Raw genomic sequence first — 136884 nt, forward strand, 5'->3', positions numbered from 1 at the left:
CTCTCATATAGTCTGCAAAAAACTCTCAAAATTTTCACTTTTTTTAACATCTTTATTTTCATGCATATAACTTGTCAAAAATCATTTTTATTACCAAATTCAGTCTTTCGTGTGGACAATATTTTTTTCATGTTTTCATGACTGCTTGAGATTAGGTCCCTGAATGGTCATAAAGCTCTTCAAATAGAAGTACGTTTATAGCACAAAATATCTTACAGGTAGGTCCTCTCTCACTCTCTCTCATCATGTCACAAGCTGACAGGCTCCCAGAGGCAGGGCCATAAAAGGCCCCAGCTCACTCAACTGCCCCTCCCCTTTCCAACAGCCATCAACCCAGAACATCCTGAAGACAGAACATCTAAAAGATAATCTGGGAATCCTTTCTTCCTCTTGGAGCTTTTCAAAAGTGAGGTGAATATTCAATGTGATGTTTGTACAGTGCCTTCGGAAAGTATTCAGACACCATGACTTTTTCCACATTTTAGAAAGTTACAGCCTTATTTGAAAATGGATTTTAAAAATATATATATATTCAGCAATCTACACACAATAGCCCATCATTTGGGGTGGCAGGTAGCCTATTGGTTAGAGCATTGGGCTAGTAACCATAAGGTTGATGGATCGAATCCCTGAGCTGACAAGGTAAAACTCTGTTGTTCTGACCCTGAACAAGGCAGTGTTCAGCGGTAGGCCGTCGTTGTAAATAAGAAATTGTTCTTAACTGACTTGCCTAGTTAAATATAAAACATCTAATTACAAAGCAAAAACAGGTTTTTAGAAACATTTATTAAAGATAAAAAATATACCTTCTTTACATAACAGTAAGTATTCAGACCCTTTATTATGAGACTGTCAGAGTAAAAACCAAGCCATGAGGTAGAAGGAATTGTCTGTAGAGCTCCGAGACAGAATTGGGTCGAGGCACAGATCTTGGGAAGGGTCCCAACACATTTCTGCAGCATTGAAGGTCCCCAAGAACACAGTGGCCTCCATCATTCTAAAATGGAAGAAGTTTGGAACCACCAAGACTCTTCCTAGAGCTGGCGGCACAGCCAAACTGAGCAGTCGGGGGAGATGGGCCTTGGTCAGGGAGGTGACCAATAACCCGATGGTCACTCTGACAGAGCTCTAGAGTTCCTCTGTGGAGATGGGAGAACCTTCCAGAAGGACAACCATCTCTCCACCTCTCCACCAATCAAGCCTTTATGGTAGAGTGGCCTGACGGAAGCCCCCCCTCAGTAAAATGCACATGACAGCCCACTTGGAGTTTGCCAAAAGGCACCAAAAGGACTTTCAGACCATGAGAAACCAGATTCTCTCGTCTGATGAAACCAAGATTGAACTCTTTGGCCTGAATGCCAAGCGTCACGTCTGGAGGAAACCTGGCACCATCCCTGGGGGGAAGCATGGTGGTGGCAGCATCATGCTGTGGGGATGTTTTTCAGCAGCAGGGACTCTCGTCCAAGGTGGCTTAGCAGTTCAGACGTCTTTTTCTGTTCCGTATTGTCGTGTCCTGTATATATATATATTTACACCTTTCTTCGCATATCTTTTATTTATTTTATTATCCAAGAACTCAACTACAAAAGCTTTCCTGCAAAAGCTTTCCTGCAACCCGCTTCACCAATTACAAAAAGTATTATTTACCTCAATCTGAAAATCCATCGTGGAAGCTAGCCAGGGGCTAATTCAGAAGCTAGCCTGAAAGCTAACCAGAAGCTACTCCGATAGCTAGCCAGAAGCTAATCTGTAGCTGCCCCGAAATTAGCCGGTTTGCTGGCTAGCGTTGGTGTTTCAGCTGCCCACGTTTAGTGGTCATCAGCTATTCCTTTAGCTCGATAATCTACCGGCACTTTTGTGCAACGCGACTCGGACCGGAGCATTCCGGGACTTTTTTTCTCTCAGTTTCCCCGGATTCCAGCCGCAGGCTCTGGACACTTGCACCTTGATTTCGCAGCTAGCTAGCTGCAAACCGTGTGACTATTGGCTTACGTCGACCCCGGAGCAAACTCAAATCATTCTGGAGCTAGCCAGCTGAGGAGTTCCATCACCATCCGGACCCGTTTCTTTCGTTGCTGCTGCAGATACGGAACCCCACCGGGCCTTCACGACTGACTGCCGCGACTGACTGCCGACGTTATCTGCCCGAGGGATTTATCCAACTGGCACCTCCGTCCCGACGTTACCTGAACGCTCATCTGAGGCCCGCTAATCGTTAGCTGTCTTATCGGCTGCTATCTGAACAAGTATATCGGACAACTATTATTATTATTATTATTTATTTATTTTATTTTTTTCCTTGGGTCACTATATCTATTTTGCCAATTTGGATTGATCCCCTCTACCACACGGAACCCCACTACACGGAACCCCACTAACCTACCGACGGAAACGCACGAGGTATCTACAAACAGACCTCCATCCTATGCTGCTACCGATAGCCATATACCCGGCCAGCTGTCTGGATCGCCACGACCCCAACCAACCTCTACTCACTGGACCCTTATTGATCACTCGATTAGCATGCCTCTCCTTAATGTAAATATGCCTTGTCCATTGCTGTTCTGGTTAGTGTTTATTGGCTTATTTCACTGTAGAGATTCTAGCCCTGCTCTCTATACCATATCCAACCTCTCAGTTCCACCACCCACATATGCGATGACATCACCTGGTTTCAATGATGTTTCTAGAGACAATATCTCTCTCATCATCACTCAATACCTAGGTTTACCTCCACTGTATTCACATCCTACCATACCTTTGTCTGTACATTATTCCTTTAAACTATTTTATCGCCCCCAGAAACTTCCTTTTACTCTCTGCTCTAGTAGCTCTAGGCGACCAATTCTCATAGCTTTTAGCCGTACCCTTATCCTACTCCTCCTCTGTTCCTCTGGTGATGTAGAGGTGAATCCAGGCCCTGCAGTACCTGGCTCCACTCCTATTCCCCAGGCGCTCTCTTTTGATGACTTCTGTAACCGTAATAGCCTTGGCTTCATGCATGTTAACATTAGAAGCCTCCTCCCTAAGTTTGTTTTGTTCACTGCTTTAGCACACTCTGCCAACCCGGATGTTTTAGCCGTGTCTGAATCCTGGCTTAGAAAGACCACCAAAAATTCAGACATTTTCATCCCCAATTACAAGATTTTCAGACAAGATAGAACGGCCAAAGGGGGCGGTGTTGCAATCTACTGCAAAGACTGCCTGCAGAGTTCTGTTATACTATCCAGGTCTGTTCCCAAACAATTCGAACTTCTACTTTTAAAAATCCACCTCTCTAAAAACAAGTCTCTCACCGTTGCCGCCTGCTATAGACCACCCTCTGCCCCCAGCTGTGCTCTGGACACTATATGTGAACTGATTGCCCCCCATCTATCTTCAGAGCTCGTGCTGCTAGGCGACCTAAATTTGAACATGCTCAACACCCCAGCCACCCTACAATCTAAGCTTGATGCCCTCAATCTCACACAAATTATCAATGAACCTACCAGGTACCACCCCAATTCCGTAAACACGGGTACCCTCATAGATATCATCCTAACAAACTTGCCCTCCAAATACACCTCTGCTGTTTTCAACCAAGATCTCAGCGATCACTGCCTCATTGCCTGCATCCGTAATGGGTCAGCGGTCAAACGACCTCCACTCATCACTGTCAAACGCTCCCTGAAACACTTCAGCGAGCAGGCCTTTCTAATCGACCTGGCCGGGGTATCCTGGAAGGATATTGATCTCATCCCGTCAGTAGAGGATGCCTGGTCATTTTTTTAAAATGCCTTCCTCACCATCTTGAATAAGCATGCCCCATTCAAGAAATTTAGAACCAGGAACAGATATAGCCCTTGGTTCTCTCCTGACCTGACTGCCCTTAACCAACAGAAAAACATCCTATGGCGTTCTGCATTAGCATCGAACAGCCCCCGTGATATGCAACTTTTCAGGGAAGCCAGAAACCAATATACACAGGCAGTTAGAACAGCCAAGGCTAGCTTTTTCAAGCAGAAATTTGCTTCCTGCAACACAAATTCAAAAAAGTTCTGGGACACCGTAAAGTCCATGGAGAATAAGAACACCTCCTCCCAGCTTCCAACCGCTCTGAAGATAGGAAACACTGTCACCACCGACAAATCCACTATAATTGAGAATTTCAATAAGCATTTTTCTACGGCTGGCCATGCTTTCCACCTGGCTACCCCTACCCCGGACAACAGCACTGCCCTCCCCTCTGCTACTCGCCCAAGCCTTCCCCATTTCTCTTTCTCCCAAATACAGTCAGCTGATGTTCTAAATGAGCTGCAAAATCTGGACCCTTACAAATCAGCCGGGCTAGATAATCTGGACCCTTTCTTTCTAAAACTATCTGCTGAAATTGTTGCCACCCCTATTACTAGCCTCTTCAACCTCTCTTTCGTGTCGTCTGAGATCCCCAAAGATTGGAAAGCAGCTGCGGTTATCCCCCTCTTCAAAGGGGGGGACACCCTTGACCCTAACTGCTACAGACCTATATCTATCCTACCCTGCCTTTCTAAGGTCTTCGAAAGCCAAGTCAACAAACAGATTACCGACCATTTCGAATCCCACCACACCTTCTCCGCTATGCAATCTGGTTTCAGAGCTGGTCATGGGTGCACCTCAGCCACGCTCAAGGTCATAAACGATATCGTAACCGCCATCGATAGGAAACAATACTGTGCAGCCGTATTCATTGACCTGGCCAAGGCTTTTGACTCTGTCAATCACCACATCCTCATTGGCAGACTCGACAGCCTTGGTTTCTCTAATGATTGCCTCGCCTGGTTCACCAACTACTTCTCTGATCGAGTTCAGCGTGTCAAATCGGAGGGTCTGTTGTCCGGGCCTCTGGCAGTCTCTATGGGGGTGCCACAGGGTTCAATTCTTGGACCGACTCTCTTCTCTGTTTACATCAATGATGTCGCTCTTGCTGCTGGTGATTCTCTGATCCACCTCTACGCAGACGACACTATTCTGTATACTTCTGGCCCTTCTTTTGACACTGTGTTAACAACCCTCCAGGCGAGCTTCAATGCCATACAACTCTCCTTCCGTGGCCTCCAACTGCTCTTAAATACAAGTAAAACCAAATGCATGCTCTTCAACCGATCGCTGCCTGCTCCTGCCCGCCTGTCCAACATCACTACTTTGGACGGCTCTGACTTAGAATATGTGGACAACTACAAATACCTAGGTGTCTGGTTAGACTGTAAACTCTCCTTCCAGACTCACATCAATCATCTCCAATCCAAAGTCAAATCTAGAATTGGCTTCCTATTCCGCAACAAAGCATCCTTTACTCATGCTGCCAAACATACCCTTGTAAAACTGACCATCCTACCAATCCTCGACTTCGGTGATGTCATTTAGAAAATAGCCTCCAAAACCCTACTCAATAAATTGGATGCAGTCTATCACAGTGCCATCCGTTTTGTCACCAAAGCCCCATATACTACCCACCACTGCGACCTGTACACTCTCGTTGGCTGGCCCTCGCTTCATACTCGTCGCCAAACCCACTGGTTCCAGGTCATCTACAAGACCCTGCTAGGTAAAGTCCCCCCTTATCTCAGCTCGCTGGTCACCATAGCAGCACCTACCTGTAGCACGCGCTCCAGCAGGTATATCTCTCTAGTCACCCCCAAAACCAATTCTTCCTTTGGACGCCTCTCCTTCCAGTTCTCTGCTGCCAATGACTGGAACGAACTACAAAAATCTCTGAAACTGGAAACACCTATCTCCCTCACTAGCTTTAAGCACCAGCTGTCAGAGCAGCTCATAGATTACTGCACCTGTACATAACCCATCTACAATTTAGCCCAAACAACTACCTCTTTACCTACTGTATTTATTTATTAATTTATTTTGCTCCTTTGCACCCCATTATTTCTGTCTCTACTTTGCACTTTCTTCCACTGCAAACCAACCATTCCAGTGTTTTTTAGTTTTTATTTTACTTGCTGTGTTGTACTCACTTCGCCTCCATGGCCTTTTATATTTTTATTTATTTATACATATATTTGTTTGCCTTCACCTCCCTTATCTCACCTCACTTGCTCACATTGTATATAGACTTATTTTTTTTCACTGTATTATTGACTATATGTTTGTTTTACTCCATGTGTAACTATGTGTTGTTGTATGTGTCGAACTGCTTTGCTTTATCTTGGCCAGGTCGCAATTGTAAATGAGAACGTGTTCTCAATTTGCCTACCTGGTTAAATAAAGGTTAAATAAAATAAAAATAAAAAAGGAGATTAGTCAGGATCAAGGGAAAGATGAACCGAGCAAAGTACAGAGAGATCCTTGATGAAAACCTGCTCCAGAGCACTCAGGACCTCAGACTGGGGGCGAAGGTTCACCTTCCAACAGGACAACAACCCTAAGCACACAGCCAAGACAATGCAGTAGTGGCTTCGGGTCAAGTCTCTGGTCTCTGAATGTCCTTGAGTGGCCGAGCCAGAGCCCGGACTTGAACCTGGTCTAACATCTCTGGAGAGACCTGAAAATAGCTGTGCAGCGACGCTCCCCATCCAACCTGACAGAGCTTGAGAGAGTCTGCAGAGAAGAATGGGAGAAACTCCCCAAATACAGGTGTGCCAAGCTTGTAGCGTCATACCCAAGAAGACTCAATGCTGTAATCGCTGCCAAAGGTGCTTCAACAAAGTACTGAGTAAAGGGTCTGAATACTTATGAACATTTTATTTTTCAGATGTTAAAAAATAAAATAAAATTTGCAACAATTTCTAAAGACCTGTTTTTGTTTTGTCATTATGGGATATTGTGTGTAGATTGATGAGGGGAAAAAATGATTTAATACATTTTAGAATAAGGCTGTAACGTAACAAAATGTGGAAAAAAGTCAAGGGGTCTGAATACTTTCTGAAGGCATTGTATATAGCCATGTTATAAAGTATGAAAAGGCTTGTTCATTCACATGTCATGAATTCACTATGACATCATCATATTTGTATATATCCTAATGAATAAACTTTGGCTGGAAACATGGTTATTATTTATTTATTTAACTGAGAACACATTGTCATTTACAGCAACAACCTGGGGAATCATTACAGGGGAGAGAAGGGAGGATGCATGAGCCAAATTGTAAACAGTTTATATAGTTTACACAAATATTAGTCTCTTAGCTCTTATTGCAGGACTTTGACTGTGGTACATCACCTCCCCAGTCAACCTATTGTCAGAGGGGTGTATTATGACATCATATAGAACTACTCAGACATTCTAAATATCACTTGATTATCAGAGGTTCATCCATATCATGAAGGTGGATATTGATCCAACCATTTCAAAAGTAATGACCAGGCTGATGGAAACAGGATATGCCTTTACAATTTTATAAAAGCCGACAGACGATATGTTAGTTCGTTTGACATGGTGGGGTCTTTTTGTGTCAGTAAAAATGTTTAAGCGAGAAATGGCGGTGGAAACTCCTTTATGCTCAAATATTTATATTTAAGTTTTGTCACGAAAAGCCTTTTATCTGCAATGAGTCTGTTTGATAGAAACATTTCTGGTGGGAAAATGCGTATATTGTTTTATGCAGATTTTAGAATATTCACATGAAAATCTGTCGCAAATTGCATGGAAACTTAGCTACCAAGGTGGATATTGATCCAACACCTGCTACTTATTCAAACCAGCCCACTAGGCACAGACGGCAGTTCAACATCTAGTTTCTATTTACATTTCTTTGAGTCGTCAACTAAAGTGAATTCAACATGAAATCAACAAAAAATGTCACCTGTCATTGGATTTAGGTTGCCAGTTGGATGAAAAATAACTAAAAATACCTGATGTTGATGGCTTTTACAAATCCAATCAGTTTTCTACATCTATCATCATCACATGGATTTGTTTTGTTGAAAGTACGTGGAAACAACGTTTATTCAACCAGTGGGAGGCTTGTAATTCCCCCCAGAAAAGTTGAACGAGGAACTCTTCATTGAGACAATGATAAACAGCAATCCGTGGGAGAGTTGAGGTGGATATTATAAAATAAGCATCTGCTGGAGTCCAAGTCAAACCAAGATTCTTTATTTCTGAGCTCAGAGAGAATAACAGAGTTACACAGTTATTCATACAAGGACGCAGGTGCAGCTGGTTTGCAACACATAATGATGGTCCCAAGAACAGGAGATTATAATAGGACAGTTTCACAAGGTTAGTCACATAATCAGTTATGTGGACACATACAATTAACATTTTCCGTTACAGTCTGAATATTTGAATTTCATTAAATCATCAGTGGGCCAACAATGCAAATGTAAACAATGGAACAAATGCATCACATCCAAATATCACTGTATTATCTGTAGTGCTGGAGGAATGACACACCCAGATAAACACACACAAAGAGTTTTAAAAAGGACCATTTAAACACATGGAATCTGATCTACTTTATATTCAAACTGACATACTACATATTAAATTCATGTTTTCTAATAAAAACAAACAAATATATGTTTGAGTATACCTTGTACCATTTAATTTCATACGGTAAAAACAAGTAAACACATTATCAGTCAACAATATAAGACAATGGGAGCACTGTGTATGTTCTCTGATGAATTTTAAGTCAATGAGATGTGAAATATCAATATACAAGTAATTCTTCTCTTCTGTGTGGATTCTCTCATGACGTTCAAGTGACTGTGATGAGTAATATGTTTTCCCAGTCTGAGCAATTTCTAAGCCTTCTCCTCTGTGTGTAGTCTCATGTGTTCTTTCAGGCTTCCTAAATGGGCAAAAACGTTGCACCCTGGGAGGAGTGGTAGGCTTCTCCCCTCTGTGTATTTTCTCATGTTGGTTCAGGTTGCTTTTCTGGTTAAAACTCTTTCCACACATGGAGCAGTGGTAAGGCTTCTCCCCTGTGTGTATTCTCTCATGCTGTTTCTTCTCCCCTGTGTGTATTCTCTCATGTTGTTTCAGCTCCCCTGACTGGCTGAAACACTTTCCACACTGGGAGCAGTGGTAAGGCTTCTCCCCTGTGTGTATTCTCTCGTGTTGGTTCAGGTTTCCTTTCTGGCTGAAACACTGTCCACACTGGGAGCAGTGGTAAGTCTTCTCCCATGTGTGTATTCTCTCATGAGCTTTAAGGGTTCCTAACACCTTAAAACTCTTTCCACACTGGGAGCAGTGGTAAGGCTTCTCCCCTGTGTGTATTCTCTCATGTCGTTTCAGCTCCCCTGAACTGCTGAAACACTTTCCACACTGGAAGCAGTGGTAAGGCTTCTCCCCTGTGTGTATTCTCTCATGTTGTTTCAGCTCCCCTGACCGCTTGAAACACTGTCCACACTGGGAGCAGTGGTAAGGCTTCTCCGCTGTGTGTATTCTCGCATGGGCTTTAAGGTTTCCTAAAAGCTTAAAACTCTTTCCACACTGGGAGCAGTGGTAAGGCTTCTCCCCTGTGTGTATTTTCCCGTGAGCTTTAAGGGTTCCTAAAAGCTTAAAACTCTTTCCACACTGGGAGCAGTGGTAAGGCTTCTCCCTTGTGTGTATTTTCTCGCGTTGTTTCAGGTTCCATAACCGGTTACAACCCTTTCTAAAGTGGGAGCACTGGTGTCGTCTTGCTGGTTCGGACGTCCCTGGCTCTGGTTCCTCTGAGTCTGGTCTTTCTCCTGCCAAAGACACTGTGTTATTTTTAAATTAGAGACCCGAATGAAATCTCCACATGATAAAACAACCTTGCTACGAGGGTAAATCCTAAATCAGATCTCTCAATAACCTGAGGCCAGTTTTAACAATTATAGTGTGATTTTAAAACAAATGTAGAGCTTCCTGGCAATTACTGCTATGTTTACATTACTTATTTTATTCATCCTGTTTTACAAGTCAGAACACAAACTAGACAGTTCTAGGACACTGAAGACACAGACGTCGCTAGATTCCAATCAAGCAGGTGGTTCTAAATACTTTGTGTGGAAGTCCAAAACTTGTTTTTACGTCGAAAATACAAAAGCACAAGATACAAAGCACTTGAACTTTGTGAAGCGTTTATTTGGGCTGCAATTTCTAAGGCTGGTAACTCTAATGAACTTATGGATCAGAAGTAACTCTGGGCTTTCCATTCCTGTGATGGTCCTTAAAGTAATGATGGACTGTTGTTTCTCTTTGCTTATTTGAGCTGTTCTTGACATAATATGGACTTCGTCTTTTACCCAATAGGGCTATCTTCTGTATACCACCCCTACCTTGTCACAACACAACTGATTGGCTCAAACACATTAAAACCTGTTATGGCTAGGGGTTCCGCTAGCGGAACGTTTCGACAACATCCGGTGAAATTGCAGAGCACAACATTTTTTTTTATTCACAAGTGCAATACACCAAATTAAAGCTTAACTTCTTGTTAATCTAGCCACCATGTCAGATTTCAAAAAGGCTTTACGGCAAAAGCAAACCATGCGATTATCTGAGGACAGCACCCCATCAAACAAACACATGACAATCATATTTCAACCCGCCAGGTGCGATACAAAACTCAGAAATAACTATATAATTTGTGCCTTAAGTTTGAAGAGCTTCTTCTGTTGGCACTCCAATATGTCCCATAAACATCACAAATGGTCCTTTTGTTCAATTAATTCCGTCGTTATATCTCCAAAACGTCCATTTATTTGGCGCGTTTGATTAAAAAAAACACCGGTTCCAACTCACCCAGCATGACTACCAATATCTAATAAGTTAAGTTACCTGTAAACGCTGTCCAAACATTTCAAACAACTTTCCTAATCCAACTTTAGGTATTTTAAAATGTAAATAATCGAGAAAATTTAAGACGGGATAAACTGTGTTCAATACAGGATAAAAACAACGTGAAGCATGTGACCTGGAGCGCGCATCAAAACATTAGAGAGCACTAGGCTGGACCCTCATTCTGAATAGCCGTACTTCTTCATTTCTCTAAAGAAAAACATCAACCAATTTCTAAAGACTGTTGACATCTAGTGGAAGCAATAGGAACTGCAACCAAGTGCCACAGAAAAGTGCCACACAAAGCCATTTGAAAACAGAGTCACCTCAACAACAAAAAATTCCTCCTGGATGGTTTGTCCTCGGGGTTTCACCTGTCAAATAAGTTCTGTTATACTCACAGACATTATTCTAACAGTTTTAGAAACTTTTGAGTGTTTTCTATCCAAATCTACCAATTATATGCATATCCTAGCTTCTGGGCCTGAGTAGCAGGCAGTTTACTTTGGGCACGCTTTTCATCCAGACGTGAAAATACTGCCCCCTATCCCAAACAGGTTAAGGAAAGAAATTCCACAACTTAACTTCTAAAAAGGCACACATGTTAATTGAAATGCATTTCAGGTGACTACCTCATGATGCTACAGTCCTCCTTTAAGACTCCATGCTACAGTCCTCCTTTAAGACTCCATAATGTTTCATCATTAGATGCTACAGTCCTCCTTTAAGACTCCATGCTACAGTCCTCCTTTAAGACTCCATTCTACAGTCCTCCTTTAAGACTCCATCATGTTTAGAATGTGTCTGGAAGCGCTACTCTATCTACTCTACTCTCATCCTTTCGGTTTTAATCATATTTATAATAATAATGTTATAATAGCTAATAACTAACTTTAATAACTAGGGTTAATACCTGCCTGGCGCCCCAACAAAATCTTTATCTTTACCCCCATCTAACAATACCGCTACAGAATTAGCATAGTAGGCCATGTAACTTAAGGTAATCTGAAATATTTAGGACTAACTTATTCCTTGCCACCCATTCTGAAACTAACTGCAGCTCTATGTTAAGTGTTGCAGTCATTTCAGTCGCTGTAGTAGCTGACGTGTACAGTGTTGAGTCATCCGCATACATAGACACACTGGCTTAACTCAAATGTCATTGGCATGTTGTTGGTAAAGATTGAAAAAAGAAGGTGCCAAACAGCTGGCATGGGGAATTCCTGATTCTACCTTGATTTTGTTGTACAGGCTTCCATTAAAGAACACTGTGTTCTGTTAGACAGGTAGCTCTGGGGCGGGAGATAAAGGTGTGGTATCCTGTTACCCTCTTTACTCTCTTCCTGTGGAACCATAAGATGTAAGGATTGGAGAGAAGGAGGAGTGTCTTAAGTAGGATGTATATCTGGATGGAACAAATGTTGGGATGTCTGAATTACAGCTGTACATAACCTTTGGTAATAATTAAACTTGGTTAAAGCTTCTCTAGTGTCCGTGAGTTATTTACTGTGAAAAAAAATAACCTAACAACATCAACAACATAGGAATCACTACAAACAATTGTATGACCTCTTATATAGCACATTAGGCCCAGCCTTTTGGAACTTTGCTTTTTCTAGATATGGCTACTAAATTGTGATCACAACATCCGATGAATCTGGCTACTGCTTTCAAACAAATTTCTGCAGCATTAGTAAAGATATGATCAAAATATGTTGATGATTTCATTCCTCTACTGTTTGTAACTACCCTGGTAGGTTGATTGATAACCTGAACAAGGTTGCAGGCACTGGTTACAGTTCAAAGCTTTCTCTTGAGTGGGCAGCCTGATCACAGCTTTCCTCCAGTATTAGTTAATTAATTAACAGTGTCTGGAGTTTAGTTTGCCTGTTCTACAGTCTTGTAAAGATAGGGGGGTTGACTGGGACAGGCAATGTAACATCCATAATGTTTTAAGGAAAAGTTTTTGTAAAACAAGCACCTTACATTGGATCATCTTGAAACTTTCTCTCCAAAATGAACTTTCATCAAGGTTTTATATGGTCTATTGGTTTCTCTCTTTTCATTGGCAGAATCTTTTTTCAGTGTTATGATATTCATAACATCCATATCCACCAGTCTATCTTCCTGTCAACTAACAGAACTCTGCTGGTTGTCCTGGTAACAGATACCAGTCAATCTTCCTGTCAACTAACAGAACTCTGCTTGTTGTCCTGGTAACAGATACCAGTGGGCAGATCTATTTATTTGTTCAAACTAAACTACAGCACTTACTTTGATGAGCCAAATCTGATCCTTTCTTCTCTTCTCCTCCTCTCACAGTTCCACTCAGCCCCGTTGTTTTCCTGCAGTCCACCAGCAGCACAGACAACCTCTTCATACCCAGCAGTGAGGCGCTACCGGGAGAGGCACGACACAGGGACTTCGGGAGGGAGGAAGGGCTAGCGTTGTCCTTGTAACCAAAAAGAGGGGACACAGACACATATCATTATGGATGCTGATGCCACTGTTGTCATGAAGTGTCTTTACAGAAACCCAGCCCAGACCCCGATAGAGCAGGCTGTATGCTAGACCAGACCAAGCTGTACCATCTGGTGTTCTGATCTGGAGAGACTCTTCTCTGACTCGTCAGCATCAGGATGTTGTTGAGGCTCCCCAGAGGATCCACAATAGTCATGTCTCTCTCCTGTGTTAACGAGGACATCAAACAGATCGTAAACTTATGACCATCTATTGCAAGTCTTAGAGTCTTACAAGAGGCATGCATATGTCTAAAATGGCCACTTTCATCATGATTTCCTAAAATGTTGTTTGTGATGCAAATGTAAAAGGGTCGTTCCACAAAATGGGTGACTTTTGCGTCCCTTTGATATTTTAAGTAGAAAATATGCACCAATATTGAATTTTAAAAGCCTGTTATATTAGATGAGGGGAACTTTAATATAGACCACATGGAGAATTCAATACATCTAATTGAAAAGTCCCAACAAAAAATGTACCAATGGCAGATCGAACCTTTAACAATTTATACAGTACTGAACAACATATTAAAATATAGAACTTCAGTAGAACGCCCCCACAGTTCAACAACTGCATAGTTTGTGTCCCTGCTTTTAAGAAAGTACTCACTGGTGTTAATCGGATCTTCTGTCTCCTCCTCTTTCACTCCCAAAACGTCTTCCTCCTTCACCTTTACTGAGATAGCATCCTCTTCCTCTCTAAAAGGTTCTTTCTCTTCTTTCACTATAACAGCCTCCTCTTCCTCCTTTTTCAATCTGAAAGATTCTTTCTCCATACAGCAGACCCCCTCTTCATTAGCAAGGGAGGAGTAGTTTGGTGTGCTCATTGTCAGGGATGTTAGCTAGCTAGGTAGCATTAGCGACTAGCCTAGTGCTAGGTTCAGTGTCAATCTTTAACAAGTTTGCAAATTGAACAAGCAAATTAGGTTAAAGTTAAGCAGTTGATACGTCAACCGAAATTTGTTTAAAACACTGAGATTAGCTAATTTACATTAACATGGTCTAAAGCGTCAATCTTTCTGTTTTATGTTGGCTAGCAAGCTACCGAGGTGGTTGAAAGAGTATCCGCGTTGTTGTTGGTGAAGAAGCGTCCGGTCCAGAAAATGACACGTCACGCAAGAAGCATCACCTGAAAGACGCACATCCGCCATCTGCTGGCTGGAGTGAGTAACGCAATTTGGAAACTATAGTTACTACACTTTTTTGTATTGGAAAGAAAGTCATAATAATTTAACAATAAGCTGATATATTTTCTCTTCCAAATAATACGTTCCTGTACACAGACGTAGAAGCTCAATATGAATATGTAGATGATTAATAAATACTTATATGAATAGGTAGTGTGTTATTAATACACATTTTCTCTGTTTATTTTTCACATTCGTTTTTATCTAGATGTGACCATACTATTCCCTTAAAGCCACGCTCCATAAGATACAAATCATCCTGTAAACAACAGAGCAAATGCATCACATGCAAATAGCACTTGATTGTCTGTAGTGCTATACACTGAGTCAACAAAACATTAAGAACACCTGCTCCTTCCATGACTTAGACTGACCAGGTGAATCCAGGCTAAAGCTATGATCCCTTACTGATGTCACTAGTTAAATCCACTTCAATCCGTGTAGATGAAGGGGGGAAACAGGTTAAATAAGGATTTTTAAGCCTTGAGACATGATACATGGATTGTGCATGTGTGCCATTTAGTGGAAGACAAAATATTTAAGTTACTTTGCACGGGGTATTGTAGTAGGTGCCAAGCGCATCGGTTTGTGTCAAGAACTGCAACGCTGCTGGGTTTTTCAGCTCAACAGTTTCCAATGTTTACCAAGAATGGTCCACCACCCAAACAGTGGTGGTCAGTGCCGTTTAAGATGAGGCAGGACGATTAGTTTTTTCATGAGCATGGCCTTAATTCTATTACAGCATATTGGATGACTGTCATTCATATTTCACTCACCCTGTTCAATGTAACAGCAATAGGTTTAGGCTACTACATGATACTAACATTTCCCCTATACCCATCATGAGGTAGCAACCTAGCCTAAACCTTTGCAGTGACACATGGACAGACAGTGACACATTCAATATCGCCTTGCACACTCTCGCCTGCATCTAGCTGAAATAGAGATATTACTGGACAAATTCAGGTATGTTTATCCATGTTTAAAAAACATTTGTCAACAGAATCGGCGGAATGAATACACCCCTGATCAGGAATAAACACAGTTCACTTTCATAACAGCCACGTTGTATTCCTTCTCTCCTCCTCTCACCTTTTCCCTTTGCTTCTGGACTTCAATGCACAACACATCAGCTGTATGTGACCAGGCAAAAAAAACTTTCCAAGTCAAACCATAACTGCTACACACAGCCTACATCCTTGTCACCATATTAGCTAAAGTAATGTCATAGTCGACATAGCTAATAGAACTAACGCGTTAGTAAACCTGCTACAATCATGCAGTAACATTACAGTGTACAGTCAGTAAGCAGTTTAGCACTTACATTGGCGGGTCCCAGTGGCAATAAATTAGTAAAACCAAAAGCTTACCTTGACTTGGAAGAGTTCCAGTGTTGTGTTGGAAAGTCATAGCCAGCTAGCTAACATAGCATCCCTTTGTTTGAGCCAAGTGTTTGAGTAGGCTAAACCAGATAGCTGCATTTGCTAGCTAAGTAAGTGAAACTGAAAGTGTAAAATAAGTGACGAAATATCTCTCTCTCTCGCTTCTCCTTCATTTTGGAATAAAATAATTTGTTCAAAACTGTTCAACTATTGTCTTTCTCTCTCTTTGAGTCAACTACTCACCACATGTTATGCACTGCAGTGCTAGCTAGCTGTAGCTTATGCTTTCAGTCCTAGATTCATTCTCTGATCCTTTCATTGGGTGGACAACATGTCAGTTCATGCTGCAAGAGCTCTGATAGGTTGGAGGACGTCCTCCGGAAGTTGTCATAATAAGTCTATGGAAGCCTTGAGAACCATGAGCCTCCTAGGTTTTGTATTGAAGTCAATGTAACCAAAGGAAGATGCAAAGTAGTATGTTTTAATCAATTATTATTTGGTGACAAAAGTATCCTAAATATAATTACATCTAAACTGAAACTGACATACTCCATATTTAGTTCAAATAAATTGTTATTTGCCACATGCGCTGATTACAACAGGTGTAGTAGACCTTACCGTGAAATGCTGAATACAACCTTACTGTGAATTGCTTACTTACAAGCCCTTAACCAACAATGCAGATTTAAGAAAAATAAGAGTTAAGAAAATATTGAGTAAATAAACGAAATAAAAAAAAGTAACACAATAAAGAATACAGGAGGTACCTTTACAGAGTCAATGTGGAGGCTATATACATGGGGTACCTGTACAGCTATATACATGGGGTACCTGTACAGAGTCAATGTGGAGGCTATATACAGGGGGTACCAGTACAGAGTTAATGTGGAGGCTATATACAGGGGGTACCAGTACAGAGTTAATGTGGAGGCTATATACATGGGGTACCAGTACAGAGTCAATGTGGAGGCTATATTCATGGGGTACCAGTACAGAGTCAATGTGGAGGCTATATACATGGGGTACCAGTACAGAGTCAATGTGGAGGCTATATACAGGGGGTACCAGTACAGAGTTAATGTGGAGGCTATATACATGGGGTACCAGTACAGAGTCAATGTGGAGGCTATATACAGGGGGTACCAGTACAGAGTTAATGTGGAGGCTATATACATGGGGTACCAGTACAGAGTCAATGTGGAAGCTATATACAGGGGGTACCAGTACAGAGTCAATGTGGAGGCTATATACAGGAGGCACCAGTACAGAGTCAATGTGGAGGCTATGTACAGGAGGTACCTGTACAGAGTCAATGTGGAGGCTACATACTGGGGGTACCAGTACAGAGTCAATGTGGAGGCTATATACAGGAGGTACCAGTACAGAGTCAATGTGGAGGCTATATACAGGGGGTACCGGTACAGAGTCAATGTGGAGGCTATATACAGGGGGTACCGGTACAGAGTCAATGTGGAGGCTATATACAGGGGGTACCGGTACAGAGTCAATGTGGAGGCTATATACAGGGGGTACCAGTACAGAGTCAATGTGGAGGCTATATACAGGGGGTAGCGGTACAGAGTCAATGTGGAGGCTATATACAGGCGGTGACAGGACAGTGTCAATTTGGAGGCTATATATATGGGGGACCAGTACAGAGTCAATATGGGGGGTATATACAGGGGGTACCGGTACAGAGTCAATGTGGAGGCTATATACAGGGGGTACCGGTACAGAGTCAATGTGGAGGCTATATACATGGGGGACCAGTACAGAGTCAATGTGGAGGCTATATACATGGTGGACCAGTACAGAGTCAATGTGGGGGCTATATACAGGGGGTACCAGTACAGAGTCAATGTGGAGGCTGTATATAGGGGATAACGGTACAGAGTCAATGTGGAGGCTATATACAGGGGGTACCAGTACGGAGTCAATGTGGAGGCTATATACAGGGGGTACCAGTACAGAGTTAATGTGGAGGCTAAATACAGGGGATAACGGTACAGAGACAATGTGGAGGCTATATACAGGGGGTACAGGTACAGAGTCAATGTGGAGGCTAAATACAGAGGGTACCAGTACAGAGTCAACGTGGAGGCTATATACAGGGGGTACCGGTACAGAGTCAATGTAGAGGCTATATACAGGTGGTACCAGTACAGAGTCAATCTGGAGGCTATATACAGGGGGTACCAGTACAGAGTTAATGTGGAGGCTATATACATGGGGTACCAGTACAGAGTTAATGTGGAGGCTATATACAGGGGGTACCAGTACAGAGTTAATGTGGAGGCTATATACATGGGGTACCAGTACAGAGTTAATGTGGAGGCTATATACAGGGGGTACCGGTACAGAGTCAATGTGACGGCTATATACATGGGGTACCAGTACAGAGTCAATGTGGAGGCTATATACAGGGGGTACCGGTACAGAGTCAATGTGGAGGCTATATACAGGGGGTACCGGTACAGAGTCAATGTGGAGGCTATATACAGGGGGTACCGGTACAGAGTCAATGTGGAGGCTATATACAGGAGGTACCTGTACAGAGTCAATGTGGAGGCTACATACTGGGGGTACCAGTACAGAGTCAATGTGGAGGCTATATACAGGAGGTACCAGTACAGAGTCAATGTGGAGGCTATATACAGGGGGTACCGGTACAGAGTCAATGTGGAGGCTATATACAGGGGGTACCGGTACAGAGTCAATGTGGAGGCTATATACAGGGGGTACCGGTACAGAGTCAATGTGGAGGCTATATACAGGGGGTACCGGTACAGAGTCAATGTGGAGGCTATATACAGGGGGTACCAGTACAGAGTCAATGTGGAGGCTATATACAGGGGGTAGCGGTACAGAGTCAATGTGGAGGCTATATACAGGCGGTGACAGGACAGTGTCAATTTGGAGGCTATATATATGGGGGACCAGTACAGAGTCAATATGGGGGGTATATACAGGGGGTACCGGTACAGAGTCAATGTGGAGGCTATATACAGGGGGTACCGGTACAGAGTCAATGTGGAGGCTATATACATGGGGGACCAGTACAGAGTCAATGTGGAGGCTATATACATGGTGGACCAGTACAGAGTCAATGTGGGGGCTATATACAGGGGGTACCAGTACAGAGTCAATGTGGAGGCTGTATATAGGGGATAACGGTACAGAGTCAATGTGGAGGCTATATACAGGGGGTACCAGTACGGAGTCAATGTGGAGGCTATATACAGGGGGTACCAGTACAGAGTTAATGTGGAGGCTAAATACAGGGGATAACGGTACAGAGACAATGTGGAGGCTATATACAGGGGGTACAGGTACAGAGTCAATGTGGAGGCTAAATACAGAGGGTACCAGTACAGAGTCAACGTGGAGGCTATATACAGGGGGTACCGGTACAGAGTCAATGTAGAGGCTATATACAGGTGGTACCAGTACAGAGTCAATCTGGAGGCTATATACAGGGGGTACCAGTACAGAGTTAATGTGGAGGCTATATACATGGGGTACCAGTACAGAGTTAATGTGGAGGCTATATACAGGGGGTACCAGTACAGAGTTAATGTGGAGGCTATATACATGGGGTACCAGTACAGAGTTAATGTGGAGGCTATATACAGGGGGTACCGGTACAGAGTCAATGTGACGGCTATATACATGGGGTACCAGTACAGAGTCAATGTGGAGGCTATATACAGGGGGTACCGGTACAGAGTCAATGTGGAGGCTATATACAGGGGGTACCGGTACAGAGTCAATGTGGAGGCTATATACAGGGGGTACCGGTACAGAGTCAATGTGGAGGCTATATACAGGAGGTACCTGTACAGAGTCAATGTGGAGGCTACATACTGGGGGTACCAGTACAGAGTCAATGTGGAGGCTATATACAGGAGGTACCAGTACAGAGTCAATGTGGAGGCTATATACAGGGGGTACCGGTACAGAGTCAATGTGGAGGCTATATACAGGGGGTACCGGTACAGAGTCAATGTGGAGGCTATATACAGGGGGTACCGGTACAGAGTCAATGTGGAGGCTATATACAGGGGGTACCAGTACAGAGTCAATGTGGAGGCTATATACAGGGGGTAGCGGTACAGAGTCAATGTGGAGGCTATATACAGGCGGTGACAGGACAGTGTCAATTTGGAGGCTATATATATGGGGGACCAGTACAGAGTCAATATGGGGGGTATATACAGGGGGTACCGGTACAGAGTCAATGTGGAGGCTATATACAGGGGGTACCGGTACAGAGTCAATGTGGAGGCTATATACATGGGGGACCAGTACAGAGTCAATGTGGAGGCTATATACATGGTGGACCAGTACAGAGTCAATGTGGGGGCTATATACAGGGGGTACCAGTACAGAGTCAATGTGGAGGCTGTATATAGGGGATAATGGTACAGAGTCAATGTGGAGGCTATATACAGGGGGTACCAGTACGGAGTCAATGTGGAGGCTATATACAGGGGGTACCAGTACAGAGTCAATGTGGAGGCTATATACAGGGGATAACGGTACAGAGACAATGTGGAGGCTATATACAGGGGGTACAGGTACAGAGTCAATGTGGAGGCTAAATACAGAGGGTACCAGTACAGAGTCAATGTGGAGGCTATATACAGGGGGTACCAGTACAGAGTCAATCTGGAGGCTATATACAGGGGGTACCAGTACAGAGTTAATGTGGAGGCTATATACATGGGGTACCAGTACAGAGTTAATGTGGAGGCTATATACAGGGGGTACCAGTACAGAGTTAATGTGGAGGCTATATACATGGGGTCTATATACATGGGGTACCAGTACAGAGTTAATGTGGAGGCTATATACAGGGGGTACCGGTACAGAGTCAATGTGACGGCTATATACATGGGGTACCAGTACAGAGTCAATGTGGAGGCTATATACATGGGGTACCAGTACAGAGTCAATGTGGAGGCTATATACAGGGGGTACCGGTACAGAGTCAATGTGACGGCTATATACATGGGGTACCAGTACAGAGTTAATGTGGAGGCTATATACAGGGGGTACCGGTACAGAGTCAATGTGACGGCTATATACATGGGGTACCAGTACAGAGTTAATGTGGAGGCTATATACATGGGGTACCAGTACAGAGTCAATGTGGAGGCTATATACATGGGGTACCAGTACAGAGTTAATGTGGAGGCTATATACATGGGGTACCAGTACAGAGTCAATGTGGAGGCTATATACAGGGGGTACCAGTACAGAGTTAATGTGGAGGCTATATACAGGGGGTACCAGTACAGAGTCAATGTGGAGGCTATATACAGGCGGTACCCGTACAGTGTCAATGTGGAGGCTATGTACAGGGGGTACCGGTGCAGTGTCAATGTGGAGGCTATATACAGGGGGTACCGGTACAGATTCAATGTGGAGGCTAAATACAGAGGGTACCTGTACAGAGTCAATGTGGAGGCTATATACAGGGGGTACCAGTACAGTCAATGTGGAGGCTGTATACAGGCGGTGACAGGACAGTGTCAATGTGGAGGCTATATACAGGGGGTACCGGTGCAGTGTCAATGTGGAGGCTATATACAGGGGGTACCGGTACAGAGTCATTGTGGAGGCTATATACAGGAGGTACTGGTACAGAGTCAATGTGGAGGCTATATACAGGAGGTACCGGTACAGAGTCAGTGTGGAGGCTATATACAGGGGGTACCGGTACAGAGTCAATGTGGAGGCTATATACAGGGGGTACCAGTACAGAGTCAATGTGGAGGCTATATACAGGGGGTACCAGTACAGAGTTAATGTGGAGGCTATATACATGGGGTACCAGTACAGAGTTAATGTGGAGGCTATATACATGGGATACCAGTACAGAGTTAATGTGGAGGCTATATACATGGGGTACCAGTACAGAGTTAATGTGGAGGCTATATACATGGGGTACCAGTACAGAGTCAATGTGGAGGCTATATACAGGGGGTACCAGTACAGAGTTAATGTGGAGGCTATATACATGGGGTACCAGTACAGAGTCAATGTGGAGGCTATATACAGGGGGTAATGTTTCCAATGTTTACCAAGAATGGTCCACCACCCAAACAGTGGTGGTCAGTGCCGTTTAAGATGAGGCAGGACGATTAGTTTTTTCATGAGCATGGCCTTAATTCTATTACAGCATATTGGATGACTGTCATTCATATTTCACTCACCCTGTTCAATGTAACAGCAATAGGTTTAGGCTACTACATGATACTAACATTTCCCCTATACCCATCATGAGGTAGCAACCTAGCCTAAACCTTTGCAGTGACACATGGACAGACAGTGACACATTCAATATCGCCTTGCACACTCTCGCCTGCATCTAGCTGAAATAGAGATATTACTGGACAAATTCAGGTATGTTTATCCATGTTTAAAAAACATTTGTCAACAGAATCGGCGGAATGAATACACCCCTGATCAGGAATAAACACAGTTCACTTTCATAACAGCCACGTTGTATTCCTTCTCTCCTCCTCTCACCTTTTCCCTTTGCTTCTGGACTTCAATGCACAACACATCAGCTGTATGTGACCAGGCAAAAAAAACTTTCCAAGTCAAACCATAACTGCTACACACAGCCTACATCCTTGTCACCATATTAGCTAAAGTAATGTCATAGTCGACATAGCTAATAGAACTAACGCGTTAGTAAACCTGCTACAATCATGCAGTAACATTACAGTGTACAGTCAGTAAGCAGTTTAGCACTTACATTGGCGGGTCCCAGTGGCAATAAATTAGTAAAACCAAAAGCTTACCTTGACTTGGAAGAGTTCCAGTGTTGTGTTGGAAAGTCATAGCCAGCTAGCTAACATAGCATCCCTTTGTTTGAGCCAAGTGTTTGAGTAGGCTAAACCAGATAGCTGCATTTGCTAGCTAAGTAAGTGAAACTGAAAGTGTAAAATAAGTGACGAAATATCTCTCTCTCTCGCTTCTCCTTCATTTTGGAATAAAATAATTTGTTCAAAACTGTTCAACTATTGTCTTTCTCTCTCTTTGAGTCAACTACTCACCACATGTTATGCACTGCAGTGCTAGCTAGCTGTAGCTTATGCTTTCAGTCCTAGATTCATTCTCTGATCCTTTCATTGGGTGGACAACATGTCAGTTCATGCTGCAAGAGCTCTGATAGGTTGGAGGACGTCCTCCGGAAGTTGTCATAATAAGTCTATGGAAGCCTTGAGAACCATGAGCCTCCTAGGTTTTGTATTGAAGTCAATGTAACCAAAGGAAGATGCAAAGTAGTATGTTTTAATCAATTATTATTTGGTGACAAAAGTATCCTAAATATAATTACATCTAAACTGAAACTGACATACTCCATATTTAGTTCAAATAAATTGTTATTTGCCACATGCGCTGATTACAACAGGTGTAGTAGACCTTACCGTGAAATGCTGAATACAACCTTACTGTGAATTGCTTACTTACAAGCCCTTAACCAACAATGCAGATTTAAGAAAAATAAGAGTTAAGAAAATATTGAGTAAATAAACGAAATAAAAAAAAGTAACACAATAAAGAATACAGGAGGTACCTTTACAGAGTCAATGTGGAGGCTATATACATGGGGTACCTGTACAGCTATATACATGGGGTACCTGTACAGAGTCAATGTGGAGGCTATATACAGGGGGTACCAGTACAGAGTTAATGTGGAGGCTATATACAGGGGGTACCAGTACAGAGTTAATGTGGAGGCTATATACATGGGGTACCAGTACAGAGTCAATGTGGAGGCTATATTCATGGGGTACCAGTACAGAGTCAATGTGGAGGCTATATACATGGGGTACCAGTACAGAGTCAATGTGGAGGCTATATACAGGGGGTACCAGTACAGAGTTAATGTGGAGGCTATATACATGGGGTACCAGTACAGAGTCAATGTGGAGGCTATATACAGGGGGTACCAGTACAGAGTTAATGTGGAGGCTATATACATGGGGTACCAGTACAGAGTCAATGTGGAAGCTATATACAGGGGGTACCAGTACAGAGTCAATGTGGAGGCTATATACAGGAGGCACCAGTACAGAGTCAATGTGGAGGCTATGTACAGGAGGTACCTGTACAGAGTCAATGTGGAGGCTACATACTGGGGGTACCAGTACAGAGTCAATGTGGAGGCTATATACAGGAGGTACCAGTACAGAGTCAATGTGGAGGCTATATACAGGGGGTACCGGTACAGAGTCAATGTGGAGGCTATATACAGGGGGTACCGGTACAGAGTCAATGTGGAGGCTATATACAGGGGGTACCGGTACAGAGTCAATGTGGAGGCTATATACAGGGGGTACCAGTACAGAGTCAATGTGGAGGCTATATACAGGGGGTAGCGGTACAGAGTCAATGTGGAGGCTATATACAGGCGGTGACAGGACAGTGTCAATTTGGAGGCTATATATATGGGGGACCAGTACAGAGTCAATATGGGGGGTATATACAGGGGGTACCGGTACAGAGTCAATGTGGAGGCTATATACAGGGGGTACCGGTACAGTCAATGTGGAGGCTGTATACAGGCGGTGACAGGACAGTGTCAATGTGGAGGCTATATACAGGGGGTACCGGTGCAGTGTCAATGTGGAGGCTATATACAGGGGGTACCGGTACAGAGTCATTGTGGAGGCTATATACAGGAGGTACTGGTACAGAGTCAATGTGGAGGCTATATACAGGAGGTACCGGTACAGAGTCAGTGTGGAGGCTATATACAGGGGGTACCGGTACAGAGTCAATGTGGAGGCTATATACAGGGGGTACCAGTACAGAGTCAATGTGGAGGCTATATACAGGGGGTACCAGTACAGAGTTAATGTGGAGGCTATATACATGGGGTACCAGTACAGAGTTAATGTGGAGGCTATATACATGGGATACCAGTACAGAGTTAATGTGGAGGCTATATACATGGGGTACCAGTACAGAGTTAATGTGGAGGCTATATACATGGGGTACCAGTACAGAGTCAATGTGGAGGCTATATACAGGGGGTACCAGTACAGAGTTAATGTGGAGGCTATATACATGGGGTACCAGTACAGAGTCAATGTGGAGGCTATATACAGGGGGTAATGTTTCCAATGTTTACCAAGAATGGTCCACCACCCAAACAGTGGTGGTCAGTGCCGTTTAAGATGAGGCAGGACGATTAGTTTTTTCATGAGCATGGCCTTAATTCTATTACAGCATATTGGATGACTGTCATTCATATTTCACTCACCCTGTTCAATGTAACAGCAATAGGTTTAGGCTACTACATGATACTAACATTTCCCCTATACCCATCATGAGGTAGCAACCTAGCCTAAACCTTTGCAGTGACACATGGACAGACAGTGACACATTCAATATCGCCTTGCACACTCTCGCCTGCATCTAGCTGAAATAGAGATATTACTGGACAAATTCAGGTATGTTTATCCATGTTTAAAAAACATTTGTCAACAGAATCGGCGGAATGAATACACCCCTGATCAGGAATAAACACAGTTCACTTTCATAACAGCCACGTTGTATTCCTTCTCTCCTCCTCTCACCTTTTCCCTTTGCTTCTGGACTTCAATGCACAACACATCAGCTGTATGTGACCAGGCAAAAAAAACTTTCCAAGTCAAACCATAACTGCTACACACAGCCTACATCCTTGTCACCATATTAGCTAAAGTAATGTCATAGTCGACATAGCTAATAGAACTAACGCGTTAGTAAACCTGCTACAATCATGTAGTAACATTACAGTGTACAGTCAGTAAGCAGTTTAGCACTTACATTGGCGGGTCCCAGTGGCAATAAATTAGTAAAACCAAAAGCTTACCTTGACTTGGAAGAGTTCCAGTGTTGTGTTGGAAAGTCATAGCCAGCTAGCTAACATAGCATCCCTTTGTTTGAGCCAAGTGTTTGAGTAGGCTAAACCAGATAGCTGCATTTGCTAGCTAAGTAAGTGAAACTGAAAGTGTAAAATAAGTGACGAAATATCTCTCTCTCTCGCTTCTCCTTCATTTTGGAATAAAATAATTTGTTCAAAACTGTTCAACTATTGTCTTTCTCTCTCTTTGAGTCAACTACTCACCACATGTTATGCACTGCAGTGCTAGCTAGCTGTAGCTTATGCTTTCAGTCCTAGATTCATTCTCTGATCCTTTCATTGGGTGGACAACATGTCAGTTCATGCTGCAAGAGCTCTGATAGGTTGGAGGACGTCCTCCGGAAGTTGTCATAATAAGTCTATGGAAGCCTTGAGAACCATGAGCCTCCTAGGTTTTGTATTGAAGTCAATGTAACCAAAGGAAGATGCAAAGTAGTATGTTTTAATCAATTATTATTTGGTGACAAAAGTATCCTAAATATAATTACATCTAAACTGAAACTGACATACTCCATATTTAGTTCAAATAAATTGTTATTTGCCACATGCGCTGATTACAACAGGTGTAGTAGACCTTACCGTGAAATGCTGAATACAACCTTACTGTGAATTGCTTACTTACAAGCCCTTAACCAACAATGCAGATTTAAGAAAAATAAGAGTTAAGAAAATATTGAGTAAATAAACGAAAGAAAAAAAAGTAACACAATAAAGAATACAGGAGGTACCTTTACAGAGTCAATGTGGAGGCTATATACATGGGGTACCTGTACAGCTATATACATGGGGTACCTGTACAGAGTCAATGTGGAGGCTATATACAGGGGGTACCAGTACAGAGTTAATGTGGAGGCTATATACAGGGGGTACCAGTACAGAGTTAATGTGGAGGCTATATACATGGGGTACCAGTACAGAGTCAATGTGGAGGCTATATTCATGGGGTACCAGTACAGAGTCAATGTGGAGGCTATATACATGGGGTACCAGTACAGAGTCAATGTGGAGGCTATATACAGGGGGTACCAGTACAGAGTTAATGTGGAGGCTATATACATGGGGTACCAGTACAGAGTCAATGTGGAGGCTATATACAGGGGGTACCAGTACAGAGTTAATGTGGAGGCTATATACATGGGGTACCAGTACAGAGTCAATGTGGAGGCTATATACAGGGGGTACCAGTACAGAGTCAATGTGGAGGCTATATACAGGAGGCACCAGTACAGAGTCAATGTGGAGGCTATGTACAGGAGGTACCTGTACAGAGTCAATGTGGAGGCTACATACTGGGGGTACCAGTACAGAGTCAATGTGCAGGCTATATACAGGAGGTACCAGTACAGAGTCAATGTGGAGGCTATATACAGGGGGTACCGGTACAGAGTCAATGTGGAGGCTATATACAGGGGGTACCGGTACAGAGTCAATGTGGAGGCTATATACAGGGGGTACCGGTACAGAGTCAATGTGGAGGCTATATACAGGGGGTACCAGTACAGAGTCAATGTGGAGGCTATATACAGGGGGTAGCGGTACAGAGTCAATGTGGAGGCTATATACAGGCGGTGACAGGACAGTGTCAATTTGGAGGCTATATATATGGGGGACCAGTACAGAGTCAATATGGGGGGTATATACAGGGGGTACCGGTACAGAGTCAATGTGGAGGCTATATACAGGGGGTACCGGTACAGAGTCAATGTGGAGGCTATATACATGGGGGACCAGTACAGAGTCAATGTGGAGGCTATATACATGGTGGACCAGTACAGAGTCAATGTGGGGGCTATATACAGGGGGTACCAGTACAGAGTCAATGTGGAGGCTGTATATAGGGGATAACGGTACAGAGTCAATGTGGAGGCTATATACAGGGGGTACCAGTACGGAGTCAATGTGGAGGCTATATACAGGGGGTACCAGTACAGAGTTAATGTGGAGGCTAAATACAGGGGATAACGGTACAGAGACAATGTGGAGGCTATATACAGGGGGTACAGGTACAGAGTCAATGTGGAGGCTAAATACAGAGGGTACCAGTACAGAGTCAACGTGGAGGCTATATACAGGGGGTACCGGTACAGAGTCAATGTAGAGGCTATATACAGGGGGTACCAGTACAGAGTCAATCTGGAGGCTATATACAGGGGGTACCAGTACAGAGTTAATGTGGAGGCTATATACATGGGGTACCAGTACAGAGTTAATGTGGAGGCTATATACAGGGGGTACCAGTACAGAGTTAATGTGGAGGCTATATACATGGGGTACCAGTACAGAGTTAATGTGGAGGCTATATACAGGGGGTACCGGTACAGAGTCAATGTGACGGCTATATACATGGGGTACCAGTACAGAGTCAATGTGGAGGCTATATACAGGGGGTACCGGTACAGAGTCAATGTGGAGGCTATATACAGGGGGTACCGGTACAGAGTCAATGTGGAGGCTATATACAGGGGGTACCGGTACAGAGTCAATGTGGAGGCTATATACAGGAGGTACCTGTACAGAGTCAATGTGGAGGCTACATACTGGGGGTACCAGTACAGAGTCAATGTGGAGGCTATATACAGGAGGTACCAGTACAGAGTCAATGTGGAGGCTATATACAGGGGGTACCGGTACAGAGTCAATGTGGAGGCTATATACAGGGGGTACCGGTACAGAGTCAATGTGGAGGCTATATACAGGGGGTACCGGTACAGAGTCAATGTGGAGGCTATATACAGGGGGTACCAGTACAGAGTCAATGTGGAGGCTATATACAGGGGGTAGCGGTACAGAGTCAATGTGGAGGCTATATACAGGCGGTGACAGGACAGTGTCAATTTGGAGGCTATATATATGGGGGACCAGTACAGAGTCAATATGGGGGGTATATACAGGGGGTACCGGTACAGAGTCAATGTGGAGGCTATATACAGGGGGTACCGGTACAGAGTCAATGTGGAGGCTATATACATGGGGGACCAGTACAGAGTCAATGTGGAGGCTATATACATGGTGGACCAGTACAGAGTCAATGTGGGGGCTATATACAGGGGGTACCAGTACAGAGTCAATGTGGAGGCTGTATATAGGGGATAACGGTACAGAGTCAATGTGGAGGCTATATACAGGGGGTACCAGTACGGAGTCAATGTGGAGGCTATATACAGGGGGTACCAGTACAGAGTCAATGTGGAGGCTATATACAGGGGATAACGGTACAGAGACAATGTGGAGGCTATATACAGGGGGTACAGGTACAGAGTCAATGTGGAGGCTAAATACAGAGGGTACCAGTACAGAGTCAATGTGGAGGCTATATACAGGGGGTACCAGTACAGAGTCAATCTGGAGGCTATATACAGGGGGTACCAGTACAGAGTTAATGTGGAGGCTATATACATGGGGTACCAGTACAGAGTTAATGTGGAGGCTATATACAGGGGGTACCAGTACAGAGTTAATGTGGAGGCTATATACATGGGGTCTATATACATGGGGTACCAGTACAGAGTTAATGTGGAGGCTATATACAGGGGGTACCGGTACAGAGTCAATGTGACGGCTATATACATGGGGTACCAGTACAGAGTCAATGTGGAGGCTATATACATGGGGTACCAGTACAGAGTCAATGTGGAGGCTATATACAGGGGGTACCGGTACAGAGTCAATGTGACGGCTATATACATGGGGTACCAGTACAGAGTTAATGTGGAGGCTATATACAGGGGGTACCGGTACAGAGTCAATGTGACGGCTATATACATGGGGTACCAGTACAGAGTTAATGTGGAGGCTATATACATGGGGTACCAGTACAGAGTCAATGTGGAGGCTATATACATGGGGTACCAGTACAGAGTTAATGTGGAGGCTATATACATGGGGTACCAGTACAGAGTCAATGTGGAGGCTATATACAGGGGGTACCAGTACAGAGTTAATGTGGAGGCTATATACAGGGGGTACCAGTACAGAGTCAATGTGGAGGCTATATACAGGCGGTACCCGTACAGTGTCAATGTGGAGGCTATGTACAGGGGGTACCGGTGCAGTGTCAATGTGGAGGCTATATACAGGGGGTACCGGTACAGATTCAATGTGGAGGCTAAATACAGAGGGTACCTGTACAGAGTCAATGTGGAGGCTATATACAGGGGGTACCAGTACAGTCAATGTGGAGGCTGTATACAGGCGGTGACAGGACAGTGTCAATGTGGAGGCTATATACAGGGGGTACCGGTGCAGTGTCAATGTGGAGGCTATATACAGGGGGTACCGGTACAGAGTCATTGTGGAGGCTATATACAGGAGGTACTGGTACAGAGTCAATGTGGAGGCTATATACAGGAGGTACCGGTACAGAGTCAGTGTGGAGGCTATATACAGGGGGTACCGGTACAGAGTCAATGTGGAGGCTATATACAGGGGGTACCAGTACAGAGTCAATGTGGAGGCTATATACAGGGGGTACCAGTACAGAGTTAATGTGGAGGCTATATACATGGGGTACCAGTACAGAGTTAATGTGGAGGCTATATACATGGGATACCAGTACAGAGTTAATGTGGAGGCTATATACATGGGGTACCAGTACAGAGTTAATGTGGAGGCTATATACATGGGGTACCAGTACAGAGTCAATGTGGAGGCTATATACAGGGGGTACCAGTACAGAGTTAATGTGGAGGCTATATACATGGGGTACCAGTACAGAGTCAATGTGGAGGCTATATACAGGGGGTACCAGTACAGAGTTAATGTGGAGGCTATATACATGGGGTACCAGTACAGAGTCAATGTGGAGGCTATATACAGGGGGTACCAGTACAGAGTCAATGTGGAGGCTATATACAGGAGGCACCAGTACAGAGTCAATGTGGAGGCTATATACAGGAGGTACCTGTACAGAGTCAATGTGGAGGCTACATACTGGGGGTACCAGTACAGAGTCAATGTGGAGGCTATATACAGGAGGTACCAGTACAGAGTCAATGTGGAGGCTATATACAGGGGGTACCGGTACAGAGTCAATGTGGAGGCTATATACAGGGGGTACCGGTACAGAGTCAATGTGGAGGCTATATACAGGGGGTACCGGTACAGAGTCAATGTGGAGGCTATATACAGGGGGTACCAGTACAGAGTCAATGTGGAGGCTATATACAGGGGGTAGCGGTACAGAGTCAATGTGGAGGCTATATACAGGCGGTGACAGGACAGTGTCAATTTGGAGGCTATATATATGGGGGACCAGTACAGAGTCAATATGGGGGGTATATACAGGGGGTACCGGTACAGAGTCAATGTGGAGGCTATATACAGGGGGTACCGGTACAGAGTCAATGTGGAGGCTATATACATGGGGGACCAGTACAGAGTCAATGTGGAGGCTATATACATGGGGGACCAGTACAGAGTCAATGTGGAGGCTATATACAGGAGGTACCAGTACAGAGTCAATGTGGAGGCTATATACAGGGGGTACCAGTACAGAGTCAATGTGGAGGCTGTATATAGGGGATAACGGTACAGAGTCAATGTGGAGGCTATATACATGGTGGACCAGTACAGAGTCAATGTGGGGGCTATATACAGGGGGTACCAGTACAGAGTCAATGTGGAGGCTGTATATAGGGGATAACGGTACAGAGTCAATGTGGAGGCTATATACAGGGGGTACCAGTACGGAGTCAATGTGGAGGCTATATACAGGGGGTACCAGTACAGAGTCAATGTGTAGGCTATATACAGGGGATAACGGTACAGAGACAATGTGGAGGCTATATACAGGGGGTACAGGTACAGAGTCAATGTGGAGGCTAAATACAGAGGGTACCAGTACAGAGTCAACGTGGAGGCTATATACAGGGGGTACCGGTACAGAGTCAATGTGGAGGCTATATACAGGCGGTACCGGTACAGAGTCAATGTAGAGGCTATATACAGGGGGTACCGGTACAGAGTCAATGTGGAGGCTATATACAGGCGGTACCCGTACAGTGTCAATGTGGAGGCTATATACAGGGGGTACCGGTGCAGTGTCAATGTGGAGGCTATATACAGGGGGTACCGGTACAGAGTCAATGTGGAGGCTAAATACAGAGGGTACCTGTACAGAGTCAATGTGGAGGCTATATACAGGCGGTGACAGGACAGTGTCAATGTGGAGGCTATATACAGGCGGTGACAGGACAGTGTCAATGTGGAGGCTATATACAGGGGGTACCGGTGCAGTGTCAATGTGGAGGCTATATACAGGGGGTACCGGTACAGAGTCAATGTGGAGGCTATATACAGGAGGTACTGGTACAGAGTCAATGTGGAGGCTATATACAGGAGGTACCGGTACAGAGTCAGTGTGGAGGCTATATACAGGGGGTACCGGTACAGAGTCAATGTGGAGGCTATATACAGGGGGTACCAGTACAGAGTCAATGTGGAGGCTATATACAGGGGGTACCAGTACAGAGTCAATGTGGAGGCTATATACAGGGGGTACCAGTACAGAGTCAATGTGGAGGCTATATACAGGAGGTAGCAGTACTGAGTCAATGTGGAGGCTGTATACAGGGGGTACCAGTACAGAGTCAATGTGGAGGCTATATACAGGGGGTAACGTTACAGAGTCAATGTACTGAGGTACAGCTTAGGAGCAGGTGTTGAAATAAAAAACATACAGCTTTATACAGTTTGATTTAATGAGGCTTAATGACCAAAAGCACAATTATATTTTTGTAGAAAAACATGAGACAAGTGTACGAGCAGTATGCCTGTTCTCTCATGAACTTTAAGTAGCCTGTATTTGATGTGATATATTCCTTTCGAGACAGGATTGTGTCACGGCACAGATCTGGGGAAGTGGACCAAAACATTTCTGCAGCATTGAAGGTCCCAAAGAACACAGTGGCCGCCATCATTCTTAAATGGAAAGTTTGGAAGTTTGGAACCACCAAGACTCTTCCTATTGCTGGCCGCCCGGCCAAACTGAACAATTGGGGGAGAAGGGCCTTGGCCAGGGAGGTTACCAAGAACCCGATGGTCCCTCTGACAGGGCTCAAGAGTTCCTCTGTGGAGATTGGAGAACCTTCCAGAAGGACAACCATCTCTGCACCACTCCACCAATTTGGCCTTTTTGGTAGAGTGGCCAGACGGAAGCCACTTCTCAGTAGCAGGGACTGGGAGACTAGTCAGGATCGAGGGAAAGATGAACGGAGCAAAGTACAGAGAGATAATTGATGAAAACCTGCTCAAGGGCACTCAGGACCTCAGACTGGGGCAAAGGTTCACCTTCCAACAGGAAAACAACCCTAAGCACACAGTAGAACAACATAGAAGTGGCTTTGGGAAAAGTCTCTGAATGTCCTTGAATGGCCCAGCCAGAACCCGGATTTGAACCCGATCGAACAACTCTGAAGAAATCCTGAAAATAGCTGCGCAGCGACGCTCTCCATCCAACCTGACAGATCTTGAGAGGATATGCAGAGAAGAATGGGAGAAACTCCACAAATACAGGTGTGCCAAGATTGTAGTGTCATACCCAAGGCGGCTTGAGGCTGTAATCGCTGCCAAAGGTGCTTCAACAAAGCACTGAGTAAAGGTTCTGAATACTTATTTAAATGTGATATTTCAGTTTTAATTTTAAAATGCATTTGCAAACATTTCTAAAATCCTGTTTTTGCTTCGTCATTATAGGGTGGTGTTGTGCAGATTCATGAGGAAAACCTCCCAATTTAATCAATTTTAGAATATTCCAGTAAATTCAGGAAGTAAATTGAAAATTCCAATTCTCTTCTATGGTTTTCAATGAGGAAAATGTGTTATTTGGTTTACTTTCTGAATTGACTGGAATTGAAATGGAATTGACTCCAACCCTGGTTTTACTACAAAGCTGTCAACGTCATCATTTAGTCAATCGATGTTATAATGCATAACGCTCACAGATGTGCTTGTTCTCAATCAGAGTACATTTTCTAATTGAAAAAAACAGAATTAAACAAATAAAATGTATTATGCACCTGAGTATCTTCAACATGGACAATCTGGTTGATTCTCTGCTCAACAACACTGACTGTGAATCAATCTGGTTGATTCTCTGCTCAACAACACTGACTGTGAATCAATCTGGTTGATTCTCTGCTCAACAACACTGACTGTGAATCAATCTGGTTGATTCTCTGCTCAACAACACTGACTGTGAATCAATCTGGTTGATTCTCTGCTCGACAACACTGACGGTGAATCAATCTGGTTGATTCTCTGCTCGACAACACTGACTGTGAATCAATCTGGTTGATTCTCTGCTCGACAACACTGACTGTGAATCAATCTGGTTGATTCTCTGCTCGACAACACTGACTGTGAATCAATCTGGTTGATTCTCTGCTCGACAACACTGACTGTGAATCAATCTGGTTGATTCTCTGCTCGACAACACTGACTGTGAATCAATCTGGTTGATTCTCTGCTCGACAACACTGACTGTGAATCAATCTGGTTGATTCTCTGCTCGACAACACTGACTGTGAATCAATCTGGTTGATTCTCTGCTCGACAACACTGACTGTGAATCAATCTGGTTGATTCTCTGCTCGACAACACTGACTGTGAATCAATCTGGTTGATTCTCTGCTCGACAACACTGACTGTGAATCAATCTGGTTGATTCTCTGCTCGACAACACTGACTGTGAATCAATCTGGTTGATTCTCTGCTCAACAACACTGACTGTGAATCAATCTGGTTGATTCTCTGCTCAACAACACTGACTGTGAATCAATCTGGTTGATTCTCTGCTCAACAACACTGACTGTGAATCAATCTGGTTGATTCTCTGCTCAACAACACTGACTGTGAATCAATCTGGTTGATTCTCTGCTCAACAACACTGACTGTGAATCAATCTGGTTGATTCTCTGCTCAACATCACTGACTGTGAATCAATCTGGTTGATTCTCTGCTCAACAACACTGACTGTGAATCAATCTGGTTGATTCTCTGCTCAACAACACTGACTGTGAATCAATCTGGTTGATTCTCTGCTCAACAACACTGACTGTGAATCAATCTGGTTGATTCTCTGCTCAACAACACTGACTGTGAATCAATCTGGTTGATTCTCTGCTCAACAACACTGACTGTGAATCAATCTGGTTGATTCTCTGCTCAACAACACTGACTGTGAATCAATCTGGTTGATTCTCTGCTCAACAACACTGACTGTGAATCAATCTGGTTGATTCTCTGCTCAACAACACTGACGGCGTCAAACTTTGCTGTGTGTCAAGGCTGTCACTTCTGTCATCAGCTACTAACACAAAGTGTAGAGTGTAGACTTTGTATAGTCACTGTACAGCCTTAACTGTGGAGTGACCTCATTAAATGGGATATCAGCCAACTCACTGACAACCACAGAACACAACTATGTATAGTTTACACAAATATTAGCATCTTAGCTCTTATTGCAGGACTTTGACTGTGGTACATCACCTCCATAACCAACCTATTGTGTGTATTGAACATTCATATTGGACTGTAGCAGCTAGCTATCTGGCTACCGATCAACCTATTGTGTGTATTGAACATTCATATTGGACTGTAGCAGCTAGCTATCTGGCTACCGATCAACCTATTGTGTGTATTGAACATTCATATTGGACAGCCTTACCTATATAGTAGCACCACCACCCATCAGCCCATTCTCTTCTTGATGTCAAAGCTGCAGTGTATTGTTGGTATAGGAGTATTAAATTAATGAATAATCCTATTTATTTAAAGCCCCGCTAAGATGTCACCATACTATTCCTTTAAAGCCCCTCTGTCAGATATAAATCATCAGAGTGGGAAACCAGCAAATGTATCACTATCAGAGGGGTGTATTATGACATCATATAGAACTACTCAGACATTCCAAATATCACTTGATTATCAGAGGGGTGTATTATGACATCAGATAGAACTACTCAGATATTCCAAATCAGGCTTCATCCATATCATGAAGGTGGATATTGATCCAACCATTTCAAAAGTAATGACTGGGCTGATGGAAACAGGATATGCCTTTACACTTTTATAAATGCCGACAGACGATTTGTTATTTCGTTTGACAATTTGTTTGTATATTTGTGTCAGTAAAAATGTCTAAGCGAGAAATGGCTGTGGAAACTCCGAAATGGCTGTGGAAACTCCTTAATGCTGAAATATTTATATAATAACAATCACATCTTAGTTAACCTGGAGTCACATGATGATATGTTGTGTGGTCCTCCCACTACGACTTGGGAACCCATGTAGTTTATTAGGCTACAGATGAAATAAGTTATGAACTTCACAGGGTGGTGAAAGAGCATGTGATGAGCTTGATGCTCCATTCCAATACATGTTGATGGTCTTATATTGGTGACATGATGATTGATGGTTGGTTGCCATTTGACAAATAAAATAATAATCTCATCATTCGGGTAACAACGTTTATTCAACCAGTGGGAGGCTTGTAAATGCCTCCAGGAAAGTAAAACAAAGAACTCTTCATTGAGACAATGATAAATAGCAATCTGTGGGAGAGTTGTGGTGGATATTATAAAATAAGGATCTGCTGGTGTCCAAGTCAAACCAAGATTCTTTATTTCTGAGCTCAGAGAGAATAACAGAGTTACACACCGCAGTGTAGACAGTCTGAATTCCTGAAGCATTGGTTGATGAGCACATATCTTTATAGTTTCCTGTTCCTGGGAGGGACTTTATTCATACAAGGACGCATGTGCAGCTGGTTTGCAACACATAATGATGGTCCCAAGAACAGGAGATTATAATAGGACAGTTTCACAAGGTTAGTCACATAATCAGTTATGTGGACACACATACAATTAACATTTTCCGTTACAGTCTGAATATTTGAATTTCATTAAATCATCAGTGGGCCAAAAATGCAAATGTAAACAATGGAACAAATGCATCACATCCAAATATCACTGTATTATCTGTAGTGCTGGAGGAATGACACACCCAGATAAACACACACAAAGAGTTTTAAAAAGGACCATTTAAACACATGGAATCTGATCTACTTTATATTCAAACTGACATACTCCATATTAAATTCATGTTTTCTAATAAAAACAAACAAATATATGTTTGACTATACCTTGTACCATTTAATTTCATACGGTAAAAACAAGTAAACACATTATCAGTCAACAATATAAGACAATGGGAGCACTGTGTATGTTCTCTGATGAATTTTAAGTCAATGAGATGTGAAATATCAATATACAAGTAATTCTTCTCTTCTGTGTGGATTCTCTCATGACGTTCAAGTGACTGTGATGAGTAATATGTTTTCCCAGTCTGAGCAATTTCTAAGCCTTCTCCTCTGTGTGTAGTCTCATGTGTTCTTTCAGGCTTCCTAAATGGGCAAAAACGTTGCACCCTGGGAGGAGTGGTAAGGCTTCTCCCCTCTGTGTATTTTCTCATGTTGGTTCAGGTTGCTTTTCTGGTTAAAACTCTTTCCACACATGGAGCAGTGGTAAGGCTTCTCCCCTGTGTGTATTCTCTCATGCTGTTTCTTCTCCCCTGTGTGTATTCTCTCATGAGCTTTAAGGTTTCCTAAACCCTTAAAACTCTTTCCACACTGGGAGCAGTGGTAAGGCTTCTCCCCTGTGTGTATTCTCTCATGAGCTTTAAGGTTTCCTAACAGCTTAAAACTCTTTCCACACTGGGAGCAGTGGTAAGGATTCTCCCCTGTGTGTATTCTCTCGTGTTGGGTCAGGCTTCCTTTCTGGCTGAAACACTGTGCACACTGGGAGCATTGGTATGGCTTCTCCCCTGTGTGTATTCTCTCATGTCGTTTCAGCCCCCCTGAACAGCTGAAACACTTTCCACACTGGGAGCAGTGGTAAGGCTTCTCCCCTGTGTGTATTCTCTCATGTTGTTTCAGATGACAAGGCCGTTTGAAACTCTTTCCACACTGGGAGCAGTGGTAAGGCTTCTCCCCTGTGTGTATTCTCTCATGTCGTTTCAGCTCCCCTGAACGGCTGAAACACTTTCCACACTGGGAGCAGTGGTAAGGCTTCTCCCCTGTGTGTATTATCTCATGCCGTTTCAGATGCTCTGGCTGTTTGAAACACTTTCCACACTGGGAGCAGTGGTAAGGCTTCTCCCCTGTGTGTATTCTCTCATGTTGTTTCAGCTCCCCTGACTGGCTAAAACACTTTCCACACTGGGAGCAGTGGTAAGGCTTCTCCCCTGTGTGTATTATCTCATGCCGTTTCAGATGCTCTGGCTGTTTGAAACACTTTCCACACTGGGAGCAGTGGTAAGGCTTCTCCCCTGTGTGTATTCTCTCATGTCGTTTCAGCTCCCCTGAACTGCTGAAACACTTTCCACACTGGAAGCAGTGGTAAGGCTTCTCCCCTGTGTGTATTCTCTCATGTCGTTTGAGCTCCCCTGAACTGCTGAAACACTTTCCACACTGGAAGCAGTGGTAAGGCTTCTCCCCTGTGTGTATTCTCTCATGTTGTTTCAGCTCCCCTGACCGCTTGAAACACTGTCCACACTGGGAGCAGTGGTAAGGCTTCTCCCCTGTGTGTATTCTGTCATGTTGTTTCAGATGACAAGGCCGTTTGAAACTCTTTCCACACTGGGAGCAGTGGTAAGGCTTCTCCCCTGTGTGTATTTTCTCGTGAGCTTTAAGGGTTCCTAAAAGCTTAAAACTCTTTCCACACTGGGAGCAGTGGTAAGGCTTCTCCCTTGTGTGTATTTTGTCGTGTTGTTTCAGGTTCCATAACCGGTTACAACCCTTTCTAAAGTGGGAGCACTGGTGTCGTCTTGCTGGTTCGGACGTCCCTGGCTCTGGTTCCTCTGAGTCTGGTCTTTCTCCTGCCAAAGACACTGTGTTATTTTTAAATTAGAGACCCGAATGAAACCTCCACATGATAAAACAACCTTGCTACGAGGGTAAATCCTAAATCAGATCTCTCAATAACCTGAGGCCAGTTTTAACAATTATAGTGTGATTTTAAAACAAATGTAGAGCTTCCTGGCAATTACTGCTATGTTTACATTACTTATTTTATTCATCCTGTTTTACAAGTCAGAACACAAACTAGACAGTTCTAGGACACTGAAGACACAGACGTCGCTAGATTCCAATCAAGCAGGTGGTTCTAAATATTTTGTGTGGAAGTCCAAAACTTGTTTTTACGTCGAAAATACAAAGCACAAGATACAAAGCACTTGAACTTTGTGAAGCGTTTATTTGGGCTGCAATTTCTAAGGCTGGTAACTCTAATGAACTTATGCATCAGAAGTAACTCTGGGCTTTCCATTCCTGTGATGGTCCTTAAAGTAATGATGGACTGTTGTTTCTCTTTGCTTATTTGAGCTGTTCTTGACATAATATGGACTTCGTCTTTTACCCAATAGGGCTATCTTCTGTATACCACCCCTACCTTGTCACAACACAACTGATTGGCTCAAACACATTAAAACCTGTTATGGCTAGGGGTTCCGCTAGCGGAACGTTTCGACAACATCCGGTGAAATTGCAGAGCACAAAATATTTTTTTATTCACAAGTGCAATACACCAAATTAAAGCTTAACTTCTTGTTAATCTAGCCACCATGTCAGATTTCAAAAAGGCTTTACGGCAAAAGCAAACCATGCGATTATCTGAGGACAGCACCCCATCAAACAAACACATGACAATCATATTTCAACCCGCCAGGTGCGATACAAAACTCAGAAATAACTATATAATTTGTGCCTTAAGTTTGAAGAGCTTCTTCTGTTGGCACTCCAATATGTCCCATAAACATCACAAATGGTCCTTTTGTTCAATTAATTCCGTCGTTATATCTCCAAAATGTCCATTTATTTGGCGCGTTTGATTAAAAAAAACACCGGTTCCAACTCACCCAGCATGACTACAAATATCTAATAAGTTAAGTTACCTGTAAACGCTGTCCAAACATTTCAAACAACTTTCCTAATCCAACTTTAGGTATTTTAAAATGTAAATAATCGAGAAAATTTAAGACGGGATAAACTGTGTTCAATACAGGATAAAAACAACGTGAAGCGCGTGACCTGGAGCGCGGATCAAAACATTAGAGAGCACTAGGCTGGACCCTCGTTCTGAATAGCCGAACTTCTTAATTTCTCTAAAGAAAAACATCAACCAATTTCTAAAGACTGTTGACATCTAGTGGAAGCAATAGGAACTGCAACCAAGTGCCACAGAAAAGTGCCACACAAAGCCATTTGAAAACAGAGTCCCCTCAACAACAAAAAAATCCTCCTGGATGGTTTGTCTTCGGGGTTTCACCTGCCAAATAAGTTCTGTTATACTCACAGACAGTATTTTAACAGTTTTAGAAACTTTAGAGTGTTTTCTATCCAAATCTACCAATTATATGCATATCCTAGCTTCTGGGACTGAGTAGCAGGCAGTGTACTTTGGGCACGCTTTTCATCCGGACGTGAAAATACTGCCCCCTATCCCAAACAGGTTAAGGAAAGAAATTCCACAACTTAACTTCTAAAAAGGCACACATGTTAATTGAAATACATTTCAGGTGACTACCTCATGATGCTACAGTCCTCCTTTAAGACTCCATGCTACAGTCCTCCTTTAAGACTCCATAATGTTTCATCATTAGATGCTACAGTCCTCCTTTAGAATGTGTCTGGAAGCGCTACTCTATCTATTCTACTCTCATCCTTTCGGTTTTAATCATATTTATGATAATAATGTTATAATAGGTAATAACTAACTTTAATAACTAGGGTTAATACCTGCCTGGCGCCCCAACAAAATATTTATCTTTACCCCCCTCTAACAATACCGCTACAGAATTAGCATAGTAGAACATGTAACTTAAGGTCATCTGAAATATTTAGGACTAACTAATTCTTTGCCACCCATTCTGAAACTAACTGCAGCTCTATGTTAAGTGTTGCAGTCATTTCAGTTGCTGTGGTAGCTGACGTGTACAGTGTTGAGTCATCCGCATACATAGACACACTGGCTTAACTCAAATGTCATTGGCATGTTGTTGGTAAAGATTGGAAAAAAGAAGGTGCCAAACAGCTGCCCTGGGGAATTCCTGATTCTACCTTGATTTTGTTGTACAGGCTTCCATTAAAGAACACTGTGTTCTGTTAGACAGGTAGCTCTGGGGCGGCAGGTAGCCTAGTGGTTAGAGCGGTAGGCCAGTAACCGAAACATTGCTGGATCGAATCCCCAAGCTGACAAGGTAAAACTCTGTCGTTCTGTCCCTGAACAAGGCAGTCCTAGGCCGTCATTGAAAAAAATGATTTGTTCTTAACTGACTTGCCTAGTTAAATAAAGTTTACATTTATTTAAATGTATTTATCCACGATATAGCAGGGGGTGTAAAGCCATACGTTTTTTTCAGCAGCAGACTATGATCGATACTGTCAAAAGCCGCACTGAAGTCTAACAAAACAGCCCCAACAATATTTTTATCATCAATTTCTCTCAGCCAATCAGTCATTTGTAAGTGCTGTGCTTGTTGAACGAACTTCCTTATAAGCTGAAAGTCTCAATTTGTTTACTGTAAAATAGCATTGTATCTGGCCAAACACCATTTATTTTTTTTAAATGTAAGGGTTGGTAACAGGTTGATTGGTCGGCTATTTAAGCCAGTAAAGGGAGCTTTACTATTCTTGGGTAGTGGAATGACTTTAGCTTCCCTCCAAGCCTGAGGGAACACACTTTCTAGTAGGCTTAAATTGAAGATAACGCGAATAGAAGTGCCAATATCGGCCGCTATTATCCTCAATCATTTTCCATCCACGTTGTCAGACACCAGTGACACGTCATTGTTGATTTTTTTGCTCAAAATGTAATTGAAGATGCACCAAAGATTTTTACTATCATTCTTCATGTCATTTATCTTTGTTTCATAGTGTAGTTTCTTCTTTTTATTCAGTTTAGTCACATGATTTCTCAATTTGCAATAGGTTTGCCAATCAGTTATACAGCCAGACCTATTTGCCATCTCTTTTGCCTCCCTTTTCATCATACCATTTTAAATTCCTCATCAATCCATGTGGATTTAACAGTTTTTACAGCCATCTGTGGATTAGATGAAGGAGGGGTTGAGGTCAGGACAGATTCTCATCAGGGAGATAAAGGTTTGGTATCCTGTTACCCTCTTTACTCTCTTCCTGTGGAACTATAAGATGTAAGGATTGGAGAGAAGGAGGAGTGTCTTACGTGAGATATAACGTGGGGCAAAAAAGTATTTAGTCAGCCACCAATGAACCTTGTGAAGACTTACAGAAAACGTTTAACCTCTGTCATTGCCAACAAAGGGTATATAACAAAGTATTGAGATAAACTTTTGTTATTGACCAAATACTTATTTTCCACCATAATTTGCAAATAAATTCATTAAAAATCCTACAATGTGATTTTCTGGATATTTTTTTCTCATTTTGTCTGTCATAGTTGAAGTGTACCTATGATGAAAATTACCGACCTCTCTCATCTTTTTAAGTGGGAGAACTTGCACAATTGGTGGCTGACTAAATACATTTTTGCCCCACTGTATATCTGGATGGAACAAATGTTGGGTTGTCTGAATTACAGATGTACAGAACCTTTGGGAATAATTAAACTTGGTTAAAGCTTCTCTAGTGTCCGTGAGTTATTTACTGTGAAAAAAAATAACCCAACAACATCAACAACATAGGAATCACTACAAACATTTGTATGACCTCTTATATAGCACATTAGGCCCAGCCTTTTGGAACTTTGGTTTTCCTAGATATGGCTACTAAATTGTGATCACTACATCCAAAGAATCTGGATACTGTTTTCAAACAAATTTCTGCAGCATTAGTAAAGATATGATCAAAATATGCTGATGATTTAATTTCTGTACTGTTTGTAACTTCCCTGGTAGGTTGATTGATAACCTGAACAAGGTTGACGGCACTGGTTACAGTTTGAAGCTTTCTCTTGAGTGGCAGCCTGATCACAGCTTTCCTCCAGTATTAGTTAATTAATTAACAGTGTCTTGAATTTAGTTTGCCTGTTCTACAGTCTTGTAAAGATAGGGGAGTTGAGTGGGACAGGCAATGTAACATCCATAATGTTTTAAGGAAAAGTTTTTGTAAAACATGCAGCTTACATCGGATCATTGAAACTTTCTCTCCAAAGCTAACTTTCATCAAGGTTTTATATGGTCTATTTATATGGTCTCTCTTTTCATTGGCAGAATCCTTTTTCAGTGTTATGATATTCATAACATCCATATCCACCAGTCTATTTTCCTGTCAACTAACAGACCTCTGCTGGTTGTCCTGGTAACAGATACCAGTGGGCAGATCTATTTTATTTGTTCAAACTAAACTACAACACTTACTTTGATGAGTCAAATCTGATCCTTTCTTCTCTTCTCCTCCTCTCACAGTTCCACTCAGCCCCGTTGTTTTCCTGCAGTCCACCAGCTGCACAGACAACCTCTTCATACCCAGCACTAAGGCGCTACCGGGAGAGGCATGACACGGGGACTCCGGGAGGGAGGAAGGGCTAGCGTTGTCCTGGTAACCATAAAGAGGGGACACAGACACATATCATTATGGATGCTGATGTAACTGTTGTCATAAAGTGCTTTACAGAACCCAGCCCAGACCCAGATAGAGCAAGCTGTATGTTAGACCAGACCAAGCTGTACCATCTGGTGTTCTGTTCTGGAGAGACTCTTCTCTGACTCGTCAGCATCAGGATGTTGTTGAGGCTCCCCAGAGGATCCACCATAGTCATGTCTCTCTCCTGCTTGAATGACAACATCAAACAGACAGTCAACTTATAACCGTCTATTACAATCATAGGGTCTTACAAGAGACCAAAAAAAATGGCCACTTTCATTATGATTTTTAAATATATTGTTTGTGATGCAAATGTGAAAGGGTGACTTTCATGTATACTTGAGTCATTTTCTATTAAGGTATCTTTACTTATATTCAAGTATGACAATTGGGTACTTTTTCCACCACTGTGATTCATTGGGTCTTACAATAGGCATGAATGTGTCTAAAAAGGGCCTATAAAATATTATTTGTGATGCAAATGTTAAAGGGTCGTTCTACTAAATGGGTGCCTTTTGTGTCCCTTTGATATTTTAAGTAGAAATTATGCAACAATATTGAATTTGAAAAGACTGTTATATTAGATGAGGGGAACTTTAATGTAGACCACATGGAGATTTCAATACATCTAATTTAAAAGTCCCCAAAATAAATGTACCAATGGCAGATTGAACCTTTAAGAATGTAAACAGTAGGAAACGGGTGGGTATAATTTGTGGAACGTTCCAACACGAATCTTCATAAATAACAAGGATGCTCACAAACAACGCATACAAAGTAGATCAATTCACCAAGCTAACTAGCTGCCAAATAGGCATCAACTCATCTCAATGGTTGTCCATAGGCTACCAGAGTGAGGACAGACATTTTTCGGAATAAACGTGGTGAGTGAAAAACGTAATTACATAGCTCACTCCCTACCCGGTATGTCATTCTACTGTTATACGACTGTATGCGTTGTTTGTTGGCAACCTTGATATTTACGAAGTTTTTGGAACGGATTCCTGTTGGAACGTTCCTCAAATCATACCCACCCTTATGAAATAGCCCACACCCTACCCGGTATCCTATTCTGCCACTATACAACTGTGTATGCGTTGTTTGTTGGCATCCTTGCTCGAAACATATTCAAGTATAGAACTTCAGTAGAATGCCCCTTAAAACCACACATTAGTTCAACAACTGCATAGTTTGTGCCCATGTTTAAGAAAGTACTCACTGGTGTTAATCGGATCTTCTGTCTCCTCCTCTTTCACTCCCAAAACGTCTTCCTCCTTCACCTTTATTGAGATAGCATCCTCCTCCTCTCTAAAAGGTTCTTTCTCTTCTATCACTATAACAGCCTCTTCTTTCTTCACTATAACAGCCTCTTCTTCCTTCACTATAACAGCCTCTTCTTCCTTCACTATAACAACCTCCTCTTCCTCCTTTTTCATTCTGAAAGGTTCTTTCTCTCCTTTCACTGTACTATCCACCTCTTCTTCTTCTTCTTCCACAACAATGTTCAGCGCCAGAGCTTCTTTGTCCGTACAACAGGCATCCTCTTCTTTAGCAGGGGATGAGTAGTTTAGTGAACTCATGGTCAGGGATGTTAGCTAGCGAGTTAGCATTAGCGACTAGCCTAGTGCTAGGCTCAGCATCAATCTTTAACAAGTTTGCAAATTGAACAAGCAAATTAGGTTAAAGTTAACCAGTTAATACGTCTACAGAATTGTGTTTACAACATTGAGATTAGATAATTTACATTAACGTGGTCTAAAGCGTCAATCTTTCAGTTTTATGTTGGCTAGCAAGCTACCGAGATGGATGAAAGAGTAGGCGCGTTGTTGTTGGTGAAGAAGCGTTCCGTCCAGTAAATTATACGTCACGCAAGAAGCATCACCTGAAATACGCACATCCGCCATCTGCTGACTGGAGTGGGTAACGCAGTTTGGAAACAAGTTACTACACTTTTTGTACTGGAAAGAACGTCATAATAATTGAACAATAAGCTGATGTTTTTTCTCTTACGTCTTACAAATAATACTTTCCTGTACACAGACGTAGATGCTGAATATGAATATCAAATAAAATAAAATGTATTTATATAGACCTTCGTACACCAGCTGATATCTCAAAGTGCTGTACAGAAACCCAGCCTAAAACCCCAAACAGCAAGCAATGCAGGTGTAGAAGCACGGATGATGAATAAATACTTCCATGAATAGGTAAGGTGTTAAAACACATTTGCTCTGTTCATTTTTCACATTTGTTTTTATCTAGATGTGACCATACTACTCCCTTAAAGCCACGCTCTATAAGATACAAATCATCCTGTAAACAACAGAGCAAATACGGTGAAGCATTGTGGTGGCAGCATCATGCTGTGGGGTTGTTTTTCAGTGGCAGGGACTGGGAGACTAGTCAGGATTGAATGGAAAGATGAACAGAGCAGATGTATTCTTATTTTGAATCCCAGCCGCCGTAGGAGGCCTTTTACCTTTTAGTAGGCCGTCATTGTGAATAAGAATTTGTTCTTAACTGACTTGCCTAGTTAAATAAAGGATAAATAATAAATAAAATAAATAAAATACAGAGAGATCATTGATGAAAACCTGCTCCAGAGCACTCAGGACCTCAGACTGGGACAAAGGTTCAGCTTCCAACAGAACAACAACCCTAAGCACACAGACAAGACAACGCAGAAGTGGCTTCGGGACAAGTCTCTGAATGTCCTTGAGTGGCCCAGCCAGAGCCTGGACTTGAACCCGATCGAACGTCTCTGGAGAGACCTGAAAATAGCTGTGCAGCGACGCTCCCCATCCAACCTGACAGAGCTTGAGAGGATCTGCAGAGAAGAATGTGAGAAAAATACAGGTGTACCCAAGAATACTCGAGCCTGTAATTGCTGCCAAAGGTGCTTCAACAAAGTACTGAGTAAAGGGTCTGAATACTAATGTAAATGTTATATTTCAGTTTTTAATTATAAAATATATTTGCAAAAATTTCTAAAACCCTGTCTTTGCTTTATCATTATGGGGTGTTGTGTGTAGATTGATGAGGAAAACATCCCAATTTAATCAATTTTAGAATAAGGCTGTAACATAACAAAATGTGGAAAAAGTCAAGAGGTCTGAATACCTCCCGAATGTAAGTGATTGTGGTGGTGTATGTAGACCAGAATATCAGGAACAGGCTGGATGTGAGAAGGAGGATGGCATCTCACTGCCATTCTGCATTCAGGAAGTAAACTGAAAATGCCAATTCTCTTCTATGGTTTTCAATGAGGAAAATGTGGAATTTGGTTTACTTTCTGAATTGACTGGAATTGAAATGGAATTGACTCCAACCCTGGTTTTACTACAAAGCTGTCAACGTCATCATTTAGTCAATCGATGTTATAATGCATAACGCTCACAGATGTGCTTGTTCTCAATCAGAGTACATTTTCTAATTGAATAACAGAATAGAAGAAAAACATTGTATTATACACCTGAATAACTTTCGACATGGACAATCTGGTTGATTCTCTGGTTGATTCTCTGCTCAACAACACTGACTGTGAATCAACCTGGTTGATTCTCTGCTCAACAACACTGACTGTGAATCTTTCTGGTTGATTCTCTGCTCAACAACACTGACTGTGAATCAATCTGGTTGATTCTCTGCTCAACAACACTGACGGTGTCAAACTTTGCTGTGTGTCCAGGCTGTCACTTCTGTCATCAGCTACTAACACCAGTGCTGCACCTTTGTCCTTGAGAGACTGGATGACGGCTTCCTGCTCCCTCTTCCATAGTGACAACACTGATGGCTCAACATGGGTTTCTGAGAGACTGGATGACGGCTTCCTGCTCCCTCATTCCCACAGCCTTCATCACCGTCCCTGGAGTGTCTTCGCTGCACACCAGACAAGTTCTGAAGAGTTCCAGAAGCTGTGATTGAAACACGATGTACTTCATCTCCTTGTTAGGAGCAGAGTTTCAGACTCTCTGAAATAATATGAGTGGCAATACATTATGAGTTATGAGTGGCAATACATCAACAGCACAAAGTTAATATGTTACTATGTCCAGTAATGGCACCACCACCCATCAGCCCATTCTCTTCTTGATGTCAAAGCGCCAGTGTATTGTTGCTGTCGGAGTTTATGATTAATAATCCTATTTATTTAAAGCCCCACTAAGATGTCACCATACTATTCCTTTAAAGCCCCTCTGTCAGATATAAATCATCAGAGTGGGAAACCAACTGACATGGAAACAATGGAGCAAATGTATCACTATCAGAGGGGTGTATTATGACATCATATAGAACTACTCAGACATTCCAAATATCACTTGATTATCAGAGGGATGTATTATGACATCAGATAGAACTACTCAGACATTCCAAATCAGGCTTCATCCATATCATGAAGGTGGATATTGATCCAACCATTTCCAAAGTAATGACCGGGTTGATGGAAACAGGTTATGCACTTTTATAAATGTCAACAGACGATATGTTACTTTGTTTGACAAGTTGTTAGTTGTCTTTTTGTGTCAGTAAAAATGTCTAAGTGAGAAATGGCTGTGGAAACTCCTGTATGAGCAAATATTTATATAATAACTGTAGTGTCTTAGCTCTTATTACTTATTTATATCATAAGTAAGACTCCGCATACAAGGAATGGAACTGCAGCTTCACATTTACTAAAACGAGTTCGTACCAGATTAACATAGAACAACACTGTGCATGACCAAGGGTGCTCCATTCTTAAAGGGGACATCAGTAATTAACAGAACATAACATTCCTTCTCTTATTCAATCAGACTTTAACCAAACCACAACTGAAACATGTCCCAGAACTTGTTGTAGTTATTTTGTATCTTTTGATTTGAACTTGAACAGTTAGTTTTTGTTTGTGTTTGTTTGTTTATAAGTCCAGTCTGTCTGGTGGACGGTGCCTTCGTTCTGGGTAGCGCCTAGGATTGAAAAGTGAAATTTGTAAGGCTTCTTTCTCCCTGTGTGTATACGCTCATGAGCTTTCCGCTTCCCTAACTCCGTAAAACTCCTTCCACACTGAACGCAATGGTATGGCTTCTCCCCTGTGTGTATTTCGCTCATGATACTTCATGTTTCCTAACATGTTAAAACTCTTTCCACAATGGGAGCAGTGGTACATCCCTCTTAGTGAACATTTATCCTTTGCCAAGATAATCCATCCACCTGACAGGTGTGGCATATCAAGAATCTGATTAAACAGCATTATCATTACGCATGTGCACCTTGTGCCGGGGACAATATAAGGCCACACAAATGTGCAGTTCTGTCACATAACACAATGCACAGATGTCTCATAGGGAGCGGGCAATTGGCATGCTGACTGCAGGAATGTCCATTGAGGCGGTTGCCAGGGGATTTTATGTACAGCACCAGTCAAAAGTTTGGACACACCTACTCATTCAAGGGTTTTTCTTTATTTTCACTATGAACTATGAAATAACACATATGGAATCAGTAACCAAAAAAAGTGTTAAATAAATCAAAATATATTTTAGATTCTTCAAACTTGCCACCTTTTGCCTTGATGACAGCTTTGCACACTCCTGGCATTCTCTCAACCAGCTTCACCTGGAATGCTTTTCCAACAGTCTTGTAGGAGTTCCAACACATGCTGATAATGCTGTTGGCCACTTTTCCTAACCTCTGTGGTCCAATTCATCCCAAACCATCTCAATTGGATTGAGGTCAGGTGATTGTGTAGGCCAGGTCATCTGATGCAGCACTCCATCACTCTCCTTCTTTGTCAAATAGCCCTTACACAGCCTGGAGGTGTGTTGGGTCATTGTCCTGTTGAAAAACAAATGATAGTCCCACTAAGCCCAAAACAGATGGGATATCGCTGTGGTAGCCATGCTGGTTAAGTGTGCCATAAACTCAAAATAAAATCACTGACAGTGTCAACAGCAAAGCACCCGCACACCTCCTCCTCTATGCTTCACGGTGGGAACCCCACATGCGGAGATCATCCGTTCACCTACTCTGCATCTCACAAAGACATGGTGGTTGGAATTAAATTTGGACTCATCTGTCCCACCATGTATTGGGCATTCTCCTGTCCTATGTCCTACTGTTCAGAGGCCTACATCTTTCCTATGTCCTACTGTTCAGAGGCCTACATCTGTCCTATGTCCTACTGTTCAACAGCCTACACCCTTACCTCCTGTGTGGTTTATCACATGTCTTCTCAGGTTACCCAACTCCTTAAAACTCTTTTCACACTGGGAGCAGTGGTAAGGCTTCTCCCCTGTGTGTATTCTCTCATGTCTTTTCAGGCCACTTAAGTGGTTACAACCCTTTCCACACTGGGAGCAGTGGTACGGCTTTTCTCCTGTATGTATTGTCTCATGAATTTTCAGGCCCCCTAACCTTGTAAAACTCTTTGCACACTGTGAGCAGTGGTATGGCTTCACACATGGGTGTATTCTGTCATGTTGGATCAGGTGTCCTTTCTGGTTGAAACTCCCTGCATGTATTCTCTCATGTTTTTTCAGGTATCCTCTCTGGTTATAGCTCTTTCCACACTGGGAGCAGTGGTATGGCTTTTCTCCTATATGTATTCTCTCATGTTGTTTCAGGTATCCTTTGTGGTTAAAATTCTTTCCACACTGGGCGCAGTGGTACGGCTTTTCTCCTGTATGTATTCTCTCATGTTGTTTCAGGTCCCGTAACTGTTTAAAACCCTTTCCACAGTGGGAGCAGTGGTGTCCTCTTGCTGGTTTGGACGTCTCTGGCTCTGGTTCCTCGGAGTCTGGTCTTTCTCCTGTCAAAGACAAACAGAGTGTTTATTTAAATAGAGACCTGAATGAAACCTCCACATGATAAAACGGCCTTGCTACGAGGGTAAATCCTAATCAGATCCCTCAATAATCTGAGGCCAGTTTTAATCTTTGTGTGATTTTAAAACAAATGTTGTAGAGCTTCCTGGTAATTACTGATATGTTTACATTACTATTGTATTCATTCTGTTTTTACAAGTCAGAACACAAAAATTAAACAGTTCTAGGACACTCAAGACACAGACATCGCTGGATTCCTATCGAGTAGGTGGTTCTTAATATATAACCTTCATAGCTGTATGATACAGAATCCAACCTACACACTTCCTTAAACCTAAAATAAGTAAAGTAATTTTAAGTGGAAGTCTAAAACTTGTTTTTACGTCGAAGACACAAAGCACATCAGTAACATCTCCCCGTTGTCGAAAGGGTTCGAAACGCTATTGAAAAGGCCAATTTATTTAGACGTTCACAAATGTTCAACATTTTGACTAAACGCTGATGTCGTGAACTTTTTGGGTAAAGTAAAAAATAGGGTGAAATATTTTTGGGTAGATGTTCCTAAAACTGATAGTAACTATATATAAACTCAGCAAAAAAAGAAACGTCCTCTCACTGTCAACTGCGTTTATTTTCAGCAAACTTAACATATGTTCATACAAATATTTACACAAGATTCAACAACAGACATAAACTGAACAAGTTTCACAGACATGTGACTAACAGAAATGGAATAATGTGTCCCTGAACAAAGGGGGGTTCAAAATCAAAAGTAACAATCAGTATCTGGTGTGGCCATCAGCTGCATTAAGTACTGCAGTGCATCTCCTCCTCATGGACTGCACCAGATTTGCCAGTTCTAGTTGTGAGATGTTACCCCACTCTTCCACCAAGGCACCTTCAAGTTCGGACATTTCTGGGGGGAATGGCCCAAGCCCTCACCCTCCTATCCAACAGGTCCCAGACATGCTCAATGGGATTGAGATCCGGGCTCTTTGCTGGCCATGGCAGAACACTGGCATTCCTGTCTTGCAGGAAATCATGCACAGAATGAGCAGTATGGCTGGTGGCATTGTCATGCTGGAGGGTCATGTCAGGATGAGCCTGCAGGAAGGGTACCACATAAGGGAGGAGGATGTCTTCCCTGTAACGCACAGCGTTGAGATAGTATAGGCTAGTATAGGCCTCAGTGTAACGCTCATTTATCCTTCGACGATATACGCGAATCCGACCATCACCCCTGGTGAGACAAAACCGTGACTCGTCAGTGAAGAGCACTTTTTGCCAGTCCAGTCTGGTCCAGCTGGGTCTGTCTGGTGATGACCTGCCTTAAAACAGGTCTACAAGCCCTGAGTCCACTCTCTCTTTGTCCGCAATAGGCTGTCTGAGCACTGATGGAGGGGTTGTGCGTTCCTGGTGTAACTCGGGCAGTTTTATTTTTAATTTTTTTTAATTTTACCCCCTTTTTCTCCCCAATTTTGTGGTATCCAATTGTTAGCAGTTACTATCTTGTCTCATCGCTACAACTCCCGTACGGGCTCGGGAGAGACGAAGGTCGAAAGCCATGCGTCCTCCGAAACACAACCCAACCAAGCCGCACTGCTTCTTAACACAGCGTGCATCCAACCCGGAAGCCAGTCGCACCAATGTGTCGGAGGAAACACCGTGCACCTGGCGACCTTAGTTAGCGTGCACTGCGTCCGGCCCGCCACATGAGTCGTTGGTGCGCGATGAGACAAGGATATCCCTACCGGCCAAACCGTTCCTAACCCGGACGACGCTAGGCCAATTGTGCGTCGCCCCACGGACCTCCCGGTCGCGGCCGGCTGCGACAGAGCCTGGGCGCGAACCCAGAGTCTCTGGTGGCACAGCTAGCGCTGCGATGCAGTGCCCTAGACCTGACTCAGGCAGTTGTTGTTGCCATCCTGTACCTGTCCCGCAGGTGTGATGTTCGGATGTACCGATCCTGTGCAGGTGTTGTTACACGTGGTCTGCCACTGCGAGGACGATCAACTGTCCGTCCTGTCTCCCTGTAGCTCTGTGTTAGGCGTCTCACAGTACGGACATTGCAATTTATTGCCCTGGACACATCTGCAGTCCTCATGCTTCCTTGCAGCATGCCTAAGGCACATTCAGGCAGATGAGCAGGGACCCTGGGCATCTTTCTTTTGGTGTTTTCAGAGTCCGTAGAAAGGCCTCTTTGATGTCATAAGTTTTCATAACTGTGACCTTAATTGCCTACCGTCTGTAAGCTGTTTGTGTCTTAACGACCGTTCCACAGGTGCATGTTCACTAATTGTTTATGATTCATTGAACAAGCATGGGAAACAGTGTTAAAACCTTTACAATGAAGATCTGTGAAGTTATTTTGGATTTTTACAAATGATCTGTGAAAGACAGGGTCCTGAAAAAGGGACGTTTCTTTTTTTGCTGAGTTTAGTAAGTCTATATACAGCCATATTATAAAGTTTGAAAAGGCTTGTTCATTCACATGTTGTAACGGCAGTCTAAGTCCTCCTCCTCCTCGGACGAGGAGAGGCGAGAAGGATCGGAGGACCAATGTACAGCGTGGTAAGTTTCCATGATTTAATGAACATGAAAACTAGACAAGATACAAAACAACAAACGAACCAACCGTCACAGTCCCGTGTGGTACAAACACTGACACAGGAAACAACCACCCACAATCCCCAACACAAAACAAGCCACCTATATATGATTCTCAATCAGGGACAACGATTGACAGCTGCCTCTGATTGAGAACCATATTAGGCTGAACACAGAAACAGACACACAACATAGAATGCCCACCCAGCTCACGTCCTGACCAACACTAAAACAAGCACAACACATGAGCACTATGGTCAGGACGTGACACATGGAAACAATGGAGCAAATGTATCACTATCAGAGGGGTGTATTATGACATCATATAGAACTACTCAGACATTCCAAATATCACTTGATTATCAGAGGGGTGTATTATGACATCAGATAGAACTACTCAGACATTCCAAATCAGGCTTAATCCATATCATGAAGGTGGATATTGATCCAACCATTTCTAATATTTCAAATATCACTTGATTATCAGACAACACATAAGAACTCTGGTCAGGGCGTGACACATGGTCATGAAATAACATGTATCTAAAACTGATACTTTAATGAACAAAAATATAAATGCAACATGTAAAGTGTTGGTCCGATGTTTCACGAGCTGAAATAAAAGATCCCAGAATTTTTACATATGTACAAAAAAGCTTATTTCTCTAAAATTGGGCAGTATCATTACACAGGTGCACCTTGTGCTGGGGACAATAAAAGGCCACTCTAAAATGTGCAGTTTTGCCACACAACACAATGCCACAGATGTCTCAGAGGGACTGCAGAAATGTCCACTGGAGCTGTTGCCAGGGAATTTAATGTACAGTACCAGTCAAAAGTTTGGACACGCCTACTCATTCAAGGGTTTTTCTTTATTTTTACTATTTTCTACATTGTAGAATAACAGTAAAGACATCAAAGCTATGAAAAAACATAAGGAATCATGTAACCAAAAAAGTGTTAAACAAATCAAAATATATTTTACAACTTATTGTGGGAAGCTTGTGGAAGGCTTCCCAAAATGTTTGACCCAAGTTAAACAATTTTAAAGGCAATGCTACCAAATACTAATTGAGTGTATGTAAACTTCTGACCCACTGGGAATGTGGTGAAAGAAATAGAAACTGAAATAAATAATTCTCTCAACTATTATTCTGACATTTCACATTCTTAAAATAAAGTGGTGATCCTAACTGACCTAAGACAGGGAATTTTTACTAGGATTAAATGTCAGGAATTGTGAAAAACTGAGTTTTTAAATGTATTTCGCAAAGGTGTATGTAAACTTCCGACTTCAACTGTAGATGAAAACTCTCTTGGTAGATGGTGTGGTCTACAGTTTATCATGAGATACTCTACCTCAGGTGAGCAAAACCTTCAGACTTCCTTAGATATCGAGCACCAGCTGTTGTTTACAAATATACATAGACCGTCACCCCTTGTCTTACCAGAGGCTACTGTTCTATCCTGCACCCAGCTGTTGTTTACAAATATACATAGACCGTCACCCCTTGTCTTACCAGAGGCTACTGTTCTATCCTGCACCCAGCTGTTGTTTACAAAAATACATAGACCGTCACCCCTTGTCTTACCAGAGGATACTGTTCTATCCTGCACCCAGCTGTTGTTTACAAATATACATAGACCGTCACCCCTTGTCTTACCAGAGGCTACTGTTCTATCCTGCACCCAGCTGTTGTTTACAAATATACATAGACCGTCACCCCTTGTCTTACCAGAGGCTACTGTTCTATCCTGCTGATACAGTGTTATGTCATCGTTCAGCCACGACTCGGTGGAACATATTTCAGTTTTTAATGTTCCGTTGGTAGGATATACGTGATTGTAGTTTGTCTATTTTATTATCCAATGATTGTACGTTGGCTAATAGTACCGATGGTAAAGGCAGATTACCCACTCGTCCCCAGATCCTTACAAGGCACTCCGACCTCTGTCCGCGATATCTCCGTCTCTTTCTCCTGCGAATTATGGGGATGAGGGCCTTGTCGGGTGTCTGGAGTAAATCCCTCTCGTCCGAATCATTAAAAAGAAAAATTCTTCCCCCAGTTCAAGGTGAGAAATCGCTGTTCTGATGTTCTGTTCTGATGTTCTGTTCTGATGTTCTGATGTTCTGTTCTGATGTCCAGAAGCTCTTTTCGGTCATAAGAGACGGTAGCAGCAACATTATGGACAAAATAAGATACAAACAACATGAAAAAACAAACTAAATAGCACGGTTGATTAGCAGCCCATAAAACGTCAGCCATCCTCTCTGACGCCATACTCTTTTATTTTATTATGTAATAGATAATATGGGCTGAAAAGTGTTTTTTTCTCAAGGTGAAAGACAAAGGCCAATAGCTTTAATAAAAACAAATTTGTCCACACACTTTGTGGATTTCTGAATCATGAATTAACTGGCAAAGTAGCAAAGCGACGGCCGCATCCAGAAACGTCACAAGTCCCATTTTTGCAGCTGTTTCAGTACAACACTACAGGGAGAGAGAGGGGGAGAGGACAAACTCCACTGGACTAGTTTCATAGTATGGAATCACTTAGGAGTTTCTGGATGTTGGGTAAACTTTTCCTTTAAAGCATCATTGAGAAATAATTAATTAAAGTTGGAACATTTGTAGACTAGCGGTTAAGAGTGTTGGGCCAGTAACTGAAATGTCTACGGTTCGAAATCCCCACGCCGGCAAGTAGGAAAAATCTGCCGGTCTGCCCTTGAGCAAGGCAAATAACCCCAACAACAAGTGGTCCCCTGGGCGCCGATGACGTGGACGTCGATTAAGGCAGTCTCCAGCACCTCCCCGATTCAGAGGGGTTCAGTCTCCAGCACCTCCCTGATTCAGAGGGGTTGGGGTTGAATGAGGAAGACACGTTTAGGGTGAATGGATTCAGTTGTACAACTGACTAGGTATCCCCTTTCCCTTCCCTTTTAATCATTAGACTCCATAATGTTTAAACATCAGATGCTACAGGCCTTCAACAATGGGTGTCATGAAGCATTACCACCTTTTCTGTAATATGAGTAGTATTTGATTTAATTCAAACAATTCTGACATGAATTTATGAATATTGAAAAATATGAATATTGAAAATATAAATGTTTAGATAAGTATTCAGACCCTTTGCTATGAGACTCGAAATTCAGCTCAGGTGCATCCTGTTTCCATTGATCATCCTTGAGATGTTTCTACAACTTTTCATACAATCGAATAGAATCCACAGATTGCGAGTTGAAGATAACTACTTTACTAAGAATGATATAGTATATATGGGATATTAGTAATTGACATACCCGTTCTCTCCAGATCTCCCAACAATACTATTTCTAGGTTTCCTGAACCTGAGAACAGAAACAGGCTACCTGAGGACAATACCAAAACGAAATGGTCCATTGATTCTGTATCTTCACTACAAAATCTGCAAAGCTGCGATGATTGTATGCCCAAAATATTCAACACTTTGTTGGTGGCAAGAATTCTGTACAATAAATTTAGCTGAAAAGCACAAAGTCTTCAATCTTGTGCCGTTATATATATCACCTCATACACCCTGTATCATGGAATCGGTACATCATAAATATCTTCCCAACTATTTTGCAATCTGTTATGCACAGCGGTAAACATCCTGGTCCTCAAATGAAACTGGTAGTTTCCTCCGCAAGTTTTGATCCTTTATATTAAAGCAAATGAGTCCATAATATTTGTGATTTCTTCTTCATTGATGATAGTTTGTAGAGTCTCCTCCATGTGTATTGCAATAGGTCAGGGGTTTTTAGTCTCTAAATTTCCCCTATTTCTAATGAGTCCATAATATTTGTGATCTCCGTAAGGGCACGGTGATGATAGTTTGTAGAGTGATTTCCTTTACGGTCCATTGAGGTAATTAAAACTGTTATAGTCTCCTACCATAATGATTTGATCATTTGTTGCCTGTAAATAAATTGATATAAATATTCTTTGAAGAAGTACAGATCATCTTGATTTGGACCATAAATTATAAATTAAATTAAATAAATTATATATATATAATTATATTATTATTATTATTATTATATATAATTATAAATTAAATTACCATAGATTAATGAGCCAAATCTGTTATTCATCCACTTTCCTTAATTGCGAATCATTCCTGACTATTTGCAACAACAACAAACATGTGGGAGATGGATCAGCTTTAACATTGCAGATAGATTGTCGCTTCCGTCTGCATAATTTCCGATCCCTAATATATATTTTTTGTAAATATATATATATATACACATACCTACATAAACGTGCATACATACATATATACACGTCTTTTTAGAATATACCTGTCACGATCATCATAATGATGAGACCAAGGCGCAGCGTGAGTAGAGTTCCACATCATTTTAATAAACCGAAACTCACCTAACAAAACAACAAACCAAACCAAACGCTACTGATGTGCACTAAGGCAACTATACATAGACAAGATCCCACAACACAAATGAGGAAAATGGCTACCTAAATATGATCCCCAATCAGAGACAACGATAAACAGCTGTCTCTGATTGGGAACCATATCAGGCCAACATAGACATACAAAAACTAGAATACCCACCCCGGTCACACCCTGACCTAACCATAATATATAGAAAAACAGAGATATCTACGGTCAGGGCGACAATACCTTGCTTTATTATTCTCAAACCCAACCCCCCCCCCCTATTGGAGTAAACTAATAAACAACAACACTTAGGATTCTACTTCCATCTTATACTATACACATTTTACAGACACAATCTATTTTACAATAGTTATACACTGCTCAAAAAAATAAAGGGAACACTAAAATAACACATCCTAGATCTGAATGAATGAAATATTCTTATTAAATACTTTTTTCTTTACATAGTTGAATGTGCTGACAACAAAATCACACAAAAATTATCAATGGAAATCAAATTTATCAACCCATGGAGGTCTGGATTTGGAGTCACACTCAAAATTAAAAGTGGCACACTACAGGCTGATCCAACTTTGATGGAATGTCCTTAAAACAAGTCAAAATGAGGCTCAGTAGTGTGTGTGGCCTCCACGTGCCTGTATGACCTCCCTACAACGCCTGGGCATGCTCCTGATGAGGTGGCGGATGGTCTCCTGAGGGATCTCCTCCCAGACCTGGACTAAAGCATCCGCCAACTCCTGGACAGTCTGTGGTGCAACGTGGCGTTGGTGGATGGAGCGAGACATGATGTCCCAGATGTGCTCAATTGGATTCAGGTCTGGGGAACGGGCGGGCCAGTCCATAGCATCAATGCCTTCCTCTTGCAGGAACTGCTGACACACTCCAGCCACATGAGGTCTAGCATTGTCTTGCATTAGGAGGAACCCAGGGCCAACCGCACCAGCATATGGTCTCACAAGAGGTCTGAGGATCTCATCTCGGTACCTAATGGCAGTCAGACTACCTCTGGCGAGCACCTGGAGGGCTGTGCGGCCCCCCAAGGAAATGCCACCCCACACCATGACTGACCCACCGCCAAACCGGTCATGCTGGAGGATGTTGCAGGCAGCAGAACGTTCTCCACGGCGTCTCCAGACTCTGTCACGTCTGTCACATGTGCTCATCAGCCAGGAAGCATAGGAACTGAGAAGTGGTCTGTGGTCACCACCTGCAGAACCACTCCTTTATTGGGGGTGTCTTGCTAATTGCCTCTAATTTCCACCTGTTGTCTATTCCATTTGCACAATAGCATGTGAAATTTATTGTCAATCAGTGTTGCTTCCTAAGTGGACAGTTTTGATTTCACAGAAGTGTGATTGACTTGGAGTTACATTGTGTTGTTTAAGTGTTCCCTTTATTTTTTTGAGCAGTGTATTTTGTTTGTTTTTAGGCCTTTCCATTATTACTGATGTCCATCCAGTTTGATTTCTACTTGAAACTGTGCTATTTCACAAAGGTTCTGAACCTATATACATTTGACATTTTACAGACCCTGTATATTTTACATTGGTTATCTTGTTATTAGTCCCACCCTTCGGCTCCATTCAACCCCTCCCATCTTTCTCTCAACACCATCCATTTTGGATTTCTATTTGCCATATATTTTTCAACTGTGCTGTGATGCTTCACAAAAGTACTAAACCTTTCTATTCTCATATATTCTACAGATTGTAAATTAAAGATAAACATTGAAGCTAAAATAATTATTATATTATTGATCGATTGAATAGGACTTTTCAAATCACCCAGTATTGCTATCTGCAGCGTTAGTTCTAGGTAAATGTTGTAATTCTTCAGTGATTCCTGGACCTGTGACCAAAAACGAGCTACAGATGGACAGTACCAAAATAAATAATCTAATGACTGCATCCTCACAGCAAAATCTGCAGAGCTGGGAATATTATATCCCCATATATAACAGTCTATTGGTTGCAAGGATTTTGTATAATAATTTAAGCTTTGAATCCGGCATCATTTTGCGTGTCAATTTATAAACCATGTGCCATGGAATCAGTACATTGAAAATCTCTTGCCAACCATTTTGAAATGTATATTAAATTAAATGTATATGGCACAGCTGTCAGTTTTTTGGTCCTTAAATGGAACTGGTATACAGTTCCATTTATCACAATGTTGGTCCTTAATGCAGGGCTGACAAGTTCCTGTTTTACAGTCTTGTAAAGATAGGGGGGTTGACTGGGACAGGCAATGTAACATCCATAATGTTTTAAGGAAATGTTTTTGTAAAACATGCAGCTTACATCAGATCATCTTGAAACTTTCTCTCTAAAACTAACTTACATCAAGATTTTATATGTCAACTAACAGAACTCTGCTGGTTGTCCTGGTAACAGATACCAGTCTATCTTCCTGTCAACTAACAGAACTCTGCTGGTTGTCCTGGTAACAGATACCAGTGGACAGATCTATTTTATTTGTTCAAACTAAACTTCAGCACTTAATTTGATGTGTCAAATCTGATCCTTTCTTCTCTTCTCCTCCTCTCACAGTTCCACTCAGCCCCGTTGTTTTCCTGCAGTCCACCAGCAGCACAGACAACCTCTTCATACCCAGCAGTAAGGTGCTACCGGGAGAGGCACGACACGGGGACTCCAGGAGGGAGGAAGGGCTAGCGTTGTCCTGGTAACCATAAAGAGGGGACACAGACACATATCATTATGGATGCTGATGTCACTGTTGTCATAAAGTGCTTTACAGAAACCCAGCCCAGACCCAGATAGAGCAGGCTGTATGCTAGACCAGACCAAGCTGTACCATCTGGTGTTCTGATCTGGAGAGACTCTTCTCTGCCTCGTCAGCATCAGGATGTTGTTGAGGCTCCCCAGAGGATCCACAATAGTCATGTCTCTCTCCTGTGTGAATGACAACATCAAACAGATGGTAAACGTATGACCATCTATTGCGATCACAGAGTCTTACAAGAGGCATGAATATGTCTAAAATGGCCACTTTCATCATGATTTTGTAAAATATTCTTTGTGATGCAAATGTAAAAGGTTGTTCCACGAAATGGGTGCCTTTTGCATTCCTTTGATATTTTATGTAGAAATTATGCACCAGAATTGGATTGTAAAAATCCTGTTATACAAGATGAAGTGCGCTTTAATATAGACCACATGGAGATTAAAATAAATAGATTTAAAAAAAATATATGTACCAATGGCAGTACTGAACAACATATTCAAGTGTAGAACTTCAGTAGAATCCCCCCTTAAAACCCCACAGTTCAACAACTGCTGTTTGTGCCCCTGTTTTTAAGACAGTACTCACTGATGGTAATCGGATATTCTGACTCCTCCTCCTCCCTTCTCACTCCTAAAACGTCTTCCTCCTCCTCTTTTATTGAGATAGCCTCCTCTTCCTCTTTTACTCCAAAAGTTTCTTCCTCTTCTTTCACTACATTCTCCTCCTTCAATGATACGGAATCTTCCTCATTTTTGATTCTGAAAGGTTCTTCCTCTTCTTTCACTACATTCTCCTCCTTCAATGTTACGGCATCTTTCTCTTTCATTCTGAAAGCTTCTTCCTCTCCTATCACCAGAACTTCTTTTCTCCGTCTAGTTTAGTGAGTTTATGCTCTGGGCGATTAGCCTAGTGCAGTATGAAGTTAACACATTCCCTAATTTAAGAAGCAAATTACGTTAAAATGAACTAGTAGATACGTAAACAGAATTGTGTTCTAAACACCAAGATTAATATACACAAGATTAGTCTAAAGAGCTTAAATGCTCCGGTTTTATGTTTGCTAGCAAACCACCGCGTTGGTTGAATCAGAGGCCTTTTGTCTCTGTTGAAGAAGCCTCCCGCCCCGTCCATTACATTATACGTCACGCAAGAAGCATCACATGAAATACTCACATCGCCATCTGCTGACTGGAGTGGGTAACACAGATTGGAACAAAAATAAAGCAATGTCAAAAAAAGTAATTTAAAAACAACCAGATGTTATGTTATCTTACTTCTTAGAGCCAAAACCTTCCTCCAGGGCTGACCTGCCCATTAGGTGACAGATTGAAGAGGATTAGGTGACAGATTGAAGAGGGCGACATTAGCTTGGAATATGCCATCCTCGTCAAATTGACCAAGGCTCATCGCTAACAACACCTCACATAATTCTGCCCAAAAACAATGAAAACTTCTCCCACCCAGTGGCATATGGGATATTTAGGTGAGTGTTGGTGTTAGCACATAAAGCAGTGCCCACTTTCCAAAAGGCAACATGGACAGATAGGACTCTACCTGTGTAGAGCTCATGCCCCTTTGCCCTTCCTGTCTCTAAAGTGCCCTTTTGGGTGGTGGTATAATTTGTATTCATTTTTTGTCATAGTTATTTTTAACCCACTGCCTGCAAGTCGTTTTTAAATTCACCTCAGTGATTTGTATTTTCCTTCAACTTTCTGAAGAGGAAACAGCCAGGAAATGCCCCTGTCTGAGTGCATTTGTCTACCACTATGTGTAGCTGTTAGCGATGATGCTAATGACAACCATCTTCTGGTTGATGGAAAAGTTTTCCCACAAACCTTGACAATTAACTACAAAGTTAACTACAAAGTAGTCTATGCCTACCTGGCAGAATGATATCATGATTATTTGCATCAATCCAGTTGTGATTTGTTCAGCAAACTCTGCAATCACATGTGTGCTACAGAGACACCACCAACCAAGCAAGGCTCTTGCTGGAGCCACTTGAATTAAAGGGTATCTACACCCAAAAATGAAAATGTCTTAGATTTTTCTCAGACGACAAAAGTGGTCTCCTTTTGTTGTTTTTCTATTAACAATGTGATTTTGAGAGCGAAAAACTGAAAAACAGAGACAAATCAGAAACCTGGAAAATTACTAAACGGAGAAAACGGAATTTGAGAAAATATATTAAATATTCTATTGATTTTCTCTCATTATGTCACACCAGACTTCGCTTTGGCTCCCCCTCCTGTCCAGCTCAGGCGTTCAGCGTTGCCGGCCTTCTAGCTGCTGCCGAACCTACTGCTGTCAAACGCCCTTCACTCATCAACCCCCGGCCTTCTAGCTGCTGCTGAACCTACTGCTGTCCAACGCCCTTCACTCATCAACCCCCGGCCTTCTAGCTGCTGCCGAACCTACTGCTGGCAAACGCCCTTCACTCATCAACCCCCGGCCTTCTAGCTGCTGCCGAACCCACTGCTGTCAAACGCCCTTCACTCATCAACCCCTGGCCTTCTAGCTGCTGCCGAACCTACTGCTGTCAAACGCCCTTCACTCATCAACCCCCGGCCTTCTAGCTGCTGCCGAACCTACTGCTGTCAAACGCCCTTCACTCATCAACCCCCGGCCTTCTAGCTGCTGCTGAACCTACTGCTGTCCAACGCCCTTCACTCATCAACCCCCGGCCTTCTAGCTGCTGCTGAACCTACTGCTGTCAAACGCCCTTCACTCATCAACCCCCGGCCTTCTAGCTGCTGCCGAACCTACTGCTGTCAAACGCCCTTCACTCATCAACCCCCGGCCTTCTAGCTGCTGCCGAACCTACTGCTGTCAAACGCCCTTCACTCATCAACCCCCGGACTTGTCTCGTCATCATTACACGCACCTGGTTCCAATCGCCCCTCTATCACTGTATATATACACTCCCTCTGCCATTTTGTCTTTTTGTCGGTCATTTGTAAATGTTACTTGTTTTCCTGAGAGGAATCTCTCCTACTATTTCCTGAGTACTTTATATAGTTCACCCTGGGCCTTCTTGTTTATGAAGATCTAATTTGAGCACAACAACGTTTGGGTTTTGTTCCGCTTTGATCTGTTGGTGCTGAAATAAATTCAGTCTTTCCAAACCTGAGACTGCATCCTTCCTACTCCTCTCTACACCAGTAACACATTATCTAGGAGAGTGTAGAGCAGTGTTAACCAATCCTACTCCTCTCTACACCAGTAACACATTATCTAGGATAGTGTAGAGCAGTGTTAACCAATCCTACTCCTCTCTACACCAGTAACACATTATCTAGGAGAGTGTAGAGCAGTGTTAACCAATCCTGGTCCTCTCTACACCAGTAACACATTATCTAGGATAGTGTAGAGCAGTGTTAACCAATCCTACTCCTCTCTACACCAGTAACACATTATCTAGGATAGTGTAGAGCAGTGTTAACCAATCCTGGTCCTCCACTACCTCCAACAGTAACACATTATCTAGGAGAGTGTAGAGCAGTGTTAACCAATCCTACTCCTCTCTACACCAGTAACACATTATCTAGGAGAGTGTAGAGCAGTGTTAACCAATCCTGGTCCTCCACTACCCCCAACAGTAACACATTATCTAGGAGAGTGTAAAGCAGTGTTTCCCAATGCTGGTCCTCCAGTACCCCCAACAGTACACATTTTTACTGTTGTAGAGTAACAGCTGTATCCTGAAGTGACCTTTAACCTCCCTGCTCCTTAATACTTCTTCCATTGGATCAAAGCTTCAGCCAAGTAGGATACATGATAGTGACAACACATGGAGTAGGGTTGGATATAGTCATGGTAGGATACATGATAGTGGCAACACATGAAGTAGGGTTTGATATAGTCATGGTAGGATACATGATAGTGGAAACACATGGAGTAGGGTTTGATATAGTCATGGTAGGATACATGATAGTGGCAACACATGGAGTTGGGTTGGATATAGTCATGGTAGGATACATGATAGTGGCAACACATGGAGTAGGGTTTGATATAGTCATGGTAGGATACATGATAGTGGCAACACATGAAGTAGGGTTTGATATAGTCATGGTAGGATACATGATAGTGGCAACACATGGAGTTGGGTTTGATATAGTCATGGTTGACAAAATACTTTACTCAACATATTGTGCAGCTTTCTGTTGCAGGATCTTTTTATGGGGGGGTGCCCTTTGTTGTTTACACATCACACACATGGTTATGGGCTTAAAAAAGAAGACACCAGTACCATGTCAGATACATTTTAAATGTACACATATTTGAGTTTACATCCCAATATGACACTTCATCACAGAAGACTGAAATGTAACAAAATGCCTATTGTGTTTATTGAGCTGTACACTGAGATGCTCAGTTGGTCAATATTCCCCTCCAGTGATTCCCCAACATCTTGTCAACATGTTCAATAAAAATGGATCAGATATCTAATACCAGTCTATCTTTATAGACATGTATCCACAACAAGGCTTAGGCCTCTCATATAGTCTGCAAAAAACTCTCCAAAATTTCACTTTTTTTTAACATCTTTATTTTCATGCATATAACTTGTCAAAAATCATTTTTATTACCAAATTCAGTCTTTCGTGTGGACAATATTTTTTTCATGTTTTCATGACTGCTTGAGATTAGGTCCCTGAATGGTCAAAAAGCTCTTCAAATAGAAGTACGTTTATAGCACAAAATATCTTACAGGTAGGCCCTCTCTCACTCTCTCTCATCATGTCACAAGCTGACAGGCTCCCAGAGGCAGGGCCATAAAAGGCCCCAGCTCACTCAACTGCCCCTCCCCTCTCCAACAGCCATCAACCCAGAACATCCTGAAGACAGAACATCTAAAAGATCATCTGGGAATCCTTTCTTCCTCATGGAGCTTTTCAAAAGTGAGGTGAATATTCAATGTGATGTTTGTTCAGCGCCTTCGGAAAGTATTCAGACCCCTTGACTTTTTCCACATTTTGTTACGTTACAGCCTTATTTGAAAATGGATTTTAAAAATATATATATATATTCAGCAATCTACACACAATAGCCCATCATTTGGGGTGGCAGGTAGCCTATTGGTTAGAGCATTGGGCTAGTAACCATAAGGTTGATGGATCGAATCCCTGAGCTGACAAGGTAAAACTCTGTTGTTCTGACCCTGAACAAGGCACTGTTCAACGGTAGGCCGTCATTGTAAATAAGAAATTGTTCTTAACTGACTTGCCTAGTTAAATATAAAACATCTAATTACAAAGCAAAAACAGGTTTTTAGAAACATTTATTAAAGATAAAAAATATACCTTTACATAACAGTAAGTATTCAGACCCTTTATATGAGACTGTCAGGGTAAAAACCAAGCCATGAGGTAGAAGGAATTGTCTGTAGAGCTCCGAGACAGAATTGGGTCGAGGCACAGATCTTGGGAAGGGTCCCAACACATTTCTGCAGCATTGGAGGTCCCAAAGAACAGAGTGGCCTCCATCATTCTAAAATGGAAGAAGTTTGGAACCACCAAGACTCTTCCTAGAGCTGGCGGCACAGCCAAACTGAGCAGGTGGGGGAGATGGACCTTGGTCAGGGAGGTGACCAAGAACCCGATGGTCCCTCTGACAGAGCTCTAGAGTTCCTCTGTGGAGATGGGAGAAACTTCCAGAAGGACAACCACCTCTCCACCAATCAAGCCTTTATGGTAGAGTGGCCTGACGGAAGCCCCCTCCTCAGTAAAATGCACATGACAGCCCACTTGGAGTTTGCCAAAAGGCACCAAAAGGACTTTCAGACCATGAGAAACCAGATTCTCTCGTCTGATGAAACCAAGATTGAACTCTTTGGCCTGAATGCCAAGCGTCACGTCTGGAGGAAACCTGGCACCATCCCTGGGGGGAAGCATGGTGGTTGCAGCATCATGCTGTGGGGATGTTTTTCAGCAGCAGGGACTAGGAGATTAGTCAGGATCAAGGGAAAGATGAACCGAGCAAAGTACAGAGAGATCCTTGATGAAAACCTGCTCCAGAGCACTCAGGACCTCAGACTGGGGGCGAATCACACAGCCAAGACAATGCAGTAGTGGCTTCGGGTCAAGTCTCTGGTCTCTGAATGTCCTTGAGTGGCCGAGCCAGAGCCCGGACTTGAACCTGGTCTAACATCTCTGGAGAGACCTGAAAATAGCTGTGCAGCGACGCTCCCCATCCAACCTGACAGAGCTTGAGAGAGTCTGCAGAGAAGAATGGGAGAAACTCCCCAAATACAGGTGTGCCAAGCTTGTAGCGTCATACCCAAGAAGACTCAATGCTGTAATCGCTGCCAAAGGTGCTTCAACAAAGTACTGAGTAAAGGGTCTGAATACTTATGAACATTTTATTTTTCAGTTGTTAAAAAATAAAATAAAATTTGCAACAATTTCTAAAGACCTGTTTTTGTTTTGTCATTATGGGATATTGTGTGTAGATTGATGAGGGGAAAAAATGATTTAATACATTTTAGAATAAGGCTGTAACGTAACAAAATGTGGAAAAAAGTCAAGGGGTCTGAATACTTTCTGAAGGCATTGTATATAGCCATGTTATAAAGTATGAAAAGGCTTGTTCATTCACATGTCATGAATTCACTATGACATCATCATATTTGTATATATCCTAATGAATAAACTTTGGCTGGAAACATGGTTATTATTTATTTATTTAACTGAGAACACATTGTCATTTACAGCAACAACCTGGGGAATCATTACAGGGGAGAGAAGGGAGGATGCATGAGCCAAATTGTAAACAGTTCATATAGTTTACACAAATATTAGTCTCTTAGCTCTTATTGCAGGACTTTGACTGTGGTACATCACCTCCCCAGTCAACCTATTGTCAGAGGGGTGTATTATGACATCATATAGAACTACTCAGACATTCTAAATATCACTTGATTATCAGAGGTTCATCCACATCATGAAGGTGGATATTGATCCAACCATTTCAAAAGTAATGACCAGGCTGATGGAAACAGGATATGCCTTTACAATTTTATAAAAGCCGACAGACGATATGTTAGTTCGTTTTACATGGTGGGGTCTTTTTGTGTCAGTAAAAATGTTTAAGCGAGAAATGGCGGTGGAAACTCCTTTATGCTCAAATATTTATATTTAAGTTTTGTCACGCAAAGCCTTTTATCTGCAATGAGTCTGTTTGATAGAAACATTTCTGGTGGGAAAAGGCATATATTGTTTTATGCAGATTTTAGAATATTCACATGAAAATCTATCGCAAATTGCATGGAAACTTAGCTACTAAGGTGGATATTGATCCAACACCTGCCACGTATTCAAACCAGCCCACTGGGCACAGACGTCAGTTCAACATCTAGTTTCTATTTACATTTCTTTGAGTCGTCAACTAAAGTGAATTCAACATGAAATCAACACAAAATGTCACCTGTCATTGGATTTAGGTTGCCAGTTGGATGAAAAATAACTAAAAATAACTGATGTTGATGGCTTTTTACAAATCCAATCAGTTTTCTCCATCTATCATCATCATCACATGGATTTGTTTTGTTGAAATGACGTGGAAACAACATTTATTCACCCAGTGGGAGGCTTGTAAATGACCCCAGGAAAGTGGAACGAGGAACTCTTCATTGAGACAATAATAAACAGCAATCCGTGGGAGAGTTGTGGTGGATATTATAAAATAAGGATCTGCTGGAGTCCAAGTCAAACCAAGATTCTTTATTTCTGAGCTCAGAGAGAATAACAGTTACACAGCGCAGTGTAGACAGTCTGAATTCCTGAAGCATTGGGTGATGAGCACATATCTTTATAGTTTCCTGTTCCTGGGAGGGACTTTATTCATACAAGGACACAGGTGCAGCTGGTTTGCAACACAGGATGATACTCCCAGGGACAGGAGATTATAATAGGACAGTTTCACAAGGTTAGTCACATAATCAGTTATGTGGACACATACAATTAACATTTTCCATTACAGAGTCTGAACATTTTCATGTCATTAAATCATCAGTGGGCCAACAATACAAATGTAAACAATGGAACAAATGCATCACATCCAAATATCACTTGATTATCTGTAGTGCTGGAGGGATGACACCCAGATAAACACACACACAGAGTTTAAGAAAATGACCATTTAAAACAAGGAACCTGATCTTCTTTATATTCAAACTGACAAGACTCCATATTAAATTCATGTTTTCTAATAAAAACAAATGTATGTTTGAGTATACCTTGTACCATTTAATTTCATATGGTAAAAACAAGTAAACACATTATCAGTCAACAATATAAGACAATGGGAGCACTGTGTATGTTCTCTGATGAATTTTAAGGCAATGAGATGTGAAATATCAATATACAAGTAATTCTTCTCTTATGTGTGGATTCTCTCATGACGTTTAAGTGACTGTGATGAGTAATATGTTTTCCCAGTCTGAGCATTTTGTAAGCCTTCTCCTCTGTGTGCAGTCTCGTGTGTTTTTTAAGGCTTCCTAATTTGTTAAAATGCTTTGAACACTGGGAGCAGTGGTAAGGCTTCTCGACTGTGTGTATTCGCTTATGTGTTTTCAGTTGACATAAGTGTGTATTTTCAGGGGTTGGTTTGGGTGTCCTTTCTGGTTAAAACTCTTTCCAGGCTCTCTACTCTTTTCTATTTTTACCAATGACCATACAGTTTTTAAATTCTAACAATCAGTTTCTTAACAGGTACAGGTTTATCAATAATTGGAAGAAACAATTTCATGTAGTGAAAACGGGTAAACACATTATCAGTCAACAATATAAGACAACAGGAGCACTGTGTATGTTCTCTGATGAATTTTAAGTCAATGTGATGTGAAATATCAGTATACACGCTAAGAGTTTCTCTCTCCTGTGTGGATTCTCTAATGACGTTTAAAAGACTGTTATGAGTGATATATTTTCCCTAAGTCTGGGCTTTTGTAAGCATTCTCCGCTCTGTGTGCAGTCTAATGTGTTCTTTCAGGCTTCCTAAATGGGCAAAAGCTTTGCACCCTGGGAGGAGTGGTAAGGCTTCTCCCCTGTGTGTATTCTCTCATGCTGTTTCAGATGCCCTGGCCGTTTGAAACACTTTCCACATTGGGAGCAGTGGTAAGGCTTCTCCCCTGTGTGTATTCTCTCGTGCCCTTTCAGATGCCCTGGCTGTTTGAAACTCTTTCCACACTGGGAGCAGTGGTAAGGCTTCTCTCCTGTGTGTATTCTCTCATGTCCTTTCAGCTCCCCTGACTGGTTGAAACACTTTCCACACTGGGAGCAGTGGTAAGGCTTCTCCCCTGTGTGAATTCTCTCGTGCCGTTTCAGATGCCCCGGCTGTTTGAAACACTTTCCACACTGGGAGCAGTGGTAAGGCTTCTCCCCTGTGTGTATTCTCTCGTGTTGGTTCAGGTGTCCTTTCTGGTTGAAACACTTTCCACACTGGGAGCAGTGGTAAGGCTTCTCCCCCGTGTGTATTCTCTCATGTTGTTTCAGCTCCCCCGACTGGTTGAAACACGTTCCACATTGGGAGCAGTGGTAAGGCTTCTCTCCTGTGTGTATTCTCTCATGTCGTTTCAGCTCCAGTGACATTTTGAAACACTTTCCACACTGGGCGCAGTGGTAAGGCTTCTCCCCTGTGTGTATTCTCTCGTGTTGGTTCAGGTGTCCTTTCTGGTTGAAACACTTTCCACACTGGGCGCAGTGGTAAGGCTTCTCCCCTGTGTGTATTCTCTCGTGCCCTTTCAGATGCCCTGGCTGTTTGAAACTCTTTCCACACTGGGAGCAGTGGTAAGGCTTCTCCCCTGTGTGTATTCTCTCATGTTGTTTAAGCTCCCCCGACTGTTTGAAACTCTTTCCACACTGGGAGCAGTGGTAAGGCTTCTCCCCTGTGTGTATTCTCTCATGTCGTTTCAGCTCCCCTGACAGGTTGAAACACTTTCCACACTGTGAGCAGTGGTAAGACTTCTCCCCTGTGTGTATTCTCTCATGTTGTTTCAGGTTCCATAACCGGTTACAACTCTTTCTACAGTGGGAGCACTGGTGTCGTCTTGCTGGTTTGGATGTCCCTGGCTCTGGTTCCTCTGAGTCTGGTCTTTCTCCTGCCAAAGACACTGTGTTATTTTTAAATAGAGACCCGAATGAAACCTCCACATGACAAAACAACCTTGCTACGAGGGTAAATCCTAAATCAGATCTCTCAATAACCTGAGGCCAGTTTTAACAATTATAGTGTGATTTTAAAACAAATGTAGAGCTTCCTGGCAATTACTGCTATGTTTACATTACTTATTTTATTCATCCTGTTTTACAAGTCAGAACACAAAAAACTAGACAGTTCTAGGACACTGAAGACACAGACGTCGCTAGATTCCAATCGAGCAGGTGGTTCTAAATATATAACTTTCATAGCTGTATGATACAGAATGTGATCTACACAATTCCTTAAACATAAAATAACTAAAGAAGTAATTTTGTGTGGAAGTCCAAAACTGGTTTTTACGTCGAAGATACAAAGCACAAGATACAAAGCACTTGAACTTTGTGAAGCATTTATTTGGGCTGCAATTTCTAAGGCTGGTAACTCTAATGAACTTATGCATCAGAAGTAACTCTGGGTCTCCTATTCCTGTGGTGGTCCTTAAAGTAATGATGGACTGTTGTTTCTCTTTGCTTATTTGAGCTGTTCTTGACATAATATGAACTTCGTCTTTTACCCAATAGGGCTATCTTCTGTATACCACCCCTACCTTGTCACAACACAACTGATTGGCTCAAACACATTAAAACCTGTTATGGCTAGGGGTTCCGCTAGCGGAACGTTTCGACAACATCCGGTGAAATTGCAGAGCGCAAAATATATATTTTTTAAATTAGAAATATTTAACTTTCATGCATTCACAAGTGCAATACACCAAATTAAAGCTTAACTTCTTGTTAATCTAGCCACCGTGTCAGATTTCAAAAAGGCTTATGGCAAAAGCAAACCATGCGATTATCTGAGGACAGCACCCCATCAAACAAACACATGACAATCATATTTCAACCCGCCAGGCGCGATACAAAACTCAGAAATAACTATATAATTCGTGCCTTAAGTTTGAAGAGCTTCTTCTGTTGGCACTCCAATATGTCCCATAAACATCACAAATGGTCCTTTTGTTCAATTAATTCCGTCGTTATATCTCCAAAATGTCAATTTATTTGGCGCATTTGATTAAAAAAACACCGGTTCCAACTCACCCAGCATGACTACAAATATCTAATAAGTTAAGTTACCTGTAAACGCTGTCCAAACATTTCAAACAACTTTCCTAATCCAACTTTAGGTATTTTAAAATGTAAATAATCGAGAAAATTTAAGACGGGATAAACTGTGTTCAATACCGGATAAAAACAACGTGAAGCGCGTGACCTGGAGCGCGGATCAAAACATTAGAGAGCACTAGGCTGGACCCTCGTTCTGAATAGCCGTACTTCTTCATTTCTCTAAAGAAAAACATCAACCAATTTCTAAAGACTGTTGACATCTAGTGGAAGCAATAGGAACTGCAACCAAGTGCCACAGAAAAGTGCCACACAAAGCCATTTGAAAACAGAGTCACCTCAACAACAAAAAATTCCTCCTGGATGGTTTGTCCTCGGGGTTTCACCTGCCAAATAAGTTCTGTTATACCCACAGACATTATTTTATTCATTCATTCACCGCAAAGAAAAAAAAACCAGCAAAAGATATAAAATTAATCACTATAACATCATGTTACACAATAAATATATGTTTGGTTCGAAAATGTGCATATTTAGAGGTACAAATCTTGGTTTTACATTGTGAATACGTAGCCAAAATGCACAAAATTGTTCGGATATATTTTGGACAGTCACCTAATCTAATCAAAGAACTCATCATAAACTTTACTAAAAAATACATGTTGTACAGCAAATGAAAGATACACTGGTTCTTAATGCAACCGCTGTGTTAGATTTGAATAACTTTAGTACGACATACAGCTTGCGTTATTGTGAGACAGCGCCCGCTAAAAGGGCGGAGAATAGGACTAAACATTTCACACAAAAATACGAAATAACATCATAAATTGTTCTTACTTTTGCTGGGCTTCCATCAGAATCTTGTACAAGGAGTCCTAGGTCCAGAATAAATCGTTGTTTGGTTTTAGAATGTCCTTCTCTCCTGTCGAATTAGCAACCTTAGCTAGCCAAGTGGCGCGAAGATGTCCATCTTCACCTGACGCAGAGAACGTAAAACTCCAAAACTCCCGATAAACGTTGAATAATCTGATAAAACTCAGTTGAAAAAACCTACTTTATGATGTATCAAATAAAAACAAAGCCGGAGATATTAGCCGTGTATACCGAACGCTTATCAGAAGACAATGGGAAGGTCCTTCCCGCGCCTAGGTAGAGAAGGGAAATTGTGGACACGTCATTCCAAGAGCTCTTGTTCGACCTCAGATCAAGCTAGACACCCCATTCCACCTTCCACTGCCTGTTGACATCTAGTGGAAGGCGTATGCAGTGCATGCAAATCCATAAATATAAAGCAATTCAATAGGCAGGCCCTGGAACAGAGCATCGTTTTCAGATTTTTCACTTCCTGTCTGGAAGTTTGCTGCCAAATGAGTTCTGTTTCACTCACAGATATAATTCAAACAGTTTTAGAAACTTGAGAGTGTTTTCTATCCAATAGTAATAATAATATGCATATTGTACTATCTAGAATAGAGTACGAGGCAGTTTAATTTGGGCACAATTTTTCCCAAAGTGGAAACAGCGCCTCCGTATTGACAAAAGGTTAACTTCTTATGGCTGCAAGCCCTAAATCGGGCTCAATATGACAACAGCCAGTCCAAGTGCAGGGCGTGAAATTCAAAATATATATTTTAGAAATATTTAACTTTCACACATTAACAAGTCCAATACAGCAAATGAAAGATAAACATCTTGTGAATCCAGCCAACATGTCCGATTTTTAAAATGTTTTACAGCAAAAACACCACGTATATTTATGTTAGCTCACCACCAAATACAAAAAAGCACAGACATTTCTTTCACAGCACAGGTAGCTTGCACAAAACCGACCAAATAGAGATAGAATTAGTCACTAACCAAGAAACAACTTCATCAGATGACAGTCTTATAACATCTTATACAATAAATCTATGTTTTGTTCGAAAAATTTGCATATTTCAGGTATAAATCATAGTTTTACATTGCAGCTACAAATCAGAAATAGCACCGAAGCAGCTAGAACAATTACAGAGACCAACGTGAAATACCTAAATACTCATCATAAAACATTTATGAAAAATACATGGTGTACAGCAAATGAAAGACAAACATCTTGTGAATCCAGCCAATATTTCAGATTTTTTAAGTGTTTTACAGCGAAAACACAATATAGCATTATATTAGCTTACCACAATAGCCAAAAACACAACCCATTTATCAGCAGCAAAAGTTAGCAATCGCAAAAAACCAGCAAAAGATATATAATTTTTCACTAACCTGGACAACCTTCATCAGATGACAGTCCTATAACATCAGGTTATACAATACACTTATGTTTTGTTCGAAAATGTGCATATTTAGAGCTGAAATCCGTGGGTATACATTGTGAAAATGTAGCAACTTTTTTCCAGAATCTCCGGATATATTTCTGACACTCATCTATTCTGACCAAATAACTTATCATAAACTTTACAAAAAAATACATGTTGTACAGCAAATGATAGATACACTAGTTCTTAATGCAATCGCCGTGTTAGAATTCTAAAAATAACTTTAGTACGACATACAGCTTACGTTATAGCGAGACAGCGCCAAAAATCTGGGCGGAATATAATACTAAAAATTTTCGACAGAAATACGAAATAACATCATAAATGGGTCCTACTTTTGGTGAGCTTCCATCAGAATCTTGTACAAGGGGTCCTTTGTCCAGAATAAATCGTAGTTTGGATTTAGAATGTCCTCTTCGTATGTCGATTTAGCAACCAAAGCTAGCCAAGTGGCGCGAAGCTGTCCATCACCACCAAACGCAGAGAACGGAACACGCCAAAACTCCCGAAAAACGTTCAATAATCTGATAAAACTATATTGAAAAAACATACTTTACGATGATATTGTCACATTTATCAAATAAAATCAAAGCCGGAGAAATTAGCCGTCTATAAGGAAAGCTTTTCAGAAGCCAATGCTGATGTCCTACCCGCGCCTTCCTGAACAAAGGAAATTGGGGTCATGTCATTCCAAGACCTCTCTTTTGACCTCAGATCAAGCTATACACTCCATTTCTTCTCTCACTGCCTATTGACTTCTAGTGGAAGGCGTATGAAGTGCATGTATACTAATAGATTTCAAGCAAATGAATAGGGAGGCCCTGGAACAGAGCCTCGATTTCAGATTTTTCACTTTCTGACAGGAAGTTTGCTGCAAAATGAGTTGTGTTTTACTCACAGATATAATTCAAACGGTTTTAGAAACTTGAGAGTGTTTTCTATCCAATAGTTTTCTATCCAATAATAATATGCATATTGTACGAGCAAGAATTGAGTACGAGGCCGTTTGAAATGGGCACCTTTCATCCAAGCTACTCAATACTGCCCCTGCAGCCATAAGAAGTTAAGACTCCATGCTACAGTCCTCCTTTAAGACTCCATGCTACAGTCCTCCTTTAAGACTCCATGCTACAGTCCTCCTTTAAGACTCCATGCTACAGTCCTCCTTTAAGACTCCATGCTACAGTCCTCCTTTAAGACTCCATAATGTTTCATCATTAGATGCTACAGTCCTCCTTTAAGACTCCATCATGTTTAGAATGTGTCTGGAAGCGCTACTCTATCTATTCTACTCTCATCCTTTTGGTTTTAATAATATTTAATAACAATAATAATGTTATACTAGATAATAACTAACTTTAATAACTAGAGTTAATACCTGCCTGGCGCACCAACAAAATCTTTATCTTTACCCCCCTCTTACAATACCGCTACAGAATTAGCATAGTAGGCCATGTAATTTAAGGTAATCTGAAATATTTAGGACTAACTTATTCCTTGCCACCCATTCTGAAACTAACTGCAGCTCTATGTTAAGTGTTGCAGTCATTTCAGTCGCTGTAGTAGCTGACGTGTACAGTGTTGAGTCATCCGCATACATAGACACACTGGCTTAACTCAAATGTCATTGGCATGTTGTTGGTAAAGATTGAAAAAAGGTGCTAAACAGCTGCCCTGGGGAATTCCTGATTCTACCTTGATTTTGTTGTACAGGCTTCCATTAAAGAACACTGTGTTCTGTTAGACAGGTAGCTCTGGGGCGGCAGGTAGCCTAGTGGTTAAAGCGGTAGGCCAGTAACCGAAACATTGCTGGATCGAATCCCCGAGCTGACAAGGTAAAACTCTGTCGTTCTGCCCCTGAACAAGGCAGTCCTAGGCCGTCATTGAAAAAAAGAATTTGTTCTTAACTGACTTGCCTAGTTAAATACCTAGTTTACATTTAAAAAAAATAATCTTTATCCACAATATAGCAGGGGGTGTAAAGCCATACGTTTTTTTCAGCAGCAGACTATGATCGATACTGTCAAAAGCCGCACTGAAGTCTAACAGCCCCAACAATATTTTTATCATCAATTTCTCTCAGCCAATCAGTCATTTGTAAGTGCTGTGCTTGTTGAATGAACTTCCCTATAAGCTGAAAGTCTCAATTTGTTTACTGTAAAATAGCATTGTATCTGGCCAAACACCATTTATTTTTTTAATGTAAGGGTTGGTAACAGGTTGATTGGTCGGCTATTTAAGCCAGTAAAGGGAGCTTTACTATTCTTGGGTAGTGGAATGACTTTAGCTTCCCTCCAAGCCTGAGGGAACACACTTTCTAGTAGGCTTAAATTGAAGATAATGCGAATAGAAGTGGCAATATCGGCCGCTATTATCCTCAATTTTCCATCCACGTTGTCAGACACCAGTGACACGTCATTGTTGATTTTTTTGCCCAGAATTTCATTTAAGGTGCTCCAAAGATTTTTACTATCATTCTTCATGTCATTTATCTTTGTTTCATAGTGTAGTTTCTTCTTTTTATCCAGTTTAGTCACATGATTTCTCAATTTGCTGGTATCCTGTTACCCTCTTTACTCTCTTCCTGTGGAACCATAAGATGTAAGGATTGGAGAGAAGGAGGAGTGTCTTAAGTGAGATATATATCTGGATGGAACAAATGTTGGGATGTCTGAATTACAGATGTACATAACCTTTGGGAATAATTAAACTTGGTTAAAGCTTCTCTAGTGTCCGTGAGTTATTTACTGTGAAAAAAAAGAACCTAACAACATCAACAACATAGGAATCACTACAAACAATTGTATGACCTCTTATATAGCACATTAGGCCCAGACTTTTGGAACTTTGCTTTTCCTAGATATGGCTACTATATTGTGATCACTACATCCAATGAAACTGGATACTGCTTTCAAACAAATTTATGCAGCATTAGTAAAGATATGATCAAAATATGTTGATGATTTCATTTCTTTACTGTTTGTAACTACCCTGGTAGGTTGATTGATAACCTGAACCAGGTTGACGGCACTGGTTACAGTTTGAAGCTTTCTCTTGAGTGGGCAGCCTGATCACAGCTTTCCTCCAGTATTAGTTAATTAATTACCAGTGTCTGGAGTTTAGTTTGCCTGTTCTACAGTCTTGTAAAGATAGGGGGGTTGACTGGGACAGGCAATGTAACATCCATAATGTTTTAAGATAAAGTTTTTGTAAAACAAGCACCTTACAACGGATCATTGAAACTTTCTCTCCAAAACGAACTTTCATCAAGGTTTTATATGGTCTATTGGTTTCTCTCTTTTCATTGGCAGAATCCTTTTTCAGTGTTATGATATTCATAACATCCATATCCACCAGTCTATCTTCCTGTCAACTAACAGAACTCTGCTGGTTGTCCTGGTAACAGATACCAGTCTATCTTCATGTCAACTAACAGAACTCTGCTGGTTGTCCTGGTAACAGATACCAGTCTATCTTCATGTCAACTAACAGAACTCTACTGGTTGTCCTGGTAACAGATACCAGTGGGCAGATCTATTTTATTTGTTCAAACTTCAGCACTTACTTTGATGAGTCAAATCTGATCCTTTCTTCTCTTCTCCTCCTCTCACAGTTCCACTCAGCCCCGTTGTTTTCCTGCAGTCCACCAGCAGCACAGACAACCTCTTCATACCCAGCAGTAAGGTGCTACCGGGAGAGGCACGACACGGGGACTCCAGGAGGGAGGAAGGGCTAGCGTTGTCCTGGTAACGATAAAGAGGGGGCGATGGGTCAGTCATGGTGTGGGGCCGCACAGCCCTCCATGTGCTCGCCAGAGGTAGCCTGACTGCCAATAGGTACCGAGATGAGATCCTCAGACCCCTTGTGAGACCATATGCTGACACATGCACATTTGTGGCCTGCTGGAGGTCATTTTGCAGGGCGCTGGCAGTGCACCTCCTTGCACAAAGGCGGAGGTAGCGGTCCTGCTGCTGGGTTGTTGCCCTCCTACAGCCTCCTCCACGTCTCTTGATGTACTGGCCTGTCTCCTGGTAGCGCCTCCATGCTCTGGACACTACGCTGACAGACACAGCAAACCTTTTTGCCACAGCTCGCATTGATGTGCCATCCTGGATGAACTGCACTACCTGAGCCACTTGTGTGGGTTGTAGACTCCGTCTCATGCTACCACTAGAGTGAGAGCACCGCCAGCATTCAAAAGTGACCAAAACATCAGCCAGGAAGCATAGGAACTGAGAAGTGGTCTGTGATCACCACCTGCCCAATCACTCCTTTTTTGGGGGTGTCTTGCTAATTGCCTATAATTTCCACCTTTTGTCTATTCCATTTGCACAACAGCATGTGAAATTTATTGTCAATCAGTGTTGCTTCCTAAGTGGACAGTTTGATTTCACAGAAGTGTGATTGACTTGGAGTTACATTGTGTGGTTTAAGTGTTCCCTTTATTTTTTTGAGCAGTGTAGTTTACACAAATATTAGTCTCTTAGCTCTTATTGCAGGACTTTGACTGTGGTACATCACCTCCCCAGTCAACCTATTGTGTGTATTGAACATTCATATTGGACAGCCTTACCTATAGAGTAGCACCACCACCCATCAACCCATTCTCTTCTTGCAGTCAAAGCTGCAGTGTATTGTATCTGTAGGAGTTCATGATTAATAATCCTATTTATTTCAAGCCCCACTAAGATGTCACCATACTATTCCTTTAAAGCCCCTCTGTTAGATATAAATCATCAGAGTGGGAAACCAACTGACATGGAAACAATGGAGCAAATGTGTCACTATCAGAGTATTATGACATTATATAGAACTACTCAGACATTCCAAATATCACTTGATTATCAGAGGGGTGTATTATGACATCATATAGAACTACTCAAACATTCCAAATATCACTTGATTATCAGAGGGGTGTATTATGACATCAGATAGAACTACTCAGACATTCCAAATCAGGCTTCATCCATATCATGAAGGTGGATATTGATCCAACCACTTCAAAAGTAATGACCAGGCTGATGGAAACAGGTTATGCCTTTACAATTTTATAAAAGCCGACAGACGATATGTTAGTTCGTTTTACATGGTGGGGTCTTTTTGTGTCAGTAAAAATGTTTAAGCGAGAAATGGCGGTGGAAACTCCTTTATGCTCAAAAATTTATATTTAAGTTTTGTCACGCAAAGCCTTTTATCTGCAATGAGTCTGTTTGATAGAAACATTTCTGGTGGGAAAAGGCGTATATTGTTTTATGCAGATTTCTGAATATTCACATAAAAATCTGTCTCAAATTACATGGAAACTTAGCTACTAAGGTGGATATTGATCCAACACCTGCCACGTATTCAAACCAGCCCACTGGGCACAGACGTCAGTTCAACATCTAGTTTCTATTTACATTTCTTTGAGTCGTCAACTAAAGTGAATTCAACATGAAATCAACACAAAATGTCACCTGTCATTGGATTTAGGTTGCCAGTTGGATGAAAAATAACAGAAAATAACTGATGTTGATGGCTTTTTACAAATCCAATCAGTTTTCTACATCTATCATTATCACGTGGATTTGTTTTGTTGAAATGACGTGGAAACAACGTTTATTCAACCAGTGGGAGGCTTGTAAATGACCCCAGGAAAGTGGAACGAGGAACTCTTCATTGAGACAATAATAAACAGCAATCCGTGGGAGAGTTGTGGTGGATATTATAAAATAAGGATCTGCTGGAGTCCAAGTCAAACCAAGATTCTTTATTTCTGAGCTCAGAGAGAATAACAGAGTTACACAGCGCAGTTTAGACAGTCTGAACTCCTGAAGCATTGGGTGATGAGCACATATCTTTATAGTTTCCTGTTCCTGGGCGGGACTTTATTCATACAAGGACCCAGGTGCAAATTGGTTTACAACACAGAATGATACTCCTAAGAACAGGAGCTTATAATAGGACAGTTTCACAAGGTTAGTCACATAATCAGTTATGTGGACACACATACAATTAACATTTTCCATTACAGAGTCTGAATATTTTCATGTCATTAAATCATCAGTGGGCCAAAAATGCAAATGTCAACAATGGAACAAATGCATCACATCCAAATATCACTGTATTATCTGTAGTGCTGGAGGAATGACACACCCAGATAAACACACACACAGAGTTTTAAAAAGGACCATTTAAACACATGGAATCTGATCTACTTTATATTCAAAGTGACATACTCCATATTAAATTCATGTTTTCTAATAAAAACAAACAAATATATGTTTGAGTATACCTTGTACCATTTAATTTCATATGGTAAAAACAAGTAAACACATTATCAGTCAACAATATAAGACAATGGGAGCACTGTGTATGTTCTCTGATGAATTTTAAGTCAATGAGATGTGAAATATCAATATACAAGTAATTCTTCTCTTATGTGTGGATTCTCTCATGACGTTTAAGTGACTGTGATGAGTAATATGTTTTCCCAGTCTGAGCAATTTCTAAGCCTTCTCCTCTGTGTGTAGTCTCATGCGTTCTTTCAGGCTTCCTAAATGGGCAAAAACTTTGCACCCTGGGAGGAGTGGTAAGGCTTCTCCCCTCTGTGTATTTTCTCGTGTTGGTTCAGGTTGCTTTTCTGATTAAAACTCTTTCCACACATGGAGCAGTGGTAAGGCTTCTCCCCTGTGTGTATTCTCTCGTGCAGTTTCAGATACCCTGGCCGATTGAAACCCTTTCCACACTGGGAGCAGTGGTAAGGCTTCTCCACTGTGTGTATTATTCCATGTTGTTTCAGCTCCCCTGAACTGCCGAAACACTTTCCACACTGAGAGCAGTGGTAAGGCTTCTCCCCTCTGTGTATTTTCTCGTGTTGGTTCAGGTTGCTTTTCTGATTAAAACTCTTTCCACACATGGAGCAGTGGTAAGGCTTCTCCCCTGTGTGTATTCTCTCGTGCAGTTTCAGATACCCTGGCCGATTGAAACCCTTTCCACACTGGGAGCAGTGGTAAGGCTTTTCCACTGTGTGTATTATTTCATGTTGTTTCAGCTCCCCTGATCTGCCGAAACACTTTCCACACTGAGAGCAGTGGTAAGGCTTCTCCCCTGTGTGTATTCTCTCGTGCAGTTTCAGATACCCTGGCCGATTGAAACCCTTTCCACACTGGGAGCAGTGGTAAGGCTTCTCCCCTGTGTGTATTATTTCATGTTGTTTCAGCTCCCCTGAACAGCTGAAACACTTTCCACACTGAGAGCAGTGGTAAGGCTTCTCCCCTGTGTGTATTCTCTCGTGCCGTTTCAGATACCCTGGCTGATTGAAACCCTTTCCACACTGGGAGCAGTGGTAAGGCTTCTCCCCTGTGTGTATTCTCTCGTGTTGGGTCAGGTTTCCTTTCTGTCTGAAACACTGTGCACACTGGGAGCAGTGGTAAGGCTTCTCCCCTGTGTGTATTTTCTCATGCTGTTTCAGCTCCCCTGACCGCTTGAAACACTGTCCACACTGGGAGCAGTGGTAAGGCTTCTCCCCTGTGTGTATTCTGTCATGTTGTTTCAGCTCCCCTGACCGCTTGAAACACTGTCCACACTGGAAGCAGTGGTAAGGCTTCTCCCCTGTGTGTATTCTCTCATGTTGTTTCAGATGCCAAGGCCGTTTGAAACTCTTTCCACACTGGGAGCAGTGGTAAGGCTTCTTCCCTGTGTGTATTATCTCATGACCTTTTAGGTGTGATTTCTGATTAAAACCAATTCCACACTGGGAGCAGTGGTAAGGCTTCTCCCCTGTGTGTATTTTCTCGTGTTGGGTCAGGCTTCCTTTCTGCCTGAAACACTGTGCACACTGGGAGCAGTGGTAAGGCTTCTCCCCTGTGTGTATTCTCTCATGTTGTTTCAGGTCCCATAACCGGTTACAACCCTTTCTACAGTGGGAGCACTGGTGTCGTCTTGCTGGTTCGGACGTCCCTGGCTCTGGTTCCTCTGAGTCTGGTCTTTCTCCTGCCAAAGACACTGTGTTATGTTTAAATAGAAACCTCCACATGATAAAACAACCTTGCTACGAGGGTAAATCCTAAATCAGATCTCTCAATAACCTGAGGCCAGTTTTAACAATTATAGTGTGATTTTAAAACAAATGTAGAGCTTCCTGGCAATTACTGCTATGTTTACATTAATTATTTTATTCATCCTGTTTTACAAGTCAGAACACAAACTAGACAGTTCTAGGACACTGAAGACACAGACGTCGCTAGATTCCAATCAAGCAGGTGGTTCTAAATATATAACTTTCATAGCTGTATGATACAGAATGTGACCTACACACTTCCTTAAACATAAAATAACTAAAGAAGTAATTTTGTGTGGAAGTCCAAAACTTGTTTTTACGTCGAAAATACAAAGCACAAGATACAAAGCACTTGAACTTTGTGAAGCGTTTATTTGGGCTGCAATTTCTAAGGCTGGTAACTCTAATGAACTTATGCATCAGAAGTAACTCTGGGCTTTCCATTCCTGTGATGGTCCTTAAAGTAATGATGGACTGTTGTTTCTCTTTGCTTATTTGAGCTGTTCTTGACATAATATGAACTTCGTCTTTTACCCAATAGGGCTATCTTCTGTATACCACCCCTACCTTGTCACAACACAACTGATTGGCTCAAACACATTAACTTCTTATGGCTGCAGCCCGACGCCGGTACACTTATGACAACAGCCAGCTCAAGTGCAGGGCGCGAAATTCAAAATATATTTTTTACAAATATTTAACTTTCACACATTAACAAGTCCAATACAGCATATGAAAGGTACACATCTTGTGAATTGTAACAAACAAGCAAAAGATATATAATTTTTGACTAACCTTGATTTTCTTCCTCAGATGACAGTCCTATAACATCAGGTTATACATACACTTATGTTTTGTTCGAAAATGTGCATATTTAGAGCTGAAATCAATGGTTACACCGTGTGCTAACTTAGCTACTTTTCCCCACTACGTCCGGATTTTTCCTGACACTTTTTCTGACACACATATTCTGACCAAATAGCTTTTCATAAACATAACTAAAAAATACATGTTGTATAGGAAATGATAGATCCATTAGTTCTTAATGAAATCGCAGTGTTAGAATTCTAAAAATAACTTCATTACGATATGCAGCTTCGGTATAGCGAGAGTACCCAAACGTTGGCCGCCGGCGACTAGTACAACACGTTCGACAGATATATGAAATAGCATCATAAAATGTTTCTTACTTTTGCTGATCTTTCATCAGAATGTTGGACAAGGTGTCCTTTGTCCAGAACAGTCGTTGTTTGGAATTAGAACGGACACTTTCCCTCTTCATTTAGCACGCGCGCTAGCCGGGTGGCACGAATCGCTCCATCGTCAACAAAGTCAGAGAACGGAACACGGCAAAACTCCCGAAAAAATTTCAATAATCTGATTAAACTATATTGAAAAAACATACTTTACGATGATATGGTCACATGTATCAGATAAAATCAAAGCCGGAGATAGTAGTCGTCCATAACGGCAGCTAAACAGAAGGCAATCCCACTGTCCACCGCGCGCTCCTCAGAGTACCGGAAATGAGGGACACGTCATACAAAGAGCCTGTATTCCACGTCAGACCAAGATAAACACGAAATTTCTTCTCTCACAGCCTCTTGACATCCAGGGGAAGGTCTATGAAGTGCACGTAGACTCTTACGTTTCATGCCCATGTATAGGCAGGAAGAAAAACAGAGCCTCAATTTCAGACTTTCCACTTCCTGGTCAGGAAGTTTGTGCCAAATGAGTTCTGTTTGACTCACAGATATAATTCAAACGGTTTTAGAAACTAGAGAGTGTTTTCTATCCAATAGTAATAATAATATGCATATTGTATGAGCAAGAATTGAGTACGAGGCCGTTTGAAATGGGCACATTTTATCTGGCTACTCAATACTGCACCTGCAGCCCAAACAGGTTAAAATCTAGCCACCGTGTCAGATTTCAAAAAGGCTTTACGGCAAAAGCAAACCATGCGATTATCTGAGGACAGCACCCCATCAAACAAACACATGACAATCATATTTCAACCCGCCAGGTGCGATACAAAACTCAGAAATAACTATATAATTTGTGCCTTAAGTTTGAAGAGCTTCTTCTGTTGGGACTCCAATATGTCCCATAAACATCACAAATGGTCCTTTTGTTCAATTAATTCCATCGTTATATCTCCAAAATGTCCATTTATTTGGCGCGTTTGATTAAAAAAACACAGGTTCCAACTCACCCAGCATGACTACAAATATCTAATAAGTTAAGTTACCTGTAAACGCTGTCCAAACATTTCAAACAACTTTCCTAATCCAACTTTAGGTATTTTAAAATGTAAATAATCGAGAAAATTTAAGATGGGATAAACTGTGTTCAATACCGGATAAAAACAACGTGAAGCGCGTGACCTGGAGCGCGCATCAAAACATTAGAGAGCACTAGGCTGGACCCTCGTTCTGAATAGCCGTACTTCTTCATTTCTCTAAAGAAAAACATCAACCAATTTCTAAAGACTGTTGACATCTAGTGGAAGCAATAGGAACTGCAACCAAGTGCCACAGAAAAGTGCCACACAAAGCCATTTGAAAACAGAGTTCCCTCAACAACAAAAAAATCCTCCTGGATGGTTTGTCTTCGGGGTTTCACCTGCCAAATAAGTTCTGTTATACTCACAGACAGTATTTTAACAGTTTTAGAAACTTTAGAGTGTTTTCTATCCAAATCTACCAATTATATGCATATCCTAGCTTCTGGGCCTGAGTAGCAAGCAGTTTACTTTGGGAACGCTTTCAACCTGGATGTGAAAATACTGCCCCCTATCCCAAACAGGTTAAGGAAAGAAATTCCACAACTTAACTTCTAAAAAGGCACACATGTTAATTGAAATGCATTTCAGGTGACTACCTCATGATGCTACAGTCCTCCTTTAAGACTCCATGCTACAGTCCTCCTTTAAGACTCCATAATGTTTCATCATTAGACGCTACAGTCCTCCTTTAAGACTCCATCATGTTTAGAATGTGTCTGGAAGCGCTACTCTATCTATTCTACTCTCATCCTTTCGGTTTTAATCATATTTATAATAATAATGTTATAATAGGTAATAACTAACTTTAATAACTAGGGTTAATACCTGCCTGGCGCCCCAACAAAATCTTTATCTTTACCCCCCTCTAACAATACCGCTACAGAATTAGCATAGTAGGCCATGTAACTTAAGGTAATCAGAAATATTTAGGACTAACTAATTCTTTGCCACCCATTCTGAAACTAACTGCAGCTCTATGTTAAGTGTTGCAGTCATTTCAGTTGCTGTGGTAGCTGACGTGTACAGTGTTGAGTCATCCGCATACATAGACACACTGGCTTTACTCAAATGTCATTGGCATGTTGTTGGTAAAGATTGGGAAAAAGAAGGTGCCAAACAGCTGCCCTGGGGAATTCCTGATTCTACCTTGATTTTGTTGTACAGGCTTCCATTAAAGAACACTGTGTTCTGTTAGACAGGTGGCTCTGGGGCGGCAGGTAGCCTAGTGGTTAGAGCGGTAGGCCAGTAACCGAAACATTGCTGGATCGAATCCCCGAGCTGACAAGGTAAAACTCTGTCGTTCTGCCCCTGAACAAGGCAGTCCTAGGCCGTCATTGAAAAAATTTATTTGTTCTTAACTGACTTGCCTAGTTAAATAAAGTTTACATTTAAAAAAAAAAAAAAAGCTCTTTATCCACAATATAGCAGGGGGTGTAAAGCCATACGTTTTTTTCAGCAGCAGACTATGATCGATAATGTCAAAAGCCGCACTGAAGTCTAACAAAACAGCCCCAACAATATTTTTATCATCAATTTCTATCAGCCAATCAGTCATTTGTAAGTGCTATGCTTGTTGAACGAACTTCCCTATAAAGCTGAAAGTCTCAATTTGTTTACTGTAAAATAGCATTGTATCTGGCCAAACACCATTTATTTTTTTAAATGTAAGGGTTGGTAACAGGTTGATTGGTCGGCTATTTAAGCCAGTAAAGGGAGCTTTACTATTCTTGGGTAGTGGAATGACTTTAGCTTCCCTCCAAGCCTGAGGGAACACACTTTCTAGTAGGCTTAAATTGAAGATAATGCGAATAGAAGTGGCAATATCGGCCGCTATTATCCTCAATCATTTTCCATCCACTTTCTCAGACACCAGTGACATGTCATTGTTGATTTTTTTGCCCAAAATTTCATTTAAGGTGCTCCAAAGCTTTTTAAAATCATTCTTCATGTCATTTATCTTTGTTTAATAGTGTAGTTTCTTCTTTTTATTCAGTTTAGTCACATGATTTCTCAATTTGCAATACGTTTGCCAATCAGTTATACAGCCAGACCTATTTGCCATCTCTTTTGCCTCCCTCTTCATCATACCATTTTTAAATTCCTCATCAATCCACGTGGATTTAACAGTTTTTACTGCCATCTGTGGATTAGATGAAGGAGGGGTTGAGGTCAGGACAGATTCTCATCAGGGAGATAAAGGTTTGGTATCCTGTTACCCTCTTTACTCTCTTCCTGTGGAACCATAAGATGTAAGGATTGGAGAGAAGGAGGAGTGTCATAAGTGAGATATATATCTGGATGGAACAAATGTTGGGATGTCTGAATTACAGCTGTACATAACCTTTGGGAATAATTAAACTTGGTTAAAGCTTCTCTAGTGTCCATGAGTTATTTACTGTGAAAAAAAATAACCAAACAACATCAACAACATAGGAATCACTACAAACAATTGTATGACCTCTTATATAGAACAGTAGGCCCAGCCTTTTGGAACTTTGCTTTTCCTAGATATGGCTACTATATTGTGATCACTACATCCGATGAATTTGGATACTGCTTTCAAACAAATTTCTGCAGCATTAGTAAAGATATGATCAAAATATGTGGATAATTTAATTTCTTTACTGTTTGTAACTACCCTGGTAGGTTGATTGATAACCTGAACAAGGTTGCAGGCACTGGTTACAGTTCAAAGCTTTCTCTTGAGTGGGCAGCCTGATCACAGCTTTCCTCCAGTATTAGTTAATTAATTAACAGTGTCTGGAGTTTAGTTTGCCTGTTCTACAGTCTTGTAAAGATAGGGGGGTTGACTGGGACAGGCAATGTAACATCCATAATGTTTTTAGGAAAAGTTTTTGTAAAATTTGCACCTTACAACAGATCATTGAAACTTTCTCTCCAAAGCTAACTTTCATCAAGGTTTTATATGGTCTATTGGTTTCTCTCTTTTCATTGGCAGAATCCGTTTTCAGTGTTATGATATTCATAACATCCATATCCACCAGTCCATATTCCTGTCAACTAACAGAACTCTGCTGGTTGTCCTGGTAACAGATACCAGTCTATCTTCCTGTCAACTAACAGAACTCTGCTGGTTGTCCTGGTAACAGATACCAGTCTATCTTCCTGTCAACTAACAGAACTCTGCTGGTTGTCCTGGTAACAGATACCAGTGAACAGATCTATTTATTTGTTCAAACTGAACTACAGCACTTACTTTGATGAGTCAAATCTGATCCTTTCTTCTCTTCTCGTCCTCTCACAGTTCCACTCAGCCCCGTTGTTTTCCTGCAGTCCACCAGCAGCACAGACAACCTCTTCATACCCAGCAGTAAGGTGCTACCGGGAGAGGCACGACACGGGGACCCCGGGAGGGAGGAAGGGCTAGCATTGTCCTGGTAACCACAAAGAGGGGACACAGACACATATCATTATGGATGCTGATGCCACTGTTGTCATAAAGTGCTTTACAGAAACACCGCCCAGACCCAGACGGAGCAGGCTGTATGCTAGACCAGACCGAGCTGTACCATCTGGTGTTCTGTTCTGGAGAGACTCTTCTCTGATTCGTCAGCATCAGGATGTTGTTGAGGCTCCCCAGAGGATCCACAATAGTCATGTCTCTCTCCTGTGTTAACGAGGACATCAAACAGATCGTAAACTTATGACCATCTATTGCAATCTTAAAGTCTTACAAGAGGCATGCATATGTCTAAAATGGCCACTTTCATCACGATTTCCTAAAATGTTGTTTGTGATGCAAATGTAAAAGTGTCGTTCCACAAAATGGGTGACTTTTGCATCCCTTTGATATTTTAAGTAGAAAATATGCACCAATATTGAATTTTAAAAGCCTGTTATATTAGATGAGGGGAACTTTAATATAGACCACATGGAGAATTCAATACATCTAATTGAGAAGTCCCAACAAAAAATGTACCAATGGCAGATCGAACCGTTAACAATTTATACAGTACTGAACAACATATTCAAATATAGAACTTCAGTAGAACGCCCCCACAGTTCAACAACTGCATAGTTTGTGTCCCTGTTTTTAAGAAAGTACTCACTGGTGATAATCGGATCTTCTGTCTCCTCTTTCACTCCCAAAACGTCTTCCTCCTTCACCTTTATTGAGATAGCATCCTCTTCCTCTCTAAAAGGTTCTTTCTCTTCTTTCACTATAACAGCCTCCTCTTCCTCCTTTTTCATTCTGAAAGATTCTTTCTCCATACAGCAGACCCCCTCTTCATTAGCAAGGTTGGAGTAGTTTGGTGAGCTCATGGTCAGGGACGTTAGCTAGCTAGATAGGTAGCATTAGCGACTAGCCTAGTGCTAGGCTAAGTATCAATCTTTAACAAGTTTGCAAATTGAACAAGCAAATTAGGTTAAAGTTAAGCAGTTGATACGTCAACCGAAATTTGTTTAAAACAATGGGATTAGCTAATGTACACAAACATGGTCTAAAACGTAAACCTTTCAGTTTTATGTTGGCTAGCAAGCTACCGAGGTGGTTGAAAGAGTATCCGCGTTGTTGTTCCTGAAGAAGCGTCCGGTCCAGTAAATTATACGTCACGCAAGAAGCAACACCTGAAAGACGCACTTCGCCATCCGCTGGCTGGAGTGGGTAACGCAGTTTGGTAACAATAGTTACTACACTTTTTGTATTGGAAAGAACGTCATAATAATTTAACAATAAGCTGATATATTTTCTCTTCCAAATAATACGTTCCTGTACACAGACGTAGAAGCTCAATATGAATATGTAGATGATTAATAAATACTTATATGAATAGGTAGTGTGTTATTAATACACATTTTCTCTGTTTATTTTTCACATTCGTTTTTATCTAGATGTGACCATACTATTCCCTTAAAGCCACGCTCTATAAGATACAAATCATCCTGTAAACAACAGAGCAAATGCATCACATGCAAATAGCACTTGAATATCTGTAGTGCTTTACACTGAGTCTACAAAACATTAAGAACACCTGCTCCTTCCATGACTTAGACTGACCAGGTGAATCCAGGCTAAAGCTATGATCCCTTACTGATGTCACTAGTTAAATCCACTTCAATCCGTGTAGATGAAGGGGGGAAACAGGTTAAATAAGGATTTTTAAGCCTTGAGACATGAGACATGGATTGTGCATGTGTGCCATTCAGAGGGTGAATGGGGAAGACAAAATATTTAAGTGTCTTTGAACGGGGTATGGTAGTAGGTGCCAAGCAAATTGGTTTGTGTCAAGAACTGCAACGCTGCTGGGTTTTTCAGCTCAACAGTTTCCCATGTTTACCAAGAATGGTCCACCACCCAAACAGTGGTGGTCAGTGCCGTTTAAGATGAGGCAGGACGATTGTTTTTTTCATGAGCATGGCCTTAATTCTATTACAGCATATTGGATGACTGTCATTCATATTTCACTCACCCTGTTCAATGTAACAGCAATAGGTTTAGGCTACTACATGATACTCTAATTGTCCCTATACCCATCATGAGTAGCAACCTAGCCTAAACCTTTGCAGTGACACATGGACAGACACATTCAATATCGCCTTGCACACTCTCGCCTGCATCTAGCTAAGATAGAGAAGGTGAACAGTATAACTTTAGACCGTCCCATCGCCCATACCCGGGCGCGAACCAGGGACCCTCTGCACACATCAACAACAGTCACCCACGAAGCATGGTTACCCATCGCTCCACAAAAGCCGCGGCCCATGAGGTAGCAACCTAGCCTATGAATGAAAGTTTAGAATGTAGGTCACACAGGTCGAGAGCAAATGTTGCGGTGACAGACAGTGACACATGGACAGACAGTGACACATTCAATATCGCCTTGCACACTCTCGCCTGCATCTAGCTGAAATAGAGATATTACTGGACAAATTCAGGTATGTTTATCCATGTTTAAGAAACATTTGTCAACAGAATCGGCGGAATGAATACACCCCTGATCATGCATAAACACAGTTCACTTTCATAACAGCCACGTTGTATTCCTTCTCTCCTCCTCTCACCTTTTCCCTTTGCTTCTGGACTTCAATGCACAACACATCAGCTGTATGTGACCAGGCGAAAAAACCTTTCCAAGTCAAACCATAACTGCTACACACAGCCTACATCCTTGTCACCATATTAGCTAAAGTAATGTCATAGTCAACATAGCTAATAGAACTAACGCGTTAGTAAACCTGCTACAATCATGCAGTAACATTACAGTGTACAGTCAGTAAGCAGTTTAGCACTTACATTGGCGGGTCCCAGTGGCAATAAATTAGTAAAACCAAAAGCTTACCTTGACTTGGAAGAGTTCCAGTGTTGTGTTGGATAGTCATAGCCAGCTAGCTAACATAGCATCCCTTTGTTTGAGCCAAGTGTTTGAGTAGGCTAAACTAGATAGCTGCATTTGCTAGCTAAGTAAGTGAAACTGAAAGTGGAAAATAAGTGACGAAATATCTCTCTCTCGCTTCTCCTTCATTTTGGAATAAAATAATTTGTTCAAAACTGTTCAACTATTGTCTTTTTCTCTCTCTTTGAGTCAACTATTCACCACATGTTATGCACTGCAGTGCTAGCTAGCTGTAGCTTATGCTTTCAGTCCTAGATTCATTCTCTGATCCTTTCATTGGTTGGACATCATGTCAGTTCATGCTGTAAGAGCTCTGATAGGTTGGAGGACGTCCTCCGGAAGTTGTCATAATAATAATAAGTCTATGGAAGCCTTGAGAATCCTCCTAGGTTTTGTATTGAAGTCAATGTAACCAGAGGAGGATGCAAAGTAGTATGTTTAACTTTTACTTGCTACGAATCCCGGATCCGGGAGCACCCCCCACAGTAAAAAAGATGACTAGCATAGCCTAGCATAGCGTCACAAGTAAATACAAGCATCTAAATATCATTAAATCACAAGTCCAAGACACCAGATGAAAGATACAGATCTTGTCAATCCAGCCATCATTTCTGATTTTTAAAATGTTTTACAGGGAAGACACAATATGTAAATCTATTAGCTAACCACGTTAGCAAAAGACACCACTTTTTTTACTCCACCAGTTTTTTACTCCATCAGTAGCTATCACTAATTCGACTAAATAAAGATATATATAGCCACTAACCAAGAAACAACTTCATAAGATGACAGTCTGATAACATATTTATGGTATAGCATATGTTTTTTTTCGAAAAATGTGCATTTTTCAGGTATAAATCATAGTTTACCATTGCAGCCACTATCACAAAACTCACCAAAGCGACTAGAATAACTACAGAGAGCAACGTGTATTACCTAATTACTCATCATAAAACTTTTCTTAAAAATACACAGCATACAGCAACAAATTAGTTCTTATTAATGCAATCGCTGAATTACATTTTTAAAATTAACTTTACTGCGCAATACAGCGTGCGCTGAAGCAAGGCTACACTGAAATTAATGGCAGCTTATGCATTTAACATTTTTCAACAGAACAACGATTTATCAGCATAAATAGTTCTTACTTTTAGATGAACTCGCATCAGAATCTTGGGAAAGGTGTCTTTTGTCCAGAACCATCTTCTTTTGGTCGAAAGATGTACTCTTGTCCTGTCGAAATCGCTGCTAACGTTCGGCATGTACCGGAAAGGTGTCCAAATGTTGAGAGCGCGTCACAAAGGAATGACAGAAAATCGCAATAAACTGATATAAATTGCTATGTCGGTTTAAATTAACTACCTTATGATGTCTTTAACAACTATAACGAATAAAAACATGACCGGAGATATAGAACTGGCTAAACCAAAGCTTGGAAGGAGGCCAGTCCGACGTCCATCCTGAGTCAGGCGCACGGTCGAAAAGAAAGGTACTTCCGCCCCAAGGTATTATATGAGGTCCCAGATTGCGCAATCGACTCCATTCAAATTGCCACCACTTACTGACATCTAGAGGAAGGCGTATGCAGTGTTTGTAGCCCCACAGCATTCACAGGGACATAAAAACTGACCTGGGAACAGAGGCCAAGATTTCTGAAATCTCACTCCCTGGCAGGAAAAGTGCTGTAGAATGAGTTCTGTTCCACCCACAGACATAATTCAAACGGTTTTAGAAACTAGAGATTGTTTTCTATCCAATAGTAATAATAATATGCATATTGTACGAGCAAGAATTGAGTACGAGGCAGTTTAATTTGGAAACGTCAAGAAAAAAATAGTGCTAACAGTACCGGTATTGACAAAAGGTTAATTCAATTATTATTTGGTGATAAAAGTATACTAAATATAATTACATCTAAACTGAAACTGACATACTCCATATTTAGTTCAAATAAATTGTTATTTCCCACATGCGCTGATTACAACAGGTGTAGTAGACCTTACCGTGAAATGCTGAATACAACCTTACTGTGAATTGCTTACTTACAAGCCCTTAACCAACAATGCAGATTGAAGAAAAATAAGAGTTAAGAAAATATTTAGTAAATAAACGAAAGAAAAAAAAGTAACACAATAAAGAATACAGGAGGTACCTGTACAGAGTCAATGTGGAGGCTATATACAGGTGGTACCGGTACAGAGTCAATGTGGAGGCTATATACAGGGGGTAGCGGTACAGAGTCAATGTGGAGGCTATATACATGGGGTACCAGTACAGAGTTAATGTGGAGCTATATACAGGGGGTACCGGTACAGAGTCAATGTGGAGGCTATATATAGGGGATAACGGTACAGAGTCAATGTGGAGGCGATATACAGGGGGTACCAGTACAGAGTCAATGTGGAGGCTATATACAGGGGATAACGGTACAGAGACAATCTGGAGGCTATATACAGGGGTTACCAGTACAGAGTCAATGTGGAGGCTATATACAGGGGGTACCGGTACAGAGTCAATGTGGAGGCTATATACAGGGGGTACCAGTACAGAGTCAATGTGGAGGCTATATACAGGGGGTACCAGTACAGAGTTAATGTGGAGGCTATATACAGGAGGTACCAGTACAGAGTCAATGTGGAGGCTATATACAGGAGTTAGCAGTACTGAGTCAATGTGGAGGCTGTATACAGGGGGTACCAGTACAGAGTCAATGTGGAGGCTATATACAGGGGGTAACGGTACAGAGTCAATATACTGAGGTACAGCTTAGGAGCAGGTGTTGAAATAAAAAACATACAGCTTTATACAGTTTGATTTAATGAGGCTTAATGACCAAAAGCACAATTCTATTTTTGTAGAAAAACATGAGACAAGTGTACGAGCATTATGCCTGTTCTCTAATGAACTTTAAGTAGCCTACATTTGATGTGATATATTCTTTTCGAGACAGGATTGTGTGACGGCACAGATCTGGGGAAGTGTACTAAGGCATTTCTGCAGCATTGAAGGTCCCAAAGAACACATCATTCTTACATACATTTTCTAATAGAAGAAAACAGAATTAAACAAATAAAATTATTATATACCTGAGTATCTTCAACATGGACAATCTGGTTGATTCTCTGCTCAACAACACTGACTGTGAATCAATCTGGTTGATTCTCTGCTCAACAACACTGACTGTGAATCAATCTGGTTGATTCTCTGGTTGATTCTCTGCTCAACAACACTGACTGTGAATCAATCTGGTTGATTCTCTGCTCAACAACACTGACGGTGTCAAACTTTGATGTGTGTCCAGGCTGTCACTTCTGTCATCAACTACTAACACCAGTGCTGCACCTTTGTCCTTGAGAGACTGGATGACGGCTTCCTGCTCCCTCTTCCATAGTGACAACACTGATGGCTCAACATGGGTTTCTGAGAGACTGGATGACGGCTTCCTGCTCCCTCTTCCATAGTGACAACACTGATGGCTCAACATGGGTTTCTGAGAGACTGGATGACGGCTTCCTGCTCCCTCTTCCGTAGTGACAACACTGATGGCTCAACATGGGTTTCCTGGTTATGAAAGAAAGTGTGGCGGTCAATGGTAGCCACTCCCATTGTGTGAAGCAGTTGTAGTCTTTGTTGGCATGTATCCAGACACCAGAATGGCAGTAGAAAGACCCTGTTCCCCACATGCTTCCTCACAATCATTGGCTGCCTCGACCACTCCCCCACCTGACCACAGGACCAGCACTACTGTCCGACCTTCATTCCTACAGGCTTCATCTCCGCCCCTGGAGTCTCTTCACCGAGTAAGTAAAGCTAGTATAAGAAACCTGTCCCATTCTACTTGTCTATTATCTTTGTTTAGAAATAGTCATGTGTGACCTACTGATTTTCCCTACAATTTTTTTTTAAGGATTTATAAATATTGAAATAGTAGAACGAGCAATGTCAGAGTCTGAAATATAAATATATATACAGTTAGTTTACAATGTATATGATGGTGTGTCTAGACATTATGGACCGTATATGAATATAAAAGGTGTGTACAGCAGTAGTTATATAGGATGAACCTTGACTAGAATACAGGGTGGAGTACTGGGTGGTAGACGGCTAGTGACAGTGACTAAAGTTCAGGGCAGGGTACTGGGCGGAGGCCGGCTAGAGGTGACTATTTAACAGTCTGATGATTACATTTTTACATTTTTACATTTACATTTTTAGTCATTTAGCAGACGCTCTTATCCAGAGCGACTTACAGTAGAGTGCATACATTTTATTACATTTTTTTTACATACTGAGACAAGGATATCCCTACCGGCCAAACCCTCCCTACCGGCCAAACCCTCCCTAACCCGGACGACGCTATGCCAATTGTGCGTCGCCCCACGGATCTCCCGGTTGCGGCCGGCTGCGACAGAGCCTGGGCGCGAACCCAGCCCAGCCTGGGCGCGAACCCAGAGACTCTGGTGGCGCAGCTAGCACTGCGATGCAGTGCCCTAGACCACTGCGCCACCCGGGAGTATGATGATCTGGAGATAGACCACACATTAACCACACATTAAGTATTGTGGTGGTAGCATCATGTTATGGGTATGCTTGTCACCGGCAGGGACTGGGGAGTTTGTCAGGATCAAAATAAATATGAAAGGAGCAAAGCCCAGGTAAAAAGTTAAAACCCACCTCAGTCTTCTGAAAACCTAACCCTGCGACATTGTTTAATTTTTCTGAAGGACAATTACACAAATGTTTACACTGCTGCCACCATCAAGCCTGGAGGGCTGGGATAGGGTTTTATTTTTCTGGAATTACACAATTTTTTATGCAAAAGACACTCCAGAATGGCTTTCCAAGACTTGTTGAGTGTTCCTAAGTGGTCTGATCTCAGTCCTGACTTGAAAAAAAACATCTGGTTTAAATATCGCTGTCCAGAGCAGTTTTAACAAAAACTATGGATGTATTTTGCACAAAGTTGGTGGAATCTTAATGAAACTGTAATGGCTTCCACCAAGTATTAAACTTCTTAAGACTAGGGGGCGGTATTTTCGTTTTTGGCTAAAAAACGTACCCATTTGAAACTGCCTATTTCTCAGCCCCCGAAACTAGAATATGCATATAATTGTCAGATTAGGATAGAAAACACTCTAAAGTTTCCAAAACTGTCTTAAAAACTTCTTGAGAATACAGGGGGTGCTATTTTCCCATTAGCATAATTTGCTCTACAGATTAAACTGCCTCTTATTCAATTATTGCTCTTACTATATGCATATAAATAATACCATTGGAAAGAAAACAATCTCTAGTTTCTAAAACCGTTTCAATTTTGTCTCTGAGTGATACAGAAGTCATTTGACAGCACTTTCCATGACCAAGAAGAAAAAAGCAAGATGTGTATGCCAGCTTCAACGCTCTGCCTATATATGGTCGTGCCCCCTATGACCCGAAACACACCTCATTGGCCTTCCTCTGGGTGTCAAGAGGACGTCAGAGGAAAAATATCTTGTTTATCTGGGACTGACGTGAAATGAGAGCTAATTCTTTGGCGTGACCGACAACTTCCGGTTGTCTAAATCGTGCGACTTGTAGCTGCGATTGTCTTCTGTTGTGCGGCCATTATGGATGAAAACTATCTCCGTCTCGAAGTTTGTTTGATACATGTGACCAGATCATCGTAATGTATGTTTTTTCAATATAGTTTAATCAGATTATTTGAATTTTTTCGGGAGTTTTGTGGTGTTCCGTTGTCTGAATTTATTTACGTTTGAGAGATCCGTGCCACTCGACCGGTACCTGTGCTAAATGGAGTGGGAAAGGAACAATTCTGAACGGAACCAACGACTCATCTTGACAAAGGACACTTTGATCAACATTCTGATGAAAGATCAGCCATAGTAAGACCCAATTTACGATGTTATATCATATCTGTTGTGCATGTGAACTGGCCGTGGGCGCCTAGCCGAATCTGCCTGGTATAGCTATGCTAATTTAGCGCTACATTTTGTTTTCGTTATAAAACATTTAATAAATCTGAAATATTGTTTGGATTCACCAGATGTTGGGCTTTCAATATCTGTACGCTGTGTATTTTTCTGAAATGTTTTAAGATGAGTAATTCGTTATATGACGTTGGTCTCTGTAATTGTTCTGGCTGGGTTAGCACTATTTCAGATTGCAGCTGCAATGTAGAACTGTGATTTATACCTGAAAAATGCACATTTTTCCCAAAAAAAACTATGCTATACCATAAATATGTTATCAGACTGTCATCTTATGAAGTTGTTTCTTGGTTAGTGGCTATATATATTTTTATTTAGTCGAATTAGTGATAGCTACTAACGCAGGAAAAAGCTGTTGGGAGTAAAAAAATCGTGTCCTTTGCTAACGTGGTTAGCTAATAGATTTACATATTGTGTCTTCCCTGTAAAACATTTTAAAAATCTGAAATGGTGGCTTTATTCACAAGATCTGTATCTTTCATTAGGTGGCTTGGACTTGTGATTTAATGATATTTAGATGCTACTATTTAATTGTGACGCTATGCTAGCGATGCTAATCAGTGTGGGGGGGGTGGGGGGTGATCCCGGATCCGGGGTTGAGGCTCGTTAGAGGTTATCGTCTGTGAGTTTAACAGAACTGATATTGCAGGCGAAAACCGGAGGAAAATCCAATCAGGAAGTGGCTCTTTTTTGAAACCTCTCTGTTCCTATGCATGCCTAACGTGCATTTAAAGGGATATCAACCAGATTCCTTTTTCTACGGCTTCCCCAAGGTGTCAACAGTCATTAGACAAAGTTTCAGGCTTTTATTTTGAAAAATGAGCGTGAAAGATCACATTGCATAAGTGGATAGGTGGGGGCTCTCAGAGTGAGTTATGTCAACAGAGAAAGGCGGCCATTGTTTCTCCCTGTCCTAATGAAAAACCAACACTCCCGGTTGATATATTATCGAATATATATTTGAAAAACATCCTGAGGATTGATTATAAAAAACGTTTGACATGTTTCTGTGGACATTATGGATATTATTTGGCATTTTTGTATGTGTTTTCGTGACCGCTCTTTCCGTTGGATTTCGGAGCATAACGCACCAAACGAACGGAGGTATTTGGATATAAAAGTAATATTTATCGAACAAAAATAACATTTGTTGTGTAACTGGGAGTCTCGTGAGTGGAACCACCCAAAGATTATCAAAGGTAAGCGATTAATTTGATTGCTTTTCTTACTTTCGTGACCAAGCTAACCAAGCTAATATAAGGCTAAGCTAATGTAGCATAGAAAGCTACACTCACAAAAGCTTGGATTTCTTTCGCTGTAAAATATATTTTCAAAATCTGACACGATAGGTGGATTAACAACAAGCTAAACTGTGTTTTGGTATATTCCACTTGTGATTGCATGATTATAAATATTTTTAGGAATATTTTTTAATCTGATACGTTTGGAAATTTCTGTCTTCCTTTCAGGACCTGAATGAGGCTGTCGTTTTTTTCTTCATGACGCACAACCCAAATGGCGTTTTTTTGTGATAAAAGTAATATTTATCGAACAAAAGAAGATTTGTTGTGTAACTGGGAGTCTCTTGAGTGGAAACGTCTGAAGATTATCTACGGTAAGCGATGAATTTTATTGTTTTTCACACTTTCGTGACTATGCTAATTTGGGGTTAGCTGATGTAGCATTGAAAACTACACTCACAAAAGCTTGGATTTCTTTCGCTGTAAAATATATTTTCAAAATCTGACACCATAGGCGGATTAACAACAAGCTAAGCTGTGTTTTGGTATATTTCACTTGTGATTGCATGATTATAAATATTTTGAGGAATATTTTTGAATTTGGCGCCCTGCAATTCATCGGTTGTTTAGGATAGTGAACCCGTATACGGTATGGGTTGGATGGGAACAGACTTATCCAATTATGATATAAAACTAAAAAAATTGTTCAACATTTTCTATTAAATCTAATTTAATCCCTTTATAGATTTAATTTTAAGGAGCAAAATGTGTCAAAAAGTTAAAAGGCGTGTAGACGTTCTATAGTCACTGATCAGCTTTAACTATGGAGTGACCCCATGAAATGAGATATCAGCCAATCACTGACCTCCACAGAACACTGATCAGCTTTAACTATGGAGTGACCCCATGAAATGAGATATCAGCCAATCACTGACCTCCACAGAACACTGTTCAGCTTTAACTATGGAGTGACCCCATGAAATGAGATATCAGCCAATCACTGACCTCCACAGAACACTGATCAGCTTTAACTATGGAGTGACCCCATGAAATGAGATATCAGCCAATCACTGACCTCCACAGAACACTGATCAGCTTTAACTATGGAGTGACCCCATGAAATGAGATATCAGCCAATCACTGACCTCCACAGAACACTGATCAGCTTTAACTATGGAGTGACCCCATGAAATGAGATATCAGCCAATTCACTGACCTCCACAGAACACAACTTTGTATAGTTTACACAAATATTAGCATCTTAGCTCTTATTGCAGGACTTTGAATGTGCTACATCACATCCATAACCAACCTATTGTGTGTATTGAACATTCATATCGGACTGTACAGCTAGCTAACTGGCTACTGATCAACCTATTGTGAGAATTGAACATTCATCATTGACTGTACAGCCTTACCTATAGAGTGTACACCACCACCGATCACAACTTTCTGTTTCCATCATCCAGCTGTCGTGAGTTTTTTATACGGTATGACTTTACTGACATAAAAACTTTGGATGGAAACATGGTTAATCAAGCTATACAGTGGAGAGAACAAGTATTTGATACACTGCCGATTTTGCAGGTTTTCCTACTTACAAAGCATGTAGAGGTCTGTCATTTTTGTCATAGGTACACTTCAATTGTGAGAGACGGAATCTAAAACAAAAATCCAGAAAATCACATTGTATGATTTTTAAGTAATTCATTTGCATTTTATTGCATGACATAAGTATTTGAAAACCTACCAACCAGTAAGAATTCCGGCTCTCACAGACCTGTTAGTTTTCATTTAAGAAGCCCTCCTGTTCTCCACTCATTACCTGTATTAACTGCACCTGTTTGAACTTGTTACCTGTATAAAAGACACCTGTCTACACACTCAATCAAACAGACTCCAACCGCTCCACAATGGCCAAGACCAGAGAGCTGTGTAAGGACATCAGGGATAGAATTGTAGACCTGCACAAGGCTGGGATGGGCTACAGGACAATAGGCAAGCAGCTTGGTGAGAAAGCAACAACTGTTGGCGCAATTATTAGAAAATGGAAGAAGTTTAAGATGACGGCCAATCACCCTCGGTCTGGGGCTCCATGCAAGATCTCACCTCATGGGGCATCAATGATCATGAGGAAAATGAGGGATCAGCCCAGAACTACACGGTAGGACCTGGTCAATGACCTGAAGAGAGCTGGAACCACAGTCTCAAAGAAAACCATGAGTAACACACTACGCCGTCATGGATTAAAATCCTACAGCGCACGCAAGGTCCCCCTGCTCAAGCCAGCACATGTCCAGGCCCGTCTGAAGTTTGCCAATGACCATCTGGATGATCCAGAGGAGGAATGGGAGAAGGTTGTGTGGTCTGATGAGACAAAAATAGAGCTTTTTGGTCTAAACTCCACTCGCCGTGTTTGGAGGAAGAAGAAGGATGAGTACAACCCCAAGAACACCATCCCAACCGTGAAGCATGGAGGTGGAAACATCATTCTTTGGGGATGCTTTTCTGCAAAGGGAACAGGATGACTGCACCGTATTGAGGGGAGGATGGATGGGGCCATGTATCGCGAGATCTTGCATTGAAGATGGGTCGTGGCTGGGTCTTCCAGCATGACAACGACCCGAAACACACAGCCAGGGCAACGAAGGAGTGGCTTCGTAAGAAGCATTTCAAGGTCCTGGAGTGGCCTAGCCAGTCTCCAGATCTCAACCCCATAGAAAATCTTTGGAGGGAGTTGAAAGTCCGTGTTGCCCAGCAACAGCCCCAAAACATCACTGCTTTAGAGGAGATCTGCATGGAGGAATGGGCCAAATTACCAGCAACAGTGTGTGAAAACCTTGTGAAGACTTACAGAAAACGTTTGACCTCTGTTATATACCCTTTGTTGGCAATGACAAAGTATTGAGATAAACTTTGTTATTGATCTAATACTTATTTTCCACCATAATTTGCAAATACATTTATTAAAAATCCTACAATGTGATTTTCTGGAATTTCTTTTCTAATTTTGTCTGTCATAGTTGAAGTGTACCTATGATGACAATTACAGGCCTCTCTCATCTTTTTAAGTGGGAGAACTTGCACAATTGGTGGCTGACTAAATACTTTTTTGCCCTACTGTATGTATGTATGTATGTATGTATGTATGTATGTATGTATGTATGTATGTATGTATGTATGTATGTATGTATGTATGTATGTATGTATATATGTATGTATGTATGTATGTATGTATATATTTATACACTTAACAAAAATATAAAACAAATGCATCAATTTTAAGATTTGACTGAGTTACAGTTCATATAAGGAAAAAAGTCTATGTAAATAAATTCATTGGGCCCTAATCTATGGATTTCACATGACTGGGAATACAGATATGTATCTGTTGGTCACATATACCTTTAAAATAACGATACCATGAAAAGGTAGGGGCATGATCAGAAAACCAGTCAGTATGATGTGACCACCATTTGCCTAGAGTTGATCAGGCTGTTGATTGTGGCCTGTGGAATGTTGTCCCACTCCTCTTCAATGGCTGTGCAAAATTGCTGGATATTAGCGGAAACTGGAACACGTTGTCGTACACGTCAATGCAGAGCATCCCAAACATGCTCAATGGGTGACATGTCTGGTGAGTATGCAGGCCATGGGAGAGCTGAGACATTTTCAGCTTCCAGGAATTGTGTACAGATCATTGCGACATTGGGCCGTGCATTATCATGCTGAAACATGAGGTGATGGCGGCAGATGAATGGCACGACAATGGGCCTCAGGATCTCGTCACGGTATCTCTGTACATTCAAATTGCCAACGATAAAATCCAATTGTGTTCATTGTCTGTAGCTTATGCCTGCCTATACCTTCACCCCACCATGGGACACTGTTCACAACGTTGACATCAGCAAACCACTCGCTCACACAACTCCATACATGTGAGGCCAGTTGGACGTACTGCCAAATTCTCTAAAACAACGTAGGAGGTGGCTTATGGTAGAGAAATTAACATTTAATTCTCTGACAACAATTCTCTGGTGGACATTCCGGTAGTCAGCATGCCAATTGCACGCTCCCTCAACTTGAGACATCTGTATCATTGTGTGACAAAACAGCACATTTTAGAGTGGCCTTTTATTGTCCCCAGCACAAGGTGCACCTGTGTAATGATCATGCCGTTTAATCAGTTCACTTATTCATATATCTTTATGTACATATTCTTTATCCCTTTACACTTGTGTGTATAAGGTAGTAGTTGTGGAATTGTTAGGTTAGATTACTCGTTGGTTATTACTGCATTGTCAGAACTAGAAGCACAAGCATTTCGCTACACTCGCATTAACATCTGCTAACCATGTGTATGTGTGACAAATAACATTTGATTTGTGTTATTAAAACACTCACTACCTCATGAATGTTCCAATTGGTATTATTCAAACATTCACTACCTCATGAATGTTCCCATCAGTATTATTAAAACATTTACTACCTCATGAATGTTCCCATTGGTATTATTCAAACATTCACTACCTCATGAATGTTCCCATCAGTATTATTAAAACACTCACTACCTCATGAATGTTCCCATCAGTATTATTAAAACACTCACTACCTCATGAATGTTCCCATCTGTATTATTAAAACACTCACTACCTCATGAATGTTCCCATCAGTATTATTAAAACACTCACTACCTCAACATCAGTATTACTAAAACACTCACTACCTCATGAATGTTCCCATCGGTATTATTAAAACACTCACTACCTCATGAATGTTCCCATCAGTATTATTAAAACACTCACTACCTCATGAATGTTCCCATCAGTATTATTAAAACACTCACTACGTCATGAATGTTCCCATCGGTATTATTAAAACACTCACTACCTCATGAATGTTCCCATCGGTATTATTAAAACACTCACTACCTCATGAATGTTCCCATCAGTATTATTAAAACACTCACTACCTCATGAATGTTCCCATCAGTATTATTAAAACACTCACTACCTCATGAATGTTCCCATCGGTATTATTAAAACACTCACTACCTCATGAATGTTCCCATCAGTATTATTAAAACACTCACTACCTCATGAATGTTCACATCAGTATTATTAAAACACTCACTACCTCAACATCAGTATTATTAAAACACTCACTACCTCATGAATGTTCCCATCGGTATTATTAAAACACTCACTACCTCATGAATGTTCCCATCAGTATTATTAAAACATTCACTACCTCATGAATGTTCCCATCGGTATTATTAAAACACTCACTACCTCAACATCAGTATTATTAAAACACTCACTACCTCATGAATGTTCCCATCAGTATTATTAAAACACTCACTACCTCATGAATGTTCCCATCAGTATTATTAAAACATTCACTACCTCATGAATGTTCCCATCGGTATTATTAAAACACTCACTACCTCAACATCAGTATTATTAAAACACTCACTACCTCATGAATATTCCCATCAGTATGACTCCATGTCAGATAAAATAATATGCTGATTGTAAAAAGGATTAGATTGTCTGAATATAATTAAAATATAAAATACCCCTAATAAGAGGTTCATTATAAAATGTATAAAAACAGAAGTACATCATGTAGACGCATTAGGTGCTTAATGTGATGTCTGTTTGACTGACTGACGGTTTTTAATTGTCATGCATTAATAAAATATGCACTGACTAACAAATGGTTCTCTTTGTACGTTTCCAAATAATAACAATTATTTGATGAAATAAAGTGCAAAAAATTATCTTTTTGTCTGAAAATATAATACAAAATGTTACCAACTGCGTTACCCAGTCTAGACAGCAGATGGCGATGTGCGTCTTTCAGTCGATGCCGTCAGCGTGACTAATAATCTAGTGGACATGACGCTTCAACCAACAACAACCAGGGTTGCCATGTTTGGAGCAATGTTCTGAGTTTTCTAGCCAAATTGTGCTACTTTGAAAACGATGTGGTGGGTGAAAATGTATTGGTCGGGGGTTACAGGTTTTGGGCCACTTGTAATTTGCACAGCGGCCGCCATGGCATTTTTCTTAAAAATACAATCCTTCACTGTGATCTGCTGCTGCTGACTCAGGCAGTCTGTTGCTGATAGAATGAGTGTTGGGAGGGGGCAGCAAGAAGGGGTGGGGGGCGGGGCAAGAAGGGGTGGGGGGGTGAGACTGAGCGCTTTTTATTTTACCCTTTATTTAATTCCACACAATCCCGGATCCGGACCCCATCAGTAAAAAAGCTGACTAGCATAGCCTAGCATAGCGTCACAAGTAAATACTAGCATCTAAATATCATTAAATCACAAGTCCAAGACACCAGATGAAAGATACACATCTTGTGAATCCAGCCATCATTTCAGATTTTTAAAATGTTTTACAGGGAAGACACAATATGTAAATATATTAGCTAACCACGTTAGCAAAAGACACCACTTTTTTTACTCCACCATTTTTTTCCTGCATAGGTAGCTATCACAAATTCAACCAAATAAAGATATAAATAGCCACTAACCAAGAAACAACTTCATCAGATGACAGTCTGATAACATATTTATTGTATAGCATATGTTTTGTTAGAAAAATGTGCATATTTCAGGTATAAATCATAGTTTACCATTGCAGCCACCATCACAACTCTCACCAAAGCGACTAGAATAACTACAGAGAGGAACGTGAATTACCTAAATACTCATCATAAAACATTTCTGAAAAATACACAGCGTACAGCAAATGAAAGACAAACATCATGTGAATCCAGCCAATATTTCAGATTTTTTAAGTGTTTTACAGCGAAAACACAATATAGCATTATATTAGCTTACCACAATAGCCAGAAACACAAGCCATTTACCAGCAGCAAAGGTTAGCGATCATAACAAGCAAGCAAAAGATATATAATTTTTGACTAACCTTCATAAACTTCTTCAGATGACAGTCCTGTAACATCATATTACACAATGCATATAGGGTTTGTTCGAAAATGTGCATATGTAGCGGCACAAATCGTGGTTATACAATGTGAGTAGTGGCCAAACTTCAAGCAATCTGTCCGGCGCCATCTTGGAGAGGCACCTAATCTAATCGATAACTAATCATAAACTTGACTAAAAAATACAGGTTGGACAGCAAATGAAAGATACATTAGTTCTTAATGCAACCGCTGTGTTAGATTTTTAAAATTAACGTTACTACGCATACAGCGTGCGCTAAAGCGAGACCGCACCGAAATTCATGGCGGAATTATTGTTTAACATTTGTCAACATAAATACGAATTAACAGCATAAAGACTTCTTACTATTTGCTGAGCTTCCATCAGAATCTTGGGCAAGGTGTCCTTTCTCCAGAACAATTGTCTTTTGGTTGAAAGATGTCCTCTTCTCCTGTAGAAATAGCAGCTAACGCTAGCCATGTGCCGGAGAGGTGTCCAACTAGCGATAGCGCGTGACAAAGAAATTCCAGAAAATCGCAATAAACTGATATAAACTGCTATAAGTCAGTTTAAATTAACTACCTTATGAAGTTTAAGACAAAAATCAAATTAAATCAGAGCCGGAGATATAGAACTGCTAAAACGAAAGCTTTTCAGGACGCCATGGTGATGTCCCTCCTGCATCAGGCGCCCCGTTGAAAAGGTCGGACCTTCCGTTCCAAGAGCTTTTATAGTGCCCCAGATGGTGCAATCCACTCCATTCAAATTCTCACCGCTTACTGACATCTAGAGGAAGGCGTATGCTGTGCATGTAGCCCCATAGCTTACATGGGAATTTATAAACTGACCCTAGAACAGAGACCTCGATTTCAGAAATCTCACTTCCTGACAGGAAGTGTGCTGCAGAATGAGTTCTGTTTCACTCAGAGAAATAATTCAAACGGTTTTAGAAACTAGAGAGTGTTTTCTATCCAATAGTAATAATAATATGCATATTGTACGAGCAAGAATTGAGTACGAGGCAGTTTAATTTGGGAACGAATTTTTACAAAGTCGAAATGGCGCTCCCTATTGACAAGAAGTTTTAACTAGGCAAGTCAGTTAAGCACAAATTCGTATTTACAATGAAGGCCTACTTATAACCCCCCGCAAATCGTCCCCTAACCCGGACGACGCTGGGCCAATTGTGCGCCGCCCTATGGGACTCCCGATCACGGCCGGTTATGATACAGCCCGGGATCGAACCCGGGGCTGTAGTGACGCCTCTAGCACTGCATTGCTGTAGTCTTAACGAGATGTCTTAACATCTGGGACATGATAACGTCACAGAAAATTGCCTAACATTAGTTTTTTTTTAATTCATCCAAGTGTTTCTTGCACAGAGGTTGAGATCCTCTGTCCAACTTTCATCCCTCAAACGCTCCTGTTGGATGTATATATAGCTATGCACATGCCATACGGGATTTATTTACAATCATAGCAGTCAAACGAGTTAAATCGACATCCATTGATTGGAAATGATATGGCAAATTTAATGAGGGCGAATTATAATTTCTCTTGCGACATTATTAAATAATTTTTAGTCACCCTTATCTCACAATAATTATTGTTTCAATGGAAAACCGAATGTTGCTTCTTACATCGTTTCAAGTTAAATTGATAATCCTATTTAAATCACTCGATAACGTCATGGAAAAGGGGTTTGACTAAATCTGGCAACTTCGATGTTGCTGCGAAATGTTTTTATTTTTTTAGAGGGGGTTCGTTTTCAGGCCTTCTGGGCGGGTTTTGAGTGGTCAATAGAGATAGAAATTGTATCTAGACCTGGCAACCACAACAGCAGCTAGTCAGCCACCATTGTTCAGCAACCTCGGTAGCTCGCTAACAAACAGCAGAAACATTGGAGCCCTTTAGACACTATCGGTGATTATTAGCCATTTTATTTTCAACACACTTTCGTCGTATCTACCAGTTACCCCATTTAATAGCATATTTACGTTGTGGTTGTCAGTCAGCTAGCTGGATGGTTAAATTACCGCTAGGCTAGTCGCTAACGGTAACTAGCTAACGTTAGCTAGATAACATCCACGACTATGAGCTCCCTAAACTACTCCCTCCCAGCTAAAGAAGAGGCGGTCGGATGGACAGGGACAGAAACTCTCGTTAAAGAGGAGAAGGAAGAGGAGGCTGTCACAGTTAAACATGAAGTAGAGGGTGAGGCTGTTACAGTGAAAGAAGAAGAGAAAGACGTTGCAGTGACAGACGAGCAAGAAGCTTTAGGAGTGAAAGAGGAGAAGGATGTTACCGTGAAAGAAGAGGAGGAAGAGAAACAAGACGATGCGGTTTTTGGAGTGAAAGAGGAGGCAGCGATGACAGTTAAGGTAGAGGAAGACGTTTTTAGAGTGAAAGAGGAGGAGATGACTGTCTCGTTGGAGGAAGAGGAGACTGGAGATCTCATTAACACCAGTGAGTACTGTCTCAAACGGGTTAAATCGTTGAATGTGTGTTTTTTTTAAGGGTAAGTGTACTAAAATTGTACAGTTGAATATGTTGTTCTGTACTGTAGGGATTGTTAGTCACAAATAGTGGGGACCACCAAAAACGAAACAATGGATTAAATGCATTCTACTATTCTTTCTTTGATAAAGGTAGATGGCTGATTTAAATTCCTGCACTCTGTATGAATGTAATAGGTTCTCCATCAGTGGATGGACTGGAACATTAAATATAGAGTCCTGGACAGAGGCAATTCTGAATTCAACTAAGGATAACCGTTGAAGGTGGCTTACCTCTAGCCAGCTAAGTTTCTATGGCAACAAATCCTTCAACTCATCCTTCAACAAATCTTCTCCCAGGCAGGTTAAGCGCCAATCAGGATGCAGGCTAACTCCACTTTATCCTGACTCAAGTGTCTGAGCTGCGAGTTATGGTGTGGAGTCATGTATAGTAGTGATTTTAGGCCAGGATAGAAGCCAGCTCAGACACTTGAGTCAGGATAAAGTGAAGTTAGCCTGCCCCCTGATTGGTCAGATAACCTACAGTGATTCCACAACAGGATAGAAGCCATATATAGTAGTGATTCCACACCAGGATAGAAGCCATATGTAGTAGTGATTCTACACCAGGATAGAAGCCATGTGTAGTAGTGATTCCACACCAGGATAGAAGCCATATATAGTAGTGATTCCACACCAGGATAGAAGCCATGTATAGTAGTGATTCCACACCAGGATAGAAGCCATATGTAGTAGTGATTCCACACCAGGATAGAAGCCATGTGTAGTAGTGATTCCACACCAGGATAGAAGCCATGTGTAGTAGTGATTCCACACCAGGATAGAAGCCATGTGTAGTAGTGATTCCACACCAGGATAGAAGCCATGTGTAGTAGTGATTCCACACCAGGATAGAAGCCATGTGTAGTAGTGATTCCACACCAGGATAGAAGCCATGTGTAGTAGTGATTCCACACCAGGATAGAAGCCATGTGTAGTAGTGATTCCACACCAGGATAGAAGCCATGTGTAGTAGTGATTCTACACCAGGATAGAAGCCATGTGTAGTAGTGATTCTACACCAGGATAGAAGCCATGTGTAGTAGTGATTCTACACCAGGATAGAAGCCATGTGTAGTAGTGATTCTACACCAGGATAGAAGCCATGTGTAGTAGTGATTCTACACCAGGATAGAAGCCATGTGTAGTAGTGATTCTACACCAGGATAGAAGCCATGTGTAGTAGTGATTCTACACCAGGATAGAAGCCATGTGTAGTAGTGATTCCACACCAGGATAGAAGCCATGTGTAGTAGTGATTCTACACCAGGATAGAAGCCATGTGTAGTAGTGATTCTACACCAGGATAGAAGCCATGTGTAGTAGTGATTCTACACCAGGATAGAAGCCATGTGTAGTAGTGATTCCACACCAGGATAGAAGCCATGTGTAGTAGTGATTCCACACCAGGATAGAAGCCATGTGTAGTAGTGATTCCACACCAGGATAGAAGCCATGTGTAGTAGTGATTCCACACCAGGATAGAAGCCATGTGTAGTAGTGATTCCACACCAGGATAGAAGCCATGTAGAGTAGTGATTCTACACCAGGATAGAAGCCATGTGTAGTAGTGATTCCACACCAGGATAGAAGCCATGTGTAGTAGTGATTCCACACCAGGATAGAAGCCATGTGTAGTAGTGATTCCACACCAGGATAGAAGCCATGTGTAGTAGTGATTCCACACCAGGATAGAAGCCATGTGTAGTAGTGATTCCACACCAGGATAGAAGCCATGTGTAGTAGTGATTCCACACCAGGATAGAAGCCATGTGTAGTAGTGATTCCACACCAGGATAGAAGCCATATGTAGTAGTGATTCCACACCAGGATAGAAGCCATGTGTAGTAGTGATTCCACACCAGGATAGAAGCCATGTGTAGTAGTGATTCCACACCAGGATAGAAGCCATGTGTAGTAGTGATTCCACACCAGGATAGAAGCCATGTGTAGTAGTGATTCCACACCAGGATAGAAGCCATGTAGAGTAGTGATTCTACACCAGGATAGAAGCCATGTGTAGTAGTGATTCCACACCAGGATAGAAGCCATGTGTAGTAGTGATTCCACACCAGGATAGAAGCCATGTAAGAGTAGTGATTCTACACCAGGATAGAAGCCATGTGTAGTAGTGATTCCACACCAGGATAGAAGCCATGTGTAGTAGTGATTCCACACCAGGATAGAAGCCATGTGTAGTAGTGATTCCACACCAGGATAGAAGCCATGTGTAGTAGTGATTCCACACCAGGATAGAAGCCATGTGTAGTAGTGATTCCACACCAGGATAGAAGCCATGTGTAGTAGTGATTCCACACCAGGATAGAAGCCATGTGTAGTAGTGATTCCACACCAGGATAGAAGCCATGTGTAGTAGTGATTCCACACCAGGATAGAAGCCATGTGTAGTAGTGATTCCACACCAGGATAGAAGCCATGTGTAGTAGTGATTCCACACCAGGATAGAAGCCATGTGTAGTAGTGATTCCACACCAGGATAGAAGCCATGTAGAGTAGTGATTCCACACCAGGATAGAAGCCATGTAGAGTAGTGATTCCACACCAGGATAGAAGCCATATATAGTAGTGATTCCACACCAGGATAGAATCCATATGTAGTAGTGATTCCACACCAGGATAGAAGCCATGTGTAGTAGTGATTCCACACCAGGATAGAAGCCATGTGCAGTAGTGATTCCACACCAGGATAGAAGCCATGTGTAGTAGTGATTCCACACCAGGATAGAAGCCATGTGTAGTAGTGATTCCACACCAGGATAGAAGCCATGTGTAGTAGTGATTCCACACCAGGATAGAAGCCATGTGTAGTAGTGATTCCACACCAGGATAGAAGCCATGTGTAGTAGTGATTCCACACCAGGATAGAAGCCATGTGTAGTAGTGATTCCACACCAGGATAGAAGCCATGTGTAGTAGTGATTCTACACCAGGATAGAAGCCATGTGTAGTAGTGATTCTACACCAGGATAGAAGCCATGTGTAGTAGTGATTCTACACCAGGATAGAAGCCATGTGTAGTAGTGATTCTACACCAGGATAGAAGCCATGTGTAGTAGTGATTCTACACCAGGATAGAAGCCATGTGTAGTAGTGATTCTACACCAGGATAGAAGCCATGTGTAGTAGTGATTCTACACCAGGATAGAAGCCATGTGTAGTAGTGATTCCACACCAGGATAGAAGCCATGTGTAGTAGTGATTCTACACCAGGATAGAAGCCATGTGTAGTAGTGATTCTACACCAGGATAGAAGCCATGTGTAGTGATTCTACACCAGGATAGAAGCCATGTGTAGTAGTGATTCCACACCAGGATAGAAGCCATGTGTAGTAGTGATTCCACACCAGGATAGAAGCCATGTGTAGTAGTGATTCCACACCAGGATAGAAGCCATGTGTAGTAGTGATTCTACACCAGGATAGAAGCCATGTAGAGTAGTGATTCTACACCAGGATAGAAGCCATGTGTAGTAGTGATTCCACACCAGGATAGAAGCCATGTGTAGTAGTGATTCCACACCAGGATAGAAGCCATGTGTAGTAGTGATTCCTCACCAGGATAGAAGCCATGTGTAGTAGTGATTCCACACCAGGATAGAAGCCATGTGTAGTAGTGATTCCACACCAGGATAGAAGCCATGTGTAGTAGTGATTCCACACCAGGATAGAAGCCATGTGTAGTAGTGATTCCACACCAGGATAGAAGCCATGTGTAGTAGTGATTCCACACCAGGATAGAAGCCATGTGTAGTAGTGATTCCACACCAGGATAGAAGCCATGTGTAGTAGTGATTCCACACCAGGATAGAAGCCATGTGTAGTAGTGATTCCACACCAGGATAGAAGCCATGTGTAGTAGTGATTCCACACCAGGATAGAAGCCATGTGTAGTAGTGATTCCACACCAGGATAGAAGCCATGTGTAGTAGTGATTCCACACCAGGATAGAAGCCATGTGTAGTAGTGATTCTACACCAGGATAGAAGCCATGTGTAGTAGTGATTCCACACCAGGATAGAAGCCATGTGTAGTAGTGATTCCACACCAGGATAGAAGCCATGTGTAGTAGTGATTCTACACCAGGATAGAAGCCATGTGTTAATAATGTCTAGTAGTGATTCCACACCAGGATAGAAGCCATGTGTAGTAGTGATTCCACACCAGGATAGAAGCCATATATAGTAGTGATTCCACACCAGGATAGAATCCATATATAGTTGTGATTCCACACCAGGTTAGAATATTCGGTCCGCGGGCCGGAAGTTGGGGAACCCTGCTATAAGGAGTGTAAGACACTGAGATGTCCGTATCATGAACGGTTCACAGATCATAGGGTCTTAAAGAAAGCATGTATAGGTCTCCACATTAAGTTTCTATGTGAGAATTACCAGAACAATCTGAGATACCCAACATATATTTCTGGGCTTTGTCCTGGAGCGGAATTGTCCTCTCGCTAAGATTGCTTTTTAAAAAATGTATTTCACCTTTATTTAACCAGGTAGGCTAGTTGAGAACAAGTTCTCATTTGCAACTGTGACCTGGCCAAGATAAACGCATAGCAATTCGACACACACAACAACACAGAGTTACTCATGGAATTAACATGTTCCGCTTGATATGAACAATATTTGAGGCAGAGGACTGATGAAATGTTAGGGTTGCTTTGTCTTACCTTGCTTCATAGGGGCTGGGTTACCCGAGCAACAGCCAGGAAGAGAAGTGCTTCAAGGGAGGGGCCGTAGAGCTAGCCGGCAAATAAGCAGAGGGGGGAGGCGGGGAGCTACACCGGCCACGGGAGAGTCAGAGGGTAATCCGATGGGTATTCCAGAGAGATGTATGGTGAGGGAAATCCCAAATAAAGACATTCCCAAGGCAATACTCCAGAGCTGGGTCAGGGAACCAGGAGGCCAGCAATCAGAGGAAGAAGCTAAATAGGTGGATATGATCAAAGCAGTGCCGTCCAGACTCAGACGTAGGCAAAACAGCCAATTAGCAAGCTAGCTAGCGCTATTAAACCAAGGTGGTAAAAGACTCCAGACTCAGACGTAGGCAAAACAGCCAATTAGCAAGCTAGCTAGCGCTATTAAACCAAGTTGGTAAAAGACTCCAGACTCAGACGTAGGCAAAACAGCCAATTAGCAAGCTAGCTAGCGCTATTAAACCAAGGTGGTAAAAGTCACAAAACCCCCTTAGGCCTTAAAGTTGACAAAAACAGCAGGCCAAAAAGTAGATTAAAACAGCAGGCCAAAAAGTAGACAAAAACAACAGGCCTAAAAGTAGACAAAAACAAACAACGAAAAACAAAAGAAGACAAATCAAAGCTAATGGGTAAACACTGTTAACTAAACAGGTACCAGGCAATACGCGGCAGTCAAGCACGACGCCAGCAGATACTCTTGCCCAGATATGATTTCACTGACACGATGACAACGTATTTAATGACCTTTTGACCCAGATTTCAGACTCACAAATTGTAATATCTCAGCAATGGTAAGGCCTAAAGACGTGAAACAAAGTGCACTGTGCTGCTGAGATTATGTTGTATCAGCTTTAAAAGCTATGTTTATTTTATCCGCATAACACCCTACCATGACTACTGCCATCCTACCACTATCAAGACTGTTTCACAACCATAAATATTTTAAGCACACATTTCTTCAGTAAATGTCATTTTCGAGTTAAATAATCTGTTTGTCTTTGGCAGGAGAGAGAACAGACTTTCATTCTGACAGTGGGAAGAGTCCTTCAGAGGAACCAGAGACATCCAACCCAGCAAGACGACACTGCTGCTCCCAGTGTGGAAAGAGTTTAACTCAGTTAGGGAACTTGAAAATACATGAACGAATACACACAGGAGAAAAGCCTTACCAATGCTCCCATTGCGGGAAGCGTTTTACCCTGTCAGGACACCTAAAAGTGCATGAAAGAACACACACAGGTGAGAAGCATTTAGCAAGACCACACCACTGTTCCCACTGTGGAAAGTATTTTACTCAGTTAGGGAACTTAAAAATACATGAACGAATACACACCGGAGAAAAGCCTTACCAATGCTCTCATTGTGGGAAGAGTTTTACCCAGTCAGGGTACTTGAGAACCCATATGAGGATACACACACGAGAGAAACCCTACAAATGCTCCCAGTGTGGAAAGAGTTTTACCCAGTCAGGACACTTGAAAGAACATAAGAGAACACACACAGGGGAGAATCCTTACCAATGTTCCCAGTGTGGGAAGCGTTTTACCCTGTCAAGTCACCTAAAAGTGCATGAAAGAACACACACAGGGGAGAAGCCTTACAAATGCGCCCAGTGTGGAAAGAGCTTTACCACATTAGTTCAATTGAAAGAACACAAAAATAAACACACGGGGGAGAAGCCTTTCCACTGCTCCCAGTGTAGAACAAGCTTTACACAATCAGGGGGCCTAAAATTACATATGAGAATACACACAAAAGAGAAACCCTACCAATGCTCTCAGTGTGGAAAGCGGTTTGCCCGGTCAGGGCACATGAAAGAACATAAGAGAACACACACCGGGGAGAAGCCTTACCAATGCTCCCAGTGTGGGAAGAGTTTTACTCTGTCAGGGCACTTAAAAGTGCATGAAAGAACACACACAGGGGAGAAGCCCTACCAATGTTCTCTGTGTGGAAAATGTTTTACCACATCACAGAATCTTAAAGTACATGAGAGAATACACACAAGATAGAATCCTTACCACTACTTCCAGTGTGGAAATTGATATTTCACATCACTTGAAGATGGAGTGGTTGCACAATTGATTGGACAACACCTAGTAAGCAATAATATACACATTAAAAAGTGAAATACTGTAGATATTTTATTTAAAAAATTAACTCAAAGCTAGAAGCATCAGAGCACCTAGAAAGGTAGTTGACTTGGCAAAGTCATATTAGTTCTACCCTTAAATATGACTGGGCGAAGTCACATTAGTTCTGACCTTAAATATGACTGGGCAACGTCATATTAGTTCTGACCTTAAATATGACTGGGCAAAGTCATATTAGTTCTGACCTTAAATATGACTGGGCAACGTCATATTAGTTCTGACCTTAAATATGACTGGGCAACGTCATATTAGTTCTGACCTTAAATATGACTGGGCAAAGTCATTAGTTCTAACCTTAAATATGACTGGGCAACGTCATATTAGTTCTACCCTTAAATATGACTGGGCAAAGTCATATTAGTTCTGCCCTTAAATATGACTGGGCAAAGTCATATTAGTTCTACCCTTAAATATGACTGGGCCAAGTCATATTAGTTCTGACCTTAAATATGACTGGGCAACGTCATATTAGTTCTGACCTTAAATATGACTGGGCAAAGTCATTAGTTCTAACCTTAAATATGACTGGGCAAAGTCATTAGTTCTACCCTTAAATATGACTGGGCAAAGTCATTAGTTCTACCCTTAAATATGACTGGGCAAAGTCATTAGTTCTACCCTTAAATATGACTGGGCAAAGTCATTAGTTCTAACCTTAAATATGACTGGGCAAAGTCACATTAGTTCTACCCTTAAATATGACTGGGCAAAGTCATTAGTTCTACCCTTAAATATGACTGGGCAAAGTCATTAGTTCTACCCTTAAATATGACTGGGCAAAGTCATATTAGTTCTACCCTTAAATATGACTGGGCCAAGTCATATTAGTTCTGACCTTAAATATGACTGGGCAAAGTCATTAGTTCTACCCTTAAATATGACTGGGCAAAGTCATTAGTTCTACCCTTAAATATGACTGGGCAAAGTCATTAGTTCTAACCTTAAATATGACTGGGCAAAGTCATTAGTTCTAACCTTAAATATGACTGGGCAAAGTCACATTAGTTCTACCCTTAAATATGACTGGGCAAAGTCATTAGTTCTACCCTTAAATATGACTGGGCAAAGTCATTAGTTCTACCCTTAAATATGACTGGGCAAAGTCACATTAGTTCTACCCTTAAATATGACTGGGCAAAGTCATTAGTTCTACCCTTAAATATGACTGGGCAAAGTCATTAGTTCTACCCTTAAATATGACTGGGCAAAGTCATATTAGTTCTACCCTTAAATATGACTGGGCCAAGTCATATTAGTTCTGACCTTAAATATGACTGGGCAAAGTCATTAGTTCTACCCTTAAATATGACTGGGCAAAGTCATTAGTTCTACCCTTAAATATGACTGGGCAAAGTCATTAGTTCTAACCTTAAATATGACTGGGCAAAGTCACATTAGTTCTACCCTTAAATATGACTGGGCAAAGTCATTAGTTCTACCCTTAAATATGACTGGGCAAAGTCATTAGTTCTACCCTTAAATATGACTGGGCAAGGTCATATTCGTTCTACCCTTAAATATGACTGCGCAGTCATTAGTTCTACCCTTAAATATTACTGGGCAAAGTCATATTAGTTCTACCCTTAAATATGACTGGGCAAAGTCATTAGTTCTACCCTTAAATATGACTGGGCAAGGTCATATTCGTTCTACCCTTAAATATGACTGGGCAGTCATTAGTTCTACCCTTAAATATGACTGGGCAAAGTCATATTAGTTCTACCCTTAAATATGACTGGGCAAAGTCATTAGTTCTACCCTTAAATATGACTGGGAAAAGTCATTAGTTCTACTCTTAAATATGACTGGGCAAAGTCATATTAGTTCTACCCTTAAATATGACTGGGCCAAGTCATATTAGTTCTGACCTTAAATATGACTGGGCAAAGTCATTAGTTCTACCCTTAAATATGACTGGGCAAAGTCATTAGTTCTACCCTTAAATATGACTGGGCAAAGTCATTAGTTCTAACCTTAAATATGACTGGGCAAAGTCACATTAGTTCTACCCTTAAATATGACTGGGCAAAGTCATTAGTTCTACCCTTAAATATGACTGGGCAAAGTCATTAGTTCTACCCTTAAATATGACTGGGCAAGGTCATATTCGTTCTACCCTTAAATATGACTGGGCAGTCATTAGTTCTACCCTTAAATATGACTGGGCAAAGTCATTAGTTCTACCCTTAAATATGACTGGTCAAGGTCATATTCGTTCTACCCTTAAATATGACTGGGCAAAGTCATTAGTTCTACCCTTAAATATGACTGGGCAAAGTCATTAGTTCTACCCTTAAATATGACTGGGCAAAGTCATATTAGTTCTACCCTTAAATATGACTGGGCAAAGTCATTAGTTCTACCCTTAAATATGACTGGGCAAAGTCATTAGTTCTACCCTTAAATATGACTGGGCAAAGTCATTAGTTCTACCCTTAAATATGACTGGGCAAAGTCATATTAGTTCTACCCTTAAATATGACTGGGCCAAGTCATATTAGTTCTATCCTTAAATATGACTGGGCAAGGTCATATTCGTTCTACCCTTAAATATGACTGGGCAGTCATTAGTTCTACCCTTAAATATTACTGGGCAAAGTCATATTAGTTCTACCCTTAAATATGACTGGGCAAAGTCATTAGTTCTACCCTTAAATATGACTGGGCAAGGTCATATTCGTTCTACCCTTAAATATGACTGGGCAGTCATTAGTTCTACCCTTAAATATGACTGGGCAAAGTCATATTAGTTCTACCCTTAAATATGACTGGGCAAAGTCATTAGTTCTACCCTTAAATATGACTGGGCAAAGTCATTAGTTCTACCCTTAAATATGACTGGGCAAAGTCATATTAGTTCTACCATTTAAATATGACTGGGCCAAGTCATATTAGTTCTGACCTTAAATATGACTGGGCAAAGTCATTAGTTCTACCCTTAAATATGACTGGGCAAAGTCATTAGTTCTACCCTTAAATATGACTGAGCAAAGTCATTAGTTCTACCCTTAAATATGACTGGGCAAAGTCATTAGTTCTAACCTTAAATATGACTGGTTAAAGTTACATTAGTTCTACCCTTAAATATGACTGGGCAAAGTCATTAGTTCTACCCTTAAATATGACTGGGCAAAGTCATTAGTTCTACCCTTAAATATGACTGGGCAAGGTCATATTCGTTCTACCCTTAAATATGACTGGGCAGTCATTAGTTCTACCCTTAAATATTACTGGGCAAAGTCATATTAGTTCTACCCTTAAATATGACTGGGCAAAGTCATTAGTTCTACCCTTAAATATGACTGGGCAAGGTCATATTCGTTCTACCCTTAAATATGACTGGGCAGTCATTAGTTCTACCCTTAAATATGACTGGGCAAAGTCATATTAGTTCTACCCTTAAATATGACTGGGCAAAGTCATTAGTTCTACCCTTAAATATGACTGGGCAAGGTCATATTCGTTCTACCCTTAAATATGACTGGGCAGTCATTAGTTCTACCCTTAAATATGACTGGGCAAAGTCATATTAGTTCTACCCTTAAATATGACTGGGCAAAGTCATTAGTTCTACCCTTAAATATGACTGGGCAAAGTCATTAGTTCTACCCTTAAATATGACTGGTCAAGGTCATATTCGTTCTACCCTTAAATATGACTGGGCAGTCATTAGTTCTACCCTTAAATATGACTGGGCAAAGTCATATTAGTTCTACCCTTAAATATGACTGGGCAAAGTCATTAGTTCTACCCTTAAATATGACTGGGCAAAGTCATTAGTTCTACCTTTAAATATGACTGGGCAAAGTCATATTAGTTCTACCCTTAAATATGACTGGGCAAAGTCATTAGTTCTAACCTTAAATATGGCTGGGCAAAGTCATTAGTTCTAACCTTAAATATGACTGGGCAAAGTCATTAGTTCTACCCTTAAATATGACTGGGCAAAGTCATATTAGTTTTGACCTTAAATACGACTGGGCAACGTCATATTTAAGGTTAGAACTACCTTTCTAGGCGTTCTGATGCTTCTAGATTTTAGTTTAATTTTTTAATAACATATCTACATTATTTCACTTTTTAATGTGTATAGTATTGCTTACTAGGTGTTGTCCAATCTATTTTGTAACCACTCCCTCTCCAAATTAGGGCCGATTGGAAAAAGCTGTTCAAAAGAGGACAATGTATTAACATTTCTTTGTACTCCCTGACGAAAGCCGTGCAGCCGAAATGTGTCTGATTTTTTAAAACTTTGTTTCCATTGAACATGCCATACAAATAAAGTCATTTTAATGAATTATATGAAGAGTGCCTTGGTCCTCCTTTCTTTTTGATGACCGATTGACCCCTTTCACCAAAGAGCAGCTTCTGTGTTCCTTGGCAGTGCTTCCCTTCCTCCTCTTTTTTCTACAAGGAAATTAATTCATTAAACCCTAATCTATGGATTTCACATGACTGGGAATACAGATATGCATCTGTTGGTCACAGATACCTTAAAAAAAGGGGGGTAGGGTGTGGATCAGAAAACCAGTCAGTATCTGGTGTGACCACCCTTTGCCTCATGCGGTGTGACACATCTCCTTCTCCTTCGCATGGAGTGCTGGATATTGGCGGGAACTGGAACACACTGGATTGTACAAGTCGATCCAGAGCATCCCAAACATGCTCAATGGGTGACATGTCTGGTGAGTATGCAGGCCGTGGAAGAACTGGGACATTTTAAGCTTCCAGAAATTGTGTACAGATCTTTGCGGCATGGGGCTGTGCATTATCATGCTGAAACATGAGGTGGCGGCTGAAACATGAGGTGGCGGCTGAAACATGAGGTGGCGGCTGAAACATGAGGTGGCGGCTGAAACAGGAGGTGGCGGCTGAAACAGGAGGTGGCGGCTGAAACATGAGGTGGCGGCTGAAACATGAGGTGGCGGCTGAAACATGAGGTGGCGGCTGAAACGAGCCTCTTGCCCTCACAATTTGCTTAATATAAGGAATTTGAAATTATTTATACTTTTACTTTTGATTAATTAAGTATATTTTAGCAATTACATTTACTTTTGATACTTATAAAACCAAATACTTTTAGACTTTTACTCAAGTAGTATTTTACTGGGTGACATTCACTTTTACTTGAGTAATTTTCTATTAAGGTATCTTTACCTTTAAGTCTGACTATTACTTTTCCCACCACTGGTTTCTAACATGTATTGACTCAGGGTACTCAGGGGACTCAGGGTGGGGAATACTTATCTAATCAAGGTATATTCATGTTACATTTTTCATTAATCTTTTTTTTTTAATATTAAAACATTTTCCACTGACATTACAAGGTATTTTATGTAGATAGTTGACAAAAAAAATGACAATTCAATCCATTTTAATCCCACTTTGTAACACAATAATATGTGAATAAATCCAAGGGAGGTGTAGACTTTCTATAGGCAATGTTCTAAAGACTCCAACCAACCAAAAGTCTGTTCTCTCTGCTTCTGCACAGCAAGTGTCATGGAAAATCGGTTCACAACATAACACTTACAAGAACTTGTAAACTCAATACAGACTTTTAATACAATGTATCACAAGCCGGGTTGGCCCGCGGATCACACCGTTTCCCAGAGCCCTGGCTCTTGTATTTATACACATACAGCATATGAGTCCATTCCATATGCACATTAAGTTACTTCTCTTACGTCACCTGTCACCATTGTCTTTCATTTTCAGGCTTCCTGCTTGTTCATGCCCAATAACGCCTGTATCCGCTCTTGATTAGATTACAATGGTGCCAGGACCTTCTCAGTGTCCTAATATAAATATGCATTATGCCTATAGTCCATCTGATGATCATTTGGCTGGCCCCCTCTTTTGTATGTTCCTCTGACCTCGGTTTTCCCAGCTCCTCTATGTTCTTATGGCCTTGCTTTATTTTCATGTCCTCTACAATAGACAATGTACTTTAAGCTTACCCTAAGCCTTTATAATGGCTTTGGCCATTATGTCTTAGTTAGCTGTTTTTACCAGCCTGTATCTATTCACTCATGTCTGCTAATCTTTGGTTTCCTGTTTTTACCAGAATGGCAAATGCACTCACGTGTTGCCTTCTCCTTCTCCTCCTTGCTCAATAGTGTGATATCTGTCTGGAGGCTGTTTCTATATGTCTAAGCATTTACTCCTACACAAGCGGTACAGGAGCATCAAGTCTGGCGCCAACAGGCTCCTGAACCAACACTGTCTCACACTCAATTCGTGCAAATGTGTACAAAAAAGTATTTCCGTAAGTTTTGTGCGTTTTTGTGTGGCTTAATTAGTGTGAAAATACACATTTTTTTGTGCAACTCAATTCGTAGGAAAATACATAGGTTTTTGTGAGACTTTATTTATAGGAAAATACATTGGGGGGGCAAACTTTGGGACAAACGTTTGAAAGTAATTGGAGCAATGCATTTTGGGTAAAGGGGTTCTACACTGCCTTTTTTTGTGTCCCACATTTATTTATATAAAAAAACAAACGTGTTAACAATCCAATAAATAAATAAATAAATAAATTGTTAATCAACCAGGTTGTCACCGAAATACTTATAATAGTAGTCTTCCGTTTTTTTGTTTTTATTAAAGCTAATACTGTTCTCTGTGCTTGTTTTCGCTTAATACTTTGGGATTCTGGTGCTGTTTGATTTCACGAGGGTTGCCAGATTGGAGTAAAAACGGATTTTTGTCTTTTTTTTTTTTTTGGTGGTATAGTGTTTGGTTGGGGAATCGAGGTATACATTTTCATGATGGGAAATTGATTTATAAATAAATATGGGGAAATAGAAGACCTGCAAAAAAAAAAATTGGTTTAAATTCACCTGATGCAACTGCATGGTATTTAGAACTAAAAATGAGTCAGGACTATGATCAATTAAACCATATCTATAACGAGTCTAGACTTTGATCAATTAAGCCATATCTATAACGAGTCTGGACTATGATCAATTAAACCATATCTATAACGAGTCTGGACTATGATCAATTAAACCATATCTATAACGAGTCTGGACTATGATCAATTAAACCATATCAATGCAGTTAAACAGGTTAATGTAAAGTCCTGAATTATGTTGGTTTACATTTATGGCACTTCCAAAGGCCGTTTCATGATGATTATTACGGTCGTGTCAATCATGTTATATACTTAGGCTAGCGTGGTAGACCTACTGCCTCTGCCCAGAGGAATACTAGGCTGTCATGACAACAGGCGTTACTTTACCACGTGTGAGTCCTCTCTCTACCGCTACTCTGGGATCACGTCCAGCTCACGCCTCGTCATGTGATCTGGTGGTGGGAAGCATTCTGATTTTCAACATTGTGTTGGGTGTAATTACGTTGATGTATCTAGTGAACAATGGATACGTAACAATGGGGTTGTGACGGATAGAAGTAGTCACTACAGGTGTGATCAAGCCTTTACATCCAAGTTGCCTGAAGCTGAATGGAAAGTGCTATGCCCTGAACAGTGATTCAGAAGGAAATCCTCTGTGACTGTCTCATTTACATAAGTTAATTTACCAGTGTGGAGCCCACAAAACAAAACACTTTCAACACATTTACAAAGTGTTATTACAACCATGGTGTTCTGTTGTTACTGAAACTTAAAATAACCTGACATTGATCCACATCATATGGGTAGACAAATAATGTACGAGTGTTATGCAGATCAAACACAACTATCCTTTTTAAAGATGCAAACCAGTCATATGAAGCACTGTTGACCATCCTGTTCTGATCTAATGAGATGGATGGAGGATTTGATTTGATTTTACGGACTAGAATCAAGGCCTTTCCTGTTCTGATTTAATGAGATGGATGGAGGATTTGATTTGATTTTACGGACTAGAATCAAGGCCTTTCCTGTTCTGATCGAATGAGATGGATGGAGGATTTTGAACAGCTTTGAACAGCACCCCTGATAAATTGAAATACATTTGAAAAAAATTAAAGTTATAGTTACTGCTGTATGTTCAGAGATAAATGATATAATTCAGAATAGGCTATGATAAAGTATATAATTTTGACACAGAGGATCAATAGCTTCTTGGAGAAAATAATTGCCTAGCTGTAGAGTGTAGCACAATAACAAGGCATAGCCTACGGTTGGGAATACGCGGCAAATCTGTCAAAGAACAAACAGCATGCAGACAAAACAGGTCTTTTGCAATATTTCAAATACAATCGGGGAAAACACAGGTTGGAAAGAAAATGGCTCCTGCTGAAAAGAGAAGACTGTAATATGTCCGCTGTAGGCTACCAACATATTTGATCAACTTTCAAATATTGTTTTACGACGAAAAAAACGAGAGGGGCTTTTTGGCACGAGCGCATCGGCTATCACCAGCGAGTGGGTTGCGCATCATTAGGTGAGTCAGTGAAACAGGATATCATTTTTAGGACTATAATTTCCTCCTAATATTGTAGCCTACACTCTGTGACTAAATCATCATTTTCAAACTCTGCCCGTGTGGGTTTGTGTGTGTGTCTGCTTATGTCATTCCTTGAGCACTACAGATAATCAAGCGCAATCTGCAATTTTCTCAATTGTTTATATTTGTATTGGTGGATCACTCAGATAATTTGTATTTTACAGAGTGTGATTTTAAGGAAAAAGTATGTTTACATTTTACAGAGTGTGTCTTTAAAGGGGCAATCTGGGATTGCTACATCCAATTTCAAACTTTTTTAATAATGATATACACTCATGGATTATTGGAGAATATAAGTAATACAATAATATACATGCCTCCTGGGCTTAGTTCAACTGTTGTACCCCATCAGAACCCAACTATAATATACATGCCTCCTGGGCTTAGTTCAACTGTTGTACCCCATCAGAACCCAACTATAATATACATGCCTCATGGGCTTAGTTCAACTGTTGTACCCCATCAGAACCCAACTATAATATACATGCCTCCTGGGCTTAGTTCAACTGTTGTACCCCATCAGAACCCAACTATAATATACACATGCCTCCTGGGCTTCGTTCAACTGTTGTACCCCATCAGAACCCAACTATAATATACATGCCTCATGGGCTTAGTTCAACTGTTGTACCCCATCAGAACCCAACTATAATATACATGCCTCATGGTCTTAGTTCAACTGTTGTACCCCATCAGAACCCAACTATAATATACATGCCTCATGGTCTTAGTTCAACTGTTGTACCCCATCAGAACCCAACTATAATATACATGCCTCGTGGGCTTAGTTCAACTGTTGTACCCCATCAGAACCTAACTATAATATACATGCCTCATGGGCTTAGTTCAACTGTTGTACCCCATCAGAACCCAACTATAATATACAGGCCTCATGGGTTTAGTTCAACTGTTGTACCCCATCAGAACCCAACTATAATATACACATGCCTCATGGGCTTAGTTCAACTGTTGTACCCCATCAGAACCCAACTATAATATACATGCCTCCTGGGCTTAGTTCAACTGTTGTACCCCATCAGAACCCAGCTATAATATACATGCCTCCTGGGCTTAGTTCAACTGTTGTACCCCATCAGAACCCAACTATAATATACATGCCTCATGGGCTTAGTTCAACTGTTGTACCCCATCAGAACCCCACTATAATATACATGCCTCCTGGGCTTAGTTCAACTGTTGTACCCCATCAGAACCCAACTATAATATACATGCCTCCTGGGCTTAGTTCAACTGTTGTACCCCATCAGAACCCAACTATAATATACATGCCACCTGGGCTTAGTTCAACTGTTGTACCCCATCAGAACCCAACTATAATATACATGCCTCATGGGCTTAGTTCAACTGTTGTACCCCATCAGAACCCAACTATAATATACATGCCTCATGGGCTTAGTTCAACTGTTGTACCCCATCAGAACCCAGCTATAATATACACATGCCTCCTGGGCTTAGTTCAACTGTTGTACCCCATCAGAACCCAACTATAATATACACATGCCTCATGGGCTTAGTTCAACTGTTGTACCCCATCAGAACCCAACTATAATATACATGCCTCATGGGCTTAGTTCAACTGTTGTACCCCATCAGAACCCAACTATAATATACATGCCTCCTGGGCTAAGTTCAACTGTTGTACCCCATCAGAACCCAACTATAATATACATGCCTCATGGGCTTAGTTCAACTGTTGTACCCCATCAGAACCCAACTATAATATACATGCCTCCTGGGCTTAGTTCAACTGTTGTACCCCATCAGAACCCAACTATAATATACATGCCTCATGGGCTTAGTTCAACTGTTGTACCCCATCAGAACCCAGCTATAATATACATGCCTCCTGGGCTTAGTTCAACTGTTGTACCCCATCAGAACCCAGCTATAATATACATGCCTCATGGGCTTAGTTCAACTGTTGTACCCCATCAGAACCCAACTATAATATACATGCCTCATGGGCTTAGTTCAACTGTTGTACCCCATCAGAACCCAACTATAATATACATGCCTCCTGGGCTTAGTTCAACTGTTGTACCCCATCAGAACCCAACTATAATATACATGCCTCATGAGCTTAGTTCAACTGTTGTACCCCATCAGAACCCAACTATAATATACATGCCTCATGAGCTTAGTTCAACTGTTGTACCCCATCAGAACCCAACTATAATATACATGCCTCATGGTCTTAGTTCAACTGTTGTACCCCATCAGAACCCAACTATAATATACATGCCTCGTGGGCTTAGTTCAACTGTTGTACCCCATCAGAACCTAACTATAATATACATGCCTCATGGGCTTAGTTCAACTGTTGTACCCCATCAGAACCCAACTATAATATACAGGCCTCATGGGCTTAGTTCAACTGTTGTACCCCATCAGAACCCAACTATAATATACACATGCCTCATGGGCTTAGTTCAACTGTTGTACCCCATCAGAACCCAACTATAATATACATGCCTCCTGGGCTTAGTTCAACTGTTGTACCCCATCAGAACCCAACTATAATATACATGCCTCCTGGGCTTAGTTCAACTGTTGTACCCCATCAGAACCCAACTATAATATACATGCCTCACGGGCTTAGTTCAACTGTTGTACCCCATCAGAACCCAGCTATAACTAATACATGCCTCATGGGCTTAGTTCAACTGTTGTACCCCATCAGAACCCAACTATAATATACATGCCTCACGGGCTTAGTTCAACTGTTGTACCCCATCAGAACCCAGCTATAACTAATACATGCCTCATGGGCTTAGTTCAACTGTTGTACCCCATCAGAACCCAACTATAATATACATGCCTCCTGGGCTTAGTTCAACTGTTGTACCCCATCAGAACCCAGCTATAATATACACATGCCTCCTGGGCTTAGTTCAACTGTTGTACCCCATCAGAACTCAACTATAATATACACATGCCTCATGGGCTTAGTTCAACTGTTGTACCCCATCAGAACTCAACTATAATATACATGCCTCCTGGGCTTAGTTCAACTGTTGTACCCCATCAGAACTCAACTATAATATACATGCCTCCTGGGCTTAGTTCAACTGTTGTACCCCATCAGAACCCAACTATAATATACATGCCTCATGGGCTTAGTTCAACTGTTGTACCCCATCAGAACCCAACTATAATATACACATGCCTCCTGGGCTTAGTTCAACTGTTGTATCCCATCAGAACCCAACTATAATATACATGCCTCGTGGGCTTAGTTCAACTGTTGTACCCCATCAGAACCTAACTATAATATACATGCCTCATGGGCTTAGTTCAACTGTTGTACCCCATCAGAACCCAACTATAATATACAGGCCTCATGGGTTTAGTTCAACTGTTGTACCCCATCAGAACCCAACTATAATATACACATGCCTCATGGGCTTAGTTCAACTGTTGTACCCCATCAGAACCCAACTATAATATACATGCCTCCTGGGCTTAGTTCAACTGTTGTACCCCATCAGAACCCAGCTATAATATACATGCCTCCTGGGCTTAGTTCAACTGTTGTACCCCATCAGAACCCAACTATAATATACATGCCTCATGGGCTTAGTTCAACTGTTGTACCCCATCAGAACCCCACTATAATATACATGCCTCCTGGGCTTAGTTCAACTGTTGTACCCCATCAGAACCCAACTATAATATACATGCCTCCTGGGCTTAGTTCAACTGTTGTACCCCATCAGAACCCAACTATAATATACATGCCACCTGGGCTTAGTTCAACTGTTGTACCCCATCAGAACCCAACTATAATATACATGCCTCATGGGCTTAGTTCAACTGTTGTACCCCATCAGAACCCAACTATAATATACATGCCTCATGGGCTTAGTTCAACTGTTGTACCCCATCAGAACCCAGCTATAATATACACATGCCTCCTGGGCTTAGTTCAACTGTTGTACCCCATCAGAACCCAACTATAATATACACATGCCTCATGGGCTTAGTTCAACTGTTGTACCCCATCAGAACCCAACTATAATATACATGCCTCATGGGCTTAGTTCAACTGTTGTACCCCATCAGAACCCAACTATAATATACATGCCTCCTGGGCTAAGTTCAACTGTTGTACCCCATCAGAACCCAACTATAATATACATGCCTCATGGGCTTAGTTCAACTGTTGTACCCCATCAGAACCCAACTATAATATACATGCCTCCTGGGCTTAGTTCAACTGTTGTACCCCATCAGAACCCAACTATAATATACATGCCTCATGGGCTTAGTTCAACTGTTGTACCCCATCAGAACCCAGCTATAATATACATGCCTCCTGGGCTTAGTTCAACTGTTGTACCCCATCAGAACCCAGCTATAATATACATGCCTCATGGGCTTAGTTCAACTGTTGTACCCCATCAGAACCCAACTATAATATACATGCCTCATGGGCTTAGTTCAACTGTTGTACCCCATCAGAACCCAACTATAATATACATGCCTCCTGGGCTTAGTTCAACTGTTGTACCCCATCAGAACCCAACTATAATATACATGCCTCATGAGCTTAGTTCAACTGTTGTACCCCATCAGAACCCAACTATAATATACATGCCTCATGAGCTTAGTTCAACTGTTGTACCCCATCAGAACCCAACTATAATATACATGCCTCATGGTCTTAGTTCAACTGTTGTACCCCATCAGAACCCAACTATAATATACATGCCTCGTGGGCTTAGTTCAACTGTTGTACCCCATCAGAACCTAACTATAATATACATGCCTCATGGGCTTAGTTCAACTGTTGTACCCCATCAGAACCCAACTATAATATACAGGCCTCATGGGCTTAGTTCAACTGTTGTACCCCATCAGAACCCAACTATGATATACACATGCCTCATGGGCTTAGTTCAACTGTTGTACCCCATCAGAACCCAACTATAATATACATGCCTCCTGGGCTTAGTTCAACTGTTGTACCCCATCAGAACCCAACTATAATATACATGCCTCCTGGGCTTAGTTCAACTGTTGTACCCCATCAGAACCCAACTATAATATACATGCCTCACGGGCTTAGTTCAACTGTTGTACCCCATCAGAACCCAACTATAATATACATGCCTCCTGGGCTTAGTTCAACTGTTGTACCCCATCAGAACCCAGCTATAATATACATGCCTCCTGGGCTTAGTTCAACTGTTGTACCCCATCAGAACCCAACTATAATATACATGCCTCATGGGCTTAGTTCAACTGTTGTACCCCATCAGAACCCCACTATAATATACATGCCTCCTGGGCTTAGTTCAACTGTTGTACCCCATCAGAACCCAACTATAATATACATGCCTCCTGGGCTTAGTTCAACTGTTGTACCCCATCAGAACCCAACTATAATATACATGCCACCTGGGCTTAGTTCAACTGTTGTACCCCATCAGAACCCAACTATAATATACATGCCTCATGGGCTTAGTTCAACTATTGTACCCCATCAGAACCCAACTATAATATACATGCCTCATGGGCTTAGTTCAACTGTTGTACCCCATCAGAACCCAGCTATAATATACACATGCCTCCTGGGCTTAGTTCAACTGTTGTACCCCATCAGAACCCAACTATAATATACACATGCCTCATGGGCTTAGTTCAACTGTTGTACCCCATCAGAACCCAACTATAATATACATGCCTCATGGGCTTAGTTCAACTGTTGTACCCCATCAGAACCCAACTATAATATACATGCCTCCTGGGCTTAGTTCAACTGTTGTACCCCATCAGAACCCAACTATAATATACATGCCTCATGGGCTTAGTTCAACTGTTGTACCCCATCAGAACCCAACTATAATATACATGCCTCCTGGGCTTAGTTCAACTGTTGTACCCCATCAGAACCCAACTATAATATACATGCCTCATGGGCTTAGTTCAACTGTTGTACCCCATCAGAACCCAGCTATAATATACATGCCTCCTGGGCTTAGTTCAACTGTTGTACCCCATCAGAACCCAGCTATAATATACATGCCTCATGGGCTTAGTTCAACTGTTGTACCCCATCAGAACCCAACTATAATATACATGCCTCATGGGCTTAGTTCAACTGTTGTACCCCATCAGAACCCAACTATAATATACATGCCTCCTGGGCTTAGTTCAACTGTTGTACCCCATCAGAACCCAACTATAATATACATGCCTCATGAGCTTAGTTCAACTGTTGTACCCCATCAGAACCCAACTATAATATACATGCCTCATGAGCTTAGTTCAACTGTTGTACCCCATCAGAACCCAACTATAATATACATGCCTCATGGTCTTAGTTCAACTGTTGTACCCCATCAGAACCCAACTATAATATACATGCCTCGTGGGCTTAGTTCAACTGTTGTACCCCATCAGAACCTAACTATAATATACATGCCTCATGGGCTTAGTTCAACTGTTGTACCCCATCAGAACCCAACTATAATATACATGCCTCATGGGCTTAGTTCAACTGTTGTACCCCATCAGAACCCAACTATAATATACACATGCCTCATGGGCTTAGTTCAACTGTTGTACCCCATCAGAACCCAACTATAATATACATGCCTCCTGGGCTTAGTTCAACTGTTGTACCCCATCAGAACCCAACTATAATATACATGCCTCCTGGGCTTAGTTCAACTGTTGTACCCCATCAGAACCCAACTATAATATACATGCCTCATGGGCTTAGTTCAACTGTTGTACCCCATCAGAACCCAGCTATAATATACATGCCTCATGGGCTTAGTTCAACTGTTGTACCCCATCAGAACCCAACTATAATATACATGCCTCACTGGGCTTAGTTCAACTGTTGTACCCCATCAGAACCCAGCTATAATATACATGCCTCATGGGCTTAGTTCAACTGTTGTACCCCATCAGAACCCAACTATAATATACATGCCTCCTGGGCTTAGTTCAACTGTTGTACCCCATCAGAACCCAGCTATAATATACATGCCTCCTGGGCTTAGTTCAACTGTTGTACCCCATCAGAACCCAACTATAATATACATGCCTCATGGGCTTAGTTCAACTGTTGTACCCCATCAGAACTCAACTATAATATACATGCCTCCTGGGCTTAGTTCAACTGTTGTACCCCATCAGAACTCAACTATAATATACATGCCTCCTGGGCTTAGTTCAACTGTTGTACCCCATCAGAACCCAACTATAATATACATGCCTCATGGGCTTAGTTCAACTGTTGTACCCCATCAGAACCCAACTATAATATACACATGCCTCCTGGGCTTAGTTCAACTGTTGTATCCCATCAGAACCCAGCTATAATATACATGCCTCCTGGGCTTAGTTCAACTGTTGTACCCCATCAGAACCCAACTATAATATACATGCCTCATGGGCTTAGTTCAACTGTTGTACCCCATCAGAACCCAACTATAATATACACATGCCTCATGGGCTTAGTTCAACTGTTGTACCCCATCAGAACCCAGCTATAACTAATACATGCCTCATGGGCTTAGTTCAACTGTTGTACCCCATCAGAACCCAACTATAATATACATGCCTCCTGGGCTTAGTTCAACTGTTGTACCCCATCAGAACCCAACTATAATATACATGCCTCCTGGGCTTAGTTCAACTGTTGTACCCCATCAGAACCCAACTATAATATACACATGCCTCATGGGCTTAGTTCAACTGTTGTACCCCATCAGAACTCAACTATAATATACATGCCTCCTGGGCTTAGTTCAACTGTTGTACCCCATCAGAACTCAACTATAATATACATGCCTCCTGGGCTTAGTTCAACTGTTGTACCCCATCAGAACCCAACTATAATATACATGCCTCATGGGCTTAGTTCAACTGTTGTACCCCATCAGAACCCAACTATAATATACACATGCCTCGTGGGCTTAGTTCAACTGTTGTACCCCATCAGAACTCAACTATAATATACATGCCTCGTGGGCTTAGTTCAACTGTTGTACCCCATCAGAACCCAACTATAATATACACATGCCTCCTGGGCTTAGTTCAACTGTTGTACCCCATCAGAACCCAACTATAATATACACATGCCTCCTGGGCTTAGTTCAACTGTTGTACCCCATCAGAACTCAACTATAATATACATGCCTCCTGGGCTTAGTTCAACTGTTGTACCCCATCAGAACCCAACTATAATATACATGCCTCCTGGGCTTAGTTCAACTGTTGTACCCCATCAGAACCCAACTATAATATACATGCCTCCTGGGCTTAGTTCAACTGTTGTACCCCATCAGAACCCAACTATAATATACATGCCTCATGGGCTTAGTTCAACTGTTGTACCCCATCAGAACCCAACTATAATATACATGCCTCCTGGGCTTAGTTCAACTGTTGTACCCCATCAGAACCCAGCTATAATATACATGCCTCCTGGGCTTAGTTCAACTGTTGTACCCCATCAGAACCCAACTATAATATACATGCCTCATGGGCTTAGTTCAACTGTTGTACCCCATCAGAACCCAACTATAATATACATGCCTCATGGGCTTAGTTCAACTGTTGTACCCCATCAGAACCCAGCTATAATATACATGCCTCCTGGGCTTAGTTCAACTGTTGTACCCCATCAGAACCCAACTATAATATACATGCCTCATGGGCTTAGTTCAACTGTTGTACCCCATCAGAACCCAAGCTATAATATACATGCCTCATGGGCTTAGTTCAACTGTTGTACCCCATCAGAACCCAACTATAATATACACATGCCTCCTGGGCTTAGTTCAACTGTTGTACCCCATCAGAACCCAACTATAATATACATGCCTCCTGGGCTTAGTTCAACTGTTGTACCCCATCAGAACCCAACTATAATATACACATGCCTCGTGGGCTTAGTTCAACTGTTGTACCCCATCAGAACCCAGCTATAATATACACATGCCTCCTGGGCTTAGTTCAACTGTTGTACCCCATCAGAACCCAACTATAATATACACATGCCTCCTGGGCTTAGTTCAACTGTTGTATCCCATCAGAACCCAGCTATAATATACATGCCTCCTGGGCTTAGTTCAACTGTTGTACCCCATCAGAACCCAACTATAATATACATGCCTCATGGGCTTAGTTCAACTGTTGTACCCCATCAGAACCCAACTATAATATACACATGCCTCATGGGCTTAGTTCAACTGTTGTACCCCATCAGAACCCAACTATAATATACACATTTCTCATGGGCTTAGTTCAACTGTTGTACCCCATCAGAACCCAACTATAATATACATGCCTCCTGGGCTTAGTTCAACTGTTGTACCCCATCAGAACCCAACTATAATATACATGCCTCGTGGGCTTAGTTCAACTGTTGTACCCCATCAGAACCCAACTATAATACACATGCCTCCTGGGCTTAGTTCAACTGTTGTACCCCATCAGAACCCAACTATAATATACATGCCTCACGGGCTTAGTTCAACTGTTGTACCCCATCAGAACCCAGCTATAATATACACATGCCTCCTGGGCTTAGTTCAACTGTTGTACCCCATCAGAACCCAGCTATAACTAATACATGCCTCATGGGCTTAGTTCAACTGTTGTACCCCATCAGAACCCAGCTATAATATACACATGCCTCCTGGGCTTAGTTCAACTGTTGTACCCCATCAGAACTCAACTATAATATACACATGCCTCATGGGCTTAGTTCAACTGTTGTACCCCATCAGAACTCAACTATAATATACATGCCTCCTGGGCTTAGTTCAACTGTTGTACCCCATCAGAACTCAACTATAATATACACATGCCTCATGGGCTTAGTTCAACTGTTGTACCCCATCAGAACTCAACTATAATATACATGCCTCCTGGGCTTAGTTCAACTGTTGTATCCCATCAGAACCCAAGCTATAATATACATGCCTCCTGGGCTTAGTTCAACTGTTGTACCCCATCAGAACCCAACTATAATATACATGCCTCATGGGCTTAGTTCAACTGTTGTACCCCATCAGAACCCAACTATAATATACACATGCCTCATGGGCTTAGTTCAACTGTTGTACCCCATCAGAACCCAGCTATAATATACACATGCCTCATGGGCTTAGTTCAACTGTTGTACCCCATCAGAACCCAACTATAATATACATGCCTCCTGGGCTTAGTTCAACTGTTGTACCCCATCAGAACCCAACTATAACTATACATGCCTCATGGGCTTAGTTCAACTGTTGTACCCCATCAGAACCCAACTATAATATACACATGCCTCCTGGGCTTAGTTCAACTGTTGTACCCCATCAGAACCCAACTATAATATACATGCCTCCTGGGCTTAGTTCAACTGTTGTACCCCATCAGAACCCAGCTATAATATACACATGCCTCCTGGGCTTAGTTCAACTGTTGTACCCCATCAGAACCCAGCTATAATATACACATGCCTCCTGGGCTTAGTTCAACTGTTGTACCCCATCAGAACCCAACTATAATATACACATGCCTCCTGGGCTTAGTTCAACTGTTGTACCCCATCAGAACCCAACTATAATATACATGCCTCATGGGCTTAGTTCAACTGTTGTACCCCATCAGAACCCAGCTATAATATACATGCCTCCTGGGCTTAGTTCAACTGTTGTACCCCATCAGAACCCAACTATAATATACATGCCTCCTGGGCTTAGTTCAACTGTTGTACCCCATCAGAACCCAGCTATAATATACACATGCCTCCTGGGCTTAGTTCAACTGTTGTACCCCATCAGAACCCAACTATAATATACATGCCTCATGGGCTTAGTTCAACTGTTGTACCCCATCAGAACCCAACTATAATATACACATGCCTCATGGGCTTAGTTCAACTGTTGTACCCCATCAGAACCCAGCTATAATATACACATGCCTCATGGGCTTAGTTCAACTGTTGTACCCCATCAGAACCCAACTATAATATACATGCCTCATGGGCTTAGTTCAACTGTTGTACCCCATCAGAACCCAGCTATAATATACATGCCTCCTGGGCTTAGTTCAACTGTTGTACCCCATCAGAACCCAACTATAATATACACATGCCTCCTGGGCTTAGTTCAACTGTTGTACCCCATCAGAACCCAACTATAATATACATGCCTCCTGGGCTTAGTTCAACTGTTGTACCCCATCAGAACCCAGCTATAATATACATGCCTCCTGGGCTTAGTTCAACTGTTGTACCCCATCAGAACCCAGCTATAATATACATGCCTCCTGGGCTTAGTTCAACTGTTGTACCCCATCAGAACCCAACTATAATATACATGCCTCCTGGGCTTAGTTCAACTGTTGTACCCCATCAGAACCCAACTATAATATACATGCCTCCTGGGCTTAGTTCAACTGTTGTACCCCATCAGAACCCAGCTATAATATACATGCCTCCTGGGCTTAGTTCAACTGTTGTACCCCATCAGAACCCAACTATAATATACATGCCTCATGGGCTTAGTTCAACTGTTGTACCCCATCAGAACCCAACTATAATATACATGCCTCATGGGCTTAGTTCAACTGTTGTACCCCATCAGAACCCAGCTATAATATACATGCCTCCTGGGCTTAGTTCAACTGTTGTACCCCATCAGAACCCAACTATAATATACACATGCCTCCTGGGCTTAGTTCAACTGTTGTACCCCATCAGAACCCAGCTATAATATACATGCCTCCTGGGCTTAGTTCAACTGTTGTACCCCATCAGAACCCAACTATAATATACATGCCTCCTGGGCTTAGTTCAACTGTTGTACCCCATCAGAACCCAACTATAATATACATGCCTCGTGGGCTTAGTTCAACTGTTGTACCCCATCAGAACCCAACTATAATACACATGCCTCCTGGGCTTAGTTCAACTGTTGTACCCCATCAGAACCCAACTATAATATACATGCCTCACGGGCTTAGTTCAACTGTTGTACCCCATCAGAACCCAGCTATAATATACACATGCCTCCTGGGCTTAGTTCAACTGTTGTACCCCATCAGAACCCAGCTATAACTAATACATGCCTCATGGGCTTAGTTCAACTGTTGTACCCCATCAGAACCCAGCTATAATATACACATGCCTCCTGGGCTTAGTTCAACTGTTGTACCCCATCAGAACTCAACTATAATATACACATGCCTCATGGGCTTAGTTCAACTGTTGTACCCCATCAGAACTCAACTATAATATACATGCCTCCTGGGCTTAGTTCAACTGTTGTACCCCATCAGAACTCAACTATAATATACACATGCCTCATGGGCTTAGTTCAACTGTTGTACCCCATCAGAACTCAACTATAATATACATGCCTCCTGGGCTTAGTTCAACTGTTGTATCCCATCAGAACCCAGCTATAATATACATGCCTCCTGGGCTTAGTTCAACTGTTGTACCCCATCAGAACCCAACTATAATATACAGGCCTCATGGGCTTAGTTCAACTGTTGTACCCCATCAGAACCCAACTATAATATACACATGCCTCATGGGCTTAGTTCAACTGTTGTACCCCATCAGAACCCAGCTATAATATACACATGCCTCATGGGCTTAGTTCAACTGTTGTACCCCATCAGAACCCAACTATAATATACATGCCTCACGGGCTTAGTTCAACTGTTGTACCCCATCAGAACCCAGCTATAACTAATACATGCCTCATGGGCTTAGTTCAACTGTTGTACCCCATCAGAACCCAACTATAATATACACATGCCTCCTGGGCTTAGTTCAACTGTTGTACCCCATCAGAACCCAACTATAATATACATGCCTCCTGGGCTTAGTTCAACTGTTGTACCCCATCAGAACCCAACTATAATATACACATGCCTCCTGGGCTTAGTTCAACTGTTGTACCCCATCAGAACCCAACTATAATATACACATGCCTCCTGGGCTTAGTTCAACTGTTGTACCCCATCAGAACCCAACTATAATATACATGCCTCCTGGGCTTAGTTCAACTGTTGTACCCCATCAGAACCCAGCTATAATATACATGCCTCCTGGGCTTAGTTCAACTGTTGTACCCCATCAGAACCCAACTATAATATACATGCCTCATGGGCTTAGTTCAACTGTTGTACCCCATCAGAACCCAGCTATAATATACACATGCCTCCTGGGCTTAGTTCAACTGTTGTACCCCATCAGAACCCAACTATAATATACATGCCTCCTGGGCTTAGTTCAACTGTTGTACCCCATCAGAACCCAGCTATAATATACCATGCCTCCTGGGCTTAGTTCAACTGTTGTACCCCATCAGAACCCAGCTATAATATACATGCCTCCTGGGCTTAGTTCAACTGTTGTACCCCATCAGAACCCACTATAATATACACATGCCTCCTGGCTTAGTTCAACTGTTGTACCCCATCAGAACCCAGCTATAATATACACATGCCTCCTGGGCTTAGTTCAACTGTTGTACCCCATCAGAACCCAACTATAATATACACATGCCTCCTGGGCTTAGTTCAACTGTTGTACCCCATCAGAACCCAACTATAATACTACATGCCTCCTGGGCTTAGTTCAACTGTTGTACCCATCAGAACCCAACTATAATATACATGCCTCCTGGGCTTAGTTCAACTGTTGTACCCCATCAGAACCCAGCTATAATATACACATGCCTCCTGGGCTTAGTTCAACTGTTGTACCCCATCAGAACCCAACTATAATATACATGCCTCCTGGGCTTAGTTCAACTGTTGTACCCCATCAGAACCCAACTATAATATACATGCCTCCTGGGCTTAGTTCAACTGTTGTACCCCATCAGAACCCAACTATAATATACATGCCTCCTGGGCTTAGTTCAACTGTTGTACCCCATCAGAACCCAACTATAATATACATGCCTCCTGGGCTTAGTTCAACTGTTGTACCCCATCAGAACCCAGCTATAATATACATGCCTCCTGGGCTTAGTTCAACTGTTGTACCCCATCAGAACCCAACTATAATATACATGCTCCTGGGCTTAGTTCAACTGTTGTACCCCATCAGAACCCAGCTATAATAGAACATGCCTCCTGGGCTTAGTTCAACTGTTGTACCCCATCAGAACCCAACTATAATATAACATGCCTCCGGGCTTTAGTTCAACTGTGTACCCATCAGAACCCAGCTATAATATACATATGCCTCCTGGGCTTAGTTCAACTGTTGTACCCCATCAGAACCCAGCTATAATATACATGCCTCCTGGCTTAGTTCAACTGTTGTACCCCATCAGAACCCACCTATAAATATACATGCCTCCTGGGCTTAGTTCAACTGTTGTACCCCATCAGAACCCAACTATAATATACACATGACTCTGGGCTTAGTTCAACTGTTGTACCCATCAGAACCAACTATAATATACAGCCTCATGGGCTTTAGTTCAACTGTGTACCCCAATCAGAACCAACTATAATATACACATGCCTCCTGGGCTTAGTTCAACTGTTGTACCCCATCAGAACCCAGCTATAATATACATGCCTCCTGGGCTTAGTT

General features: G+C 41.6%; 3 protein-coding genes across 3 annotated transcripts; 1 reads left to right on the forward strand and 2 right to left on the reverse strand.

The window, feature by feature from the left end:
• Positions 1–8407: 8407 nt before the first annotated feature.
• LOC120042500 (zinc finger protein 345-like) lies at positions 8408–38504 on the reverse strand (the record flags this gene model as incomplete). Its single annotated transcript, XM_038987332.1, has 3 exons — positions 8408–9653; positions 13003–13027; positions 37149–38504. Coding segments are annotated over 3 exons (2595 nt in total), but the record flags the coding sequence as incomplete, so codon positions are not given.
• An 11021-nt stretch (positions 38505–49525) lies between these two features.
• LOC120042501 (zinc finger protein 271-like) lies at positions 49526–93993 on the reverse strand. Its single transcript, XM_038987333.1, has 5 exons — positions 93973–93993; positions 80074–81429; positions 77101–77137; positions 68982–70061; positions 49526–50094 (listed from the first exon to the last, which is right to left on the reverse strand). Exons 1-5 carry the CDS (start codon positions 93991–93993, stop codon positions 49526–49528), a joined length of 3063 nt encoding a protein of 1020 aa, XP_038843261.1.
• Positions 93994–106501: 12508 nt separating this feature from the next.
• Positions 106502–113630, forward strand: LOC120042502 (zinc finger protein 239-like; the record flags this gene model as incomplete). The annotated part of the gene is made up of 3 exons (XM_038987334.1): positions 106502–106622; positions 112688–113319; positions 113473–113630. Coding segments are annotated over exons 1-3 (911 nt in total), but the record flags the coding sequence as incomplete, so codon positions are not given.
• Between the last annotated feature and the right edge of the window lie 23254 nt (positions 113631–136884).

The sequence above is a fragment of the Salvelinus namaycush genome, unplaced genomic scaffold, assembly GCF_016432855.1.
Source record: "Salvelinus namaycush isolate Seneca unplaced genomic scaffold, SaNama_1.0 Scaffold7, whole genome shotgun sequence".
Taxonomy (NCBI): Eukaryota; Metazoa; Chordata; class Actinopteri; order Salmoniformes; family Salmonidae; genus Salvelinus; species Salvelinus namaycush.

What these genes read in the sequence shown, in the direction of transcription:
- LOC120042501 (XM_038987333.1), bottom strand. Translation starts at nt 93,993, where the DNA reads ATGAAGCCTGTAGGAATGAAG. An exon ending in TGAAGCCTGTAGGAATGAAG is followed by an intron (nt 81,430 to 93,972) that starts GTCGGACAGTAG and finishes CACTGTAGAAAG; the next exon opens with GGTTGTAACCGGTTATGGGA. An exon ending in GTGCAAAGTTTTTGCCCATT is followed by an intron (nt 77,138 to 80,073) that starts TAGGAAGCCTGA and finishes ACTGTGAGAGGA; the next exon opens with GGAGAAGAGAAGAAAGGATC.